The sequence below is a fragment of the Dermochelys coriacea genome, chromosome 1 (assembly GCF_009764565.3).
Source record: "Dermochelys coriacea isolate rDerCor1 chromosome 1, rDerCor1.pri.v4, whole genome shotgun sequence".
Classification (NCBI taxonomy): domain Eukaryota; kingdom Metazoa; phylum Chordata; order Testudines; family Dermochelyidae; genus Dermochelys; species Dermochelys coriacea.
The window spans coordinates 212432593-212557650 of record NC_050068.2 but is presented as its reverse complement, the minus strand read 5'-3'; the positions used below and the strand labels follow the sequence as shown (position 1 = coordinate 212557650).

At 46.1% G+C, this 125058-nt stretch overlaps 1 protein-coding gene and 1 long non-coding RNA gene across 3 annotated transcripts; one reads left to right on the top strand and one right to left on the bottom strand.

Moving 5' to 3' along the window:
* Positions 1 to 32219: 32219 nt before the first annotated feature.
* LOC119853746 (scavenger receptor cysteine-rich type 1 protein M130-like) lies at positions 32220 to 102151 on the bottom strand. 2 transcript variants are annotated; one of them, XM_043513399.1, is made up of 16 exons: positions 101989 to 102151; positions 99484 to 99594; positions 74332 to 74646; positions 72291 to 72605; positions 60310 to 60624; positions 59562 to 59873; positions 47925 to 48242; positions 46103 to 46417; positions 44328 to 44654; positions 43493 to 43528; positions 42972 to 43109; positions 41949 to 42041; positions 41185 to 41256; positions 40384 to 40473; positions 34293 to 34445; positions 32220 to 32788 (listed from the first exon to the last, which is right to left on the bottom strand). In XM_043513399.1, exons 2-13 carry the CDS (start codon positions 99551 to 99553, stop codon positions 41186 to 41188), a joined length of 2625 nt encoding a protein of 874 aa, XP_043369334.1. In that variant the 5' UTR covers positions 99554 to 99594; positions 101989 to 102151; the 3' UTR covers positions 32220 to 32788; positions 34293 to 34445; positions 40384 to 40473; position 41185. The 2 variants fall into 2 exon arrangements, with proteins under 2 accessions (XP_043369334.1, XP_043369332.1); XM_043513397.1 differs by having other exon boundaries at positions 41185 to 42041; positions 101989 to 102137.
* On the top strand, positions 73144 to 74692 carry LOC122459904. Its single transcript, XR_006280875.1, has 3 exons — positions 73144 to 73290; positions 73327 to 73328; positions 74682 to 74692. It is a non-coding gene; the product is annotated as an uncharacterized LOC122459904 (long non-coding RNA).
* Positions 102152 to 125058: the final 22907 nt, after the last annotated feature.

Genomic DNA, 125058 nt, shown 5'->3' with positions numbered 1-125058 from the left:
TCCCCCATCGTCTGGCCAGCTGTTCCCACATCGGAGTAACAAAGACTAGTCCAGCCTGTCTGGGGCCTTGCAGGGAGGTATAGACGGCCAGCAGCACCATCTTCAGGACAGATCTTCTCTATCCCTTGCAGAAGAAATGGCCAAAAACCTAAGCACAACAGGACAGGAGCATATGGCAGATTGCACAGAGACAGGCTGCACAGCCTGGGACTGGAACACTGTCACCCTTCTGTGGTCTGTGATTCCTTACACAGCTGTGGATTCATGCACAACCCCACTCCTGGAGGTGGTATTATGCACTGGCTGAAAGTCAGCACCTCCCCAGCTCTGGCTGTGTTCATGTAGCTGATGGCCCAGCTGTCCAGGGGCCAGTCCTGAGAGACAGAAACATCTATCAAGTTTATCATTCTGGTTTTGGTGCATGTTTCCTTCTGTTCCCATTGGTAGCACAATGAGCAGATCCCATGTTGAATCCAAGGCCCAAAGGAAGAGCAGAGCTCCCTCCAGTGGCTGGAGCACCCGGTAGAGGATCCATTCCATCGATCATGGAAATCATGTGACCCTTCTGGGCTCTGGGATTGGCTTCCTGTTAACTAAGGGGACTCATCCTGAGATCCTCCCACTCCCCCTGGGGCCGTGCAGTGGTCCTGGGAACCAAACTGGCAACACCCCAGCCTGCTACCCCTCCCATGTGGACCATGGCACTGCCACGCCCAACATTGTCAGCTCATTGTTTAGAAGTCCCATTGCCCAGCTGGGTCAGTCTCAGGAGAGCAGGTTCATTTCTGAGGGCATCCTATAACCTGGTTGGATTTCTTATTCCTCTGGTGCAGCAGCAGCTCGAACAGATGGTAGATCCTCTCCCAGGCCTGCTGCCTGGTGTCCTCTGCTGGGCCACTGATGTATGGACCCAGCTGCTCCATGAGGCACACCATTGTAGGGAACTCAGATAAGTTTTAATGAGAGGAGAGGATAGGGAAATCTGTCAGCATGTTGCTTTTTGCCCCAATATCTCTGGGCAGGGAGTCTCTCCCCTCCATCTCGGACACACCACATGATCCATTGTCTACAGCCAAGCGCTGAGGTACAACCACATTTGCTCCAACCCCTCAGACAGAGACCAACACCTACAAGATCTTCACCAAGCATTCTCAAAATTACGATATCCACACGAGGAAATAAGGAAACAGATCAACAGAGCCAGATGTGTACCCAGAAGTCTCCTGCTGCAAGACAAGCCCAAGAAAGAAACTAACAGAACTCCACTGGCCATCACATACAATTCTCAGCTATAACCTCTCCAATGCATCATCAGTGATCTACAACCCATCCTGGACAACAATCCCTCACTTTCACAGGCCTTGGGAGGCAGGCCAGTCCTCGTCCACAGACAACCCACCAACCTGAAGCATTTTCTCACCAGCAACTACACACCGCACCATAGTAACTCTAACTCAGGAACCAATCCATGCAACAAACCTCGATGCCAACTCTGCCCACATATCTACACCAGCAGTACTGGTGAATGGGGCAGCCTGGCAGTCTCTGGTGCCTGAATCCTCTGATCTTCCCCACAGGAGGTTCAGCCTGTGCAGCAACAGGGCAAGCTACCCCCTCCTGCACCACCACCCCATGCGCCAGCCCTGAACCCCCTCCCACACCCAAACTCTCTCCTGGAGGCTGCACCCCACACCCCTCCTACACCGCAATCCCCTGCCCCACCCCAGAGCCCACACCCCCAGCCAGAGCCCTCACCCCCTCCTTCACCCCAACCACATGCCCCACCCCGGTGAAAGTGAGTGAGGGTGGGGAAGAGTGAGCGAAGGAGGGAGGGGGGATGGACTGATGGGGGGGCTTGGAGAAGGGGTGGGGCAGGAGGTGGAGCAAGGGAGTCTGGCCCCAGCCCCACCCCCACCCCTTTCTCCTGAGGCCTCGCCCCTTCTGGTTGAGCCATGCCCCCACCTTGCTCAGGACCCCGGCCGCTCTGCTTACCGGTAAGTCCCTTAAGTTACTTTCACCCCTGCTTTTGGAACAATTAGTCTGGTGCCCTTGAATAGATTTCCATCTAGTAAAGAAAGTTCTCGTTCAAATGGATAGTATGGACTGGGTATATAGTGCCCAGGCCACCCTGTGCATATAGTGTGGATGACTCTTTGCAAAGTCTCATCCTCACCTGTGGCTTTGGCAATTTCAATCCACATTCTGTCTGTGACTGGGAATATTTTCTTATGAGGTTCACATGCACATCATGTCCAATTCCTCTTTAAATTCTTGCCTAAGGACTACATTCCTCGGAGTGTGTATAATGGGTCTATTGGGCACAGTCAAATATATCTTATATTCTGCTGACAACTTTTCAATCCCCTTAAAGACTTCTTAGAACTGGTCCTCAGTGTGTGTAATCCCCTGCCCCTCTAAAGAGTACACTGACTTTATAAGACCCAGGGTCTGACACATTTTCAACACCAGCATTGGCACCCTTTTCCCTTGCACAATTACAAACATTATTCTTTCTACATTGCCTTTTACCTTTACTTCAAGCTCGCATACACTGTAGTGGGGAGGCTGCCCCACTCCATAAGGAAAAGGGCTAGAACAGGCCAGAGAGGCTGTGTAGACCAGCAGCCAATCAGCAAAGGCCTGTGGAGAGCCAATCAGGGCAAAGGGAAAAGCAGCCAATCAGGGCCGGGCTGGGTCCTATATAAAGGCTGCCTAGCAGAGGAGAGGGGAGTCTCTACCTGGCTAGCAAGGGATGATGATGGATGATGGATGATGGATGATGGATGATGGATGATGGATGATGGATGATGGATGATGGATGATGGATGATGGATGATGGATGATGGATGATGGATGATGGATGATGGATGATTGATTGATTGATGACTGGCTCCTGAGGCAAGGAGGTAGCGCCTTGGACAGAGTAGTGCTGGGCAGGCTTGGGGGAGCAGAGGAGCGCTTTGGCCCAGTTACTTGCCAGGCTGTGGCCCCTGCTAAAAAGGGTTGAGAAGGTGCATGGGGTCAAAGGGGAAGTGGCCCAGGGAAGATAAGAGACAAGACAAGAGGGGAGAGAAGAAAGGCAGAGAGATACTGCTGCTAGAGGGTCCCTGGGTGGGAACTTAGAGTAATAGGTGGACCTGCGTCCCCCCCCCCTTGCACTGCATCTGGCCACAGCGGGGTGGCTCATTTGGAGGTATCCCTGGGACTGAGCACATCATGGGGGGATAGAAAATGTGATAGTCTCCATGGGATTGTCACATTCACCTAAATGCTCATTCAGAAATGGATTTTGTGTCCAGTGTCTCTGAGTCAGCAGCAGAGTTCCCTCTGTGCTGGGCATTGGGGGGATCAATGGCATATCGCAGATCCCCTCCCCTCCTCAGGGGCACAGGTGGAAGCTCGTCCATTGTACAGAGGTATAGAGGGGATTTCCCTTCTTGGGACTATCATCTGCTCGAGTCCCCATCAGCCCTGGCCTCCTGCCACCGCAGGGCCAGGGGTCTCCATGCTGGATCAGTGGCCTGTGTCACTCCAGCAGCTCTCCATTGTGAACTCGGCCACCCTCACAGTCACAGAAACTCAGCAGCCCAGCTTCATTCAGCAGCTCCGTGGTAGGGTCCAAAGTAGATGATCCTGCATATAATGCCTGCACCATGGAGCTGTCCAGCTAAGGGAGGAACTGGGGCTGCCAGGGTTCTGGAGGGGGTTTCCATGCAGTTCCCTGTGGGATGCTACTCTAGGGGGTTTGAGCCCTGGACAGGGCTAGGCAGACCTGTTCAGCCTCTGCCCTGAAACCTGATTGTATTGATGGGCAGCCCCAGCAAGGGGCCCTGAGTCCTATTAGCCTGAAACTGCCATTTTTTCCCCAGGAAGCAGGCAGCCTGGACCAGGTCAGTGTATTATTATTATTACAGCTCTGGACCTCTCCCCTGCCCCCACCAGAGGGATCAGGAGTGTAGGTTTATAGCAGCATCTATGGCAATGGTTCTCAAACTTTTGTATTGGTGATCCCTTTTACGCAGCAAACCTATGAGTGCAACCCCCCTTATAAATTAAAAACACTTTTTTCATATTTAACACTATTCTAAATGCTGGAGGCAAAGCAGGGTTTGGGGGTGGAGGCTGACAGTTCACAACCCCCCATGTAATATCCTTGCAGCCCCCTGAGGGGTCATGACCCCCAGTTTCAGAACCCCTGGTCTATGGGAAACAGGAGGCAGGGGTTAGCCCACAAGTCCCACATCACCTGCCTGTGGCCCAAAGAGAGGAAGCTGAATGAAAGATTTGAGCAATTAATGGAGCAGCCTTGGGGAATTTGTCATCTGCTGACCATCAAGTGTACTTGGACAACATCCTGGTCCGGGCAGGAACCATAGAGCTAGCTTAGGAAAGGCTGAAGAATGTGCGAGAGCAGCTCTGCTGAGCAAACCTACAGCTCCCCCTGCAAAGGACAAACTGTTCCAAAGGAAACCTGTCCCTGGGGCAAGTTGTTAGTTGCCATCTCATGGATCCAGGGAACATGGCTGCAGGGGCAGAGTGGCTGTACCCCCATGATGCCCACCAGCTCATTAAAAGAGAGTGATAGTGGTCCAAACCAAGCCTGAGGAGATGGGGTATTTGTCCCCTACTGACATGGCACTGCTCCCCATAGATTCAGCAAACTAGTCTGGAGCCCATCAACCATGTCTCTGAAGTTCTCATTATGAGAACCCTCCAAGTGTGTTTATGAAGGCAGCCAGCCTGGGTTCACCAGGATTCTTGCCAGCAAGTTAAAGTATGGATTGGATGAATGGACTGTAAATTGGATAGAAAGCTGGCTAGATCGTCGGGCTCAAGTGGTAGTGATCAACAGCTCGATGTCCAGTTGGCAGCCAGTATCAAGTGGAGTATCTCAGGTGTCTGTCCTGGGGCTGGTTTTGTTCAACATCTTCATTAATGATCTGGATGATGGGATGGATTGCACCCTCAGCAAGTTCACGGATGACGCTAAACTGAGGGTAGGGATAGGGTCCAGAGAGACCTAGACAAATTGGAGGATTGTGCCAAAAGAAATCTGATGAGGTTCAACAAGGACAAGTGCAGTGTCCTTAACTTAGGACAGAAGAATCCCATGTACTGCTACAGGCTGGGAACTAATTGGCTAAGTGGCAGTTCTGCAGAAAAGGACTTGGGGATTACAGTGCACAAGAAGCTGGATATGAGTCAACAGTGTGCTCTTGTTGCCAAGAAGGCTAACGGCATATTGGGCTGCATTATTAGGAGCATTGCCAGCAGATCGAGGGAAGTGATTATTCCCCTCTATTTGGCATTGGTGAGGCCTCATCTGTAGTACTGTGTCCATTTTTGGGCCCCACACTACAAGAGGATGTGGAAAAATTGGCAAGAGTCCAGCGGAGGGCAACAAAAATGATGAGGGGGCTGGAGCACATGATTTATGAGGAGAGGCTGAGGGAACTGGGATTATTTAGTCTGCAGAAGATAAGAATGAGGGGGGATTTGATAGCAGCTTTCAACTACCTGAAAGGGGATTCCAAAGAGGATGGAGCTCAGCTGTTCTCAGTAGTGGCAGATGACAGAACAAAGCAATGGTCTCAAGTTGCAGTGGGAGAGATCTAGGTTGGATATTAGGAAACACTATTTCACTAGGAGGATGACTTGTGGCACCTTAGAGACTAACAAATTTATTTGAGCATAAGCTTTTGTGAGCTACAGCTTACTTCATCTGGAACGCATCCAATGAAGTGAGCTGTAGCTCACGAAAGCTTATGCTCAAATAAATTTGTTAGTCTCTAAGGTGCCACAAGTACTCCTTTTCTTTTTGCGACTACAAACTAACACTGCTGCTACTCTGAAACTAGGAGGATGGTGAAGCATTGGAATGAGTTACCTAGGGCAGTGGTGGAATCTCCATCCGTAGAGGTTTTTAAGGTCAGGCTTGACAAAGTCCTGGCTGGGATGATTTAGTTGGGGATTGATCCTGCTTTGAGCAGGGGTTTGGACTAGATGACCTCCTGACCTTCCAACCCTAATCTTCTATGATCCATCACCTAGATCAGTTCCTCTGTCAAACTTCACAGAAACAATTGTGAAAAGATTTACTCCTTAAATTAAGATTAAATTCTCCTTAATCCCAGCATTGGCACGACAGGGTTTCAAATGCCCTGCATTTCCCTACACCCCAGAAATCTGCACAACTCATAGCTGGGAATGATCAGAGGTTTTGTACGCACTGCCTTTGGAAATGCAGATCAGTGCCTAACTTGTACAGCACAGTCTCTGATTAGGCTTGTGAGTGCCACACTTGGCTTTGTTTTGCTAGAGTCACCTCCAAGTTATCAGACACTCAGTGTTTCATCTCTTTCATCCAAGAGTGAAATCCATCCACCCTTGTAGTAAGCAGTTTAACAAAGATTTTAAAATCTTTTAAGGAATGATCCAGATAGCATTTATATTTTGAAAGGTTTTTTAAATTCTATGTCACTAGATCCTCTTCCATCCTGCTAAACAGCATGATTTTGCCATCCTGGGGCTCATCTGATACAGAGCAGCCTTCCTAGGACACAGAGTTTAATCTGAGGCTTTGCAACTGGGTTCCACCTAGCAGGAAAAAAAGTGCCAAGAAACATTGCAAAGACTTCTGCAAGTTTACAGTTATGTGGCTGGATTTCATCTGCAAAGCACAGGATAACAGTAAAAAATGGTGAGTAAAGAACTGCCTCAGCTGTTCTACTGGGGCACATGACCTCCATAGCTGCCTTTTTGAAATGCTCCAGCAATGATGTAGTCCTCAGTGGGATATGCTGCCTGGTAATAGCACCTGACCTGTCAGTGTTATCCCCTGCTCCCTCTGCACACTCAACCCTGTCAGAAATGGTCTAGGTTTACTTGATCTTGCCTCCAGCCTGGGGCTGGACTTGATGACTTCTCCATGTCCCTTCCAAACCTAGTTTTCTATAATTCTATGATTGTCTGCTAGGCTCCTGCAGACCAAACTCCAGTGTGGGTACAATTAATGTGTTATCAGTATTTCTCTGCTCTGTGGGGGAATCATGAGATCTCACAACCACTTCTCCTCACCTCCCCTTATTCAGTCCACCTATGGAAAGATTGGTGTTGTTTGTCCACAACAGAACCTTGGCCATGTTTTCTCTTTCTGCCCTCCTGATCAAGACCCCAGGAGCATTCCAAGTCAGGGAATCAGCAAGCCTGGCTGGGGTCAGGAGAGGATCCTGCCACACCTAGGGGTAAAGGAGTTTGCTTAAGCTAGCCAAAGTGCTGCAACACTGCATCTCATCACACTCAATCTGAGCTGTGCCATCTGCCTTAGGAAGTTGCCAGGCAGGAAGCTGGGATTTGGAGGAGCTACTGAGAGATAGGAGCTGGGGAATTTATAAATGTTAGTTAAGTATTAACCTTAATCTCTTCTTTCCCCAGATCCTGTTGTTTTTTGTTCCCAATAAAGTTCCCCTCTGTTATACTATTGTTTTTATAAAAAGAAAAGGAGTACTAGTGGCACCTTAGAGACTAACAAATTTAAATTTTGTGAGCATCTGATCAAGTGAGCTGTAGCTCACGAAAGCTTATGCTCAAATAAATTTGTTAGTCTCTAAGGTGCCACTAGTACTCCTTTTCTTTTTGTGAATATAGACTAACATGGCTTCTACTCTGAAACCTGTTATTTTTTTGTCATTCCTGTGCTCGTGTTTATCTTTGTCCCCTGTGTACTGAGCTTTACACACCTTGCCAGCTAGTAGTAGTATCACTGATTTCTCAGGGGATAGCAGCCCTGTGTATCAAGCACAGTGAGCAGTCACTTTGGGTGGAGGCATCAGATGCTAAGAAAGAGAACCCAGGACTCAACCCATGTGAGGAGAAGGGAGAAGCAAAGGTGACAGCAAGCACCAGGGATACAAGGGAGGAGCTTAAGCCACACATCAGGGGAGGGACTACATCTAAAAAGAACAGAAGGAGAGAGAGATCCTCTGTTTACAATGAGAAAAGTCTAGTACATTGTCCTGATCTGGTTGGTTTGTTTAGATTTTCTCACAAAGAAATGAACCAATAGATCAAAAGTACGGTGCAGTGGCAGCCATCACACAGTTATGGTTGGGACTGAGATTCTTGTATAGAACTGATTTTGGCCCCCTCCTAACATCTCCTGTTAAAGGAATGTAGGCCTCAGTATTGGCAGTTGAGATCTGTGGTCAAAGTCCATTTTCACTGTCTAATTTAAAGTAAATAAGTTGTGGGGGTGGGTGTCCCAATCTATAATGCCTTAAAGTACAGAGAGGTTCTCCAGAGTTTAAAAATCATTTAATATTTCATAGCTTTGTTTCACCATTTTGGATAAAATAATGACAAGGAGGAGGGTGACAAAACATCATTTCCTGGACTCACCAAGTTATGATGTAGTGCCCAGGGCTGAAGGTTAACTGACTAGTGACTGAGTGCAAAAATTACCAGTATTTTAAACAGGAGCTTCAGGATGGGAGATTGGCTCTAATGAGCTAATTTTCACTCACTGCCAGGGCTAGGAAGCAGGAGGAGGCATCCAGTGAGAGGGCTTGTTCCTTCCCCAGGTTTCTTACAGTAGATTCTGGGGTCGGGGAACATCCCCTGCTCTGCTGGCCTCTTCCATACACCATGCTCTCCCCAGCCCATCCCAACACACTCATCTCCTAACATCACAAGATGGCTCCTGCCTGGTGAAGATATTGGGGACCTGAATCACTATTGTTCTGCACTTGTGATTTGTTTGTTTTGGCTCAGCCACTTGGGACGAGGAAGTGGCGCTCAAAACATTTTCCACTAGGGTTGCCAGGTGTCTGGTTTTCAACTGGAACGCCCGCTCAAAAAGGGACCCTGGCAGCTCTGGTCAGCACCGCCAACCAGGCCATTAAAAGTCCAGTCAGCAGTGCTGCGGGGCTAAGGCAGGCTAGTCCCTACCTGTTGGCACTGTGCTGTGTCCTGGAAGCAGCCAGCAGGTCTGGCTCCCAGGTGGCGGGGGGACACAGGGCTCCATATGCTGCCCCGACCCTGAGCACTGGCTCTGCAGTCCCATTGGCCAGGAACCACAGCCAATGAGAGCTGGGGGGGTGGTGCCTATGAGCGACAGCAGCACACAGAGCCCCCGGTTCCCCTGCCTAGGAGCTGGACCTGCTGATAGCTTCTGGGGTGCAGCACGGAGCCAGGACAGGCAGGGAGCATGTCTTAGCTCTGCTGCACCACTGACTGGGAGCCACCCGAGGTAATCCCAGAGCTCCCTCCTGCACCCCAAATCCCTCATCCCTGGCCCCAACCCCAAGCCCACACCCCAACCCCTTGCCTCAACCTGCAACCCCCTCTCACATCTGAATCCATTTGCCCCACCCCCTCAGCCAGGAGCCCCACTCCAGACCCTGCACCTCCAGCCAGAGACCTCACCCCCTTCCTGCACCCCAACTCCCTGCCCTGAGCCCTCCCCCACACCCTGAACCCCTCATTTCTAGCCCCACCTCAGAGCCCTCACCCCCTCCCATACCTCCATCTCCAGCCCAGTGAATGTGAGTGAGGGTAGGGGAGAGTGAGCCACCAAGGGATGGGGAATTTGGGGGGGCAGGACCTTGGAGAAGGGACAGGGCTAGGGTGTTCAGTTTTGTGCAGTTAGAAAGTTGGCAACCCTATTTTCCACCCTGTCTGGAAAAATGGCCACTGCTGCGTGTGAGCATAGCTGCCCCTCTCCCCCCACAAGCACTATTAACCTTGTTAGACACATCTTACCTTCTGTGCTTCCCCCACACCAGGCCTATGCCCGTTTGCCTGCCCCCTGTGAACAGACTTAAGCTTATTGAGGACTGAGAAACATACTGAGGCTTGTTTGTAGCCAATGAGAACCCTACTGAAATGTGTATATTTTATTTTAAAATGCAGAGGGTTGGAGAATTGCCAAAGAATTTCTAAAGGCTTGTGGGAAGGGGGCCTCCCATCATGTAGCAACTATACATGGATGGGTGAGCCTTAGTAGAGTCCTCATCTACAGACACCCCTCAATAGATTTCTCAATCAGTTGCAGTTGGGAGCACTTGATATTTCTGAAAATCAGGCTGCAGGGATCTCAAGTTAGGCACCCAGAAATGAGGAACACACCATTAGCAGCCATCTCTGACCATGCTGGGTAAGTGACTTACCCAGAATAAGATAGGATGTTTGTGACAGAGGAAGCAATAGAACCCAGGTTCCAGAGTAATGCTGAAGCTGCCTTAACCATGAGACCATCCTTTCACTTCCTGCTTTCTCGTGCCTCATTCACAGCACACTTTGCATCTTCTGCAGGAAATAAGGCAGATGTTTTACAAGGGAGTGAAGTGGTGTGCCGGGGCTGAGCACAGGATTCCTGAGCATGACAGAGCTGTGAGGTGAGTCTCTGCTCCACTATGCCAGCGAAGCAGAGGGGAAGCATGAGAGCTGTTACCCAAGCTCTTTTTCCAGTGTGCTGTCAGGCAGAAAGTGGAGTGGAAGTGCTTGACTGGAAGTTTCCTGCACAAGAAATAGCTGAGATCTGGGCCATTGCATCATGGTGCTGTTCCAGGCAAGCAGAGTTACTGTGAAAACAGAATTCCTGTCCTATGGAAAATTCACATATTTCAACAAAGCAGGATGACAAGACAAAATGTTTAGATTTTTGTGGAACAAACATTCAGAAAAATTTCATTTTCAAATGTCAAAATGGAAAAAAAATCTCAATTTCAAATGAGATTAACTGTATTAATTTGTGAAAATGAACCAAAACAAATATGGTGTTTCCTTGCAACTTTTGGAAAGATAAAAATCTTGGTTTTCCAGTTTGATTTTTGAATGTTCAGGGCTTCCCCTTAACCCCTTTGCTTGTTTGTTTTTACTTTCCCCATTTTTTCCCCTGGAAAAAGGAGTGAAAGGAATGAAAAAAGGTAAAATTGGAAAAACTCACTCTTCACATTGCTTTACTGTTTTCCAACTGACAAACTGGAAAACAGTAACAAAGCAGTAGGTTTCCTCCCCCACTTACTCATACATTGCTGATGTTTTCCAAATTTGGCCAATTGGAATGCATCTGATGAAGTGAGCTGTAGCTCACGAAAGCTTATGCTCAAATAAATTTGTTAGTCTCTAAGGTGCCACAAGTACTCCTTTTCTTTTTGCGAATACAGATTAACACGGCTGCTACTCTGAAAAGTGTGGGAAATATATACACATTCACAAGTTTTCACTGTTTAATTTAACATTCTCCCCCCCACACACATTCTCACACTTTGACTGTTTTCCAGCATCTAGTACATCTGCCCTACAAAAGGAGAGGCAAATGCTCCTATTCTTCTTGGTAAATTTTAGCTTCTTCCCTGGTAAAATGGTCTCTGCAGAGCAGGCAAAGTTGCTGAAGTTACTACTGTGCACCTCTGGCTTCTGCCCCTTCTGCACCCACAAACCAGCCAGATACCTCTGCATTGGTGCAATCACCCATGCTCTTTATTTACAGTATGCTTTCCTACCACCTTCCCACCACAAACCATTTCTGCATGCAGATACTCTCATCCCTTTCCTTCTCCCCTTTGGCATCTTTCCTGCCAGCCTTTATGTATCCCTTGGCTAACGAGGCTGGCAGCTGTTCCCCATTTGCCAATCAGGCATATGCTTACTGAGCCAGCTCCAATCTCCCTTTCTTGATTGGAGCTGATGTGATAGAAGCCTGGCTCAGGGTTTCTTAGCCAGCAAACCTCCCCCCTTATGAACCGCCAGGTTCATCCTTCCTCATCCTCTATGTCCCCTGCCAGCGGGGTTCATCCGGGGGAGTCTCTCTCCTTCTTCTGGGTGATCCCTGGTGCCATTTCCAGGGGAGTTCTTTCATTCCCCACCTGCAGAAAATACACTGTGCAGGGGGTGGATGCCCCCCACAGCTCTGCCGCCACCCACAGGTCCTCACACCAGTCACACCCCTGTGGGCATCCCTTCTCCTTTGTCCCTTTTTCATCCAGTAAGGGGTCGAGGTCAATCCTGATCTTCTACAGGACATTCTGGGCCTCTGGTTCTCCCAGGCCACCATGCGGGGTCCACATCTCCTCTCCAGGGAGCTGTGTTGTGGGGAGCTCCAGTTGCCCCTTTTCTCCCACTAAGGGGCTTGGCTGGCGATCTCACCCGCACATCTCCCTCTCTTTCTATCCCGTCTGGGCTCTGTTGTCTGAGATTTCTGTATTTGCTTCCCCAACGACCCTGCTCCTCTTCTTCCCTTGGGCTTTTCAGTCTAGGTGTCCCCGTCCCCTTTTTTGGGGAACTTTTCCTTTTCCCTCTGGGGAGAGGACCCCAGTCTGTACCCAACACAATGGGGTATGGTAACCCCTCTATGACCACAACCCACTTCTATTTAAATTTGCCCCACCCTTCTAGGGGCACCTGGGCCACCCACACTGCCAGCAAATGATCACATCTGCTCTATTGGGAGCTCCTTGGGGTTCCTCCTTCTTCCTCTCTGGGCCTTTCCCAGGGAAGGGTTCCCTCGGCTTCTTCCCCAACTCTAGGTCTTTATAGGGTTGGCCCTTCATTCAGGGGAGGTCTGTCTTCGTGTATTCCTCAGTCAGCTTGACTGCTGCATTGACCGTACTTGGCTGATGTTGCCTGACCCTGGCTCAGATATTCTTGGGGAGGCCCTGTAGCAATTATTCTAGGACTAGGGCAACCATTTGCTGTGAGCCAGCAGCCTTATAGAAAAGCAGCCAGTTGCGAACCGAGTGAATGGCAAACGGAGGACAGGCAAGCAGACGGAGTTTGCCTGGCAGCTGTCCGACAAGAGCTAAAGTTAGTGCTGCATTAGGAGGTTTCAGAGTAGCAGCCGTGGGCTGTGTTGTGAGGTGGTGGGGTGAATATCTGAGTGTCTGTCTGCTGTGGTTTGACTGGAGCTTGACATCGGTTTGACTGGAGCTAGTTGCAGGGACTGTTTGACTGTGTGGTTGTTTGTTTGAAAAGTGTGAATTGGGAGTGCTTTGTTCCAGGTGGGCCTTGAGTGGTTGATTGGAGGGAAAACTTTGAGCTGAGCCAACTGCTTTGAGCCAGTAGCCTTATAAAAAAGCAGCCAGTTGTGAACAGAGGACAGGCAAACAGAGGGAGTTCCCACAGAGGGTTTTTTGCCTTTCAGGCTTCTGTGAGCAGTAAATAGAACATCTGAAGAGGCTCTTAGAAGGAAGACATTATGGATAGTGAGCGATCAGCTGTTGTGACCTGCACAGGATGTGCCATGTTTGTCTTTCTCCCAGAGGACGGAAGCAACTTTGTCTGTATGAAGTGCAAGCTGTAATCCATATTGGAAGAGAAAGTTAAAGGACTAGAGACCCAAGTATCAACTCTGCATTGCATCAGAGAAAATGAAGATTTCTGGATTGGTACTGCAGGCACAGCATGCTAAAGAATCAGAGGGCAGTGCAGAATGGGGAAGAAAATTGGTATCATGTGACATCCAGAAGAAGAAAGAGGAGAACCCGTGTATCCCCAATTCAGATAGAGGTAAGAAACTGTTTTCAGGCTCTCTGCACAGATACTACAGCCGAGATTGATTTGGAAGAGTTATCTGAGGAAAGGGATCAGAAGGAGACCCCATCGACTGGAAGGCATGAGATGCATTGTCCTGGGGATGGGGGTTCCATGACCACCACTCCCAAGAGGAGGAGATGGATGGTGGTGGTCGGGGACTCCCTCCTAAGGGGGACAGAGTCATTCATCCATCCATCCATCCAGAGTCTTGGGAGACTCAAGAACTGTGCTGCTTGCCTGGAACTAGAATTCAGGATATCACGGAGTGTCTGCTGGGACTGATCAAGCCCTCCGACTGCTGCCCCTTCCTACTTCTCCATGTGGGCACCAATGATACTGACAAGAATGACCTTGAGTGGGTCACTGCAGACTATGTGGCTCTGGGAAGAAGGATAAAGGAGTTTGAGGCACAAGTCATGTTCTTGCCCATCCTCCCTGATGAAGGAAAAGGTCCAGGCAGGGACATTGAATTATGGAGGTAAATGTGTGGTTATGCTGGTGATGTTTGAGAGAGGGCTTTGGGTTCTTCGATCATGGGATGTTGTTGCAGGAATAAGAATTGTTAGGAAGAGATGGGATCCACCTAATGAAGAGAGGGAAGAGCATCTTCGCAGGCAGGCTTGTTAACCTAGTGAGGAGGGCTTTAAACTAGGTTTGCCGGGGGATGGTGACCTAATCCCAGAGGTAAGTGGGGAAGTAGGATACCATGAGGAAACACAAGGAGGAGGGTGCAACAGGGGAGGCGTCCTGATTCATTCTGAGAAAGTAGGGCAATGGGTGCCTGTACACGAACACAAGAAGCTTGAGAAACAAACAGGAAGAATTGGAAGTCCTGGCATAATCAAGGAACTATGATGTGATTGGAATAACAGAAACTTGGTGGGGTAACTCACATGTCTGGAGCACTGTCATGGATGGGTATAAACTATTCAGAAAGGACAGGCGGGGGGAAAAATCTGGAGGAGTTACACTGTATGTAAGAGAGCCGTATGATTGCTCAGAGCTCCAGTATGAAACTGGAGAAAAGCCTGTTGAGAATCTTTGGGTTAAGTTTAGAGGCGAGAGCAACAAGGGTGATGTCATGGTGGGGTCAGATATAGACCACGAGATCAGGAGGAGGAGGTAGACAAGGCTTTCTTCAGACAACTAACTGAAGTTTCCAGATCACAGGCCTGGTTCTCATGGGGGACTTCAATCACCCTGACATCTGCTGGGAGAGCAATACAGCAGTACACAGACAATTCAGGAAGTTTTTGGAGAATGTTTGGGACAACTTCTGGGTGCAAGTGCAGGAGGAACCAACTAGAGGACATGATCCTCTTGACCTGCTGCTCACAAACAGGGAAGAATTGGTAGGGGAAGTAGAAGTGGGTGGGAACCTGGACAGCAGTGACCATGAGATGGTCAAGGTCAGGATCCTGACAAAAGGAAGAAAGGAGAGCAGCAGAATATGGACCCTGGACTTTGACTCCCTCAGGGAACTGATGGGCAGGATCCTCTGGGAGGCTAATATGAGGGGGAAAGGAGTCCAGGAGAGCTTGCTGAATTTTAAAGAAGCCTTATTGAGGGTGCAGGAAAAAATCATCCCAATGTGCAGAAAGAATAGCAATATGGCAGGTGACCAACTTGGCTTAACAGAGAAGTCTTCGGTGAGCTTAAAAACAAAAAGGAAGCTTACAAGAAGTGGAAATTTGGACAGATGACTAGGGAGGGGTATAAAAATATTGCTCAGACATGCAGGGGTGTAATCAGGAAGGCCAAAGCACAATTGTAGTTGCAGCTAGCAAGGGATGTGAAGGGTTTCTACAGGTATCTTAGCAACAAAAAGGTGGTCAGGGAAAGTGTGGGACCCTTACTGAATGGCAGAAGCAACCTAGTGACAGATGATGTGGAAAAAGCTGAAGTACTAAAAAAACCCACCTTTCTTTTTCTTTTTTTTTTTTTTGCCTCGGTCTTCACAGACAAGGTCTGCACCCAGACTGCTGCACTGGGCAGCACAATATGGGGAGGAGGTGAGCAGCCCTCAGTGGTGAAAGAACAGGTTAAGGGCTATTTAGAAAAGCTTGACATGCACAAGTCCATGGGGCTGGATCTAATGCATCCGAGGGTGCTGAGGTTGTTGGCTGATGTGATTGCAGACCCATTGGCCATTATCTTTGAAAACTCGTAGTGACTGGGGGAGGTCCTGGACAATTGGAAAAAGGCAAATATAGTGCCCATCTTGAAAAAAGGGAAGAAGGAGAAGCCAGGAAACTACAGACCAGTCAGCCTCACTTCAGTCCCTATAAAAATCATGGAGCAGGTCTTCAAGAAATCCATTTTGAAGCATTTGGAGGAGAGGAAGGTGATCAGGAACAGTCAACATGGATTCACCAAGGGCAAGTCATTCATGAGCAATCTGATTACCTTCTCTGATAAGATAACTGGCTCTTTGGAAATGGGGAAAGCAGTGGACGTGATATATCTTGACTTTAGCAAAGCTTTTGCTATAGTCTCCCACAGTATTCTTGCCAGCAAGTTAAGAAAGTATGAATTGGATGAATGGACTATAAGGTGGATAGAAAGCTGGCTGGATCGTCGGGTCAATGGGTAGTGCTCAACAGCTTGATGTCTAGTGGGCAGCCAGTATCAAGCTGAGTGCCCCGTGGTGGGGGGGTCCTAGGACCGGTTTTGTTCAACATCTTCATTAATGATCTGGATGATCGAATCAATTTAGTTCAGATGACAATAAACTGGGAGGAGTGGTAGATACACTGGAGGGTAAGGATAAGATACAGAGGGACCTAGATAAATTAGAGGATTGGGCCAAAAGAAATCTGAGGTTCAACAAGGACAAATGCAGTGTCCTTAACTTAGGACGGAAGAATCCCGTATACTGCTACAGGCTGGAGACTAACTGGCTAAGCAGCAGTTCTGCAGAAAAGGACCTGGGGATTACAGTGCACAAGAAGCTGGATATGAGTCAACAGTGTGCCCTTGTTGCCAAGAAGGCTAACGGCATATTGGGCAGCATTAGTAGGAACATTGCCAGCAGATTGAGGGAAGTGATTATTCCCCTCTATTCGGCATTGGTGAGGCCTCATCTGGAGTACTGTGTCCACTTTTGGGCCCCACACTACAAGAAGATGTGGAACAATTGGCAAGAGTCCAGCGGAGGGCAACAAAAATGATGAGGGGCTGGAGCACATGATTTATGAAGAGAGGCTGAGAGAACTGGGATTATTTAGTCTGCAGAAGAGAAGAATGAGGTGGGATTTGATAGCTGCTTTCAACTACCTGAAACTGGGTTCCAAAGAGGATGGATCTAGACTGTTCTCAGTGGTACCAGATGACAGAACAAGGAGTAATGGTCTCAAGTTGCAGTGGGGGAGGTTTAGGTTGGATATTAGGAAAAACTTTTTCAATAGGAAGGTGGTGAAGCACTGGAATGCGTTACCTAGGGAGGTGGTGGAATCTCCTTCCCTAGAGGTTTTTAAGGTCAGGCTTGACAAAGACCTGGCTGGGATGATTTGGTTGGAGATTGGCCCTGCTTTGAGCAGGGGGTTGGACTAGACGACCTCCTGAGATCTCTTCCAACCCTAATCTTCTATGAACTCTCTGACTCCTCCCTTTCCTTCTCCCCTTTGGCTTTTTTTTCCTGCCAGCCTTTATGTAGCCCTTGCTAATTAGGCCAGCAGCTGTTCCCCATTTACCAATCGGGCCTGGGCTTACTCAGCCAGCTCCAAACCCCCTTTCTTGACTGGAGCTGGCATGACAGAAGCCTGGCTTAGATTTCCTTAGCCAGCATCCTGTTTTTTCCAGGAACTAATAATTATCGTATTCTATAATCTTTGAACTAGGATTTAGCTTATGTTTCTGCCCTGAAGCTTCCCTGCTCTGGGGCCAGTGTCACACACTGAGGGGCAGCATTTCTGCTGCACTTACCTGAACAAATCACACTGGCATCATGGTCATGTGGGCACAGAGGCCCCCAGAGTGGTAACAGGGCAGTGCTCCAAATGGGGTTGAGTCTCTGTACAGTAAAATGTGTCTGTACAGACAGCCAGTTCCCTTCCCAAAATACCCTCCTCCATGAGCTGATACAGCGAACCCGCAGTGGAGCTGATGACAGAGAACGTTGGCAACTGATAGATCCCAGCGTGAGTCAGACAGTTCCCCAGGCACCAAGAACATGGATCTCCACCCTCTCTGAGCACACTGTGCTGCCATTCACCAGCTGGAACCCTGAGTGCCCTGGGGAGAAGGGATTTAGAGAGGGAGCCTTGGAGCAATTTTATACCAAATAGATAGGAACAAGAAGTCAGGGGTGATTGATCCCTTTCTTATTATCTTGGATTGTTTGGGTTTTACCAGAAGCTGATAGCACCCTATTATCCCAGCTCCCTATATAGTGAGATTGTCTTATTGCTGCACCTTAATCTAGAATACATTGTGACAGATGTGGTGATTTGAAAACATTGAATTATCAGAGACTATTGTATCAACTTTATCAATGTTATATGTATCTTTATGGGCTGGCTAGTGATTGTATTCCTGGCTCAATGGTTGAGTTAAAGGACTCTTCTGATAGAAACTAAAATCACTGGGGGTTATTTATGCAAATCTGTAATGCAGGAAACAGGGAAGTTTTACCCCTGGGCCAATCGCATATGCTGGTCTGACCTGGTTCAAGAGGCCTGGCAAATGAAGAACTGAAAACTGTGTAAAGAAACTGCCGTGATCTGGGAAAAGAGTCTCTCACAAACTCTTTCCAAGAATGGACAGACATGAACCAGTGACCACAGATAGGCTATGCAAGGAACTGAAGTTGCTTGAAACCTGCCAACGTCTCCATGGGGAGGATAGGCAACCCCTGGTAAGCCAGGTATGCATGAAGCTGTTTATTGTTTTCTTTAAGATATGTCTTCTCTGTAATGCTTTTGTGCTGAATAAATAATACTTTGCTTTAGGGAAGGTGGCTGGCTACTGGTTAACCCTGTTATTGCCCCTTAGAGAACAGAAGTGCAGGTGCTGAACTAAAGTTAGATCTGCTGAGGTAATCCCAGTGAATTGCAGGAATCCCTGATCTGAAAGGAGCAGATTGCAGGATCCTGCTATGAGAAAGATGATGGCTAGAGGCCAGAGAGCTAAGTGGGGTTCCTCAAGGAGGCCACAAAGGTGTTGGATGTCCAGTTATCTCTGGAACTGTGCCATACATCACTGGGATGCTGAATTCTTACATGAGCATATGGCGCCAGCATCATTTGCATGTGAGCACGTCTGATTCACATGTGATATCCTGGGACTGTACACAAGGTGTAACTCATTCCCCACACACTGGAACTCTTCAGTCCAGAGCAGCCCATGTCCTTCTCCAAAGAGCTGTTCCTGGGACAGATAAAGCTGTTCCACACTCTAATTCATTATAGATAACACTGGCAGCTTTGAGATCAAAGTGTGCATCACAGATGGTAGCTCACATTTCCATGTCTTATCTCCACACATCCTGAGCAGGCACTGCCCCCTCCAACAAGCCGGGGCTTAATGTGTCCTAGAAAGTCAACAAAGGCTGGAGTTTTCAAAGGGGCCTTAGGGAGCAAGTTACATGCCTAAGTCCCATGTAATTTCAATGGAAGTTGTACACACAGCTGCCTCAGGCCCTTTTGACATTCCCAGATCAACCCATCAGTGAGTGTTAGTTACTGTAACATTCCATAAACCTTCATGCACCTTCATGGGCATGAAATGAAAGTTGCTTTCTTCTTTCTTTTCCTCAATAACAAAGACATTTTTAAACAGGCAAGACAGAGCCATTTACCCACTATGGCAATTCCTGTGTTGCAGGACAGAGAAACTGAATAAGAGCACCTGGAACATGGGGAGGGGCAAGTCAGTGACATAATTCTTGGGAGTGAATAGGTAGATGCTAGATAGTGTGTTTGTGGGGTGGTGGTGGTAGGTGAGAGAATCAGGTGGGAATGAGGAGTGCTTACATGGACTTAGTCCATCCTCAGCTGCAATATTGTGAGCATCTGTCCTTTTATAGGAAAGATAATGATAAACCAACAGTTCTGAGAACTGGAGGTTGGGAAAAGTCTCCATCTGTGATGCTGGAGAATAAAGGAGAAGGAGAGGGAAGGGACAACAAATGTAAGTATCACACAGGAATAACAAGCCGTGGAAGTGCTTATTCATTTTATCTGACAATGCTAGAATAATAGCCAAGAGTTCAGAAAGGAAAAGCAAAGGATGGAGATGAGGAATAATTCCCCAGCAGTGGAAGGAGGAAGCAATGAGAGAGACATAAAGGGAAGTGACTGAGCCACCACGAGCGAAGATAGCCCAGAACAGGTTAGATAAGATGCCCATGGGGAATGAAGTAGAGAATGTTCTGTGCCACAGCTGCTCAGATTGCTTTGAATGAGTAAGACCCTAGCATGTTGACCTAATCCCAACACAGTGTGGTACATGGAACACAGGTTGCAGTGTGAAGCACTCCTCATTTACTCTCAGTGACCTATGTTGAGAGGGGAAATATTTATAGACCTTGGGGGAAATCACCCAAGGCACAATTGGCAGTTAGGTGCCAAGCTCATTGAAAGCCAATAGGTCCCTAACTACCATTTGTGCCTTTTGATTATCTCCCCTGAGTTCCCCGAGGTTTTGGAGTGAGGCTGGAGATCATCAGCACGCGACCTGCCTCATCCCCCATGTCAAACAGGAGGCAGCTAACATGCTATTCCTCACATGGCTGGATGCCTCTCAAAGCTGCTCAAAATGGTGCATCAATTTCTTTCACTCTCATTTATTAATAAGGTTAAAGCACCTGGGGAAGGGGGATTATAGGAACCATCAGCTCCATCACCCTTCTTCCTTTCCAAACTACAGTATTTACTTCTTTCTGATGCTTCTAGCCCTGTGAAGCAGCTCTCTCTCTTACTGCTCCTCTGGATCCCCTTTTCTCTGTCTATGGCTCCTTGCTGTCGATGTAAAGAGAGTTTAGTGTTCTGTGCTCTGCCTGTTTTGTTTCTTGTTTCCAATTCTCTGGGCTCGGGCTTTTCCTGACCCCTCAGCCCTTCCCAGAGCTTTTTCTGCTCTCCCCTTTCAGCCCCAGCCTACTCAGTGCTTGGGGTGAGGGACTGAAACTCTCCCTTCCCACAGCTGAAGTGTTTCATTTATTCCTTGCTTTTCTCCCCATCCCTTTGTTTTCTCCTCTCTGTGGAGGGGGGATTGTGTCACTTTTGACACAAGAGTTATGTAATTTTAATGTAACTCCACAGTGACTGACATGCAAAGTTGTCTCTTCTCAGGCAGTAAGGAGAGTCTGGCCTGGGTTACAATGAATGAAGAACTGCCTCCTGTCCTTGGAGGGACTCTTAGACATTAATGATAATAAACAGGTCACCTGTGTGGATTGAAGTTCAGCCCTAGCAGTGACTGCAGGACTATGTGCACAGATGGCTCATTTCACCACAGCATTATGTGTGGGCAGCTGACTGGTTGTAAGGAGAGTGTAAAGGAAAGGAAATTCTGAATAAAATTTGTTTCAGAAAAATCAAAATGTTTATTTAATTAATCCAAAATTAAGTGTAGCAGTTGGCTTCTCTGACTCCTTGGGACACCTTCCACTTTCCCAGACTGCTCCTAGGGCATCAGTTTCAAACTGATTTGAAGCAAAAATATTTCTTTCAAGTCAACATTTGAAACAAAATGAAAATTGCCATTTTGTTTTATTTTCTAAAGTCAAAATGATTAAATGAAACAACATTTTAAGTTGAAATGAAAATTGTCATTTTGATCTTTTCTGTGGGAAAAATGAATTTTTTCATCAGAATTGACATTTTATGATTAAAAAAAAGGTTGTTTGATAAAACCATACATTTTGGAGGGAAACCTTTCCCCACAGACAGTTTCAACCAGCTCTAATTAGGCACAGATGGAGAAAGGCGACATGCCTGGGCATAATTGCCATTGATGTTCTAGATTTACAGCACTACCATACACATGTTGAAAGGAATCTTCTGTCACTTCGGCATTCTGGAGGAAATAATCACTGACAATGAGCCACCGTTTGCCAGCTCTGAATAAAACTGTTTGGGGTACAGTGTGATTTCAATCATATTACTTCCAGCTCCCCACACCAACAAGGGAGTGGATTTTACAGAAAGAGCAATACACATTGCTAAGAGAACTCTGCAATAAAAGACCCCCACACAAGCTTATCTGGGCTGTAGGGCAGGTCCCAGGTTAACTGCTGGAGTAAACTCAGCGCAGATGCTTATGGGTCAACAAAGCAGAATGCTGCCATCTCAAATGTCCTGCTTAAAAGATGTAAGGCTGACAGACAAATCATTTTATCTACCCATTATGTTTCCACACAGCTCCAGAGTGCAGCACCGTCTCCCACACTGTACTGTCTGCTCATTTCTTAGAGGAAATCACCTGCATCCTAGCCTAGATGACTTCTTGGAGCACCAAGAACAACACAGTGGACACAGGTCCATGACACAACACCTTCCCTTTATAATTTCCCCCATTCACACAATAAGAAATCTAGAAGGATCCCAGAAATGTAAGCCACCCCATGTGATTTTGATATTTGCATTTTTTGGCTTGTGAAAGAGTCAAAAGCACCTGGGACCCCTACTACAGTAACAGAGATCATCCACACTTCCTTTGAGGAGGAAAACCACGTCCTGCCTTCCTCCCCGCTGCCAACTCCATGAGTCATTTTCAGCTCATATTTAATAGTGGCTCATACACATGCTCACGGTCTGTTTCCTTATGAATTTTTAACCAGATACAAGTGGGATGATGATATTCTGGTTCCAACAGAGTCAAATTAAAGGCAAGAAAAGCAATGTTGTAACCAGCTCCTATCAGTATTTCTGAGCAGATTATTCATCAGTATTGTCTGTCTCCACAGAGTTTGAGATCTGTCTTGAAGCTAACAGGAGTCATTCCAACCCTGCAGGGAGAATGGAGACCCTAAGGGACTGTGCCATCCCTGTGCACCCCCTTGTGGCCTAGGTTGACATTGCAGGAGAACCATGTTATATTACTGTAGATCTGTGCTTCTCAACCTATTTACCATTGTGAGCACATATGCAGCTCTCTATGGATTATGTGGGCCACATCCACACAACATATATACTACCTGTATGGACCTGAGGATGTCACAAGGGTGGTAGTTGTGCGCTGATTGGGCCACAAGCGGCCTGCATGTTGAGAACCACTGATTTAAATGGAATATGTGGACAAAAGGTATTAAAATAACCCTGTTACAGTACAACATTAAACAGTTTTAAACAAGATTCAGGTTGGGTATACAGAGACCTCAGCTTACTTAGCAGAATGGCAAACACACAATTAATATCCTTCTTAACCTTTTATTAAAGATACAGAAAAGAAGGAAAAATAGTTAAAGCATTTAAAGTGTAAAGTATTTGTGACATTGCACTCCATATGTTTTATGGAAATATACTTATGAATATGAATATGATATAACTGGAATATGCTTTAGGCAAAAGGTCTCTTGTAAGGTATAGCATATGCTCTACAAACAAAGCATATGCTCTACTGAGTGTGTTCATCCCATTTGTTTGCATGTATTGTTTCTATGTCTGGAGTTAGGAGAATTAGATATAAACTTGTATTACTGATGTAAACATGTTAAGTGGAATTTATTAAGGGTGCTTCAGAATCAATGACCTGTAAATGGCTCTGTTTACTTGCAAACCTTCCTGGGTCCATGCAGACCAGCCCTGGAAGAATGGAGGCTGTGGTCTCACAGGACATGTGAACATGTCATCTGATACTGGAATCCCTTTTAAACCTGGTGGTTTTCAATTTAGAAGGAGGGGTGGGGACCCAGAGATACAAAAGAATCCTGCCTTGTGCCAGAGCTATAAAAGGGGGTGGAACAGAATAAAGCAGGCTGCCAGTCGTGAGAAAACCCCTAATTTCTACCTAAGATGTCTACAGGAACTAACAAGGACTGTACCGGGGAAAGGATTGGGCCCAAACTAGGAAGGAGTCTAGTCTGTGAAAGAAGCTTATCTTGAGGGTGAGATTTTACCTGTAATCAATTTCTTAATGTATTAGGATTAGATTTGCGTGTTTTTGCTTTATTTTGCTTGGTGACTTAGTTTGTTCTGTCTGTTATTACTTGAAACCACTTAAATCCTACTTTTTATACTTAATAAAATCACTTTTGTTTATTAGTAAACCCAGAGTAAGTGATTAATACCTGGGGGGGAGGGGGGGCAAACAGCTGTGCATATATCTCTATCAGTATTATAGAGGGTGGACAATTTATGAATTAACCCTGTATAAGCTTTATACAGAGTAAAACAGATTTATTTTGGGTTTGGAACCCATTGGGAACTGAGTGACTGGGTGCTAGAGATAGGAGACGGGCTGAGCAGTTTTTGGTTAAAGTCTGCAGATTTGGTGGCGTGGACCAGACCTGGTTGTGTAGTGCAGCAGGCTAGCATGTCTGGCTCAATAAGGCAGGGTTCTGGAGTCCCAGGCTGGCAGGGAAAATGGGCTCAGAGGTAATTCCAACACATCAGGTGACAGTCTCAAGAGGGTCTCTGTGACCAAACCCGTCACAGTATTAAATAAGGGGCTTTTATTTTAACAACATCCCTTGTTCACTCTCCCTTTAGCTGGAGAGAGTTTGTAGAAGGAAAAACCCTCTTGTCTAATAGGCTTTTAGATCATATCAAAGATGACAATAACTGTCTTTTTTGGAGAAAAGAGAAGATGTCAATTAAGGTAGTTTGGAGCTATTGTTGTTGTTGTTAAAGTCCAAACCCGTTTCCTAGAAGACAGAACAATACAAAAACACACAAAAGGGAAGAAAAAAGAACAGCAAAGATAGAAGGATAGAACCATGGATTAGTCAGCCTGACTTCAGTGTGCAGCTATCAGAACAATGTATAAAACATTCCATTTGCAAATACCTGGAGGATGAAGGGGTAATCACTAGCAGCCAGGATGTATTTATCAAGAACAAATCATGCCAAACCAGCTTGATTTCCTTCTTTGACAAGGTAACTGGTTTGGTGGATAGGGGGAATGAGGTGAACATAATATACCTGAATTTTAGCAAGGCTTTTGACACAGTCCCACATGACAGTCTCATAAGTTAACTAGTTTTCTTCCAGATAACATGGAAAAAGCAGCAAGCAAGAGTTCTTACTTGTAGCCCCTGACAATGTTAGATTTATTTGATTTTCTGTTTGTAGATCCCAGCCACAGAACAACTATTGCTGCTGTGCTAAGTTGATGTTGGTGGGGGGAACTGTAAGGAGTTGCATGAAGAAACCTTTTCCTCCATCCCCCACTTCTTGCCTTTAACTTTGTTCAGTTCCAAATTCTGTGGAACAGCGAATGGTTTTGCACCACATTTGGTTTATTCAATGTGTTCATGTCTACAGAACTAATATTGCCCCTGTCTTTGCTGTGTTTAATTTGTTGGGCGTGGGGAAGGGGCAACTTTAGTTGAGAGAAATTGTGTGAGGAAGAGACACTCACACTTTTATTTCCTGTTGAACTTCCCCTCTTTCCCCCGAGACAACACTGGACAACTGACTTGGCACCACGTATGCTTTATTTACTGTTATGTGTGTTTCATGTTTGCAGAACAATTCCACACAGATTTTCAGAATTTCTCTCACCTCTGGTCTGCTTCTGGTTTCAGTGTAGAAGCCACAGAATAGGTGGGTGAAGTGTATGCATGGGGCATTTTGGGGGAGTACACTGTGAGGATTTTGGATCACTAGTGCTAATACTATAGCCTAGCCCAAAAATAGGTAGTAGAAGTGATGACTAATGTTTCCCATGTGTTGTTTTGGACAACAGTTACCTAAATAAAACAAATGTTTGTTGATAATGAGTAATTATGGACTCCAGAATGGTTTCTTTAGAAAGTCTTTAGGAGCATAACAAAGGAGTGATGATCAGGGACACACCCAAACCCCTCAAAGCAGGAGATGGAGGAAGAGATGCTAAGCAAAGCACAGCTGTTCAGATGTTGCTTAGGACATGAACAAGGCTTCACCTTCCCTGTCTGTCATGCTGTAGGCAGGAATGGCTGCCCTGATTGCTTCTATAATTTAACATTTTTTAGAAGGATGGGTTGCTGGCCTACCACTCCACCCTCAACCTGGGTGACGAGTCTATTGCTTTTCATCTGGTCGCTAACCTTTGGCCTGTCCAGCTTGGGTGGCCCTATCAGGATTTACACTCCTGCCAGCATAGCTTTCCAGTCACTGGAACACACAAGCTCCCCAGCCACATCAAGGTGCAGTCCCCAGGAAAAGATCAGAGAAACAGAACTAACTTAATTAACCACAGGAACATGAGGAACAAACAAATATCTGGGAACAAATCCATTCAAACAATCTAGCTGGGTGTGGGGCTCCACATGCAGTTGTGCTGAGTGATAACAGTGCCTGGAGGGGCTTGCTGCTTGCGCCTGGAGGTGCTTGCTGCTTGTCACTAGCAAGGCATTGTGTGAGAGACAGCCCAGGCTGGAGAGTTTAGGGGGCACTGCAACAGACAATATTGATAACATTTCACTATGCCTGCATTCAGTACTAAAGTGATTAGAGGAGAGGAAAGTGATCAGGAACAGTCAGCATGGATTCACCAAGGGAAGGTCATGCCTGACTAATCTAATCGCCTTTTATGATGAGATTACTGGTTCTGTGGATGAAGGGAAAGCAGTGGATGTATTGTTTCTTGACTTTAGCAAAGCTTTTGACACGGTCTCCCACAGCATTCTTGTCAGCAAGTTAAGGAAGTATGGGCTGGATGAATGCACTATAAGGTGGGTAGAAAGCTGGCTAGATTGTCGGGCTCAACGGGTAGTGATCAATGGCTCCATGTCTAGTTGGCAGCCGGTGTCAAGTGGAGTGCCCCAGGGGTCGGTCCTGGGGCCCGTTTTGTTCAATATCTTCATAAATGATCTGGAGGATGGTGTGGATTGCACTCTCAGCAAATTTGCGGATGATACTAAACTGGGAGGAGTGGTAGATACGCTGGAGGGGAGGGATAGGATACAGAAGGACCTAGACAAATTGGAGGATTGGGCCAAAAGAAATCTAATGAGGTTCAATAAGGATAAATGCAGGGTCCTGCACTTAGGATGGAAGAATCCAATGCACCGCTACAGACTAGGGACCGAATGGCTCAGCAGCAGTTCTGCGGAAAAGGACCTAGGGGTGACAGTGGACGAGAAGCTGGATATGAGTCAGCAGTGTGCCCTTGTTGCCAAGAAGGCCAATGGCATTTTGGGTTGTATAAGTAGGGGCATAGCGAGCAGATCGAGGGACGTGATCGTTCCCCTCTATTCGACACTGGTGAGGCCTCATCTGGAGTACTGTGTCCAGTTTTGGGCCCCACACTACAGGAAGGATGTGGATAAATTGGAAAGAGTACAACGAAGGGCAACAAAAATGATTAGGGGTCTAGAGCACATGACTTATGAGGAGAGGCTGAGGGAGCTGGGATTGTTTAGTCTGCAGAAGAGAAGAATGAGGGGGGATTTGATAGCTGCTTTCAACTACCTGAAAGGGGGTTTCAAAGAGGATGGCTCTAGACTGTTCTCAATGGTAGCAGATGACAGAACGAGGAGTAATGGTCTCAAGTTGCAATGGGGGAGGTTTAGATTGGATATTAGGAAAAACTTTTTCACTAAGAGGGTGGTGAAACACTGGAATGCGTTACCTAGGGAGGTGGTAGAATCTCCTTCCTTAGAGGTTTTTAAGGTCAGGCTTGACAAAGCCCTGGCTGGGATGATTTAACTGGGACTTGGTCCTGCTTTGAGCAGGGGGTTGGACTAGATGACCTTCTGGGGTCCCTTCCAACCCTGATATTCTATGATTCTATGATTTGTCACCCATCACCAGCCAGATTTGATCACTTTGAGCAACACCGCTCTATCTACTGAATATCTTGGCAGAGTACGTGTGTTCATGTAAATACAATTTGTTCCTGAAGTCTCTCCCCATCCCAGCTATCTGTCAGGAGAGAACTCATTCAGACCCTGCTTTCACAATTATGGCCATGCCACTAAAACCACAGATCTGGGACAGTACCCCTGGGATCAGCTGTATCAGAAACACAAGGAACAACCCCTGCTCCTTCTATGGAACCCAGACTTCTCAGGGCTTCCTGAATGGAACAGGAATGTCAGTGGTACATTGGCATTAGGAGTGTTTTCTTCTTCAGATGTGACTGTTGAGATATTTCAGGGTTAAGTATAACAATAAGCTATTAATGTGCTGACATGGTATTAGTGGACAAAGGCATATGCAGGCAATATTTTTGTGTCTAATACAAAAGTTGCAAATTTTTCAGTATTTGTCTAAAATATAAGTTGCCAGATTCTTCCCTTCTCTGTTGCTCATAAAGATTAATAACATACAGCTGTAGAAGCTGCAGGAGAAATGCCCTTTGTGTAAAAGAAGGTAAAAGGAATGTTTTACTTCCCTTTCTCAGGTACATAAACCAGCCCTGGCTTAGGGCCCCTTCCTTCCCCTTCCCTGAGAACTGTTCACAGCCCCTTCCTTCCTCCTCTGAGAACTGCTGAAGAGGAAAATTTATGGCAACAAATTGTTGCAAAGAAATGTATCTTCAAGGTGAAAGTATGTGTAATGCTATGAGTAATAGATAGAGGTGGGTTTACTAACAGTAGGTGTTTCTATTACTTAATAAGGGTTTTTGGGGCGTTGTACCGGATATAGACATGTACATACTAACCGAAACAAAAAGACTGTGCTGTAACTAATTCAATGCTTACTAAACAATGGGGTCCAAAAAAACAAGTATCGCAATAAAGAAGCCAGTACTCATATCCACCTCTGGGTCAACCTGCTTTTTTTTCTTCTAACAGTGACCGTCAGTGGCAGCAGAGTCTTGTAGGGCTTCCTGTTCACCCTCTTAGAACTTGTTCTTAATGCTTACTGATTAGGTTATGAGTGACCATTGCTCATACAGTAGTGTAGGTAGCGATCCAATCGAGGACTCTCAGTCCAGGCCAGTACCTAGGGCTACCCTGTGTGGTAACTCTAGGCAGAACAGGCAGCAGGAGAGAATCCCTGGGTCCTGTACATTCCCATCAGTTTGAATAGAGGATCTCGGGTATAGTCAGTGCTATTGATTCCCATCTCTCCTGTACCATGAAGAGCATTACATGGCTAATGAGGACATGAGTTAATTTTGATCAAATCTTGGAAAACTGGGGAAATTCTAAATGAATGGAGAACTGCCAATGTAGTTCCAATATTTATAAAAGGTAAAAGGGATGACCCAGGGAACTATAGACCAGTTAGCCTGACAAGAATCCTGGGTAAAATAATGATACAATTAATTCATGACTCTACCAACAAAGAGTTAGAGACTAAAAATATAATTAATTAAATGGCAAAAAAAATTGTTAATGCAGAGTTAAGGTTGGCCGGCGACTGCTCACACCCTGCCAGAACATCAAGTTCAGCAAAACTCATACTTGTGAAAACCAGGAAATACAGAGCTACGGTACATGCCCATGCAACCTCGTGGTCCATTCATCTCAATGAGATGTTCTCAACTGAGTAGGAACTCCTCATAGAGGTAAATACAGCCTAAAACAATAGTACACTGCTGAGACATGTGAACTGCTCCATTCATGTCAGGAAGTGTTCCCACAGTCCACATCTCCACTGCTACCATGATCAAGCATGTCCTTTCTCAGCACCTCACTCCAATATCAGCAGTGTGTTCCTGGTGCATGAGTCTACTATGCTTGTTCTCAGCTTCACACCCAGAGAGGCAGGGCTTCCCCAGATGCTGGCACGGAGAGGAGCTCTGACAAGCTCCCCCCCGATCCCAGCTCACATGGTGGGTCAGGGAGAGAGGCTCAGATACCAAAAGGGGCAAGGGCCCCCAGATCCTGGGGAGTGGGGTAGGTTGAGAGGCTCAGAAGGAGAAACCCCCCCCCACAGAACCTGGGTCACAAGAGAGGCAACACCCTGCTGATCATGGCACACACATGGGAGGGGAGAATGTGGGGCTGACAGCCCCCCCCCACCCCTGTTCTCTCCCAGTCCCCTTGCCACTCACACACATGATCCTTTCCTGGTGTCCCCCTTCCCTTCTCTCAATATGTAGTCCTTCCCTATCACTTCACCAAAACTCCTTTCCTACCCACCCACTCCCATTTATCCCCTACCCTCATTTCAGTCCAAACACCTCTCTGCCTTTTTCCATCTACTCTTCCAACCCTAATCATCCTTCCCACCCAGTGAGTATTTGCATATGTAATTTATTTTCTTTTTTAAAAAATGGTTTCAGTGCCTGCTGAATATTCTGCTGTGCTCAGGTGACATCTCCCCAATATAGTAAATAAATATATTTTGACAGATGCAGATTGTAGTAAGACACCTCCTTTCTTTATTTCAGATGCCTGCCTGGAGCTGAATTTGACTTTACAGCAGCTGTGTGCTGCTTAGTTTCAATGACTATAACAGCCCCCTTGAGCTATTCAGTATCTGTAAGCATAACTAGCTTTCAATCCCCTTAGCCTCTGTCTCTGCACATGTACAGTGTAATCCATTTGGCACATGAGCCTTAGAAATGCTTGCAGCACACCTAACTGGAGAACCAAAATATTTGGCTAATAATTTTATATTAGCTAATAACTCAGAACAGGTGCAAATGGGCATTGTCCTGCCCATGTGACTCAGCCTAGAGGTGGGGAGTCCAGTTCTCAGATTAGAGTATAAAGCCTTCCCAAATTGCAGTCATTCTACTGAAACAGCCACCAAAAGAGCTAATTATACAGTTTATGTACTCGTGCTCCTTATAGGCACCTGAGTTTCATCAATAGCACACTCACAGTTAGGAAACAGGGTGGGCAGTGGAATTTTCCCACAGTGCACCCCATTCACAGGGCTAGAGTGTTGACACCTATGGGTAGTGGGGAGCTAGGCACTTTGTGATATGTTTACTTTGACTTGGTAACTGTGTTGATATAGTCAACTTTCATTTCTCCAAGGCATTTGCCTTAGTACCACATACATTTTTATTTTAAAAGTTGCATTATATGGAATGAACAGGGCATGCATTAGATAGATTAAAAACTGGCTCATTGACAGATCACAAAGTCTAGTTGTTAATGGGAAAGATATAAGTGAGTGAGGCTGTTTTTAGTGGGGGGTCCCCTAGAGATCAATTGTTGATCCAATGCTATTCAATAGTATCATCAATAATCATATGAAATCTTTTGTGGCAAAGTTTGAAGATGACACAGAGATCGGTGGGGTAATAAACAATGAGGAGGACTCGTCACTGTTACAGAGGCCCTCCTGGTAAAATAGTCACAAGCCAACAACAACCATTTTAATATAGCCAAATTCAAAGTAGTACACCTGGAAACAAATAATGCAGGTGGAAGACTCTGTCTTGGAAAGCAATGACTCAGAGAAAGTCATCATAGATATGCACCTCAACATGAGCTCTCAGCGCTGTGACAGAAAGGGCTAATGTGATTCTTTGATGCATAAAAAGGGAAATATCAAGTAGAAGTAGGGAGAAGTTTTGCCTGTGTACACAGCACGGTAACACTGCACTAGAATGCTGTGTCCTGTCCAGTTCTGCTTAGGTTCATTCATCCTAACTCAAAATTTTTTGTTTCAATTTAGGGTATTTTCACAAAAGCAATAGATGAGTAGATTCACAAAAGAGCTGTGGGACATAAGCACCAACCCAGTGGTTAAAGCCCTCATCTGGCTTTTGTGAGACTCAGGTTCAAATCTGCAAACTGCCTGATGTGGAGAGGACATTTGAACTTGGGTATCTCACATTGCAGACAAGTGCTCTGGCAACTGGGATATTCTGATGTGAAACTTTCACTTGCCAAAGCTGTTCTATTTATAAATAGCTATTGCAGTAGGGACTTGATGTTGGGTCTCCCACATCTTAAGTGAGTATCCTAGCAACCAAGCTATAGAGTCATCTGCTATTGTCCTTGGCCCAATGACTATCCAGTCTTATTATGAATGACTACGAATTCCACTATGAATGATTTGAGATTAAACAAAATTTTGAAATGTTGGTGTTTCCGGTAGGATGGGAATTCTGTTTTTTGAACAGCTCTAATATCCAGCCATGATCTGAATACTGCAAGTGATGGAGAATCCACCATTTTCTTAGGTGAGTTGTTCCAATGGTTAACTGGACTCTACCTGGGCATGTAGTGCCCAGTCCTGAGGAAACAACCACCGCTATAGAAAGCAACAGAGCATCTCCTGGCAACCTCATCACCAGGGCAAACCAAGCCTGTCCTGGGCTCACTACACTGGCCTCCCACAGAACACTATGTCTAGTTTAATGTCTCAGTCATTCAAGGAACTTCATGATTTGGGCCTGGGACACTTAAGAGATTCCCACTCATTCCAGGACTGTGCCCATCAGCTTTATCCCTTAGACCAGTGGTTCCCAAACTTGTTCCGCCACTTGAGCAGGGAAAGCCCCTGCTGGGCTGGGCTGGTTTGTTTACCTGCCGCGTCCGCAGGTTTGGCCGATCGCGGCTCGCACTGGCCGCGGTTCACTGCTCCAGGCCAATGGGGGCTGCTGGAAGCGGCGGCCAGTATGTCCCTCGGCCCGCACTGCTTCCCACCTGGCAGAATATTCATTCTCAATGTAACACCCTGTCAAACAGCCTGAGATACCCGAGGGGTGACATTTTACCATTATAATTTTTTGGTGGTTCAATCTCAATCTTTCCCCCAACGGTCTCCAGGGAGCTGCCCAACACACCTCGTCAGAGAAGCATCAGCCCTGGAACAATCTTTCAAAAACAGTTTACTAAGAAAGTAGAAATTCACAAGGAAGAAATAATATTTCATGTTAGAAATAAAACAGCAGGAATAAAAAAGCAGGACAGTTCCAGTCTGATCAACTGGGAACTACAGGGGAAACCACAAACCTGTCTCAGTCACACATTTCTTGCAAGCAGACAAAACTGCAATATAAAAGCTGTATGAACTAGTTCCCAGGTAGGGATTGTTTCTGATGGCCCAGAGAGTATTTGAGAGAAGAATAGCCCAATCATATAACATTTATGTCCTCACAGGATATTTGATCTGAACTCAGCATTCTTATAGTGATGTCCCAGAGACCCCATCTTCAACGTCATCATAACCTGGGTCTCCAGGAAATAGAGATAGGGCATCTCTCTCAGCCTCAGAGACCTCTTCACTTCTTAGCAAGTGCAGACTCCAATCTGAAAATGAACAAAGGGGCACATTACAGTCAAAGTAACCATTCTACACCCATGTGTACTCACATCACATGGGTGAGCTGCCTACAGTATAGGTTGTGACTTATCCCCTCTGTTCCTGTGATTGGAGCCCTGACAAGTTTAATCCATTATCTCTCTATAGCCTACAAAGAAAACATCTGGGAGTGCATTCACTCTGTGCTGAGACCTACCTGTTGCAGGAGTAGTGTGGAGATGTCAGTGAGCTGGTGATGCCTCCCTGATGCTCAAGCAGGGGCTGCTCTAACTCCTGATGGCTGGTATAGTCCCTAAGGGTACCTATACCAGCTGAAACCAGATAGGGTGGAGCAGGCTGAGGCTTCTATCCCACAGGACAAGAAGCCAAAAAGCAGGGGACATCATAGATCTCAACTGCCCACACAAAATGAGTTTGAATGTTTCTCTCAACAAGACAAAGAAATGCACATTTCATCCTAACCCACTTTCCTCTGAGGTTGAAAGTGGGAGCTCAGCCCTCAGCTCCAGACTGTGAGTTGCTCTCATACAAGGCTAATGGAGCCATTTACATACTGAAGAGAGTGATTTCAAACCTCTATGCCAGACCTCTAACTAACCCCACTGCAGGGCCCTGCTCTTCCCATTACCATACTAGGCACTGACCCCTTGTTTGAGGGAAGACACACAGGCTGTGATCCTGCAAACGCACCAGTGTAACTTTCTCCTCACAACAAGTACTTTGGCCAGGGTCACTTTCTTGCTGCATAATCCATATTCCCACCCAGACATTGGTCCCGTGGATCACTGGGAAACACAGACATTTCCAGCTTTGCCAACCCCAAGCGTTCAAAAATTAGGAGTTGACAGGATGCGGTGCCTGCAGCACAGCCAATCTCCAGAGAACCTAATAATCTGCCTGTTTGGCTGGAAGAGTCCTCAGAGTGGCTCATTAGTCCAGCAGAGCTGCAGTTCAGCAGCTACTTGTAGCATTCAACCATGGCTGCCATAGCTCCTGCCTTGTTCCCACTGCTGTTCCTGCTTTACCTCAGCCTTACCCCTGCCTTGCTTCACTCCAGGTTACCTGGTCCTGACCCTCAGCTCCAATTCCTGACTCCAGTTCTGCCCCTCGGCTCCAATTTCTGACTTTAGCTCTGACTCCAGCTCTAACCACTGAGCATGATTCTGGGTCTAACTATTGGACATGACTACCTATGTCTCAGTTACTGACAGAAGTTAGGCCTCAACGTATCATGAGATTGGCTTAAAAATCACTAGATTAAAAAGACTTTTTTTGGTCTTTTTTTTGTCCTCTGGTTTCTGAGCCTTTAGGTGAAACTCGGTTCATGTTCTGAAGATTCTTTCTGCAACCATCAGGGCTAGAGAACTTGCTTTTTAAAAAATTAAAGCAGAGACTCTCATGTCTCCTGGAGTTTGAACTTTTAAAAATACTAGATATCATGAGACTAGCAATAAACTGCAAGAATTGGCAAAAGTGCATTTCCCCACTCACCTGTCTGTGAATCCCTGTTCCTGTCACTCTCTCCTGGGGATCCAGTGTCTTCCCAGGCACACTGCCTGGGGCCGTGGTTATCACTGGGTTCAGAAACTTCTTTGACATCATCATAACCGTCCTCTGTGACATCTCCAGGCAGTGCAGGAGCCTCTGAAAAAGAGGCAAGAATTAATGGTAATGAAGAGAGAACTTCCACTGAATAGAGAAATAAATTATACACCAGGTACAAACAGCCTGAGGTACTGACACCCCAAGGGGGATGAGAAACCAAAAGTCCCTCCCCCCCAACCTTAGTGTCAGAGGAACTTCATTCATGTAACATTTGTCTGACACATTTCAAGGACCTGATATAACTGTAAATTGCTCAAAGAAGCCTCAAACAGAAACTGAAATGAAGGTTGTGGGAGATTTGGGAAGAGATGGCTAGGAGTGGGGTTTATGTCAGAGGAAGATTTGCCCTTGGTACTTTGTTGTTATACTAATTACACATATAAATGATGCTTTAATTTGTTCTATCACTCACTTTCTAAACTTTCCATTATTGTGAAAAAGCTCATTTTGTTCCATTTCTCTAAACTAGTCTGGCCCATAACCCACCCCTGATCTGCAGAGTCTGGAAAACGCACCACCAAGTCAGGCCAAACATAGGAAAAACTTTTTCACAAGGAGGGTGGTGAAGCACTGGAATGGGTTACCTAGGGAGGTGGTGGAATCTCCTTCCTTAGAGGTTTTTAAGGTCAGGCTTGACAAAGCTCTGTCTGGGATGATTTAGTTGGGGATTGGTCCTGCTTTGAGCAGGGGGTTGGACTAGATGACCTCCTGAGGTCCCTTCTAACCCTGATATTCTATGATTCTATGGGTCTGGGGGTGTGAAATCTGTACATCCCTTTCATGTGTGAAACTCAAGTGTAGATCAGTGGACTTAGCACAGGCAGGGATGGCTGAGGGAGACCATTACCACAGAGCAGAGGGCTGTGCTCAGAGAGCTTGTCCCCTAACTTTGTGAGTAATGTCAGTGCACATTAAAGTGAAGGTCAGGGAGCAATGACTAGAGTCAGGGGCACCATGGCCAGGCACTGAATAAACTTCTTCTACAGTCACACTGGTTGGCCTGTGTGGTACCACATACTTTACTATTTCCCCTCCATACAGCTCTGACCTAAACCAACACCCACAGCCATGCTCTGTTGGAGAAGAGTTAGAAGATCCTATGACATGCTGAGCACCCTGAGTGTCACAGATTTGTGGAGTTCAAGACCAAAAGGGACCATTAGCTCATCTTGGCTGACAGCCTGTATATATATATAACAGGCCACTGAATCTTACCTAGTTGCCCCTCTATTAAGGAGAATAACCCGTATTTGGCTAAGGTATGTCTGTCACAGTTCAGGACAACTGCACCTGTATTCCCCCTCTGTGGGCCACCAAGGGCACCCACTCTAGGCTCCCGGCTCCTCAGCTGTCACCTCTCTTGGGCAGATACCTCCATCCCTTCTGACCGGGATTTTTCCAGCCTTCACAGTTCTCTGCCTACATGGTGATATTCCCAGCAAGTCAGACTGCCTAAGGGCCAGTGTGTATGCTTTGCTTTCTCTCCAGAAGTTATTCCCAGTATACTGCCTGCAGTTGTAAGTTGCCATGCACCTCCTTCCAAACAAGCACATTTATTCTTAAGATAAAAACATTACAAGAAAACACAGAGCAATAAAAGAACCTACACACAAGCTAAAAAGCTTACTAGAGAGCACCCCATCTCAAACCTCAGGCTCTGGCAGGTGCCAGTCCTTCACAACCCACAAATGGATTTTCTCCAGAGTTACAAGTTCACAACTGTCTCAGATTCAGAACCCAAACCCAGGTTGGGTGGTACAGCTGTTTCTTTACACAGCTCTGGCTTTTTAACTCATCTCTGGGAACAGGTAATCTGCACACAATGACCTACTCCTTGGGGTGTAGCTTCAAAAGACTGGATTGTTACATAACCGGCAGTGATGCAATTTCCATTAACCGCTCCCTAGGGATTCTCCAGGAAATCCACTTCACACTTATTTTCCCAAAAGTCCATTCTTGTCTGGCACATTTTCAATATAGTCCTTTGAACTCCCAGAACTCATATCACACTTCCCTTCAAATAGTTTATATGTAATCCTGGCCCACGGTAATACATAACCTTTGCATTTAATACAGTGGACCCCAGACATATTTAAACTTAATTCAATACGGCCTCCCAATGATATGCAGGAAATTGCCATATCTGCCATAGCATTCATTCTTGATTTGAAGACATCAAGAGATGGGGAACTTATCATTTCCCTTGGTAGTTTGTTCCAGTGATTAATCACCCATACTGTTAAAAATTTGCAGCTAATTTCTAATTTTAATTTGTTTTGCTTCAGCTTCCAGCCAGTGGTTCTTGTTATGCCATTTTATACTCAGTTAAAGAGCTCTTTCATATCCGTATTTTCTCCCTCTGAAGATAGCTTATTAAGTCACCTCTCAATCTTCTTTTTGTCAAGCTAAACAGATTGAGCACTTTAAGTTTCCCCATGTAAGGTGTTTTCTCCATTGATCAGCTCCCACTGATTGCATCAGTACTGTTAGAAAATAGGCCTGTTTGTTAGCCTGAGATAGAATTTTGAGTGTGATTTTTGATACTTTCATTGGAGAGAATCATAGAATATTAGGGCTGGAAGGGACCTCAGGAGATCATCTAGTCCAACCCCCGGCACAAAGCAGGACCAATCCCCAATTTTTGCCCCAGATCCCTAAATGGCCCCCTCAAGGATTGAACTCACAACCCTAGGTTAAGCAGGCCAATGCTCAAACCACTGAACTATCCCCCCCTACACTCTTATATCCTTACTAATATGTGTGGACAAGAAACAAAGAGACTGTGTGGTGCATTTCCCACAACCAGATGGGGCTTTTAGCACAATGTGAAAAGATAAGAGATAGACCTAAAGTGTTGCTGGGTAGGGTGGGAGTGTAATATATGAGCGTACACTTGAAGACTGCCTCAACTCCTATCTCAAGGCAAGGTCAAGCAACCAGTTGGGAGGAGTGAGGTGGATGGCGGGGAAGGTATAAGAAACACTAAAAGCCAAAGAAAATCCTGACCCTGGCTGATACATAATCTCACTCCCTACCCCTCCCATAGGATACAAAAGAGGTGGCACCAAAGCCCCCAGTGTGACACTACACCCCCATATTCTTCATAGAAATATTATTATGATATGAGTATGACATAATTATGGTGTATTTGATGCAAGATAAGGTATGTGAAATATCACTGATTTACTGAATATGATTATCCTACTTGAATGCATGTATCATTTCTGTATCTGAAGTTAGGAATATTGACTATGTATCTGTACTACAAATTGTGTTTACACATAAGGAATGTCCACTAGACAGAATGCAATCAGTCTAGATGGCTAGCTAGAAACAAGTCAATGGATCATTAGAGAGAACAATAGGTCTTTGAAGATGCTAATCTCCCACCTTCCTGGGAAGTCTTCATGGGGATGCTGCAAACAGCCTCTGAGTTATGACTGCAGGGACATGTGACCAAGTCACCTGGTACTGGACACCATGATAATACTAGTATTTTCCCACTGGCCGGGGGTGGAAATCAAACTGGGAGACAAAGGATTCCCACCATGTGCAAAAACTAGTTAAGGCAGGTGTTAGGATATAGATATTCAGGCCTGTCTGTAAAGGCCTATACTCTAAGAATTTAGGTGTATTCTTATCACTTGGCTAGTTATAGAGGTATAAAAGAAACAATCAAAATCACTGTCTGCCAGTGTAAGGGTCTTCTCTCACTGTGACCGTCTGAGGCCCTGTTCTTAGGCTAAGGCCTTTGGCTAAGCAGCAGAGGCAGCCATAAGCTGGGAAGCGAATGGTCACATCCTCACAGTCCAACCTAGTCACATTGAAATAAGGTGCTATTGGGCTGTTAGGAATACAATCCTGTCCTGATAATGCCTATCGCCTTCAGAGAAAGGGAAGTGCCTGGAAGATGTAAAAGGAAACTTAGTTTGATAGCATCCTGTCTGGCAAGAACTCACTTATCAATAGCTGGGATGTGAAATGCTCATTTCTGTGTTTGTTCTATCACTGTAGTCCCCATTTCCCTATTGTTTGTCTGCATAATCTCTGTCTGGTTCTGTGATTGTTTCTGTCGGCTGTATAATTAATTTTGCTGGGTGTAAACTAATTAAGGTGGTGGGATATAATTGGTTACATAATCATGTTACAATATGTTAGGATTGGTTCGTTAAATTTCAGGAAAATGATTGGTTAAGGTATAGCTAAGCAGAACTCAAGTTTTACTATATAGTCTGCAATCAATCAGGAAGTAGGTGGGTGTGTAGGTGGGGGAAACGGGAATAGGGGTGGGGAAATTGAAATCATGTTTTGCTAAAGGGGGAAATGGGAACAGGGACTGGGGGTGGGGAAATTGGAATCATGTTTAGCTAAGGGCAGGAATGGGAACAGGGATACAGGTAAGGCTTTGTGGTGTCAGAGATGGAAAGAGGGACACTAAGGAAAGAAACTGGAATCATGCTTGCTGGAAGTTCATGCCCATAAACATTGAATTGTTTGCACCTTTGGACTTCGGGTATTGTTGCTCTCTGTTCATGCGAGAAAGACCAGGGAAGTAAGTGGGTGAAGGAATAAGCCCCCTAACAGCAGGGGAGTGACATCATCGTGGTTGGTTCTTCATTGTCTCCTCAACTATGATGACTGCTGTAAACCCCTAAGATTGAACTGGGGAAGAAAGGACTGAACGCAGGCTAGAGGGAGTTCCAGCCTGTGAAAGAAATACCTGGACATTTAAGCTGCAAGCAAGTGCAGCTTGCCTTCAAGAACCTCTGCAATCTACCTAAAACAACATTCAGGGTGAGAATTTGTTACACATATCCAGTTTCTTTAGTATATTAAGCTTAGCTTGCGTGGTTTTTTTTTGTTTTTGTTTTTGGCTAGGTAATCTGCTTTGATCTGTTTGTTAACCCTTATAATCATGTAAAATCTATCTTTTGTAGTTAATAAACTTGTTTTTGTTTTGTCTAAAACCAGTGTGTGTGGAAATTATAATTGGGGGGCAAAAAGCTGTTGCACATCTCTCTCCACATTGAGGGAGGGGGCGAATTTCATGAACTTATGCTGTACAGTTCTCAGTGAACTGCAAGACAGTATAATTTTGGGTTTACACCCCAGAGGGGGGTGTACACTTGAGTGCTGGGCAGTTACTTAGCTGAGCCTTCCCATGCAGAGCTGATCTCAGCTTGTGTGTGTAAAGCTGCAGCTTGGTTTGTCCCTACCTTTATGTGTGCTGGTAAGGTGCAGTCTGAAACCTGGGGATAGGCTTGGCAGCCTTGCCTTAGCAGTACACTGAGAAGGGAATACAGGCTAGTAGGTCAGGTGGGCTCAGTTGTACCCCAGTTCCAAGCGGAACCCCAAATGGGATGCGGGGAACATGTCACAACAAGACCCTCCAAAATGGAACATGACCATAAACTGTAAGGGGTGGGACCAAGGGCATGCATTACAGGTATAATTATGCCTGCTAAGGAAGGGGAACAGTGACACTAAAAGGCTCTGCGACCTCAGAGCTATGGATATGCTTGCTTGAATTAATCCCAATAAACATTGCATTGCCTGTACTTCGGAGTTCCAGTCTTCTGCTTTCTGTCTGCATGACAAGAACTAGGGGAGGGGTGAAGGGAAAGCCCCTTACAAGTACTAAAGATGCTCAGCACCTCACAAGATCAAGCCATAAATGACAATTTTTGTCTGTATAGACAGACACTGTGATTTATGGGGCAGAGTTCTAGACAGGGATGCAGAAACCTGGGTTCTTTTCTCAGTTCTGCCACTGGCCTGCTAAATGATGTTGGGCAAATCACTTCACTACTCTGTGCCTCAGTTTTCCCATCTGTAAAATGGAGATAATAGTACCAACCTCCTTTTTAAAGTGCTTTGAGATCTATGGATGAAAAGCCCTACATAGGAGCTAGGTGTTATTAATTACTAATTCTTACACAGGGTATCATTGCTTCAAGGCTATAGATTTACTCCTCACCTTGGCTGTCTGAAGTCAGGAGCACATCACTCAACACAGGGTCCTCCACATTATCGAAATCCAACTGAGACCCCCAGGGGGAAGCTCCCTCTGTAACAGCAAAGAGCACACTCAGCTTCCCCTGAACACACCCAGTTCCTGAGCAGGTTTCTAGTTCCCCATTAAGTGCCTGTTGCCTTGGAGCATGGGCTGTTTACCATGGAGTTTGTAGGAGAAAGTCACAGGGTGATCCAGGGGAAAAGCATGATGGACATTCTGTGAAATTTTCTCATGCATTTCAGTGGGATAGGATCTGTGTTGGTGCTGAGCTAACACGGGACACACTGGAAGATGGTAGCTGCTGCACCAGAGCTGACCTTTGTGACTCCAACCAAACTCTATAATGATGGTTTATAGTCTCTTAGTTTATATGGACTAGATTGTGACTTGGGCTACTTGCTTATGCCAGCTGATAAGACCACAGGTACAGATCAAGGTTTGTTTACTGATAGGTTCCAGCTGTGATTTTCAAATATTTTCATGCCAAGCGAATAGTTCTAGACCGCATTCCCTGAAGCTCCTCCCCTAGTGGAGGGCACCACAAACCACATACAGGAAAGGTGATGATTTTATCATACATTTCTATCACAAAGGTTGACAGAAATTGTTGAAAGTCTGGTTAAATCTAATCCCATCAGAACGTATAAAATCTGTTCTGGGCCATGAAACTGATTGAGGGGAAATGACAGCCTTTACAGAAAATGCTGTGGAGATTAAATTCTCCACCCAGATATGGTCTCTGTATATCTCCTTCCCCAGAACCTTATTCTGATGCAGGATCATTTCCCACCTCTCTGTCCCTGGTGTAATACCGAAGTTTCATCAGTGAATCATCTGAATAGCAGATTGTAGGGACAACAAATGAGATGTTATCAAAGTGAGAGCAGCTAAGTTGACAAATGGTTGGTGCATCTGGGGGCTGAGAGAAAGATTTCCGGTCTCCTCCTTTTAGGGAAGATGCTGAATGCACAGTGACACTGAGAAATATCCATTTTATTGTGGTAAACGTGGGTTTGGGGAGGATAAAATCAGACTGGGAAGATGCTGGGAATATCCATGTTGAACCTAGGAGGTGAGGGGGGGACTGAGTGTGATCTTTAACAAGGAATTTAAAAATCTCCAACTCCACCTGCTAACTCATGTGAAAGCTACAAACTGCCTTGTCTACACTGAGGTGTTACCTTGTGTTAGTTATCCCAAGTTAAGAACACACCTTTTCTTCTCAGTGAAGACAAGGCCCAAGGCTGCAGGATGTCTGTTCCAAGAATGGGAACAAGCAGAGAAGAGTGGGGAGGAAGCTCATCTTCATGAGTTCATCACACAATAAACCTGGAGATTGATGCCTTATAGTGTCATTTACACCAATGGAGAGTGAGTGCTATGTGGGAGTAAATCACTAACAAATCTGTATCCACAGTGTGCCAGGGATCCCAGGGATGAGGGCTGAGATTTTAGCTCTGGGTCAGGGCCTCGGGATGAAAAGTGCAATAGATATTTGCTCCCTGTTAGGAATGAGACACACAAACCTGAGCGACCCAACATCTGCTTCTCTCCATTCAGGTTATAATCAATCTCCTCATATATGGCTTCAGTGAAAGGGTCCGAGGATCTTCTGAAGTCTGGAAACAAAGGTCAGGATTTGCCCAGGGTCATAGAAAGTAGAGCTGGGAAAACCTATTAGATCATCCAGCTCCTCCCACTGGGGCCAGTGCAGGATTGAGCCTTACAGCACATTCCCACTGCTCTGTCCAAGCTATATTTAAGTGAGCGTCCCAGCTGATGGGAGCCACATCTCATTCCACAACGTCCCTTTGGAGACGATTCCATGGGCAGGTTTACAGTCATAATGTCTTTCCTCGTGTTCATCCTAAATGTTCCCTCATGCACTCATCCCATTGCTCCTGGTTAGTCCTCCTCGTATCACCTTAAATAATTCTTCCATCAATTTGATGTTTACACCAATTGCAAAGTGGAAATAATAGTATTTACTTATCTACTGGCCAGCGACCCTGTGGGGAGGAATTAACTAATGGTTGTGCAGTGATTTATCAATGGATAAGTGCCATGGATTAATATCAGTGTTTTGATCTTTTAGACATTATCGCCAAGCTCTTTTCCAGCATTTCTCCTTCTTCATACCCTCCCTCCCACTCAATCTCTTTGTTCAGAAACTTTGCCCCACATGGATTTTCTTGCATGTTTCCAAATGGGATCTCTACATGTTATTTTCTGCCACTATTGCAATCTCTTTAATCCTCTTTGAATTATTTCTCTGTCCTCATCACTGCTCTCAACTCCTCCCAATTCAGTGTCATGTGCAAGTGTCTCTGCTGTGCTGTTCATTTCCACAGCCAGATCATCAAGGAAAATATTAAATAAAACAAGATTTCACGGGACCCTCACAGCTTTACCAAGGATCATCCCTCTCCTCAGATACATCCTCCCCTCACCCAGCTCTAGGTCCTCTCACAGCCTTGGCCCTCTCCGCACCTGCAGCTCCCCCTGCTATTGCAGAGGCATTTCAGACAGTGACACTAATCAGCACCCACCTTTGCGCTGTGCCTTGGCACTTTGCACCTGTGCACCCAGAATGATTAAGACCAGGCAGAGTAAGGCCCCCAGGATAATGCAGATGACCATGGGCACTGTGACTCTCCCACTGTCGGTCGGAGGGCGGCGCGGGGGAGCTGCGTGGAAATGAATATGCAACAGGGAGAGATTATCCTGTGAGAGTCAGGGGGGCCCCAGGGAGCTCCCCAATCATTCATTGCATGGCCCAGGACAGCAGGGTAATGGGCTGGGACATAGTCTGTGCGCCATGGGGGCAGCTCATAGGCTGCTGTTTAAATCATGGGCCCTGCTCTGGTGGCTAGAGCCAATAGACAGGAATCATCCTGCTCAGCACAGCCTGCAGCTCCCACCCGGGTGTCATTCACACATGTGTCATTCACTGCTTAGATTTCACACTCAGTATAAAAGGAGCTTATTCACTCAGGCTGGAGGTTCCAGCTCATCCCTCTGAGCCTGGCACCAGGTAAATTTAATCCTTGATGGGAGGGGGATATTTTACCTCTTCTAAACAGTGAAGCTGTTGTCTTTATCACACCTGCAAAGGGAAAGGAAAAGAAAGTTAGAGTCTGAAGTAAGGGGCAGGTGATGTGTTTGTTACATGGGAGAACATCCACTCTCAAAGTCTCTGTGCGTGGACATTTGTCAAACAGTGTCTGAGATGGTTTCCCTTTTCTTCTTATGGAAATAAAATTCGGAGAGAACAAATTGAGTAGTGTGCATGACACAGATGATAATAGGGTTTATCTGCATATTAAACCATTAATTTCAGCACTTTATAATGGAAAAATCTAAAAATGGTATATTTTATCATTTATGGATTTGCTATTCAGTTTTTACTATGGATGCTGAAATCTTTAGGCATAACTTCTGCTGCTGTGTTTGTTTTTGTATATCCGAGTCTGTTCAAAGAAAAGGAGTACTTGTGGCACCTTAGAGACTAACAGATTTATTTGAGCATAAGCTTTCATGAGCTACAGCTCACTTCATACAAGGGGTTCAAAAGTGCACAGATTAATCAGCTGAAAATCACCCAAGTTAGTATAGAAATCCATAGAAGAGAAATATTGTTATTACAGTTGGGCTCAAAATGGAACTGAAACTCATCCACAACACCCCTCTCTCACACACACATCCTCACACACACACTTGTGGGGAATTCTGATCCTGACCCGAACTGCACATCCTAGACCCATCTCTGATTGTTCATCCCAAAAGGCTCAATAGTCAAAGAGCTGCACAAATTATGCTTTCTATTGAGAGGCTTTTCTAGGGTCTTGCTAGTGGATTGCACCGTGTGGTCCCCGCTTCTTTTATACATTTTTTTTTATAATTACCATTTGAAGAACCATTGCAAATAATATGGGTCTCTTCGGCTTGGTGATCACATGACTGCCATTTCCATGGGCCTGAGGGACACTGCCAAAGGGAGCTGTGCTGCTCAGTGCACTTAACATGGTCCAGCCACGCGAGACCAGAACCTTCCCCATGTTGAAATTCTCCTTCAGTTAGCACTCCATCTCCACAGTTCAGCTGTTTGCATACAATTGTCGGGCTGATGCGAGTCATCTGATTTGAGCAAACACTGCCCCATGTCCCATTGTAGAAAATCTCCAGGCGCCCAGCACAGTCACTGCTGCTCACCAGCCTCAGATCTGTGAACTCTTGAAGGAAATGCACAAAAAGGGAATTTAAATTGCTGATCCTGAAAGTTTTTGGTCTACACTACAGCATAAGATTGACTGATTATGACAGTGTACCCACTATAGCCTTGCTCCCACCAGTGTAAGTGCCCTGCTACACCAACATAATAACTCCACCTCCACGAGAGGTGTAGGGTTTATGTCAATGGAGTTAGGGCGATGCAGTGTCCATGTGGACACTGAGGGTTACTTACGTCGGCTGTTGGCTGTCACTCATGTCAATTTCACAGCTCCATGCTAGAACCATGAAATTGACAAGAAAGTTGTGGGGGGGCTTCAGCTAGAGCCCAGGTGCCCCCTGGGTCCCTGCCAGATTGCTGCCCAGACTACCTCCTCCCCGCTCTGAGCTGGTTACCCTTTAGGATCCTGGCTCCCTGCTTCCAGCCGTGTTGCTGCTCGAGCTCCCCGCTCCATGTGGGGAGCTTGGCTGCACCAAGGCGCCTGGCTCCCCTCTGGGAGCCCAGGTGCTTCCCTGAAACTCCCAGTTCCCAGCTCCCTTTTTGGAGCTGGGCTGCATCCACACAGCTCTCTGCTCTCAGCCGGGCTGTTGCCTGAGCTCCCAGCTCTCTGCTCCCAGCCAGGAGCCTGGGTGCTGCCCAGAGGCTCCCAGCTTCCCACTCCCTGCTGCCCCAAGGTTCCCAGCTCCCTGCCAGGAGCACAGCTCCCTCGCGCCGGTTCCCAGCTCCCCACTGGGTGGCTGCTGTGGTCCTAGTAGACAGCAGGAAGCTGAGAACCTGGGGATGGGAGTGCAGCTGTGCTACTGGCAGGGAGCCGAGAGCCTTGGCACAGCAGCCGGGCTCCTGACAGGGAGCTGTGCATGGAGCTGAGAGCCCAGGTTCTCAGCCCCGCCTCCTCCACTACCCCTCTTAAGTCAGTGGAAGTGCTCCTGGTGAAGATGCACACCACTGGCAGAAGGAGGGCAGTATGGACATGATCCACCTGAGTAATTACTGCAGTGGCTGTAAGTCAACCGAACATAAGTCAACTATCTGGCTGTGAAGAATGAAATCCCAGTGACCGCTAATGATCCTGTGCATTATTCTGCAGGTACAAATGCCAGAGAGAATCACTCCAAGAATCAGAGACTCTTCTGGACACTACAGGCCCATTAGAAATACAGCAAACCCTTTGGAAAGTCACCATTTCCCAACAGTTACACACACAGATAGCCAAGATACAGCAGTGACCAACCCTCCTAGCACTATGGAAATGCTGTGATATCTCCAACACCCCTGGGTGGGAATTGATAGTAACTGGTGACTTTCAATTGGGTCTGCGTTTTGTAGGGAGGTAGGAGCGAGACAAGAGACAACGACAGCAAGGGAGAGGCTCTATCATTCTCACTCTCTTCAAACATCAGCCCCTGCATTAAATTCCTTGGCAACCATCAAAGCATTCACAGAACAGACCTGAGCAGAGAACTCCTGCGTCCTGTTTGTGTCTGCAGTTGTGCTGGCCCCAGCCCCCGGAAGGACACTTCCAGAGATCAGATTCCTTCCCAGAGCAGTTCACATCATCCAACCAGATCTGCCCGGATCCTTGTCCATAATGAGCAGAGACAGTTGCATTGATGGCATGGCCACATCCCAGTTGTTTGCAAACGACATTGGAGTCCGGTAGGTCCCAGGAATCATCACAGACTGTCCCCCAGGTGCCATTGTAATAAATCTCCACTCTCCCAGCACAGCGACCTGCCCCATTCACCAGCCTGATCCGCCTGCTTCCTGCAGCAATAAATCCTAACTGTTAATGTGCAATAAAATAATAAGTGAACAGCTTCCATGCCAATCAGTGAGGCTGCTACAATGGCTAAGACATAAATGCTTTTAAACATCTATCTTTAACCAGAAACTTAGAAAAGAAAAAATCCGTAGAGTAAGGAAATTATGAAGACTTTTTAGAGAAAGCTATTGTGAAAAAGTATGTAAAGGTAAGGGCCTAATTGTGAATTCTTTCCTCATCTGAGTAATCCGTATGGAATTCCCCACATGAGTAAGAACTACAGTAATTGTGAGAGAGTAAGGGTTTGCAGGATCAGCCCTTACTGGAAAAACTAAATTTTTTCAAACAGCTCTAAGATGATAAGCATCAAGGGTGTTTGAGGAACTTATTTTTAGCTAATACATTTATCAAAAACTCTAATTTTCTTTTAAATTCTCACAGAACTGAGAGGTATCTGGGATTTGAGAAAAGCAAACATGGTACCAATTTATTTTGCAAATAAAATAAGAAAGGCAATTTGATGCATGTCTCTACAATAAAGTCCCAAATAGATAGGGCTCAATTCTGCTCCTGGTGAAGTCAACAGCAACACCTCCACTAACACAATGGGTGGAGGAATGGGCCCTTAATACACTGTAATTACCCTGCAACCGGAATATGCATGAATAAAAGTTTTGGTGCAGTAACATTACAATGCACAGTACATACAAATCTGTTGCTTGACAGTTACCGGTGTGAAGGGCCTATGTTTACGTTTACTGTGGAGTCTTAAAGTAAATAAATATATCAGCAAAAAGAACAATAGAATTATCTTTTACAATGGTAATATGCACAATCAACAACAGTCTTCATTTTTCCCTTTAAATGAAGCAAAATTACATAGTTATAAGATTTGTACATAACTATATCACACGATAACAACAATTTTTATTTAACTTCTGAGTCACAGAACCACTATGTGGCCCTCTTGATCAAATTGGCTTACATATGACTTTCTTTTCCTATTATTCCTTTCTGAGTAGGACAGCACATGATTTAAGTTTAAGAAGTCACTAAATATTAGAACTGCTCAGAATTTTTATTTTCCTGGAAAAAAAATTAGACAAAAATGATTATTATTTATTTTCAGCACAAAAAAAAAAGTTTTTCCACAAAAACCTGAACATTGTCAATAAAAACAGCCTTTTGTGAAAATTTATGTTCTGTTGCAAATATTTTTCGGCAGAAAAAAGTTTGATAAAAAACGGTTCTTGACCAGCTCTAATAAATACAAGACAAAGAGAGAGAGAGAGGTTGCTGCAGTGTGTTACCCCTATAATGGGGCTATGTTTTTTTCTGTTTCTAAAACTATATGTTTACTATAAAAGTGTCAGTGTTTGAACCTCAGATCCATATTTTTTGGAGCTCTGATGAGATCACAGCACAAGATGAGCTGAAGGCAGGCCCTGGGGAGGGTTATTTTCCTATTGAACAAGGAGAGGATATTTTTAAGATTTCACGGTAAGTCACCTGAGCAAACAACACCGACATCCTCAGCAATTCGTGCCTGAGCGGTCTCAGATGTGGAGACGTTGCAGAGAGTCAGACGAGTCTCATTTCCTGCACACTGGACACTTCTCAGCCCCACAGGGCCTATTCCTCGCTCAGACTTAGGGAAGTTAAAAGCTTTCTCAGAGACTCCGCACTGGAGCTGCCTGCACACCACGCTGGCATCGTTCTTGTCCCACTGGTCATCCAGCACTCTGCCCCAGGCACCACGGAGGGAAATCTCAACTCTCCCATCGCATCGGCTCTCTCCATTCAACAGTCGGAGTGATGTTGAATGACCTGGGCTCAGGAGAGATGGGAAACACACTGAATATCACTCCCCGCTGGTACTGCATTAGAAATAATGCACAGGTGTAAAGGGAAACACATATTTCTGGGCTAAGTGGCTAAGTGGAAGATAACTCTCAATATTGTTCAGTGATACTGGGAGCAGCCTCTAGCAAGGGCTTCATTTGTCTCTGTACTCAGAAATGCAGGGGGTGATGGTGGGAAAGGTTTCCCCAGCTCTGAGGCCAGATCCTATGAGGAGCTGAGCACCTCCTATTCAGTGTGAAGTGTTCTCACCTCCCTTTGAAGTCAATGTGAGCAGGGGGTGCTCAGGAGCACTGGGCAGATCAGGCCCTTTGTTACGAAAGTGCCCAGTGCAACATTGCTCAGCGCTCACCCAACTTACTGATAGCGGCAGTGCTGTAAGATAGCTGTGATTAACAGGCATCTGAGTGTTGGACTGCAACGAGCACACCAAGCTCCTCACTTCCCTGCTACAATTCCCAAAGCCAGCACTGCCAGGACACATGGTTCCTTTAAACAGTCCTCATCCTCTTTGTCCCTGTTCAATGCACATTGGTGACCCACAATCACCGAGTCAGCTCCAAACTCATAAGAAGCCAACAAAATAATATTTTTTCAGGGTTTTTCCAGGCCAGGTCAGCAACTCTGGATGCCTGAATTACCTTTCTCATGAACTCTACCTATTGTCCTGGTTGGAGATGATGCATGGAAGGATGAATGACCTCCCAGGAAATGGGGAAGACCATCCTAATTTTTAAAAGTTTTTTTTTATTTTAAAATTGTGACCACAGAGCATATAAATGTGTTAAAGTTCTTAGTGGGAGAAGTCCATACTCTTTCAGGTAATTACTGTTACTGCAGATTTATAGAGTGCATAAAGTACCTTGCATTCCAAAGAATCCATGTTGTTTAAAAACATTATGATTTATAAACCTGTTAAAATTTCCTAAATAAATAGTTGTAAGAAAAAAAACTATATATATGTCACAGAGGACAGCAATGACTAGAGCTGGTTGGAAATTTTACAATGAAATTAAAAATGCCGGTTCACCAAACCCAAAATTTCTCACAAAAGCCAATTGTGTTAATTAACTTTCACTGAATCAAAGGAAGTACTCCCATGAAACCTTTTTTCCAGGTAGGTTTACTTGCCTGGAGGGCTTCTGGGGAGCCTTGCCATGCAGGCTGCCCAGGACTGGGTACCACAGGCTTCTATATTCTTGGCTCTGGGGCAGTCCCATTGTGCTTACTGCCCCAGGCCTGGGGACCCCAGACTTCTAGTCTTGGAAGCTCTGGGGCAGCCCCACTATGCTGACTGTCCTGGGACTGGGGACCCACATTTCTATGGCCCATGGCTCTGGGGCAGCTCTGCCTTGCCAGACTTCCAGAGTCCCCACCGTGGAACTGGGATCCTGACAGCCCTGGAAAGACTCAGTTTAAGCCAGGAATCTTAGGAATTCTGGGCTTGCAGCTCTGCAGCAGAAAGCCTGGAAACCCTAATTCTAACTAGAGCTGGGCTCTACAGCAGAGAACCTGGAAGCCCTGAGAAGCCCAATTTGAGCTGGGGCTTTCAGGGATTCCTGGCTCACTGCCATGGAGCTGGTAGCCTGCAGGTCCTGGGACAGACTGCCAGGTTCTGCAGCTCGGGGAAAGCCTGACCATGCAAACTGCTCCAGGCTGGAATCACCACTTGTCCCGCCCACCTCCACTCTGTGCTTCATACTACATGTGAGCAGCTTGTGCTCTAGGCCTAGCGATCCACTCCACTCCCTAATCTACCTTGTCCAAACCCAGGGACCCACCTATCCAACTGCAGCTTTGCTCTGACCTCATCTGCTGCCACCCACATCACTGCTGTTTGGCCCCAGTGCTCAGGGATGAAAGATGTGATTGGCAAAGATGGACAGAAGAATCATTTGCTAGGGAGTGATGAAGCAGGAGATTTGACATGGCTCTTCCATCTCATGTGCAAGGAGTGGAAGGTGTACAATTTAATGGATATAGGCAAGACTTCGCTGTGTGGACATGGAAAGAGGGCTGGCATGGGGCGCAGTGGCCAACAGGGCCCAATCTCCTCCATAAACAAAGCAAACATTCCCTCTCCCTGAATTATAGAGTATGAATGGTCCCAGCTCCCTATGTGCTGAATTACAGTGCCCCTGCTCCTAGCCCAGGGGTGCATTGCGGGCTGCCTTCTTCTGCTTCAGAGTCTCCGCTTTTCCTGAAAAAGGACAATGAGATGTCTCCCTTGGCAGCTGTGAAGGGGACTAGCTGATTATGGATTTTTACATTTTATCCTTAAAATAATCCAACAGTTTCCAGAGACCAATATACAGAACCTGGCTTAGAGAGGGAGTGAAAGTAGCTATAAAAATTCAATATAGAACAAAAAGAAGAAAGGGGAAGTAGAAAATTGATAAGGAAAGCAAAGGGACTCAAAGAGAAATCTATGGCCAGCAGACTTAAGGAAAATAAGGTATATTAGGAATAAAAGGTTTCTCCACAGCCTCAGAAACAACTCTGACATCATAATCAAACAGGCTGACAAAGGAGGTGCTGTCGTCATCATGAATAGGTCGGAGTATGAACAAGAGGCTACTAGGCAGCTCTCCAACACCACTTTCTACAAGCCATTACCCTCTGATCCCACTGAGAGTTACCAAAAGAAACTACAGCCTTTGCTCAAGAAACTCCCTGAAAAAGCACAAGAACAAATCCGCACAGACACACCCCTAGAACCCCGACCTGGGGTATTCTATCTGCTACCCAAGATCCATAAACCTGGAAATCCTGGACGCCCCATCATCTCAGGCATTGGCACCCTGACAGCAGGATTGTCTGGCTATGTAGACTCCCTCCTCAGGCCCTATGTTACCAGCAGTCCCAGCTATCTTCGAGACACCACTGACTTCCTGAGGAAACTACAGTCCATTGGTGATCTTCCTAAAAACACCATCCTAGCCACTATGGATGTAGAAGCCCTCTACACCAACATTCCACACAAAGATGGACTACAAGCCGTCAGGAACAGTATCCCCGATAATGTCACGGCTAACCTGGTGGCTGAACTTTGTGACTTTGTCCTCACCCATAACTATTTCACATTTGGGGACAATGTATACCTTCAAATCAGCGGCACTGCGATGGGTACCCGCATGGCCCCACAGTATGCCAACATTTTTATGGCTGACTTAGAACAACGCTTCCTCAGCTCTCGTCCCCTAATGCCCCTACTCTACTTGCGCTACATTGATGACATCTTCATTATCTGGACCCATGGAAAAGAAGCCCTTGAGGAATTCCACCATGATTTCAACAATTTCCATCCCACCATCAACCTCAGCCTGGAACAGTCCACACAAGAGATCCACTTCCTGGACACTAGGGTGCTAATAAACGATGGTCACATAAACACCACCCTATATTGGAAACCTACTGACCGCTATTCCTACCTACATGCCTCTAGCTTTCATCCAGATCATACCACACGATCCATTGTCTACAGCCAAGCGCTACGATATAACCGCATTTGCTCCAACCCCTCAGACAGAGACAAACACCTACAAGATCTCTATCATGCATTCCTACAATTACAATACCCACCTGCTGAAGTGAAGAAACAGATTGACAGAGCCAGAAGAGTACCCAGAAGTTACCTACTACAGGACAGGCCCAACAAAGAAAATAACAGAACGCCACTAGCCATCACCTTCAGCCCCCAACTAAAACCTCTCCAACGCATCATCAAGGATCTACAACCTATCCTGAAGGACGAGCCATCACTCTCACAGATCTTGGGAGACAGGCCAGTCCTTGCTTACAGACAGCCTCCCAATCTGAAGCAAATACTCACCAGCAACCACACACCACACAACAGAACCACTAACCCAGGAACCTATCCTTGCAACAAAGCCCGTTGCCAACTCTGTCCACATATCTATTCAGGGAACACCATCATAGGGCCTAATCACATCAGCCACACTATCAGAGGCTCGTTCACCTGCGCATCTACCAATGTGATATATGCCATCATGTGCCAGCAATGCCCCTCTGCCATGTACATTGGCCAAACTGGACAGTCTCTACGTAAAAGAATGAATGGACACAAATCAGACGTCAAGAATTATAACATTCAAAAATCAGTTGGAGAACACTTCAATCTCTCTGGTCACTCTATTACAGACCTAAGAGTGGCTATCCTTCAACAAAAAAGCTTCAAAAACAGACTCCAACGAGAGACTGCTGAATTGGAATTAATTTGCAAACTGGATACAATTAACTTAGGCTTGAATAGAGACTGGGAATGGATGAGTCATTACACAAAGTAAAACTATTTCCCCATGTTATTTCTCCTCCCCACCTCACCCCCCCACTGTTCCTCAGCTATTCTTAAAAAGAAAAGGAGTACTTGTGGCACCTTAGAGACTAACAAATTTATTAGAGCATAAGCTTTTGTGAGCTACAGCTCACTTCATCGGATGCATTGGGTTCAGATATTCTTGTTAACTGCTGGAAATAGCCTACCTTGCTTGTCACCATGAAAGGTTTTCCTCCTTCCCCCCCCCCCCCCGTGCTGCTGGTGATGGCTTATCTTAAGTGATCACTCTCCTTACAGTGTGTATGATAAACCCATTGTTTCATGTTCTCTGTGTGTGTATATCAATCTCCCCTCTGTTTTTTCCACCAAATGCATCCGATGAAGTGAGCTGTAGCTCACGAAAGCTTATGCTCTAACAAATGTGTTAGTCTCTAAGGTGCCACAAGTACTCCTTTTCTTTTTAGGAATAAAAAGGAATCTTAACAATGGTATTGGTCCATTACTAGATGGAAATGGTAAAATTGTCAATAATGCAGGAAAGACAGAAGTGTTCAATAAATATTTTTATTCTGTATCTGGAAAAAAGACAGATGATGTAATCATAACATGATTGATGCTGCACATTTCAATAGTAACTCAGGAGGATAAACAGCAGCTACTAAGTTAATTTGCATCTAAGAGTTTAAAGAGATTGAGGAGCTCAGTGTACCATTAATGTTGATTTTCAATAAGTCTTAAAATACTGAGGAAGTTCCAGAAGGCAGGAAGAAAGTTAATGTTGTACCAATATTTAAAAAGGGTAAACAGAATGACCTAAGTAATTATAAGCCTGTCAATCTGAGATCAAGCCTGTGCAGAATAATTGAGCGGTAGCATGGTAGCATGGGCAGCAGTGAGCAGAGATACAGGGTATCTGCCCTGAGCACAATGTTGCCTGGACCTCCTGGGTACATATTTGGGGCAGCTAAGCTACGTTGCCACTCACTGCTGCCTGTGCTACATGGCTTTGCTACTATTTTTAGTATGATAGCTCAATGAAAGCTAGCATAAGTATGTCTTCATGAGGTGGGAATCACACCCCTAACTCCAAAGTTACACATAGCCTTAGACTTATGTAAAAAAAATTGATTTGGTATAGCACCATGTTTTGATTAAGAAAGTAGAACAATACATAAGGAACATGGCACATATTACAAGGATTAAAAACTGGCTAACTGATAGATCTCACAGTATAACTGTAAATGCAAAATCCTCATGGAGTGGATGTGCTTCTAGTGGGGTCCCAGATGGATTGGTTCTAGGCCCTACACTATTTAACATTTTTACCAGTGACCTGGAAGAGAACATAAAATCATCACTGATAAAGTATGCAGATGACACAAAAATTGGGAAGTGGTAAATAATGAAAAGGGCAAGTCACTAATACAGAGCAATCTGGATCACTTAGTCTTGGTCTACACTAGGAGTTGAGGTCAAATTTAGCAGCGTTATCTTGATTTAACCCTGCACCCGTCCACACGACGAAGCCCTTTTTTTCGACTTAAAGGGCTCTTGAAATCGATTTCCTTACTCCACCCCCGACAAGGGGATTAGCGCTGAAATAGGCCTTGCCGGGTCAAATTTGGGGTACTGTGGACACAATTAGATGGTATTGGCCTCCGGGAGCTATCCCAGATTGCTGTCCAGAGCAGTCACAATGGAGCACTCTCAACTCAGATGCACTGGCCAGGTAGACAGAAAAAGGCCCGCGAACTTTTGAATTTCAATTTCCTGTTTGGCCAGCATGGCAAGATGCAGAGCTCATCAGCAGAGGTGACCATGATGGAGTCCCAGAATCGCAAAAGAGCTCCAGCATGGACCGAACGGGAGGTACGGGACCTGATCACTGTATGGGAAGAGGAATCCGTGCTATCAGAACTACGTTCCAGTTTTTGAAATGCCAAAACATTTGTCAAAATCTCCCAGGGCATGAAGGACAGAGGCCATAACAGGGACTCGATGCAGTGCCGAGTGAAACTTAAAGAGCTGAGGCAAGCCTACCAGAAAACCAGAGAGGCGAACGGCCACGCCAGGTCAGAGCCCAAAACATGCCGCTTCTATGATGAGCTGCATGCCATTTTAGGGGGTTCAGCCACCACTACCCCAGCTGTGTTGTTTGACTCCTTTAATGGAAATGGAGGCAACATGGAAGCAGGTTTTGGGGACGAGGAAGATTATGATGATGAGGTTATAGATAGCTCACAGCAAGCAAGTGGAGAAACCGGTTTTCCCAACAGCCAGGAACTGTTTCTCACCCTGGACCTGGAGCCAGTACACCCCAAACCTACCCAAGGCTGCTTCCTGGACCTGCCAGGTGGAGAAGGGACCTCTGGTGAGTGTACCTTTTAAAATACTATATATGGTTTAAAAGCAAGCATATTTAATGATTAATTTGCCCTGGCATTCGCAGCTGTCCTGGATGTACTCCCAAAGCATTTGCAAAAGGTTTCTGAGGAGGGCAGTCTTATTCCGTCCAACATGGTAGGACACTTTACCACTCCAGGCCAGTAGCATGTACTCGGGAATCATTGTAGAACAAAGCATTGCAGCGTATGTTTGCTGGCATTCAAACAACATCCGTTCTTTATCTCTCTGTGTTATCCTCAGGATATCATTCATGGTCACCTGGTTGAAATAGGGTGCTTTTCTTAAGGGGACATTCACAGGTGCCTGTTCCTGCTGGGTTGTTTGCCTGCAGCTGAACAGAAATGTTCCCCGCTGTTAGCTATGGGGAGGGATGAGGGGCTAGCCATGTGGTGGGGGGAGGCAAAATGCGACCTTGAAATGAAAGCACATGTGTTATGTATGTAATGTTAACAGCAAGGTTTACCATGAAAGAGTGTACCCATTGCTCTACAGTGGGAATATTGATTTTGCTGAGGACTAACCGAGTCAGTAAACTGCACCAGTGTGCTTTTAAACACCCAAATGCACATTCTACCACCATTCTGCACTTGTTCAGCCTATAGTTGAACAGCTCCTGACTACTGTCCAGGCTGCTTGTGTATGGCTTCATGAGCCATGGCATTAAGGGGTAGGCTGGGTCCCCAAGGATAACTATAAGCATTTCAACATCCCCAACACTTATTTTCTGGTCTGGGAATAAAGCCCCTTCCTGCAGCTTTTGAAACAGACTGGAGTTCCTGAAGATGCGAGCATCATGAACCTTTCCCAGCCATCCCACGTTGATGTTGGTGAAATGTCCCTTGAGATCCACCAGTGCTTGCAGTACTGTTGAAAAAAGTACCCCTTGTGGTTTATGTACTCGCCAGCTTGGTGCTCCAGTGCCAAGATAGGGATATGGGTTCCGTCTCAGGCCCCACCACAGTTAGGGAATCCCATTGCAACAAAGCCATCCACTATGACCTGCACATTTCCCAGGGTCACTACCCTTGATATCAGCAGATCTTTGATTGTGTTGGCTACTTGCATCACAGCAGCCCCCACAGTAGATTTGCCCACTCCAAATTGATTCCCAACTGACTGGTAGCTGTCTGGCGTTGCAAGCTTCCACAGGCTATTGCCACTCGCTTCTCAACTGTGAGGGCTGCTCTCATCTTGGTATTCTTGCATCTCAGGGCGGGGAAAGCAAGTCACAAAGTTCCATGAAAGTGCCCTTACGCATGCGAAAGTTTCACCTCCACTGTGAATCATCCCAGACCTGCAACACTATGCGGTCCCAGCAGTCCATGCTTGTTTCCCGAGCCCAGAATCAGTGTTCCACCACATGAACCTGCCCCATTAGCACCATGATGCCCACATTGCCAGGGCCTGTGCTTTGAGAGAAGTCTGTGTCCATGTCCTCATCACTCTTGTCACCACGCTGATGTTGCCTACTTGTCCAGTTTCGCTTTGCCAGGTTCTGGTGCTGCATATACTGCTGGATAATGCATGTGGTGTTTAATGTGCTCCTAATTTCCAAAGTGATATGAGCAGGCTCCCTGCTTGCTGTGGTATGGACTCTGCACAGAAAAAAGGCACGGAACGATTGTCTGCTGTTGCCCTCATGGAAGGAGGGGCGACTGATGACATGGCTTACAGGGTTGGCTTACAGGAAATTAAAATCAACAAAGGGGGTGGCTTTGCGAGAAATTGAATGGCCCTCTCAAGGATAGAACTCAAAACCTCAAGGATAGAACTCAAAACTGGGTTTAGCAGGCCATTGATTTCATGGAGGGAGGGAGGGAGGGAGGGGAAAATGAATACAAAACAAATTTGGTTTATTTCTTGTTTTGAGCCACTTCATCTATCTTTATACATCTTGCTGGCAGCAGACTGTGCAATATGACTGCTAGCCATCGTCATCTCCTGGGTGCTTGGCAGAAGACAGTGCAGTATGACTGCTGGCCATCATCTTCTGCTGGCTGCTTATTAAAAAACAGTGCACTGCCGGTAGGACTGAATCGCCATGAGACTAAACTTAAAAGGGAAATGACCTGGCTAAGTCACTCCCATGTTTGCCCAGGCGCCCCTGACCCCATCGAGGTTGGTTAAAAGAGCACCCAGGACTACGTCGACAACGGCTACCAGTCATACTGCACTGTCTGCTGCCAAAAGGCAATAAACTGCTGCTGTGTAGCAATACAGTACCGCGTCTGCCAGCACCCAGGAGACATACGGTGATGGTTAGCTGAGTGGGCTCCATGCTTGCCGTGGTATGGCGTCTACACAGGTAAGTCAAGTAAAAAGGCGCAAAACCATTGTCTGCCCTTGCTTTCACAGAAGGAGGGAGGGAAGGGGGGCCTGACGATATGTACCCAGAACCACCCGTGACAATGTTTTAGCCACATCCGGCACTTGGATTTCTACCCAGAATTCAAATGGGCGGTGGAGACTGCGGGAACTGTGGGATAGCTACCCACAGTGCAACCCTCCGGAAGTGGACGGTTGCCTTGGTACTGTGGACACACTCCGCCGACTACATGCACTTAGAGCATTTGTGTGGGGACACACACAATCGACTGTATAAAAACACTTTCTACAAAACCGACTTCTATAAATTCAACCTAATTTCGTAGTGTAGACATACCCTTAGTAAGATAGACAGAAGCAAATAATATATGTTTTAATATGGTTAAATGTATCTAGGAGCAAAGAATGTAGGCCATACTTACATGATGGGGGATTCTATCCTGGGAAGCACTGACTCTGGAAAAGATTTAGGGGTCATGGTGGATAATCTCCTAAACATAAGTTATCAGAGCAACACTGTGGTCAAAAGGGCTGATGCGATCCTTGGATGCATAAACAGGGGAATCTCGAGTAGGAGTAGAGAAATTATTTTACCCCTGTATTTGGCACTGGTGCAACCCCTGTTGTAATACTGCATCTTGTTCTGGTATCCACAATACAAGAAGGATGTTACCAACTGGAGAGAGTTCAGAAAAGAACCAGAATAATAACTGAAGGATTGGAAGCATGCTTTAGAGTGCTAGACTCAAGGAGCTCAATCTATTTAACTTAACAAAGATAAGGTTAAGGGGCGACTTGATCACTCTGTATATCTACATGGGGAACAAATATTTGATAATAGGCTCTTCAGATTAAAAGATGAAGGTATAATAAGATTCAGTGGCTGGAAGTTGAAGCTAGACAGATTCAGAACAGTGAGAGTAATTAACCATTGGAACAAGTTACTAAGAGTCATGTTGGATTCTCCATCACTGTCAAATTTTAAATCAAGACTGGGTGTTTTTTTAAAACCATATGGTCTAGTTGAAAAGAAATTATTTTGAGGAAGTTCTATGGCTTCTGTTATACAAGAGATCAGACTAGATCACAATGGTACTTTCTGGCCTTGGAATCTATAAATCTATGAAACATACTCAGTCAGCTACTTCTGTTCTCTAGTGTGGCATGAGAAAGCCTTTGAAGTTGATTGGGAGAAAGCTTCAGAGAAACCTTGAGGAAAAAAAGACCCCTGCAGTATGTGTGTTGCTTTGTAGAGGAGGATCTTCAGCAAAGCACCAGCTGCTGTCACTAAGTGCTAGTCTACACTAGAAGTGCTAAATCAGCACAACTCTACTGATGCAATCTGCACAGCTGTAGATCATCTGGTGAAGATGGTCTATGCTAATGGGAGAGAGCTCTGCCTTCAGCATAATTACTCCACCTCCATGAGAGGTGGAAGCTATGTCAGTGGGAAAACGTCTCCTGCCGACATAACATCATAAGTGGACAGAAGTTAGGTCGCTATAACCTGCATTGCTCAGGGGAGTAGCTTTTTCACACCCCATGAGCAATGGAAGTTATATCAACATATGTAGTAGTGTAGACCTACCCTGAGAACAAGATCTGAGTCAGGTGCTAAATTTCACAAAGACCTTGCTCTTAGGGACATCTAAGCCTGCTCAAGAGTCATCTGAACACTTTCCTGAAAACCAGGATATTTGGTAAAGAAATTACTATTATATGAAGTGTTTGGGGGTATTTGTTATCTATAAACATATACACACACACTGTGCAAAATCTGTAGATTAGGGCTGCAGACTAAAAGCATGTGACACAGTTTGAATAAGTGGGGGAGGGAGAAGAGGAAGCATTTTGTCCAGAACACCTTGGCAAACACCTACTTTTCTAGAGAGTAAAATTGGATTGTAATGGCACCACATCTCTGCATATAGCTCACTTCTGAAATGCCAGTCACAACCTGATGAATGGCTGGATCAGTCCTGCTGGGATCTGAAGGAATCTGTGAACTGCAAAACTCAAGTTTACCGTGCATAGCCATTTTCTCCAGTTCACTCTACTGTAGTACTAGGATCAACCTCACCACCCCACTCACTGCATCCAGATGGATCTCTGTTTTGGGGAACATGAAATGAAGAAAGCAAGGTTCTGGTACCCTTATCTATATTGAATACTGTAGTCAATGGGACTACTCGTGAATGTCCTAATCTGGGCAGTACATTGCACTGTAACTAACATATACATGTCTATATTAAACTTACCTGAGCAAATAACCCCGGCTGTGTCTCTGGGGGAGCAGGCTGGGTTGCCCAGGGCTGTGCGAGAACAATCCCACAGACAGGATTCAGTCCCTTCACAATGAAAAGCGTCGCTCCATACAGTTCCTCTCCCTTCCCCAAAATGGGTTCCTCCCCAGGTTGACTCGGCGTATCCACAGTTCAGCTGATGGCAGAGGACATTGGCATCTTGCAAATCCCAGTGGGAGTCACAGAGGCTTCCCCATGTGTCTCCATATCGGATCTCCACTCTCCCGGAGCACTCGGTACCATTCACTAACCTGCCGCCTGAGCACTCTGAGTACAAGGGAAAGTAAGTGTTGAGATGGCGCAGTGATCAGTGTCAATGGCAACAACAGGGAGGGGAGTGGGGAACAGGAAGGGACTGTTGCTCGTGTTCAATGCTAGCAGTTACTCTGTGGGGGCTGTGTGGCTTTTCTCCATCAGCATATGCACAAACTGATACTTGATCCATCTCACTTAGTGCAAAGGGAGGACAAGGGTCTTTCATATATGCATCTTCATACCACCCCTGTGAGATAGGGAAGTACAGTTATCCCCATTTTACGGGAGGGGAATTGAGGCCAAGAGAGACTAAGGAACTTCCCCTGGGTCATACAGGATTTTGTAGTGGAGCAGGAACTGAACACGGCTCTCCCACAGCCCAGGCTAGTGCTCTAACCACTGGACATTCCTTCCTCTGCTTTCAGCTCCTCTTCCCACTGCAGCTCACCTGAACACACCACGCTGGCTTTGCTCCCAGGGGGACACTCTGTTGTACCCAGCGCAGTAACAGGACAGTCCCTCAGATGGGATTCGTTCCTCTCACAGCCAAATGTGCCGTTCCAGACAGGCCCATCTCCTGTCCCAAAGAGCTGCCCTGCTGGCATTGACAGGGCGAATCCACAGTCAAGCTGCTGGCAGAGGGTGTGGGCAGCCTGTAAATCCCACTGGGAGTCACAGAGGGTTCCCCAGGCACCTCCATGGTGAAGCTCCACTCTCCCTGAACACCCTGTGCTGCCGTTTGCCAGCCTGTACCCAGCATACCCTGAGAACAAGGAAAAGGGAGATCAGAGGGACATTTCTCTTACACAATTGTGTATTATCTACAGAGATGAGATAAAGGAGCCTCAGTTACCTGGGATCAGTAATAATTAATTCACAGCTTAATGGGGACTTTTTTAACTCAGGACACACAGACTTTATAATCAGGCTCTTACATTAAGAACATAAGAATTGCCATACTGGGTCAAACCAAAAGTCCATCTAGCCCAGTATCCTGTCTTTCAACAGTGGCCAATGCTAGGTGCTTCAGAGGGAATGAACAGAACATGTAACCATCAAGTGATCCATCCCCTGTTCCCCATTCTCAGTTTCTGGCAAAACTAAGGCTAGGGACACCATTCCTGCCCATCCTGGCTAATAGCCATTGATGGACCTATTCTCCATGAATGTATCTAGTTTTTTTTGGAACCCTGTTTAGAGTTTTGGCATTCACAATATCCTCTGGCAAGGAGCTCCACAGGTTGACTGTGCGTTGTGTGAACAAATACTTCCTTTTGCTTGTTTTAAGCCTGCTGCATAAGAATTTCATTTGGTGACCCTTAGTTTTTATGTTATAAGTAAGGGTATGACTTAGTCATAGGTATTTGTAGTAAAAGTCATGGACAGGTCATGGGCAATAAACAAAAATTCACGGCCCATGACCTGTTCATGACTTATACTATAAATACCCCTGACTAAATCTTGGGGTGGCTGCTGCAGGGGCACACCCCAGGGGGCTGCTGCTGAAGGAGGGGGCTGGGGCCAGCAGCACCTACAGCCAGAAATCCACTGGAGCAGCAGCTGCTCTGGCTGCCCTGGGGACAACTGCCAGGAGCCATCAGAACAGCGGCTTCTTCAGCCGCCCAGGAACCACTGCTGGGAGTCACCAGAGCAGCGGTTGCTCTGGCTACCCCGGGAACTGCTGCTCGGGCAGTCCCCAGGGCCAGCTACCTGGGGTTGCCAAAGCAGCAGCTGGTGCGACTAGTCCCAGGGCCACCCACACTGGCCGCTGCAGAAGTTACAGAATCTGTGACTTCTGCGACCTCTGTGACAGAACGGAGCCCTAATTATGAGGGGTAAATAACACTTCCTTATTTACTTCCTCCACACCAGTCATGATTTTATAGACCTCCATCATATCCCCCCTTAGTCATCTCTTTTGAAAGCTGAAAAATTCCAGTCTTTTCAATCTTTCCTCATATGGAAGCTGTTCCATACCTCTATCATTTTTGTTGCCCTTTTCTGAATCTTTTCCAATTCCAAAATATATATATATTTTTTGAGATGGGACAACCAGATCTGCACACAGTATTCAAAATGTGGACATACCATGGATTTATATAGAAGCAATTCAATATTCTCTGTCTTATTATCTGTCCCTTTCTGGATGATTCCCAACATTTTGTAAGCTTGTTTGACTACTGCTGCACATTGGGTGGATGTTTTCAAAGAACTATCCACAAAGACTCCAAGATCTCTTTCTTGAGTGGTAACAGCTAATTTAGACTCCATCATTTTATATTGTGGCAAGGTGGCTGATGTTTATATGGTGGGTCCTGTGCTTTTCTTGGGGAGGAGCTAAGATGCCACCTCTTGCCCCTGCTCTTGGGTGCCGAGGGCCCCACTACTAGCCCGAGAAGGTGGTAGAGGAGGGAAGCAGGGGAGGGGTTTGGGTTTGCTCCTCACTCTAACTCCCAGCCCCTCTCAACCCCTGCGGGTTTCTTACTCTTGTCCCTCTTAGGTGGGGTTACCCTCAGTCCTTAGGTGTTGGGGGGAAGGGAGTCCCCCTGTCGCGCTGGGGCAGGGTCTCCCTTACTTCAGTTCTCAGGTATTCCAAATCTCTCAACAAACCTCCAAGCTCCAGTCCTCTCTCCTTCCTCCTCCAACTGCCTGAAGCAGGGGGTTTTATTAGGTTCCTGACAGGGTTTAATTGACCATAGGTGCTCCAATTAACCTGTAGCAACCCTCCCTAGTCTACAGGGAACCATGACTTAATTAGCCTAGGGTTTATATATTTCTTCTTGACCACTCTACCACTGCTCCCTGGCCCTCCTGTATCACATACCCACCCCCACTCAACACCACTGGGTTGGGCTACTTGGGACAAGAGAGTGTTGTCATGACAGGCTATCCACTTTGCTGTGTTGGCTTCCAGCTCTATGCTTTATCCAGAAGTGGAAAGGTTGTAGGGATAGAAACCATCTAGTCACTCGTGCATTCCTCTCCTTGTTTGTGTGCATCCATTGGAGCAGGGCATGGTCTATCACAAGAGTGAACCGCCACCCAAGCAGGTAATACGGTAGAATTTCCATGGCCCATTTAACCGCTAGGCATTCTTTTTCTACTACAGCATATCATTGCTTCCTGGGCAGGAGCTTTTGGCTAAGGTAAAGGATTGGGTGCTCCTCATCCCCCACCATCTGTGAAAGGACAACCCCAAGTCCTACCTCCAAGGCATCTGAAGGATGAATTAGTTTTTAAAATCTGAGGCTATGAGCACTGGATGACTGCAAAGGGCCATCCTTAGATCTGTGAAAGCTTCTTCTGCCGCTTCGGTCCACTTAACTATTTCCAGGCCCCGAGCTCTTGTGAGGGATGAACAGGCAATAGTACCCCACTATCCCTAAGAATGCTCTGACTTGCTTCTTCCGGATTGGGCGGGGCCATTCCTGTATTGCCTTCACTTTGTTCCATTGGGGCTTCAACAGGCCCCTTTCAACTACATACCCGAGGTATCTGGCCTCGGCTAACCCTATTGCACATTTGGACAGGTTAGCGGTGAGTCCAGCCTGTCTAAGAGTATCTAGTACCACTTCCACTTTCCCCAGGTGCATCTCCCAGTCAGGGCTATGGATTACCACATCATCTAAATAGGTGGCAGCATACTTGGCATGGGGTCGAAGCAATCTGTCCATCAATTGTTGGAAAGTCGCGGAGGCCCCATGGAGCCCAAAAAGGAGGACAGTATATTGGAAAAGGCCATCGGGCGTAGACAAAGCGTTTTTTTCCTTGGCGTCCTCAGCCAGGGGGATCTGACAGTAGCCTTTTGTCAAGTCCAAGGTGGTTAAGTATCGGGCCTTGCCTAACTGATCCATCAGCTCATCAATACGTGATATTGGTTAGGCATCGAATTGGGATACCTCATTTAACTTCTGGAAGTCATTACAAAACCTCAGGCTGCCATCAGACTTGGGGACCAAGACAATAGGGCTGGACCACTGGCTGTGTGATTCCTCAATCACCCCAAATTCCAGCATCTTCTTTACTTCTGCCCTAATTTCTTCTTTTTGCCTCTGGTACGCAATATGGCTTTATTGTCACCCTTGCTCCAGGAGAGATGACAATGTGGTGCTGGATCAGCGTCGTACGGCCTGGTTGTGTGAAGAACACATCTTGGTTCCTCTGGATCATTTCGACAACTTCTATTCATTGTTCTGGGGCTAATTCGGGGGATATCTTTACCTGCCCTTGTGGGCCATCTGCCTGGGATGGAACTGGCAGGACTGCCAGGCATGTTTCCCGATCATGCTAGGGTTTCAGTAAGTTGACGTGGTATATCTGCTCTGGCCTTCGGCGGTCTGGCTGCTTCACCTTATAATTCACCTCCCCAACGGCTTCCACGATCTCATAGGGTCCATGCCAACTGGCCAGGAGCTAACTTTCTGTTGTTGGTACCAGCACCAATTACCGTGTTTTTGCCCGATGATTGTAGTAGGTTCGTTGGGACTCTTGTGCTTTTTCCAAATGTTCTCGTACTATGGGGGTCACTTGGGCTATTCATTCTCTCATCTGGGCTACATGTGTAATGATGTTCTTCCCTGGGTTGGGTTGTTCCTCCCATTCCTCCTTTGCAATGTCTAATATGCCATGTGGGTGACATCCATACAGTAACTCGAAGCGGGAGAATCCAGTAGATGCTTGGGGGACTTCTTGTATTGCACACATCAGGTATGGGAGGAGGGAATCCCAGTCTTTTCTGTCTTGGGCCACCACCTTTTGTATCATATTCTTGAGAGTTTGGTTAAATCACTCAACCAGAACATCTGTTTGGGGATGGTAGACCAAGGTTTGCAAGGCTTGGATGTGAAGCAGGGTACACAAGTCTTTCATTACTCTCAACATGAAGGGAGTCCCTTGGTCTGTCAGGATCTCCTTAGGGATGCCTACCGTAGCAAAAACCTGCACCAGTTCTTTTGCAATCACCTTGGACGTGGGGTTTCTTAAAGGAATGGCTTTGGGGTACTGTGTAGCATAGTCCAGAATGATGAGTATGCTTTGGTGGCCCCGGGCTGTTCTTTCTAGTGGTACCAACAAGGCCCTCAACTGAGGTCGGGGACTATGCAGCTGGCACTCTGGGCAGGAGCTACAATAGCGCCAGACTTCTGCCCATAACCCCAGCCAGTAAAACCTCCTTAGGACTCTATCCAGGGTCTTGTCTACTCCTAAATGTCCCCCAAACAGATGACTGCAAGCTAACTCTAATACGGCCCTTGTGTGCTTCCGTGGCACCAAGAGCTATTCTACTACTTCCCCCCCCCCCCCATATTAGCACTACCTGGTACAACAGATCCTGCTTGATAATAATAGTAGGGCCCTGGGGCTTTGGTTTTCCCTTCTACTTGCATGCCATTTACCACTACTACATCCTCCCTCACGTACACATACAGTGGGTCATCGGCTTGGTCCTGCCCAAAACATTCACGTGTGGGACCGATCTGGCCTGATTCTATTAGAATGAGCTCCCGTCCTTCTCTTGGGGTGTTTCCGCTTGTTCTGGGGGCCATTTCTGGGTCTCCACGGGACCTCCTCCCAACCAGGGCAGCTCTTTTGTTTGCTGTCAAAATCCTGATTCCTAGTCTTTTGTCTGCCCTCCTTTCCCATCTGGATTTCCAAGACTTCCTGGGAGGTGAAAATAACTCTGGGGAAAACCCAGCAAAAAAATGTGGTAGGGCCATCCACAGACGCCTTGAACTCTGGTTGGGGTTTACTTCCCTCCCCTAACTCGATGCGGGGGGGAGTAAGCTCTCAAACCCAGAAAAGTCTCTGCCAATGAAGACGGGTAGGGGAGCTTGGAGACCACCCCTGCAGTCATCCTGGTAGTGTTTCCCTGGATCTCAATCCGTATTGGAATTGTGGGGTACAAATGTACTGTGCCATGGACACATCACTCTGGTGCTCTTGGCCCGGCTCAGCTGGTCTTGCCCCACTAACTTTCCTGAGACCAATGTGACAGCACTTCCAGAGTCCACCAAAGCTGTGGTCTGGATGCCATTTATCTTTACTGGCCTGGTGTACTCATGTGAGGCCATCACGACCTCCACTAGCCTGATTAGGCCACATTGGTCTCTGGCATCCCCCAAGTTGCATTGCATGGGCTCCTCCCTGTTGGGGCACTGGGCTGCTATATGCCCCAGCTCCCCACACTCATAACAGCGATATCTCATCCCAGAGGTTGCCCTCTGTCTTGGGCCCACTGACATGCTCCCCCAGCCCTCTCCCCCAAGATCCACAGGTCCCTTTGGGGCCTCAGGCCACTCCTTGGTGCCTGTTCTTCCCGCTATGGCTTTCCTGGAGTTCTCAATGATCCGGGGTCTGGGGGTCAGGACTGGTTTCCTGGAACGCCGTGTTTCACCTCCCGGGGTTTTGACCAGTTCACAAGTTTCCCATTGTCTCCCTACAATGGTGACCAGTTCACCATAGGTGGAGGGGTCATTCTGGCCTACCCCAGCTCAGAGGCCCGAGGGTAGTCCCCTCATATAGTGGTCCAGCACCAGGAGCTCCATCATTTTCTCCGAGCTCAGAGCCTCTGGGCGTAACCACTTCTGGGCTAGGTGGATTAGGTCAAACAGTTGTGACCGTGGTGTCTTGTCCTTGCAGTAATACCATTCATGGAACCTCTGGGCTCGCAAGGCCGTCGTTACCACTGCCCTGGCCAGAATCTCCCCCTTCAGTCAGGTGTAATCTGCTGCCTTCTCTGAAGTCATATCATAGTAGGCCTTCTGGCCTCCCCGCACAAAAATGGGGTGAATATGCCTGACCACTGGTCTCAGGGCCAGGCCTCCCACAGGGCTGTCCTCTCAAAGCCCAGGAGGTATGCCTCCATATCATCCTCTCAGGTCATTTTCTGCAGACAGTAGGTGGCCCATATGGTCCGTGTTCCATCATACCCGTGGCTCAGCTCCGTAAGGGCCTTCACTTGGTTCACTAGTTCCTGCAGCATGGCCCGATCTTGGGTGGCTTGGGTCATCAGCAGGTGATTGGCCTCTTGCTGCAGCCTCATGGCCTCCTGTTGGGCAGCTGCCTGGACCCGGGTAGCCTTCTGCTGGGCAGCAGTGGCTTGCATCAGTGTTTTGACCACGTCCTCCACCTTGGGGCAAGGTGGTCATGACCCACCCCGGATTATGTTCACGGAACAGAAATCCCACCCCTGACACCACATGGGGCAAGATGGCCGATGTTTATATGGTGGGTCCTGTGCTTTTCTTGGGGAGGGGCTAAGATGCCACCCCTTGCCCCTGCTCTTGGGTGCCGAGGGCCCTGCTACTAGCCCGAGAAGGTGGTAGAAGAGGGAAGCAGGGGAGGGGTCTGGGTTTGAGTCCCACTCTGAGTCCCAGCCCCTCTCAACCCCTGCGGGTTTTTACTCTCATCCCTCTTAGGTGGGGTTACCCTCAGTTTTTAGGTGTTGGGGGGAAGGGAGTCCCCCTGTCCCACTGGGGCAGGGTCTCCTTACTTCAATTCTCAGGTATTCCAAATTTCTCAACACACCTCAAAGTTCCAGTCCTCTCTTCTTCCTCCTCCGACTGCCTGAAGCAGCGGGTTTTATTAGGTTCCTGACAGGGTTTAATTGACCACAGGTGTGCCAATTAACCCGTAGCAACCCTCCCTAGTCTACAGGGAGCAATGCCTTAATTAGGCTAGGGTTTATATATTTCCCCTCGACCACTCTACCACTGCTCCCTGGCCCCCCTGTATCACAATATGTATAGTTGGGATTATGTTTTCCAAGGTACATTACTTTGCCCTCATCAACACTGGTTTTCATCTGCCATTTTCATAGCCCAGTCATCCAGTTTTGTGAGTTCCCTTTGTGTCTCTTCTCAGTCCACTTTGGAATTAACTATCTTGAGTAGTTTTGCATCATCTGCAAATTTTGCCAGCTCGCTATTTACCCTTTTTTCCAGATCATTTATGAATGTGTTGCATAGTACTGATCCCAGTACAGACCTCTGGGGGACACCACTATTAACCTCTCTCCATTCTGAGAACTGACCATTTATTCCTACTCTTTGTTTCCTATCTTTTAATCAGTTACTGATCCTGGTGGCTTATTACTGTTTAGTTTATTAATTTGTTCCAAAACCTCCTCTAATGACACCTCAATCTGGGACAGTTCCTCACATTTGTCGCCTAATAAGAATGGCTCAAGTTTGGGAATCTCCCTCACATCCGCAACCATGAAGACCGATGCAAAGAATTCATTTAGTTTCTCTGGAAAGGCCTTATCGTCTTTGAGTGCTCCTTTAACAACTCAATCATCTAGTGGCCCCACTGATTGTTTAGCAGGCTTCCTGCTTCTTATATACTTAAAAAAATGTTGCTATTATTTTTTGAGTCTTTGGCCAGCTGTTCTTCAAAAAAAAAAATTGGCCTTCCCAATTATATTTTTACACTTCATTTGTCAGAGGTTATGCTCCTTTCTATTTTCCTCAATAGAATTTAATTTCTGGTTTTTAAAGGATGCCTTTTTGCCTCTTACTGCTTCTTTTACTTTGTTATTTAGCCACCGTTGCACTTTTTTGGTTCTCTTACTATGTTTTTTAATTTGTAGTGTACATTTAAGTTGAGCCTCTATCACGGTGTCTTTAAAAAGTTTCCATGGAGCTTGCACTTTTGGCATTGTACCTTTTAATTTCTGTTTAACTAATTTCCTCATTTTTGTGTAGTTCCCCTTTCTGAAATTAAATGCTATCATGATGGGCTGCTGTGGTGTTTTCCCTGCCATAGGGATGTTAAATGTAATTATTTTATGGTCACTATTACCAAGCGTTCCAGCTATATTTATTTCTTGGACCAGATCCTGTGCTCCACTTAGGACTAAATCAAGGATTGCCTCTCCTCTTGTGGGTTCCAGTACTAGCTGCTTGGTGTTATTGCCATATCTGATGTCTGCCCTGCCTGAGGGGTCCTGCAGCACTCACCAAACTCTGCCCCAGCATATACTGCTCTGGGTTCAGTGTCACACCTCGGATGGAATGCATCCGATGAAGTGAGCTGTAGCTCACAAAAGCTTATGCTCAAATAAATTTGTTGATCTCTAAGATGCCACAATTACACCTCAGATGGATTCTCTGAGGGCTGGGCCAGTCTCTCTTTGATTGTTCCAAAATCTTAGACAGGATTCTGCAGGGACTGTTCCCAAGACTTCATATAAATGTCATGTGAAGGAAATGGGGTTCTTACATGTCACTGCTACTGTGTTCTAAATTACTGGAAGTTCATTTAATCAAAGCACTAGGACTCAGGGGTCTGACTAGAGAAAAATAAGGAATGGAGATATTCTACTCAAACTCTGGCTTCAGTCTCCAGTTCTACCCCAGTCCCAGATCAGCTCTAAAATGATGGGCGTGAGATAGTCACTGGTGCTTGCTTAGTCATAAAGTCTCAAATTAAACACTGTTCACTGAGGCAATTTACACCTCTTGGAGCTCTTGTTTCACTGATGTTAATGGAAGCACCAAGCAGCTCTTCACCAAGGAAGATATGACCATTTATTTAGCTAATTAAGTATGGATTTAGGTGCCTAACTTGAGGTACCCAAATATGAAAATTTGTCCTTTTATCTTATTGGGTCTTTTTTTTTAAACAAAAGCTTAAGTTATGGAGCATTTGATGCTGCCCAATAAAAGCATTAGCACATTGTACCCCTGAATCCTCGATCAACCCATTCCCTGCTGATAGCATTAATAAATGTAAACAGCTTTATTGTGCATGTTCACACTGCAGGACACAGCACATCCCCTTTTACCCTGTGGCTCTTTACTTTGGATAACACTGTGATGTCCCAAGGGAGGGTCCCTGGGATGGAATACACCCCAGTATTCACACTGTACATACTACTTAACCTTTGTACAAAGTATGCCTTGTAAGGTATCATTTGAAAACTCATAATTTGCTCTTCAGTATTGTCTTGGTAAAATATGTGGGGCAACAGTGTATGTGAAGTTATAAGATTTACCTGTATAATGTGACTGACACATGTTCCAAACCCCACTTCCGTGCCCTGGCAGAAGTCATGTCTGCCCTAAACAAAGGAAGGATTGTGTGCTTGCCTTAATTTTCAGTTATGCATTAAACAGAGGCTTCAAGCAGGAAGGGAAGACAAAAGAGTTTAAACAGGTTTAAAAACCAACAGGGAATAACCTTCCACAAAGACACTTTTGCTCCTGGGTCTCAGCTGGAAATGTTTTTCAAGAGGGGGACTGAAACTATAAAAAGGAGGGACAAACACCCCAAGGGACTGCTCTCTCTCTCCCCCGACCATTGAATTCTCTGCACCTGAGAAGACAAAAGAAAACTGTCCCTGGAATTTGGAAGAAGGGCCCTGACCTGAAGAGTTTGGTCAGTAACCTGGCTGGAAACATGTGATGAGAATTTTTGCTTGAATCTAGCATAGTTTGTGGAGTTAGGCACTATTAAACATTTTTCTTGTAACCATTTCTGACTTTTATGCCTCATTACTTATACACACTTAAAATCGGTTTGTAGTCAAACTTGTTTTACTGTTTTATCTAATCCAGGGTGTTTAAATTGAAGTGTCTGGGTACTTGATTTAAAGTAATAAACTGGCATATTATTCCCTTAAAGAAATAATGAACTTAATATATTTGTACTGCCCAGGAGAGGACTGGGCAATACAGGACATACTTTTCTAGGGGAAGATCTGGCAATGGAGGTGTCCTGTGGTCACCCTGCAGTATAACCAAGGCTGGTAAGAACCCAGGTGTGGCTGACCGGCAGCAGCACAAACATAACTGGAAGTGACTTACATGCTGGAGGCTGTTTGTGAGAAGTCCAGGTTGGAGGCTACAGCCTCAAGGTATTATAAAGGGCACCCTAGGTTAGAGGTCAGGGGTGACACAACTGTTCGTTAGTCTGGACTGTGCCCTGGTATGTCACAGTCCCCCAAATACAGAGCTCAATCCCACAAGATATGGAGCAGATCCCTCAACTGCCACTGCCAGATCAGACAGGGAGTGAAACACACCACTGAAGGGAAAATTGGGGAAGGGGCAGGGAGAAGAGAAAGCTTTATCATCTCTAGGAGCTCTGAGAGAGACATTTGCAGTAATGAGCACCAGAGGGCTAGGATCTCCCTCTCTCTCTGCCCCTCTTTATGAAGAAATGTGTTCCCTCTCAGATCCTGGCCTCCTCTCTCCAGGACTTTACCTTTTAGGAAAAAGGACCATTCTGTTTTCCATTTCCCCGACCCATCCCAATACCCAACCTAGCAGCATGACCATGGGCTCTTTATTCACACAGAGACAGGCTAACTGGCTGGCTGCAATGGATGGCTCTTTCAGCCAATGGTGTGTTCCACAGGCAGGCTGGTGGCAGTACAGATCCTTTCCAGGCTGTGCTACTAGCGGTGAGGGGAAAGGCTACGCAGTAGATGGTCCAGCCCTTATTTTAACTCACCCATTTAGATTTGTGTCCTGACAAGATCTTAGCCCTAACAAGAAGACAGTGTTTGTTATATCTGAAAACCAGATCCGTATTAATGGGGGGCACAAAGCCAACCCCTGTTACAGGGCAATAACATACATAAGTGGCGACAACTGCACAAATTCTGTCAGTAAAGATCTGAAACAAACACGTGGCCCGTATGTAGCATGATGTATCCAAGTGCCTGAAAGCACTTTGCAAGCATTAATGAATTAAGCTTCATAACAATTTGCTGAGGTAGGTTATTATTACAGATGGGGAAACTGAGGCAGGGGGATTAATGAACAAAATGGCGTACTGGAACCATGTCTTCCAGTTGCTGGTTCTGTTCTCAGGCCGCTAGACCATGCCCTATCCCTTTACAAATGTTGGGAGTGTAGGAAACAGTTCTCAGCACTGGAAGCACATTGGAGAATATGTACCCCTAATGAAGGATAAAAGGAGAATCAGAGCATTGCTGGGACTGATGTAATAGAGGAAGAAAAGTAAATAGAAGTGTCTCCATTTATTGGATGCAGTCTTGTTGTAGTCTTATTGGTCCCAGCTATTAGAGAGACAAAGTGGTTGAGGTAATATTTTTTATTGGACCAACTGCAGTTGGCATAGCTTGAAAGCTTGTCTCTCTCATCAACAAAAGTTGGTCCAATAAAATATATTACCTCACCCACCTTGTCCGCCCATTTATTGAGGACACATGAAATAGAGTGAGGAATGTGAGAGAGATAATGTAGTTTCCTGCCATTCCTTCTGGCTCCCATTGAGGGGAAAGAGAGTGAAGCCACCCTTGCTAGCAAATTGGAATCCTCTGAAGCATCATGGAAACATGCAAAGGATTCTGAGATGTGCGTTCACAGGAGAAATAGGTGGATGTGGGAGAAAAGAGACCAAGTATCTCAGCTGCCGGACCCATGTTTACGGTATGTTAAAGTCATCAGTCTGAATTCTTACCTGAGCACAATAGGCCGACATCATTAGCGTGGGAGCATGTCTCATTAGAATGGGACATCCTGGGACAGTTTGAAAGGACAGTCTCATTCCCTACACACTGGAATGCTTCCTTCCAGATCAGATCATGTCCTTCTCCAAAGTGAGCTGCTCCCAAGGTGGCTACAGCCTGTCCACACTCTAATTCATTACAGATAATTGTAGCGGCTTTGAAATCTAAGTGTGAATCACAGACTGTCTCCCATGTTTCTCCATGTTTTACTTCAACACGTCCTGAGCAGGCAGTGTCCCCTCCAACCAGCCGGAGCTCAATGTGACCTAGAAAGTCAATAAATCCATGAGTAAGCAGGGGCTGCACTGACATCCCATAGCCCTCCACACACTTTCATAAAGACAAAACGAAGGGCACCTTCTTCTCCCAGTGACAGATATTTTTAAATAGGCAGGAATCCTTTACCCACTCTGACAATTTCTGTGCTCCAGTGATGAGAGTTTGAACCATAGAATCATAGGGTTAGAAGGGACTTCCAGGGTCATCTAGTCTAACCCCCTGCCAAGGAGCAGGAATTGTTGTGTCTAAACCATCCAAGACAGATGATTATCCATCCTCCTTTTGAAAACCTCCAGTGAAGGAGCTTTCACAGCCTCCCTAGACAGTCTGTTCCATTGTCCTATTGTACTTACAGTTAGGAAATTTTTCCTGAGATTTAATCTCAATCTGCTATGCTGTAGTTTGAATCCATTACCTCTTGTCCTGTCCTCCGTAGCAAAAGAAAGCAACTTTTCTCAATTTTTTAATGGAACTGTTTCAAGTATTTGTAGACCACTATCATGTTGTCGCCCCCCCATATCGCCTCTTTTCCAAACTAAACATACCCAGTTCCTTCAGCCTTTGCTCATATGGCTTGTATTCCATCCCTTTGATCCTCTTTGTTGCTCACCTCTGGATCCTTTCCAGTTTCTCCACATCCTTTCTGTACATCGGTGACCAAAATTGGTCACAGTACTTCAGGTAAGGCCTAACCAGTGCTAAGTAGAGCAGTACTATCACCTCCCATGACTTGCATGTTATGCCTCTGTTAATGGAACCTAAAATTGCATTTTCTTCTTTCCAACAGCATTGCATTGCTGACTAATGTTGAGGTTGTGATTCACCACAACTCCCAGATTCTTCTTAGCAGTGCTGCTGCCAAGCCAGTTATCCCCCATTCTGTATTTGTTTTTTCTTCAATAAGTGTAACACCTTACATTTGTCTTTGTTGAGTTTCATTTTGTTGTATATAGGCCAGTTCTCCAATTTATCAATATCCCACTGAATTTTAGCTCCGTCCTCCAAAGTGTTGGCAACCCCCAGCCCTAGCTTTGAGTCATCTGTAAGCTTGATCAGTGTGCTCTCTATTCCTACATCCAGGTTATTAATAAAGATCAGCTGCACACATACAAAATGGGAAATTACTACCTAGGAAGGAGTACTGTGGAAAGGGATTGGGGGGGGGTCATAGTGGACTATAAGCTAAATGAGTCAGTGTAACACCATTGCAAAAACAAAACAAACAAAAAAAACCACGAACATCATTCTGGGATGTATTAACAGTTGGTGCAGTTGTTTTGATTGCCTCCCCCTTGCCAAGTTCAGGTTCATGGCTCCTCTCCTGCTGCCTCAGTGAACTCTGGGGAAAGCTCCACAGCACTCAACTCCCATTGGCTCCTGTTCCAGATCCAGCAGCCACTGTCATGACCTGCTGCTGCAACCCTGGTGAGATACTGGGCTTCTTTACACAGGCACCTACCAGCACAGACCTTCTAATGGGACCATCTGACCTCCATCTGCCCCAGCTGCCCCATATTGGCAGCCTAGAGGATGTTGCAGCCAGCTCACTCCCAGTTTGCCCAGAGGAGCTCAGGGAGAGACTGGTCAGCTCCACATGGACCCCAGTGCAGGGCATGGTCCAGTTCTGACTCATCAAGAGTGTCACACACATGGGTTCAGTCCCTTCTCTTTCATGGTGAGTTTCCTATGGGGGCAGATTTGCCGAGTTCTTACCTGAGCAGATCACTCCGGCATCAGCAGAATGAGAGCAGGTGATTATACCCCATCCTGGATGTTTGCAGTCCCAGAGAGCAGACTCGTCACCATCACAATCAACTACAATCAGCCAAGTTGGTCCAGATCCTTGTCCAAAATGAGCCCAAACATGGGCGCTGACAGCAGATCCACATCCCATCTGCTTACAAACCACCTCAGCATCTTCCATGTCCCAGCGATCATCACACACCGTCCCCCACTGATTGTTGTGTTTAACCTCCACTCTCCCAGCACAGGGGCTGCTTCCATCCACCAGCCTCAGTTCATCAGCACCTTCAAAGAGAGACAAAGAGCAGGGTTACAGACAGCACAGAGCCCCCTTGTTGTTGGTAATAATCCCTCTGGCCTGGACAGTATCAAACATGGAGTTTACCCCCTGCTGCCCGAGTCAGACCTCATCCCTTTCTGCCTGCTGCCCCTGAAATCATCCCTGGCCCACCCCAGAGCCTGCACCCCCAGCCCAGATTCCATACCCCCTCCCACATCCCAACCCCCTGCCTCAACCTGCAGCCCCCTCCCATACTTTGAATTCCTTGACCCCCCCACCTAGCCCCCTCTTGCACCCCAAATCTCTCATCCCTGATCCCACCGGAGAACCTGCACCCCCAGCCCAGTGAAAGTGAGTGAGGATAATGTAGTGAGCAGGGGGCAGGTGTGAAGTTTCTCTGGTGTTACTTGGACTGGTGATCTGTTAGGTCACTCCAATCCTCGACTCTGGGAGCCAGCCTTACTCTGCACCGTTGTGAGAACCTCTGCTTCTGGGCTGTTCAGGCACAGCCTCTGGCATGTAAACTGTTCCCAGCTATGTGAGTGAGCACTTTTGGCCAGTCATTGTTTGGATTCTGCAACCGAATGACTCTAGCCAATATCTCCGGTCCCAGACACAACCCTACGAACCTCTGTCTTGCAGTGTCCAGTTGTGCCTGCTAGACACTGCAAGCTTATATGAGTTTGTCAATTTAACAAAGAAATTGATATGTACCAGGCTTGTTATCCCAAGGGGAGCCTCTGACACACTTCAAACCAGACACATTGCTTCAGGTAGAACAAACAAAAAAAAATTAACCACAAAAGATAGATTTTAAGTGATTATAAGTCAAAGTACAACAAGTAGGATTTGATCAAATGAAATAAAAGCAAAAACACATTCTAAGATGATCTCAACACGTTCAGAGCCCTTACAAACTTAGATGTTTCTCATCACAGGCTGCTGGTTGGCCTTCAGCCAGGCTCTCCCCTTTGATCAGCACTTCAGGTGGTTGGTGGTGATGTCTGTAGATGGAGGTGGAAGAGAGAGGAAGAGTATGGCAAATGTCTCTCCCTTTTATCATGTTCTTTCTTCCCTCTTGGCGTTGTCCCCCTCCCCCCACCTTCAGGTTCAAGTGAGCATTACCTCATCATAGCTCCAAACTGACCAAGGGAAGGGGGCTAACTCACTTGGGAATCCAACATATCCTTTCTTGCTGCCTAGATCAATGTCCTTTGTTCCTCACTGAATTTGTCCCATACTTGCCCTGATGAGGTGTGAACTGCCCCTCTGTTCCTGGAGAGTTTTGCCTGGGATTGTTTTAAGCCATGAGGACACATTTTCAGCCTTGTAACTTTATACATAAAACTACAAGCTATAACATTACTATTATAACAATGCTCAGTGCATCATGAGCCTTCTGAAGACACCTGACATGACAAACTTTGCATTGGATACCACACAATCATACTATAAGGATGAACAAAGGGATGCAGGGTGTTCCCCTGAGATACAGAGGGTCACTGTGGGGCCTTGGGGAAGGGCAGGGCTAAGACGTTCGGTTTTGTGTGATTAGAAAGTTGGCAACCCTAGCCGCATTGCGACCTTCCCTCCTCTTCCTTCCCCTCCCCAGACCCCAAGCCACCTGGGAAAATCCTCAAAACATGACAGCATCTCCCCCCAAAGAAGAGCCTGAGGTTTTGATATGCCCCATGCAGGTACCAGCAAGGCTGAGGAGGCAGTATCTGCTACTCAGCTTCTTGGGTTCATCAGTAATCTCTCTGGAGTCCAGAGAGATTACTGATGTACCCAGGAAGCAGAATAGCACATACCGCCTCCTCAGATGCCCTGGAATCTCCGCATGGGCCACAACAAAAAAAAAAAAAAAAAAAAAAAAACTTCTCCCAAAACCCACACCCAGGTGTCCAGCACCAGCAGCAAGCCTCCCCTGGCCTATTATATCTGCCGCCCATGCAGTCAGCTCAATTTGCATGTCCTCCCCTCTTGACTACATGTGTTAGATACTATCCTCACTGTGCTTGAGGCCTAAAAAAAAAAAAAAAAAAAAAAAAGTGCCAGAATGCTAGAACTAACAGGGGGTTGATGTAGGATTTTTGGAAAAGGTCTCTTCTAAAAAATTCAAATATTTTTAGCTTTACAGTTATGACAAGTACTAGGACATTGATCTAGCTCCTAAACTAAATGCCAGAAAGTCATTCTGGAGCATTCCAGCACTATTCAAGAGCTGCACCCTCATGCTGGATGTATCCAGTTTCTGTATTAGCTAAATCACAGAAATAGCATGGATTTACCTCATGTTAAATCCTTCTGATCAATTTTACCTTATCTTAACATATAAATTACTGACAGACCCCAGGTCCTCAGTCACAGGGGCTCTTCCACCATCTGCATTTCATCTGCTTGTTATAAAGTGTAAATGCAGATTCTTCTTCCAGTAGAGGCAGCTGTGCATGCCACTCAGGTGCATGTGTGCATGTGTGTGCGCACGCACGCGCGCCCAGCACTCCAGAGCAAGAAAAATTTGTTTAGCAATACCTGTCAAGGGGCAGCACTTGCATCTTGTGCCCATTGCCCCTCCCCTGACTACATGAGGTGATGGACAGATTTCCAATTAGTCACAGTAGGCTTGTGCCTAGGAGGACCAGCATTCTAGGGGCACTTAAAACTTAAAAGTGGGTTAAAAGTTTCATTTTTTTACAGAAAACATGGAGGTCAGCTGTAGGCGGAGGATGGGGCTGCTGAAGATGCTGTGCCTAGGGGTGCATAAGGTGTAAATCAGGCCCTGGAGGTGACACTGCCACCTCAACCAACCCTCAGTTCCTCTTTACAGCCGAGGCTGGAGTTGGAGCTGTGTGTGATCTTAACCTCACAACCTCTCAGCCAGTTTAGTTTTCTTTTGTTGCATATAGTTATTAGTATCCTTACTGTTAGATTAGCATTAGTTGTATTTGTTTAGTTTTCCTCAGTGATGCCTTCAATGGGGTTTAAACACAGTCCTTCATGTGGGGTAGTGATACCAGTAGTAATCCCCACTGTGATGGGGTATACCAGACCCTCTGAGGCCCCCTGGAGGCCTCCTGGCCCTGCCACACCCCACCCCAAAAAAGGAAAGTGACGAGGGTCCTCCAAGCTGCCTAGAATAGCTGCTTCCCACACAGCCAATCAGGGCCAGCAGCCTAGTATAAGAGCTACAGGGCCAGAAAGAGTTCAGTTCCTTGCAGGTGCTGCAGAAATGTGGATGGTATGTGGCTGGCTGACGAAGCTGGAGAACCTCAGACAGGGCAGGGCTTCCAGAAACTGGGGAGAGCAAGAAGGAGCCCTGAGCCAGTTGATGAGACTCCATTAGGACAAGAACCGGAGGTAAGAGTGAAGACGGCGCATAGTTGTGGGGAAGTGGCCCAGGGAATTAGAGAAGCTGTTTGGCACAGTTAAAGGGACACAGCAAATGGCTGCTATCAGCAGGGTCCCTGGGCTGGGACCCAGAGTAGGGAGTGAGACTGGGTTCTGAACCCATCCTCCATTAGCCACAGGGAGGAAGTGGCCTGGACACTGAGGCACCCCAGAGCTGGAACTGAACTATAGTGGCACAGCTGGAGAGCTGTAGCCAGAAAGCCCAAGTGGACAAAGACATTGTCATGAGGGTGGTAGCCTTGGGGCCACTGCTCTATCCCAGAGCAGAGACAAACTCAAAGAGAGTGCAGGCACACGCACTCAGCCAAGGGGGCACTCATGAGAAGTGAGTGTGCCCCATTACACACTGGTACCAGAAGTGGGGATTTATGACCGACCCCTGAAACAAGGGGCGAATGGAAAAGTTGGTAAGGCTGCTGGCCCAGCAGCAGCACAGCTCTACTGAAACCAAGAGGGTGCTAGCTGAAGCATAACATGAGGTGCAGCGGGCGGCTCAATAAAAGCAGGCTGTATTACTGGAGATGCTTCAGCTCCAGCAGCACTGGCAGCAGCAGGAGCAGCAATTCCCAGAGGCATTGTTGCAGCGACTAACTAGCTCAGCCTCCTCAAAATCAGTTGACCTGTGGGCCGGGTATACCACTGGCCAAGCTGAGGCCACATGTTGATCTGGAGGCCTATTTAGTCACCTTTGAGAGGGTAGCCACAACCACAGCTTGGGATAAAGAGACCTAGGCCACTTACCTGGCTCTGTTCCTGTCTGGGGAAGCTCAGGTGGCTTACCAGGCCCTGGATGATCATAGAATCATAGAAGTTCAGGGTTGGAAGAGACCTCAGGAGGTCATCTAGTCCAACCCCCTGCTCAAAGCAGGACCAACACCAACTAAATCATTCCAGCCAGGGCTTTGTCAAGCTGGGCCTTAAAAACCTCTAAAGAAGGAGATTCCACCACCTCCGTAAGTAACCCATTCCAGTGCTTCATCACCCTCGTAGTGACATAGTTTTTCCTAATATCCAACCTAGACCTCCCCAACTGCAACTTGAGACCATTGCTTCTTGTTCTGTCATTTGCCACCACTGAGAACAGCCGAGCTCCATCCTCTTTGGAACCCCCCTTCAGGTAGTTGAAGGCTGCTATCAAATCCCCCCCTTACTCCTCTCTCCTGTAGACTAAATAAGCCCAGTTCTCTCAGCCTCTCTTCATAAATCATGTGTCTCAGCCCCCTAATCATTTTCATTGCCCTCCGCTGGACACTCTCCAATTTTTCCACATCCTTTCTGTAGTGGGGGGCCCAAAACTAGATGCCATACTCCAGATGTGGTCTCACCAGTGCCTAATAGAGGGGAATAATCATGTCCCTTGATCTCCTGACAATGCTCCTATTAATGCAGCCCAATATGCTGTTAGCCCTCTTGGCAACAAGGGCACACTGCTGACTCATATCCAGCATCTTGTCCACTGTAATCCCCAGGTCCTTTTCTGCAGAACTGCCGCTTTGCCAGTCGGTCCCCAGCCTGTAGCAGTGCAGGGATTCTTCCTTCCTAAGTGCAGGACTCTACATTTGTCCTCACTGAACCTCAGACTTCTTTTGGCCCAATCCTCCAATTTGTCTAGTCACCACTGGCATAAGGCCTATGTGGGCCAAGTTAACATGGGGGGATGCACTATGCTCTGGATGGTGGACTCAGGGTGCTCCCAAACCCTGGTTCAAAAGTCCCTGCTTGACTTTAGCACCATCTAATATGACTGACCCCTGAAGGTGACATGTCATGACATGGGGATGTCCACTCCTATCCCATGGTTTGGATACAGTTGAATTTGGGCAATCATGAAGCAAAAAATTAGGTTGGCATAACAAAATGCCTTCCTTGGAAGGCTACAATTCTGAAAGACTGACAACATTTCCCCCCTTTGCTCCGATCTGGACTTCCTGCTCCATGTGAACCAATACCCTAAAAACTGGATGAGATATTTCCAATACTGAAATCTGACCTTTTGGAGAGGTCTACACAAACCCAGAGGATTAGGAAATCCTGAAGAAGGGAGTGCCTAGTTACAGGCTTATCTGGCTGGGGAAGATAGAACCAGGGGAACTGTCTCACCAGATGGATGGCACCCAGCGTGAAGGGAGAGAAGCGCCTTTTGATCAGGAGATCCTCTCCCAACATAGGCTAAGTCTATTTAACCCAGACCTATGACTTTATACATGGGCAAAAGGAAGATGACACTTTAAGAGAATCATACACCTGGTTAGTGGTGGCTGACAGGACAGTTATCCAGGAGGCCCAAGCTGCCCAATTTCCCCATTTTGAACTAAAGAATGATATGCTCTATCAAGTTGACCTTGACTTGAAAACAAGGGAGGCCTACTACCAACTCCTAGTGACCTCAGGAGGGAGGTCTTGTGGCTGGCTCATTCAATACCGTCAGTTGGCCATCTTGGTTGGGGAAAACACATTAGCCCACTTATTGGCTCAGTTCTTCTGGCCAGAGATCTATAAGGATGCCACTAATCTCTGTGTGTCCTGTTGAGACTGTCAGCAGGTTCCACCAAAGGGTTCAAGGCAGGTGTGATGGGTTCAGTCACATAAACCCCCTTGGGACTGTCACCTGATGTGCTGAGACTACCTCTGAGCCTGTTTTCTCTGCCAATTTGGGCTCCAGAACCCTGACTTGTCAAGCCAGACACGCCAGTCTGCTCCAACACAGAATCAGCGTCTGAACCACATGCCCCAAAGCTGCAGACTTAACTGAAAACAGCTTAAGTGGTGCTCCTGTCTCCAGCACCCAGCTCCCAATGGGATCGAAACCCCATTGAATCTGTATAAGGCTTATACAGGGTAAACTCATATATTGTCTGCCCTCTACAACACAGAGAGAGAGATGCACAGCTGTTTGCTCCCCCAGGTATTACTTACTCTGAGTTAATTAATAAACAAAAGTGATTTTATTAAATATAAAAAGTAGGATTTAAGTGGTTCCAAGTAACAATGGACAGAACAAAGTAAGTTACTGTCAGGCAAGAGTTAAAATTTAGCTAACAGCTAAAACAGAAACCACAGATTAACCAGGAATGCTTTAGTAGCCCAAAGACACTGACAACTGTAAACAATTTATAAACCTATATGGTTATTGCCCACCCAGTAACTCAGCTCTTAGAACAGAACAAACCCTCCCTTCACAGCCCACTGGATATCTGTAAGCACTCATCCCTACCCCCTAACCCCACCTCTTTCCTCTGCAAAGTAGCCACAGATACTTAATGTAATCAAAGTGACCTCTATACATATGTACTGTTCCTATTTTATCTTTGTTCAGAGTTTTTTCCTGACTTGTAGCAATGTCTCTGTATGCACAAATAAATGCAAATAAATTAATAAAAGAATGAATATAACTGGCCACAGTGGCACCATATTTTTGAAGCTGTTTATCAGTACCGTGAATAACCCCCTTCAGTATTGTTTGTGCCTGCCTAATTCTTGAGGGGATAAAAACTTTTTTGCCTAACAATTTTGGTGCAGCAAGCAGGTTGTGATCGGGACTCCTCAGAGCGTTTCTCACAACCAGGGATAGAGGCGAGTACCCTTTTACTTACCTTCTCTAGTGCACACCTAGGTTTGGGACTCCGAGACACCATTTTACACACTTTTTTTTTTTTAAAATACGAACCACATATAGGGTGCACAGAAAAGAGGACTGAACGGGGCTCTGTTTGTGGCCAAGTTTTTGGGGTGCAGGGATTTCTGGAGGTGAAGGCTGCATCGCCAGGTACTGAGCACCAGAATCTGTGGGGCAGTAGACTGAGTACAAGGGTGTGCTCAGACAGTCTCCCCTGAAGCACTTCTTAAGTGGGTTTCAGGAAGCTGGGATACAATGTCATATGACAGGTTTCAGAGTAGCAGCGTGTTAGTCTGTATCCGTAAAAAGAAAAGGAGTACTTGTGGCACCTTAGAGACTAACAAATTTATTAGAGCATAAGCTTTCGTGAGCTACAGCTCACTTCATCGGATGCATACAGTGGAAAATATAGTGGGGAGATTTTACAGACACAGAGAACATGAAACAATGGGTGTTACCATACAGACTGTAACAAGAGTGACCAGGAAAGGGGAGCTATTACCAGCAGGAGAGGGGGGAGCGCAGGTGGAACCTTTTGTAGTGATAATCAAGATGGGCCATTTCCAGCACTTTACAAGAACAGCAGGAGGGGAAACAAACAAGGGGAAATAGTTTTACTTTGTGTAATGACACATCCACTCCCAGTCTTTATTCAAGGCTAGGTTAATTGTATCCAGTTTGCAAATTAATTCCAATTCAGCAATCTCTCTTGTTGGAGTCTGTTTTTGAAGTTTTTTTGTTGAAGAATTGCCATTTTTAGGTCTGTAATCGAATGACCAAACAGATTGAAGTGTTCTCCGACTGGTTTTTGAATGTTATAATTCTTGACGTCTGATTTGTGTCCATTTATTCTTTTACGTAGAGACTGTCCAGTTTGGCCAATGTACATGGCAGAGGGGCATTGCTGGCACATGATGGCATATATCACATTGGTAGATTTGCAGGTGAACGAGCCTCTGATAGTGTGGCTGATGTGATTAGGCCCTATGATGTCCCCTGAATAGATATGTGGACACAGCTGGCAACGGGCTTTGTTGCAAGGATAGGTTCCTGGGTTAGCGTTTTTGTTATGTGGTGTGTGGTTGCTGGTGAATATTTGCTTCAGGTTGGGGGGCTGTCTGTAAGCCAGGACTGGCCTGTCTCCTAAGATCTGTGAGAGTGATAGGTCATCCTTCAGGATAGGTTGTAGATCCCTGATGATGCATTGGAGAGGTTTTAGTTGGGGGCTGAAGGTGATGGCTAGTGGCGTTCTGGTACTTTCTTTGTTGGGCCTGTCCTGTAGAAGGTAACTTCTGGGTACTCTTCTGGCTCTGTCAATCTGTTTCTTCACTTCAGCAGGTGGGTATTGTAGTTTTAAGAACGACAGATCTTGTAAGTGTTTGTCTCTGTCTGAGGGGTTGGAGGAAATACGGTTGTATCGTAGAGCTTGGTTGTAGACAATGGATCACATGGTGTGGTCTGGATGAAAGCTGGAGGCATATAGGTAAGTATAGTGGTCAGTAGGTTTCTGGTATAGGATGGTGTCAACAATTCCCTCTCAGGCAGGAGGACTCGTTGGCATGCCCCAGGGTGCACCAATGATACCCTCTACAGGAAGGAGACTCATTGACTGGCCCCGGGAAACATCAATGATGCCCTCTACGGGAGGGATACTCATTGATTTTATAAAAGGGGAAACATGAGATGGTTCAAAAGACAATGGCAAAAAATGGATGGAATGAGTGTATGAGTACGATAGATAGCATGTCATAATCGTCTGGTCAGAGAAAAAAAATTAAAGAAGAGGACTGTAATAATGTATTGCAAATATAAAAGGAAATTACAAAAGTTAGAAATACTCCAAAAGGCTCTTACCATCAGAGCTAAATCAAAAGGCAAATTGCAACTGCAAGATGAGTGAGCTTGAAGCAGAAAACAAAGCTCTAAAAGCAAAACTAAAAGAAAACAACTCCTCTGCATGGCATATTGTTGCTAGCAAACAACAAAAGGGTAATTTCACCGACTTTGGTTTAGGCAGCAATATTAATAAAAAACAAAATGAAATTAATTGCAAAAACCTAAAATAAGTTCAAAGTTGGAACCTGGCACACACAGGGGAAGATTGAGATAATTGGCCCCCCTCTTCTTCCTCCTCCCGTCCTTTAACCCAGAAGTAAGTGCCAGTGCTCACTTGGCCCCTCTCCAAGTGACCACTCGGTGATCAGGGACAGGAGAAAACAGTGGCCCATAATACTCACAAGTACACTCCTCTCAGCACAAAGGAAATAAGGGCTTACTGAAAGATCTCCCTGATATAAAGCCTGAAGACCGAAATTTGATATTCTGAAAAGAATAAGCCAAATGGTTATCACCTATACGTTATATCCCAGGGATCTTTATATTGTAGCAAAAGCTAAATGCCCCAAACTATCATGGGCCAAGATCCCTACAGAAGGGCACCGAAACGGCATTTGGGCCTCTGTAAAATTTGAATCTGAAAATGATATGACCCGTCCCTCCACTGAGTTTAAGGAAGCCATCCAAGAAGCCTTGGGGAATGGAGCCAGTAACTGGGGATAAGGCAAGGGCCTGCCTGCTTCTCAGTATTGTGAGAGAAAATGGGAGATGTATTCCAGCAATGCAGGTATTGTGGACTCAAAGAAAACTGATCAGGAGTTTCTAAAAATGATAAAGGAAGGTTTTAACTCCCACCTGTAAACAGCCCTTAATTTGGGAGTGAACCCAGGCTCTAATCCATCTATATGTGGGCCTCCAAATGCAAAGCCAAACAAGCTAAAAAAAAAATAAAATAAAAAGCAAGACTACTCGTGTTTCTGTGGTAACAGCAAACAGTAATGTAGCCTGCTATAATTGTGGGTGTCTCAGGCATACCCAAAAAAACTGCAGGCGCAAGGCCCAAAAGCCTAGTCAGGGACAGAATCATGGCCAGTTGAATCCCCCTGCAGCACCTTACTGCCCTTTCAATCTGCTCCTGGTCCCATCCCCACTCCCTCACACACTTCAGTGTTTTGTATGTGGGGAAATCATGCCCAAGCTAGATGCCCAAGCCGAGTAGCCCTGGGCAACTGGCCCCAACCGGTATCTCAACTGGCTGCCAACCCTTACTCACACCTAAGCAAAAAGGAAATGGCCAGGCTTTTACATGCCATGACCTGCTAAAATCCAGCGCACCCCCTGCACCCTTGCTCGTCTGTATTGCTAATGCAGATATAGATCCCTTTAGGCCAAACTTACAAGCATGAATAAGGGGCTGGCCATGCACAATCCTCGTGTACACAAAAGCATCTGCTTCCATTACTGACCCCGCTCTCCCAACTACTAACAGTATACGGGGCCAGCTCTAGGCACAGCAAAACAAGCAGGTGCTTGGGGTGGCACATTTCTAGGTCCTGGCCATGCCACACCTAGAAATGTGCCCCCACTGCCCCAGCTCGCCTCCTCCTGCTCCCCTGAGTGCGCCGCCTCCGCTCCATTTCTCCCCCCTCTCTCCATCCCAGGCTTGCCGCGTGCGAAACAGCCTTTGGTACATGTTACACAAGATACCTGTTTCAAAGCTGGCCAGTATGTGCAACTCCCTACAAGAGGCAGCAGTGAATGGGTTAAACAAAACAAAACAAAAAAAACCCAAACAAACAGACACTTAGCTTACCCCCAGACCGAACCACCTAGAACCTATTGTAATTGCTGCTCGCCTCCAAAAACATCCAGGCTCCAAGGTCTCAGTCCGACTACCACAGCCCAGGAGCAGTCTTCGGCTCCCTCCCTGCATCTCACCGGATCTGGACTATAACTGGGTATTTAGCTTCAGGGGATGTGGGCATTATATGTGTGTGTATGTATATATCACACATACATACACACACACAGGACCCCCAATTTCAGGATGCAAAAATCACAAGATGTTGGGAAAAAGCCAAAAAAAAAAAGAGCATGTTAGATGACAGGATTTTTTTTTGGAAGATCCAATTCCATACTAAATACGCTTAATTTAAAATTCTAAAAAGTCATACAATTCTTGGATCAAAGGCCAAGCCACCCATGCCCTTAAGCATACTAACACCAGGTTATCTTATGCTCTAACTGCAATTAACGTAGCCTGAAAGGATTTTTACAAAATCATTAAAAAACCTCAGATGCTATAGTCAACCTGGCCAAGTCACAAGCTAAAGGTTGTGCTTTTATATGCTGGCTCATAATCTGTTTAACATTTCAAAATAACCCCATGTTAAATGTATGCCCGGGTTTTCCCCCCCGTCTCATACTCTCTTTCCTCTCCCACTCTCGCCCACATTGCAGGCATTTCTATGCATGTAATAGTAGCCTCTTTACTTCCTCCAGACTCACCCTTCTCCTTTAATTTCCTTGTTGTGTACCCTTCTGTTAACCCTACCCATGTGTTTCCTCCTTCTTTCCTTTTTAAAGTCTATTAAATATATAACTAACAATATGGTGTACGAAGTAAGGCTGTCCGGATACCTGGCACCATTCCCTGGTAGCTACACTAATGACAACCTCAAACTGTTGTACAAAAATGGACTGTTACATCATGTGTTCCTGTTCTACCCTTCATCCTTAAAACTCATCCTCTTCTGTTGTTGTAGATGTCCTTTCTCTTGCAAATGGTAACGTTGCTGTACAAGTATCCGCTACACAGTGGTATTTCATCACCTTCATGCATCTTATTTCATGTACAGACCATTACACTGCCAAGCAAACCTTCAATGTGCCTGCAAATTACTAACTCATTTACCCCAGGTGATGTGCACCTCCCTGGCCATATGTTCACTGAAATAACAATGACTCCCCAGTAATATAACAATCTATACCTGGACAACACACTGGTTCAACTAGCCAAAAAGGTATTACTCAAAATAGTCCTGGCTGCTGCTTCTGCGACTACCAACATTCATGACAGCACCACTAAAGGTCACATCCAAGTTCAAACTATCACCTGACTGAAAAATCCTGTTCATAATGAATCCTACAGCCCCATCTCCTAGTAAACCATTGTCCAAACAGCTGCTACTGCTTCTATATTTATATTACTAACCTCTCATGTTACGTGTGAGTACTTTAAACACATGCTTAAAATTCTTACTATGTTTCCTATCTTTACCCCCTTCCTCCAATTCCCCTCCCTTGGGCAACCCTAAAACAAATCATGTATATCAAAGCATTTAAAGTATTGACTTTATCTCACCTAAAAATTCAATATGTCAACAGGAGGGCATTGTCAGGCAAGAGTTAAAATTTAGCTAACACCTAAGACAGAAACCTCAGATCAAGCAGGAATGCTTCAGTAGCACAAAGACACTGACAATTGTAAACAATTGATAAACCTATATGGTTATTGCCCACCCAGTAACTCAGCTCTTAGAACAGAACAAACCCTCCCTTCACAGCCCACCGGATATCTGTAAGCACTCTTCCCTCCCCATCCCCCCCGCCACCTTTCCCTCACAAAGTAGCCACAGATACTTTACGTATGTATAGAGTTCATTTTGATTACGTTCTGTTCCTATTTTATCTTTGTTCAGAGTTTTTTCTTGACTTGTAGCAATGTCTGTTTCTGTATGCACAAATAAATGCAAATAAATAAATAAAATAATGTATATAACTGGCCACGGTGGCAGCATTTTTTTGAAGCTGTTTATCAGTCTTCGCGTTACCGTGAATAAACGCTCTTCGGTATTGTCTGTGCCTGCCTAATCCTTGAGAGGAAAATTTTCTTTTGCCTAACATTACCAGGCAAAATAAAACAAAGCACACAAGTCTAAGCCTAATACACTAAGAAATTGATTTCAAAAAAATCTCACCCTCAGAGATGTTCCAATAAGCTTCTTTCATAGACTGGACTCCTTCCTAGTCTTGGCCCTATCCTTTCCCCCGGTACACTTCTTGTTAGCTCTAGCTCAGGTGGTAACTAGGGGATTTCTCATGACTGGAACCTCCTTTGTTCTGTTCCACCCTGCTATAGCTTTGGCACAAGGCGGGAATCTTTTGTCTCTCTGGATCCCCACCCCTCCTTCTAAATGGAAAAGCCCCAGATTTAAGATGGATTCCAGTACCAGATGACATGGTCACATGTCCTGTGAGACCCCAAGCCTTCCTTCTTCCTGGCCTGACTCACAGGAAGGCTTGCAAGTAAACAGAGCCATTTACAACCAATGGTCTTAGTTGATGGGAGCCATCAAGATTCCAAACCACCATTAATGGCCCACACTTTGCAAAATTACAATAGGACCTCAGAGTTATATCTCATATTTCTAGTTTCAGATACAAGAAAGATACATTTATACAAATAGGATGACCACACTCAGTAGATTATAAGCTTTGTAACGATACCTTAAAGAGACCTTTTGCATGAAGCATATTCCATTTAAATTATTTTCACACTCTAGCATACTTTCATAAAATCATATGGAGTGCAATGTCACAGCGGGCTCCTCTAATACTCCTACCTCTAGTATCCTTTGAGATGATAGGGATCAATATTGTGGGTTCCCTAGGAAAAAAAAAAGTGTTCAGGACCAACAACACATACTGGTTGTGGTGGACTATGCCACATGATATCCAGAAGTGGTCCCCATGCACTCAACAACAGCATGAACTGTAGCAATAGAGCTAGTTCAATTTTTTTCTTGAGTGGGCTTGCTTACCGAAATTCTGACCACCCAAGGGACAAATTTCATGTTCCGGTTGTTCAAGAAGGATAGGACACTTCTCAAGGTTAAGCCTCTCAGGACCTCTGTGTACCATCCCCAAATAGATGGCCTAGTGGAGAGGTTCAATCAAACCTTGAAAAACATGTTAAATAAATTTGTACACACTGATCCTCACAATTGGGACCAACTCACACCCTATCTTATGTTTGCAGTTTGAGAGGTGCCGCAGGCATCAGTGGGATTTTGCCCATTTGAGCTGCTTTATGGCCAGTGATCCTGGGGGATACTGGACCTTCTTAAGGACACATGGGAAGCAGGGCTGACTCCAGCATGTTTGCCGCCCCAAGTGGAGGAAAAAAAAAAAAAAAAAGCCTTGCCGCCGAACATGGAGGCAGAATGATAGTGCGGCCACCGAATTGCTGCCATTGACCGAAGGAGAGTCGCGTCCCATTAGGATAAGGCACGGGGGTGTGGGAAATGGACAAGGGAATTAGAGAAGCTAATTAAAGGGACACAGCAGATGGAGTAGTGGCGAGCTCAGGTTCTGCCCCCATGCCCCATTGGCTACTGGGGGGGAAGTGGTCTGGACACTGATGCACCCCAGAGTGGGAACTGAACTATAGTGGCCCCGCTGGAGAGCTGCAGCCAGAAAGCCCAAGAGGATGAAGATATTGTCACCAGAGTGGATGCCCTGGGGCACTGCTCTATCCCAGAGCAGGGACAAACTCAGAAAGAGTGTGCAGGTACATGCACTTGGCCAAGGGGGTGCTCACGAGAGGCAAGTGTGCCCCGTTAAACTCACACATTGTGCTTGCTCTGTCTCAGTGAGGCCCACATTAAAGAGTGTTGTGTGATCTGCATATTGTTCAAGAAACAGATTCAAGAGGCTTGTCCTGAAACAGCACCTGCTCAAACAGGCCATGAGGTTGTTTTGGCACCAAGGCCCTTGTTGAGTTGGAGGTCACCCTCGGGCTCCAAGAGTACTGTTGCTTCACGTTCAGAGTAGCACCTCTCTGAAGAAACAGAGGGGCTGCTTCCTGTCACCTGCGTCAAGGACAAGGTCACATAAGACTAGTCAAGACAGCTCATCTTCTCAGGGGAACACTTCTGCCTCCACTAGGAAAAGCATGGACTGGCACGCAGTTGGTGCTAGTGTGTGGGATGGCATGGGTACCTCTAGACCTTCCCCGGTACCAAGTAGGGAGGTTAGAAACCCCATACTGTTGACTCCAGTTCTGGCCCCTAGGCATCCATTGAATCCGTACCAACAAGGGAGATACAGGCACTGACTGTTTCCACCTTGGCAGCATACAAGGCGGCTACAGGCCTATTCTACCTTTTGGCCCTGATCTCTCCTTTGGTCCAATACTTCTATAGCCCCATCAACTGCTTGCCACTGAGCCCCCAGGTCTGGCGGCACTACACCCCAATGTTCCCCTTCCACATGTTGGGATTGGTACAGGGAACCTCAGTACTGGGAATCTCCTCAGCACTGCTGCAGGTGGCACCACAAATGTTACCTTGGCAGCTTTTACCACCCTCGACGTCAGTACCGTCAGACACGCTGGTACTGCTGTTGACTTTGGGATTGACACTGCTTCCAGCACCTGCATACTTGGTACCAATGGTACTGCTTACATGCCCATGCCTTTTCCTGCCTCGTTCTGGGCAACAGATGTCAGAATGCTTACTCACTCCCTCTGGTTTTGCTCCTCCCAGATCTCTAGGATCCTGAGGCTCCTTGGTGTCTGGGTCAGGATCATCCTCCTGCTCTCTGTAAGCTGAGATCATGGAGCTCCCACTCTTTGTCTCACTTGAAGACAAGATTGCTGGTGAGGTCTGCGTTGGTGACCATCAATCTGCTACAGGGCCAGGCACCAGAGGTCCTTCTCCCTGCAGAGCCTCCAGAGCCACTGCCCAGGTCTGTCAGCTCTGTAACAGAATCCAGCTTTGAGCCAGTTAAGGACCTTGTCTTGTTCTCTGGACGATTCTGTGCTGCCTGACTCATGCTTCCTTTCACTACCAGAGGATTAAGGCGTAACAAGACCTTTTGCAACATGTAACTGCTTCCCTCAGTATCCAAGTGAACTTATTGCAAGAGAACACCCACAAATTAGTGGATATGCTGCAGCCATCTGCTCCTGGGAGAGTTGCCCTCCCTATCAATGAGGCGGTCCTTGAACTGGCTAAGGCCCTCTGGAGCATTCTGGTTTGGGTACCGCTTGCAGCTAAATGCATGAAAAAGCACATATTCATTCCCCATGTAGGGGTTTGAAGGGTTTCACTCCCATCTGGCCCCAAATTCCCTAGCTGTAACTGCAGTGAATGACAGAACCCAGCAGGGTAGTTTTAAGTCCACCCCCAAGGAACGGGACTAAACGAATGGCCCTTATGGGCAGGAAGATTTACACCTCGTCTTCCTTACAGATGCAAATTGCTAACCAGAAAGCCTTGCTGTCCAAATACAATTTTGTTAACTGGGCAGCTATGTCAAGCAGCTGCCCCGAGGCCTCGCAAGAGGAATTTGGGGCATTTGTCACTGAAGGCTGCTTGGTGGTTAAGATGTCCTTGCAGTCCACGCTAGATGTTGGATACCTCGGCCCTGGTGATGGCCTGAGATCACCATGAGGAGGGCTTCCTGACTGCAGAATTCAGGCATTGGCCCAGCTGTCCAGCAAACTATTGAGGATTTGCCCTTTGATAGCCAAATGCTGTTCTCCAACAAAACTGATAAGATGCTGCACTCCCTCAAAGATTCCAGGGCTACCCTGTGATTCTTGGGGGTGTACATACCTGCAGTGCAGACATACCACTATGGCGTTCGGCAGCAGCAATATCATCCACAGTGCCCTTTTGGCCAACTTTTGCCTCCTCAGATGCAATGGGACTACTTCAGAAATGGACAGATCCCACAGAAGGAAGCAGTTGGACTCAGGGTTGGCCAGTCCACATGACCTACCCTGGCACCCCCCCCTAGTGTCCATTTTGACTCCTTGGTCCAGAGCACTGTTCCTGTCATTGCTCCTCCCTCCCCTTTTAGGACAGGCTAGCCCACTTTTACAATGCTTGGGGCTCAATCACTACCGACAGCTGGGTCGTAAGTATCTTCAGATCGGGTTATGCCATCCAATTCCTCTCCACATCTCCTCTTCACCGTCTCTTCATATCCCTCTTCAGGGACCCGTCTCATGAGATACTGCTCCTTGATCAGGACCACTCACTGCTGCCAGTACTTTCTGGTACCCACACACAAAGAATGGGGAAGACCCATCCTTGACCTTCTTGGCCTCAAATATATCTGGTACATGAGGTTCCGAATGGTCACTTTATCAGCTATGCCACTGTAGAAATTCTAGTGTAAACTAACTCCTAGAGAGGATCGATGAAGGAATAAGGAGAAGAAAAAAAAACACCTGTTTTCTTCACAGCGCAGAAGATACAGGACCAGAGTCACATCTGAATGGAGCTTTGTGTAAACTGACTTCTCAGAGTAGGGTTATTTGTGTTATAATTTGAAATACACCTGAGGGTCACCCTGTCCCAAAACCACCGACCAAGATTTATTAAGGGTCCATCACTGTGGTGGCATAATTTACTCAGCAGGTGAGAGCTAGGGGCAGGGTAGTGTTACAGCATGATAAAAGGTTATTTAATGGTAGACAAGATACTACAACTGGTTGTCAAAAAAAATTACATAACATATTTAAACCTGGAACAAACAGAACTGGATTCCACCTAACTACAATAACACTTTATAGATGAAGAATATAGATAATATAAAAAGTGTGTGTTCATTCAAATCATTCTATCATTTACTACTAAGTGTACTTAACTAAATATAACACACTTAAATAAAAGCTATATCTACATCTCTGTATGCACAAGCTATTATTTTCTAGGTTATTATTATTTTCTTCAAGGTTCCCCTTTGCCCAAATACCTCATTTGGTGCTGGATAATGACCAAGTCAGATTTTGAGCATTAGGTGCCTTTTGTGAGTTCCTGATGGGATGAACTTGACTCATGATATTCACTGGTCATTAGACCAGACTCACTGGAACCAATGCTCAGGAACAAACAGGTATGGATGCTCAGGAACACATAGTCAAACATGAACTGACTTGACCAGCCAGCTTTAAACTGACAGGGACCCTCTCCTGCCTGCCTGTCCTGCCCAGCCTCTGCCTCTCCACTCACTCTGGGTTGCTCTCAGTCCCAGTTTTCCTCTATCCCTCTGGCTGCCCTGTCCTCTCATCCTGTTTCTCTCCATTTACTCCCAGACTCTTTCTCTCGGTCTCTCTCAGGCTTCCCCCGCTCCTGTTCCTCAACTGTCCTCCTCCAATTGCCACTCTCCCTGCCAACCCCACAAGGGGAGAGGCCACCTACTCCCACTTTCTCAGAGGGAGGGGCTATCGCCTTTCCATGAAACAAAGACAGAGCATTCACCCTGAGCACACCCTAAATGATATATCCCAAAAGGTCAAACCCCTTTACCTTGTTTACATTTGCATTGTACAGGTGAGTCAGCCAGGGCATGTTGGACAACATTATAACTTATAGCAGGCTATGAAATACTCTTGAGTTCTACCAACTGGAATTATTTATGAACTGTTTAAAACAATCTTGTGTCTGGTTCTCCTTTGGTTTGCACTTTGGGTAGTTATTTCTGCCTGTGCAATCTGTATGTACAGTGGGTTTCAAACATGACATATTCAGAATGGCAATCCTTCATATGCACTTTGCCTAGTAAAAGGTTCAAGAAGTGGACAGCCAGGCCTTTGTGTGATTCTGGGACAAAGCAGAATATGTTTTTGATCATTAACAATCTGTTGACCACATCCCCAGTACTAGCATCTTATGACAGTTCCAGTCATCTCCGCAAACTAAACAGCTGTGGTTGCATTGAGGTGCTACTCCAGAATGATTGGCTGCCTGTAGCTTATTGTTATGGGCTGGGTTAAACCCCACTGAAACTGGTGGATGTAACTGCTGCCCTTCCATTCTGGCTAAATGACCGAGAATTTAAATGCCCCTTTGTTCATCAATAGCTGAAATAATAGAGGCCACTGCCCCAAACACAGGTCCATATGGCAAGGCTGAGCAGAAGCTGTATGATATGGCCCAAAGGATTTCCCAGGGGCTGACACAGCAAATGCAGGGTTGGGGCATTGACTGGTGGCACTATGTGTATTACTGTGTTTTTGAGATAAGCAGAACTGCAGGAGAAAACACCAGAGTGTAGAAGCAGCAGCAAAGCCAAGGACACAGCCATAATAAGCACTGGGAACATGGCCCTGAGAAAAGCCTAGAGAGAGCTTTTGGGCTAAGTGCTGACTGGAAAGGGGCTTGGAGCTGTGAGCAAAGAAATTGTCTCTTGTTTTATTCCCGTCATGTTCTGGGGGAAAGCACTTTGTACATTTCTTGGAAATAAACAGAAATGCATCAAAGAATATTGGACTCTACCAATAATTTCTCCTAACTGGGACAACCTGCAAAACCTCAAAATTCTGCCCCAAGCCTCAACATTCATGGAGGATAGTTCTACAAATAGTTATTAGCCAGGATGGGCAGGGAATGAGCAACAGGGAATGGATCACCGTTGTGTTCATTCCCTCTGGGGAACGGATTACCTGTTCTGGCCACTGTCAGAAGACAGGATACTGGGCTAGATGGACCTTTGTCTGACCCAGTATGGCTGTTCTTATGCTCTTAACTGCTCAGGTCAAAAGAGGTAACAATATTATTCTGTGAGGGTTTCAGATTCCAAGAGCAGTTACACCCAACTAGGGAGAGATAGTCTGGCAAATGTATGGGTGTGAATGTGGTATACAAGATAGTTGCAAGGTTTGATAATTTCAAGCTTATGAGAGACCAACAGCCACTAGTGACACAAACAGTAAAAAGCTAGCCCCTTATTACAAAGGCAAGTGGTGAGATTTAAACCATTAGGAGAATATGAACCATGGAAGTCCCTAGTGAGTGTTTTTTTTTTTTTGTTTTTACACACACACACCCGTACACCCAGAGAAGTAGAAGAAAATATAAATACTCTTTCTGGAAGATTGCAATGGAACATGACTTTATTTCTTAGACTGCAGAACCCCAACACACAAGAACCACTCTGCCCCCCCAAAAGGAGGATGGTCCCTAAAGCAGAGATGACCAGGAAGATACAACTCAAAGATCCTTCCCTACTTATTGTGTCACTTGATAGGCTGTGGAAAGGAACAACTTTAGAACAAAAGCTGGTTGGAAAAATCAAAAAGTATTTCTGGCAAAAAAATTGAGCGAAAAATCTTTGTGCTAAACTTTTCTGTAAAAAAAAATATTTGTTTTCTGAGGGAAATTTTGAACAGATTTGAAGAAAAAAATTTCCAGTCAACATTTTGAAACCAGATGAAAATTTGTCCCTGTGTTTTGATTCTTTAAACTAAAATGCTGAAATAGAACATTACGTCAAGATAAAATGAAAATCATTTTAATATTTATGTGAAATTGAAATTTATCAGAATAGATATTTTCCTGTAAAAAAATTGTTTAACAAAGCCATCTTTTTGGAGGGCCATCTATAATTAGATCTGTGTGAGAAAAAGGGACACACCTGGGTCCAATAGCCATGGATGTTCTTCTAGATTTGCAGCACCATTGTCAACATTAAAAGGCATCTCCTCTCATTTTGGTATTATGGACCACAGTTTGCCATCTCTGAATTAGAACCTTTTGGGGGTATAGGATGATTTCAAGTATATTATCTCCACCTCCCCCGCCCATGAGGGAATAAAATGCTGGAAATAGCAGCTCAAGTTGCTAAGAAAATTCTGTAGCAAAAAGACCCATATTAGCTCATTTGTAGCGCAGGCCCCATGTCAGTTATCAGAATAACCTTGAGCAGCTGCTCATGGGTCAACAGATAAGAATGTTGCCAGCCTTAGAGATAGAACTTCATCTTAAGTGCTCCATGCTTAAAGGATGCACACAGACACAATAAATAATTTTATCCGCCCACTAAGAATCTACACAGCTCCAGAACTCAGCACCTTCTGCTGCACTGAACTATCAGCTCACTTCTTAGAAAAAAAAATCACCTGCATCACAGAGGGCTTCTCAGGACACTAATAACTACACGTCAGACAAAAGACAGAGAATGCAACCTTCCTTTAAATTTAACCCATTCACCCAACTGGAAATCTAAGAGGATCCCAGATCCTCCATTACATTGCGACTTTGACCCTAATCTTTCTTGCCCAGTGAAAGCTGTGCGCGCCTCAGACCCCTTCTAATAGAAATCATCCTCACTTCCTTTGAGGAGAGAATCATAGAAAGAAGGGATGAAGAGACTTGTTTAGTTCATCCCCCTGCATTGAGGCAAGGCCAAGTAAACTTAGAATATTCCTGACAAGCATTTGACTAACCTTCTCTTAAAAACCTCCAATTTTATCTGTAAAAAGAAAAGGAGTACTTGTGGCACCTTAGAGACTAACAAATTTATTAGAGCATAAGCTTTCGTGAGCTACAGCTCACTTCATCGGATGCTGGACCACATTTCCCTATTCCGCTTCTGAGAATGTCACATGGGACTGTATCAGAAACATTACTAAAGTCAAAATATAGCATGTCTATTGCTTCCCTCATCCATTAGCCAATAACTCTGTCAAAGAAGATATTAGGTTGCTTTGGTGTAATTTATTCTTGACAAATCCATGTTGGCCATTCCTTATAGACCTATTACCCTACAGCTGTTTACAAACTGATTGTCCACTACTGCTCCCTCACCGTCATCCCCCCACATTGCTGGCTTCCTCCAGGCCTTGGGGGTGCTCAACTTCCTGCTCCATCCCATGCCCCACCTCCACCCACCCCCTTTCCCCAAGCCTCCACACCATCTCTTCCCATTTCTGCTCCACCCCAGACCTCACCTCCACCTGTGCCCTTCCTCCAAGCCCCAACCCCTGCCTCTTCCCACCCAGATCCACCCCCTCCTCCAAGCATGCCTTGTCCCTGCTCCTCCAACACCTCCTGCATGCTGTGAAACAGCTGATTGCGACAGGTGGGAGGTGCCGGGGGGGGAAGGGGGAGCTTGGTTGCTGGTGGGTGCTCAGCACCCACTAAATTTTCCATGGGTGATCCAGCCTTGGAGCATCCATGGAATCAGTGCTGAAACATCCCCCTAAATTTAACATAATCCAGCCATTACTTAATAAACCATTGCTTGATTCAGCCAATCTCTGCAGCTACTAACTGGTATCTAACCTCCCATTCCTGTGCAGGCTAATGGTGAGGTTCACCAAGGGTACACTGTGTTTTACAACCCACTGCTATAAGTCTGAGAGCACAGGTCTACAGACACAGGCTCACTCCCCTGCACTAAAAACAGTAGTGCAGAAGCTGCCACTCGTGCGGATGTTTGGGCTCTGAAACCTAATCCCTTCCCTGGGTTTCATAGGTTAAGCATCTACATAATGCTGTAACGCGAGCCCCACAAACCCAAGTCTGTAGACCTGGACTCCGAGACTGGTTGCTGCAGGTTTTAAAACACAATGTAGATGTACCCAAAGGTCCCTCCAACTCTACCTGTAAGGCCAACAGTCTGGTCCCCTCCCTATCAGGCTTCACATGAGGACATGCAGCAGAGCTGGCACTAGTGGCCCTGATGGATGATTTACTCCTGGCCATGGGCAAGAGCTATACATGGGCAAGGGTCATACATCCACGACGCTACTGCTGGAACTCCACATAGCATTGTTGGTAACTCTGACTCAAAGCCACTGGAAGTCAAGAGTGGATTATTCAAGTGAATGCTCCTCCAATAACTTCTTAGAGTAAGTGAATTAAAGTGCTCTTCCAGTTAGGAATTTTAGCAAAAAAAGTCAGTAATGCAGTAAATACAGTACTACTGCTTTAACAACAAAATTCCCTTTAGCCCATTGTAAATTATTATCCCAAGGCAAAAACCAAAAGCCCTTGTTAAATTGGAATACAGATTGGAAAAGTATGGGTAATTTAAAGAACGTAAATCGTTGAGAATATTTTAGATTTTGGAAAAAGAACCCCACAAATATAAGAAAAACATGGAACCTCTAAATTAAGGTTTAACTTTAAAATTCAGTTAAGTTAACCAAACAATATTTACTCTCCTTCTCTTGACCATTTTGGGGATTAAAGGAAATTGGCTTATAGCTGAATGATTTCAGCTCTTCCGTGCTTGAATTTTAAGTCCTTTAGCACATGTTCTTTTCAGCATACTAAATTGCATGGGATTCTTTAATCAGAGCCTTTGTTGGGGATACTCCATGCACTAAGGGGGAAACATTCCCCATATCATTAATCTATATTTCCTCTAGTATATCCTATGAGGGATTGTGTTGAGAGATATAGCCAGATTCTGACACTCTTCCTCATGCTGAGCAGCACCTAACTCTACAAGTGGTCCCACTGGACTCAGCAGGACTATTCATGCAGCAAGGACCTACACAGCACGAGAAGTTTCTCAAGAATGAGAATCTGGCCCATATATAAATGCCCATTTGTAGATATGGAAAGCACCCCATTACTGAGGGAGGGTGGCAGAGAACTCCTGTGCCATTTTAAACGGTTATTTAATTCAAGCTCATACAACATGCTCATGGTCTGTTGGATTATGAACTTTTAACTAGACACAAGTGTGATGATATTCCTGTTCCACAGAGCCACATTAAAGGCAAGAAAAGCAATACTTTAACCAGCTCCTATTAATACTCTCACCAGACTGTTCATAAATGGAATCCACGGACACCCTCTCTCTCTCTCCCTCTCTCTGAAAGGTACAAGTTACGCCCATTGTAGCTAATGGAAACCATTCTGACTCTGTGGAGAGAATAGGGCCCCATATTTTCACATTAAGCCTGTCAGTGTGGTTACCCAGGAATCCCAGTGGAATTCTCTGCTGCTTCTCTCTAGTGAAGTTCAGTTTTATTGTGAGATCAAACTCCAGCTAATTCTATTTGAATTTCTTGGGAAGTTCAGATACAAACTCCAGACAGAGAGAACGATGGTGGGCAACTGCCCAGGGCACTGTGGTCAGGGGGACACCATGGCCAAGAGGCAAGGAGCAGGGAAGGCCTAGTGTGTGAGGTCGTGGAAGGGAGCTCGGGGCAATGAGCGGGGGAGGCAGTGGGCCCCCAGGGTGATGGGGGAGCCCAGGGAGGCAATGGGGGCCGGAGGAGAGTCCCGAGCGGGGGTCAGGGGCAAAGGGGGGGAGCCCAGGGAGGCAGCAGGGCCCATGGGGGTGAGGGGGAGTTCAGGGAGGCATGGGGGTGTGTGGGTGGGAAGCCCGGGGAGGCAGTGGGGGACAAAGAGGCCAAAATATAAGTTCGCCCAGGGCACTAATTTCCCTAACCCCAGCCCTGACCTCACATTAGCTGCTCCTGAAAATGTCTTGCTCTGCAGTCCCCAGCTTCTACCCTCCCAGACACAGAGATGTTGCAGAGCTATCTGTGATCTGCACATACCAGGTGTGATACCATGGTTTGTCTCTAGCAAAATATCTGAGGTTTTAAAATCTGATTCCCATCTTCAACTTCACCGATTTATACTTCAATGTCTCACACTGCACCAACTCAAAGAAACAGGCTGTTACTGGACAGTTCAATATCTTGACATGTGGATCGCTCAAACCCTGCTGAAGTTGGCCCAGCACATTTGACACACACAGCATAGCAGTGTTATTTAAATTCTATGGGCTGTATGTCTGGAATTATTTACAGGTCCCATACTCAGGCACAGAGTTGGACAGGGGGATGAGACTGGATTTCACAATATAGAAGCCCACTTTGCTTGTCTTGTAGTAAGTTTCTTTATCAGGAATTTCTAAGCATTGAAGTCAGTCTTTCCTTGAAACCAAATCTGGGCTCACAGTGCTACAAGAGTGGGACAATTCATAAATACGCACAGTCTGTAACTGGGTAAAATCTATGATTACTGTAAATATATAAACCTCTTCTCTCAAAATCACCTTTGGGAGCTAATCCGAGACACAAATTTACTTGAATTCAATTGCCTGCTTGCCCTTTGTCCACTGACTTCTGGAATAAAACACATTTCTAGTGGATTCAAAATTACATTCCCAGTTCCAGTCTGCCCAGCTCAATAAGTGAAATAAAGCAGGCACTTACCCATGGCAACCTGAAGAGAGAGGAGAAACAGCCAAAGCAGCTGAGCAGAGATATGCCTCTTCATTGCCATCCTGACCCCGTGCCCTCCTGACACTGTACTGGCTTCTGTGTCTGACAAGTGACAACAAAGCACTTGCAGGGAAATATATAGATTCAGAGGCTGGCATCAGCTGCCAGAAGGAACCAATAGAAACAACATTCACCTTTTTAGACATTATCAGAGAGTTTATCTAAAACTTTATGCAGCCAAAACATCCAATACAATTCTAAAACTCCAGCTGTGACCATATATGAGTGACGAGTCCGCTTCTGATGTCATGTTCGCTTCAGTCTCGGATCATCATGTAACCACCCTCCTTGGCATAGGGCAGAACAGCGTGAAAAATGATTCTGCCTTATTAGGCAAATAAATGTGGAGCCTTGAATGCTGATCATTGTATAATTTGAGAAAAATAAACCTCCAAAATCCAACCCCTCAGAGATGTTGGGGTCCAGTTTTAGCTTCACCACTAAAACCACACAGCTGAGACAGTACCCCTGGGATCAGCTGCATCAGAAACACAGGGAACCACCCCTGCTCCTCCTGTGGAACTTAGACTGCTCAGGGCCTCCTGAATGGAGCATGAATGGCAGTGGTAAATTGGAGGGAGGAGTGTGTCATAGAGCTTCCTTCTTAACATGTGACTATCACTTGCAACAGAGGCTTGTAGGGCTTTCTGTTCAGGCTGTTAGACCTTGTTCTTAATGCTTATTGATTTGATTACGAATAGAGCCCATTGGGAATTTTCCAATGGACATCCAGACTCTGTGGCTCCAGACCAGACCCTGTACACAGACTGCCTCAGAGTTGGGGATGTCCGGGCTTCCAGGGTCCCCTGAACCTTAGCTGAACTGTAACCTTTGGAGCTTGGATTCTTAGGCTCAGATTTCACTTCCGCTTGAGCCAGGGCTCTAAGGACTTCCTGGCAGCCAGTGGAGAGTCAGGAGTTTAGAAATCCTAGGAGACACAACTGAGTTCTCAGGCTCAATTTCCATTAGACATTTTCAAATGAATTTCTTTTTTCAGATTTTTTGCTTTCATGGGAAATTTCAACTTTTTGTTCAGAAATAGAACAATTTTTTTTCAGGAATGGAAATTCCGACTTTTGACCAGGTCTGGTTATCAGTGACTATCCCTGGTGCTGCAGTGTAGTTAGCAACCCTTTCCAGGACTCTCAGTGCAGGCCAGTGTTTAGGGCTGCCCTGTGTGGTAACTCTAGGATACACAATCTGCATTAGTCCGCCTGGCAGCTAGAGAGAACACCAGGGTCCTGCTTGATTGCATCAGTCTGGATAGAGCTTCTGTTGTGTAGTCAGTGCAGCTGAATCCCACCTCTCCTGTACCAAGGAGAGCACTACATTGGCCATAAGGACATGAGGCCCCCTCGGTGGAGACATCAGCAAGGAAAAACAATGGAGCACATTATGTAACACATTCAGGCAGTGGTTTTCAAACTGGGGCGTGCCCTCCTAGGGGGAAGAGAGGACCGTTCAGGGGGGTTGAGTGGTGATGTTCAGGCTTCAGCTCAGCACCGCAGGGCTAGGGGAGGTAGTTCCACCTGCACCCCCAACTCACCTCTTTTTGTCTAGGTTGGGGAGGCGCAACCAAAACTTAACTCAAAGTTTGAAAACCACTGCATTAGGGGGCTGGTGGGTCCTTAATTTTGCATGGCAGATTGTGTGCATCAGTGTTACAAAGTGTAACAAGGGGGTAGGTGGGTCCTGAATATCACCAAAAAATGGGATGAGTAATTAATGGACAGCCCCCACCACCTCCACCCAGTGGAAAGGTGGCCCGGGGAGGGGCAATCAAAGATTAAATTCAGCCTGAAGAAGCCATGTGTCAGTGTTGAAGAATGGCTCACTGGCTGGCCTGCCCCCAGTGGCTGGGCATGGCATAGCAGGTTCCCCCTGACAACAGACACTCCAGCCCAGCTGCAGCCTGCTTCTTCTCAGGACTTGGCCCTCTGGCTAGCTCACTTATAGTCCTTCCTTTCCAGGATAGCAGAGAGCCCCACAGATAGAAGTCCAGCAGCCTCACACTGAGTTTTTGATCCAAGTCCAAACTCACTAGTCCTTCCACCCTTGTTCTCCAGGGACCTTGCACCACCCTTCTCAGTGGGCTATCAGAGTTCTCAGACCCTCCCTCTCCTCTGGATTGCAGCCCAAGGACCCTGTAGTGAGCAGGCAAAATCTGTGTGTTCAGATCCCACACACACTGCCGCCCTGGGCTTCTTCCTACCTCAGTCTGTCAGCAGACCTTTTCCAGAGCCTCTTCTAGGCCCGGTATGAAACTGTATTTTTCTCAGCCTCCGTGACCACTCCATGTTCCCAGGCACCACAGCTTCTCCAGGTTCACCCTTCTTTCTGGGCCAGAACTCACAGGGCTCCTGCATGGAGCTCCCCAAGCCCTTTTGGGCTGGAACATTCCTCCATCTTAAGTTCCCCCTGTGCTCCATTCCTCACCTGAGCACCTGCCAGTGCTTTCTCCTTGGAAATCCAGATCCTCTCTTTTATCAAGGCTCACTGCCAGAGCTTGCTCCACACTTGTGTTTTCTCCCTTTCTCCTCCTGCACTTTTGCCAGAGTATTCAAGGGAGGATCTCAAGACCAACTCTTCCCCTGAGCTTCCCTCTCTCCTTCTGCCATTCCTTTTTATTAGTCACCCAGCTCCTCCCCAGCTGGGTCTCATCCTTCACTGGGCCAACCATGCCCAGTCATTTCCACCAGGTGCCTTATTTGAGCTCTCCAGCTCCCTCTAACTCTGTCAGTTCCAGATTGGATATATACCCCATCACTGTAGGTATGTGTTAGAGCAGGCTTACCTGAGGAGAGTTTAGCATGAAATTTTAAATCTGCCCCTCACAGCAGGTGTGGTGCAAAGCAGAAGGCATGGATGACTGGCACCTCCCCATACTGAAGGGGGTACAATCTAAAGGAGAGGATATGTGATTGCCCCACATGTCCTCTGTCTAGTGACTCCCCTGCCTTGCGCCCCAGAGGGCTGCTGCACTCTCCCCACCCCACATTACCTGCTGGGGGGGGAGGCCTCTGTCCTTCTCTTCCTGTGCCTCCCTCCCTGGGGCCAAGCATGGAGGGAGGGGCTCTGGCTCACTAGGCCCCTGTCCCAGGCAGCAGAGAGGTGGATTTTAGAGGACATAGTCTCTCCTTGTCCCTTTGGATTCCCCAGATGTCCCTCTGGGGCCAGAATTGCAGGATGGTGATGAAGGGAGCCCATGCCAGTGAACAGAAGCAAGGTCCACTAAGCAGCTTTCACAACTACGTTCAGGGAGGGCCAAGATGGAGCAGGCAGTCCTAGTCAGGTTGTGTGTTGAATCAGAGCAGGCGGGGACAGATAGAGGCTCCATTGTGAGAAGCAAGCAATGAAATTGCAGGATCTCCCACCAACTGAGGGGTCAGGGAATACCTGGGACAGCAATGCAGTGAGGGAAAGCTCAGTGGTTTGAGGATTGGCCTGCTAAACCCAGGGTTGTGAGTTCAATCCTTGAGAGGGCCATTTAGGGATCTGGGGCAAAAATTAGGGATTGGTCCTGCTTTGAGCAGGGGGTTGGACTAGATGACCTCCTGAGGTCCCTTCCAACCCTGATATTCTAGGATTCTATGAATGCACCCTGCTTCAGCACCAAATGAGATGATGGGTATGGCAGAGGCCCCTGGTGAATCAGAAAGCCCTCAAGTCTGATGGCCAGGAAGCTGGAAACTGCACCCAACACCATTAGTAATGACAAATGAGCTGAACTGCTGATCTCAGAAAGAGAAGGGGGCATATTTGGCCACCAGCCTGTCTGGGGTAGCCCTACCAGTTCTGGCCTCTGTTAGCATGGAGGAGCCTGACAATTACCAAGCTCTGTGCCCAGATGGGAAGCAGGCAAAGGGGGCCACATCTAATTCCAGGCACACAGGACACAAATGGCTGAGATGCTCCTAAGTCTCCCTAAGGATCTGCAGGGGCTGGTGCAGATGGCTTCTCTAATGGTACCTGTGGCAACACTGGTGGACTAATGCAGATTGTGTATCCTAGAGTTACCACACAGAGCAGCCCTAAATACTGGCCTGCACTGAGAGTCCTGGAAAGAGTTGCTTACTACACTGCAGCACCAGGGATGGTCACTGATATGGGAGTGCCAGGGTGCTACTCTAAAGTACAGAGTGTCACAGTAGGCCTTTTTGTTTAGACTAATTCAGTCTGTCTGTTTCTTTTTTTGCCACCTTTTACCAAAAAACCATGTTGTTCATAGAATCATAGAAATGTAGGGCTGTAAGGGACCTTGAGAAATCATCAAATCCAACCTGCTGTGCTGAGGCAGGACTGAGTAAATCTAGACCATCACTGGCAGGTGTTTATCCAACCTGATCTTAAAAACCTCCAGTGCTGAGGATCCCACACATCCCTTGGAAACCTGTTCCAGAGCTTAGTTACCCTCATAGTTAAAAAGTTTTGCCTAATATCTAACCTAAATCTCCCTTGCTGTAGATTAAGTCCATTACTTCTTGTCCTAGCTTCAGTGGACCTGGAGAACAATTTATCACCTTCCTCTTTATAACAACCCTTAACATATTTAAAGACTGTTATCCGGTCTTCTCTCAGTCTGTGTTTTTCAACCTTTCCTCATAGGTCAGTTTTCTAAACACTTTATCATTTTTGTTGCTCTTCTCTGAACTCTCGCCAGTTTGTCTACATCATTTCTAAAGTGTGGCATCCAGAACTGCATGCAGTATTCCAGCTGAGGCCTCACCAGTGCCAAGTAGAGGGACAATGACACTCCTGTTAATACACCAGAGAATAATATTATCCCTTTTTGCAACTGCATCACATTGTTGGCTCAACTTCAAATTTTGTGATCCGCTGTATCCCCCATATCCTGTTCAGGAGTACTATCACCTAACCAATTATTCCCCATTTTGTAGTTGTGAATTTGATTTTTCTTTCTTAAGTGAAGTACTTTGCATTTGTCTTTATTGAATTTCATCTTGTTGATTTCAGACCAATACTCTAATTTGTCAAGATCATTTTAAATTCTAATCCTGTCCTCTAAGTGCTTGCAACCCCCTCAGCTTGCTGTCATCTACTTTTTTATAAACATACTGTTTACTCCATTATCCAGGTCATTAATGAAAATATTGAATAGTGCCAATCTCAGGACAGATCCTCTGGGACCACACCAGATACGCCCTCCCAGTTTGAAAACAAACCATTGAGTACTCTTTGAGTATGGTCTTTCAACCAGTTTATAGTAATTTCATCTTTTACTTCATAGTAATTTAATCTCAACCACATTTCCCTTGTTTGTTTATGAGAATGTAATGTGGGACAATATCAAAAAGCTTTACTAAAATCAAAATACATCATGTCTATTGCTTCCCCCTTATCCATTAGGCCAGCAACACTGTCAAAGAAGGGACTTAGGTTGGTTTGGCATTATTTGTTTTTGACAAAATCTATGCTGGCTATTCCTTATAACCTTATTATCCTCTAGGGGTTTATAAATTGATTGCTTAATAATTGGTTCCAGTATCTTTCCAGGTATCAAAGTTAGGCTGACTGGGCTATAATTCCCCAGTTTCTCTTTGCTCCTTTTTAAAAATATAGGTACTATATTTGCCCTTCTCCAGTCCTCTGGTACTTCACCAATTCTCCAAGAGTTTTCAAAGATAATTGCTAACAGTTCCGAGCTTGTTTCACCTAGTGCATTAAGTGCCCTGGATGAATTTTATCAGGCCCTACAGACTTGAATACATCCAATTTATCTATATATTATTTCATACAATCATAGAATCATAGGACTGGAAAGAATCTCAAGAAGTCATCTAGTCCAATCCCCTGCACTCCTGGCAGGACTAAGTATTATCTAGACCATCCCTGACGTATTTGTCTAACTTGCTCTTAAAAATCTCTAGTGATGGAGATTCCGCAACCTCCCTAAGCAATTTATTCCAGAGCTTAACCATCCTGACAGTTAGGAAGTTTTTCTTAATGTCCAACCTAAACCTCCCTTGCTGCAATTTAAGCCCATTGCTTCTTGTCCTATCCTCAGAGGTTAAGAAGAAAAAATTTTCTCCCTCCTCCTTGTAACAACCTTTTATGTACTTGAAAACTATTATCATGTCCCCTCTCAGTCTTCTCTTTTCCAGACTAAACAAATCCAATTTTTTTCAGTCTTCCTGGTCATGTTTTCTAGATCTTTAATAATTTTTGGTGCTCTTCTCTGGACTTTCTCCAATTTGTCCATATCTTTCCTGAAATGTGGCACCCAGAACTGCACACAATACTCCACCTGAAGCCTAATCAGCGTGGAGTAAAGTGGAAGAATTATTTCTCATCTCTTGCTTACAACACTCCTGCTAATACATCCCAGAATGATGTTCACTGTTGTTACACTGTTGACCCATATTTAGTTTGTGGTCCACTATGACCATTCCTCAGTACTCCTTCCTAGGCAGTTATTTCCCATTTTGTATGTGTGCAGCTGATTGTTCCTTCCGTAGTGGAGTACTTTGCATTTGTCCTTATCATCCTATTTACTTCAGACCATTTCCCCAGTTTGTCCAGATCATTTTGAATTATAATCCTATCCTCCAAAGCACTTGCAACCCCTCCCATCTTGGTATCATCTACAAACTTTATAAGTGTAGTTCCTATGCCATTATCTAAATCATTGTGGATATTGAACAGAACTGGACCCAGAACTGATACCTGCGGGACCCCACTCATCATGCCCTTCCACCATGACTGTGAACCGCTGATAACTACTCTCTGGGAATGGTTTCCAACCAGTTATGTACCTTCCTTATAGTAGCTCCATCTAGGTTGCATTTCCCTAGTTTGTTTATGAGCAGGTCATGCCAGACAGTATCAAAGCTTTACTAAAGTCAAGATATAGCACATCTACCGCTTCCCCACTATCCACAAGGCTTGTTATTCTGTCAAAGAAAGCTATCTGGTTGGTTTGACATGATTTGTTCTTGACAAATCCGTGCTGACTGTTACTTATCACCTTATTATCTTCTAGATGTTTGCAAACTGATTGCTTTATTATTTGTTCCATTATCTTTCCAGGTACAGAAGTTAAGCTGACTGTTCTGTAATTCCCCAGGTTGTCCTTATTTACCTTTTTATAGATTGGCACTATATTTGCCCTTTTCCAGTCTTTTGGAATCTCTCCCGTCTTCCATGACTTTTCAAAGATAAGTGCTAATGGCTCAGATATCTCCTCAGTCAGCTCCTTGAGTATTCTAGGATGCATTTCATCAAGCCCTGGTGACTTGAAGACATCTAACTTGTCTAAGTAACCTGTTCTTTCCCTATTTTGGTTTGCATTCCTTATCCCTTGTTAATATTCATTGTGTTGAGTATCTGATCACCATTCAGCTTTTTAGTGAAGTTATTAGCTCTCCTTCCCAAATAAGTAGAAGACCTACACTTTCCTTTGTCTTTCTCTTACTCCTAATGTATTTAAAGGATCTCTTTATATTGATCTTTATGATTCTTTATGGGTTTGACTGATTTTGTGCTTTGTATTATAGGTTGTATGGCATATTACAAACTTTTATTCATTTTCTCACAGTTAGGCTTACAGTTACGGTAAGCCTAGTAGGCCCCAATTATCACTACAGGTCCCCTGGAGAAGACAACATGGAGGCAGAGGGGACTGATGCCAGCCTAAGCCATCAAGTCTCTGAGAAGTCCATTATTATTCCTGATGTCAGGCTGCCAGTTCCCTCAGCTGCTGGACACCCAGTGAGCAGTTCCCAGCCCGCAGGACAACCTCAGAGGATTCACAAGCCACCAAGATTGGCTGGACCCTATCACAGGTCAGAGCAACTGCACCTGTATTTCCCCCTAGTGGTCGAGCAATGGCACCCACTCTTAGGCTTCTGGCTCTTCAGCCATTACCTCTCTTGAGGCTGATACATGTGTCTCTTTCTTTCTCTCCTGACCTGGGTATTTCCAGGCTGCATGGTTCCTTGCCTACACTGTGAATTCCCCAGCAAGGCAGACTGCCTCAGTGGCCTTGCTTTGCCCTCTCCTCACAGGCTATAAACAGAGTAATTGCTCACCATTAACTTACTGCACAGCTCTTTCTAAGCAAGCAGGTTTATTCTTAAAGTGAAATTATTATGGAGAAAACATATCATCTATCTATCTACATATATAAAAGAACCTACACATGTGCTAATACATGTGTGATTTGTGTGTGTGTGTGTGGTTACAAGTTCATAACAGCCTTGTCTCAGAACAAGCACACTGATGAATAATTTAGCCTCATCCTTTATATAGCCTGGTTCTTTGATCTGGGAACAGGTAATTTGTAAGCAATAGATCTCTCTTCAGAGCATAGCTTCAAAAGGTTGGGTCCAGAGATGTAAATTATCCCAAATATGTCCTAAGAAACACACTCAACTTTAAAAGTTTGCATTGTTTCAAATAGTCCTTTGAAGCTCATAAAATTTCAGAGGGTTTAGTCAGGCCTTCTATCTAGGGGAGTTACATACAATCTGACAATATGACACACACATTTTCATTTTTAATACAATGAACTACTAAGATATTTAAATGTAATTCAATAAGGTTTGTCCTGGAAATTGTCTGTCACAGGCCTTTTCTGTCCTGGGAAGGATGAGGGGAAATAAGGCATGAGGATATGCAAGGCTCAGCATATGGACTCTGCTTTCTAGAAAGTTCTGAAGTCACCCACATAGGGCTTTGGCGCCAACAGTGGGATCCACCTGGACATAGGTGGATCCCCATTAACACTTTTGTTGTCCCCTCACCTCCTATTGCTGTTCTCAAGGTGATTCAAGATAGCTGTTTTTGACCTACTGTGCCACACCCCCACACCAAATACAGCCGCACCATCTACATCCTGTCATACTTCTCAGATGCTGGTCCACATACACCAACTAGTGTCTGTGATGTGATTCAGGTGGGAGGTTTCCAGATCACAAATGTTTATAAGCCACCAAATGTTAACCGGACCAGCAAGTTTTGCCGAGACTAGCTCACCCAGCTGTCTACATAGGTGGTTTCAACAGCCACAATCCTGAGTGGAGATACTCAGCATCAAACTCTAATGGAGACAAACTGGTGGAGTGGTCATCTAACATCAATCGTGCCCTTACCCATGATGCAAAGCAGAGAGGCATATTCTGCTCAGCCAGATGCTCTCAGGAATACCTCATGATTTGTGCTGGGTGTCAAATATGATCATTCCAAACCTGCATCATATCTGGTCTTAGAAGATTTCCCACACAGCCAACACAAACCTTCTGTTATCCACATCATCCTAAAACTCCCAATCATTAGAACTTTTAACAAGCCAAGATGGAACGTCAAGAAGGCAGAGTGGTAGAAGTACTCAGATGCTCTAGAAAAAAGTGTTATCTCCATACCATCATGCATAACCCCAATCAATGAAGCTTATAGTCTATTCCAATGAGCCATTTTTAGTGCTGCCAGTACATTTGTACCATGCAGCCACCATCCAGCCTATACACCAGGCCTTGAGGCTGAATGTGCTAAACTCCTCAGTCAGAACGAATCCTTTGGTGATCCAGATATTTCTGATAATCTAATCAGGTCACTGGATGCTGCCAGATGGGCACAATGGGAAGACACAACTTGGAATCAAGACATCACCCACTCAAGCCAGAAAGGCTTGAATTTGATTTGTCATCTCGGTGCAGCTCAGCAACCAACAACCTTAAGCCAACCACCTGTCAAACCAAACCATGCTGCCAGCCATCTGCTGAATTGTCAAAGTCCCTAAATGAGAAGCATGTGAGATGACAAGTTTGTGATGAATGGTGTCAGTGGCATCAGAGAAATACCTCTCAGCAACTCAGAGAGCCATTCACAGCCTCAGATTTAGACAAAATTCTGAGTGGCACTGCTGCTGGCTATGACAACATATTGCCAGAGTTTTTGAACTACCTTGAGAGTTGTTTTCATCAGTGGCTGGAGCACTTCTTCATGCAAATGGTCAACAAAAAGTGACTTTTGAAGACACGGTGAATATCAAAAGTCATTGCTCTCCTGAAGCTGGAGAAAGACCCACATAATGTTGCAAGCTATCAACTGATATCTCTGTTGTCTGTTCCATTCAAGGTGCTTTCCCAACATTAATTGAAAATGGTTTTCAAAAAAACCTGGAGACAGGTGTCATATTTCTGGACCTGACAGCAACATATGACAGTCTGGCAGATGGGGGTTTTTAGTCAAGTGCACCCCCAGCATGGATAGCCAGTGTTGTTGACATTCTCATCCGCAACAAACATTTCTGAGTGCACATGGGAAACAGTGCTTGGAGAAAACAAGCAAACTGTCTACCCCAAGACTTTGTGCTGACACCTATGCTTTTCAACCTGTACAGAAACAACCTTCCATGTACCCAGTCCCACAAGGTCACATATGCAGATGACATTTGTCATCTGTTGAGAGTCTTTGGGTTAAGTTTAGAAGCAAGAGCAACAAGGGTGATGTCGGGGTGTGTGTGTGCTATAGACCACCAGACCAGGAGGATGAGGTAGATGAGCCTTTCTTCAGACAATTAATTGAAGTTTCCAGAGCACAGGCCCTGGTTCCAATGGGGGACTTCAATCACCCTGACATCTGCTGGGAGAGCAATACAGCAGTGCACAGACAATCCAGGAAGTTTTTAGAGAGTGGTGGGGACGACTTCTTGGTGCAACCACTGGAGGAACCAACCAAGGGCCGTTCTTCTCTTGACCTGCTGCTTACAAACAGGGAAGAATTGGTAGGGGAAGTAGAAGTGGGTGGCAACCTGGCAGCAGTGACCATGAGATAGTTGAGTCCAGGATCCTCACAAAAGGAAGAAAGGAGAGTAGTAAAATACGGACCCTGGACTTCACAAAAGCAAACTATGACTCCCTTATGGAAATGATGGGCAAGATCCCCTGGGAGGCTCATATGAGGGGGAAAGGAGTCCAGGAGAGCTGGCTGTATTTTAAAGAAACCTTATTGAGGGCACAGGAACAAACCATCCCAATGTGCAAAAAGAATAGCAAATATGGCAGGTGATCAGTTTGGCTTACAAGTGAAATCTTTGGTGAGCTTAAACACAAAAAGGAAGCTCACAAGAAGAGGAAACTTGGTCAGATGACTAGGGAGAAGTATAAAAATATTGCTCAAGCATGCAGGGGTGTAACCAGGAAGGCCAAAACACAACTGAGGTTGCAGCTAGCAAGGGATGTGAAGGGTAACAAGAAGGGTCTCTACAGGTTTGTTAACAACAAGAAAAAGGTCAGGGAAAGTGTGGGACCCCTACTGAATGGGGGAGGCAACCTCGCGACAGATGATGTGGAAAAAGCTGAAATACTCAATGCTTTTTTTGCCTCGGTCTTCACAGACAAGGTCAGCTTCCACACTGCTGTCCTGGGCAACACTGTATGGGGAGGAGGTGAGCAGCCCTCAGTGGTGAAATAACAGGTTAAGGACTATTTAAAAAAGCTGGACATGCACAAGTCCATGGGTCCAGATCTAATGCATCAGAGGGTGCTGAAAGAATTGGCTGATGTGATTGCAGAGTCATTGGCCATTATCTTTAAAAACTTGTAGTGATCGGGGGAGGTCCCAGACAATTGGAAACAGCAAATATAGTGCCAATCTTTAAAAAAGGGAAGAAAGAGAACCTGGGGAACTACAGATCTCATCTCAGTCCCTGGAAAAATCATGGAACAGGTCTTCAAGGAAACCATTTTGAAGCACTTAGAGGAGAGGAAGGTGATCAGGAACAGTCAACATGGATTCACCAAGGGCAAGTCATGCCTGACCAACCTGATTGCCTTCTATGATGAAATAACTGGCTCTACAGTCATGGGGAAAGCAGTGAACATGGTATATCTTTACTTTAGCAAAGCTTTTGACACAATCTCCCACAGTATTCTTGCTAACAAGTTAAAAAAGTATGGATTGGATGAATGGACTATAAGGTGGATAGAAAGCTGGCTAGATTGTCGGGCTCAATGGGTAGTGATCAATGGCTCAATGTCTCATTGGCATCCTGTATCAAATGGAGTGCCCCAGAGGTCGGTCTTGGGGCCAGTTTTGTTCAACATCTTTATTAATGATCTGGATGATGGGATAGATTGCACCCTCAGCAAGTTCACGGATGACACTAAGCTGGGGGGAGTGGTAGATACACTGGAGGGTAGGGATAGGGTCCAGAGTGACCCGGACAAATTGGAGGATTGGGCCAAAAGAAATCTGATGAGGTTCAACAAGGATAAGTGCAAAGTTCTGCACTTAAGATGGAAGATTCCCATGCGCAGCTACAGGCTGGGGACCAACTGGCTAAGCAGAAGTTCTGCAGAAAAGGACTTGGGGATTACAGTGGATGAGAAGCTGGATATGAGTCAGCAGTGTGCCCTTGTTGCCAAGGAGGCTAATGACATATTGGGCTGCATTAGTAGGAGCATTGCCAGCAGATTGAGGGAAGTCATTATTCCCCTCTATTCAGCATTGGTGAGGCCACACCTGGAGTATTGAGTCCTGTTTTGGAACCCCCGCTACAGAAAGGATGTGGACAAATTGGAGAGAGTCCAGAAGAGGTCAACAAAAATTATTAGAGGGCTAGAGCACATGACTTATGAGGAGAGGCTGAGGGAACTGAGCTTATTTAGTCTGCAGAAGAGAAGAGTGAGGGGGGATTTGATAGCAGCCTTCAACTACCTGAAAGCGGGGGGGAGGGGTTCCAAAGAGGATGGAGCTAGGCTGTTCTCAGTGATGGCAGATGACGGAACAAGGAGCAATGGTCTCAAGTTACAGTGTGGGAGATCTAGTTGGATATTAGGAAACAACACATAGGAAGCTCCGGGCTGTGGGCTGCCAGCTACCGCCCAGCCCCACATGGTGGGCTGCAGGCTCCTGGCTGCCGCCCACTGCCCAGCCCCACACAGAGGGCTCGGGGTCCAGGGTCCCAGCTGCGGCCCGGAGTTGCAGCAGAGTCTGAGGTCAGAGTCCTGGCTGCCTCCCGGCCCCACACAGCGGGATCCAGGGTCGGGGGTCCCCACGCAGCAGGGTCTGGGTCCCTGCCGCCCACCCCATGCCCAGCGCTCTGCTCCTGGCCCCACCCATTGGAGGGGGTCTCTGGGTGGCAGGTGCTGGGCATAGAGGTTTGTGGGGGGGATTAGGTGGGGAGCATTGTAACCCAGGTAACACTTTGAGGGCCGCATATGCAACCCACAATTATAAATAGGTTGAGAACCACTGCTTTAGATGATGGTCCTTGTTGGTGGATGTTTAGAGTCGCTGATTCTCACTCTCCTCCTCACACTCTGGGACCAACAAGAGCTGCAGAGGATGCTGCACAGGCACATTACACTGCCCAGGCAGCAGGTTGGGTTGCAGACAGGGAAAGCGACAGACTGGCAAGAGGAAGTCCAGAACAGTGATCTAGTGTGTGGGAGTGCAATCCAGACCAGTGATGGATTGTGTCACTGGCTGTCCTGCAACCTTGGGGTCAGCTTTGCTGTTGTACCTCCCAACCTGGGCTGTGACCCTGAAACCTCTGTATGTTGCCCCAGAAAAGGGACAGGGATTTCAGAGGTCATACCCCCTCCCCAATCATGCATGTCTGATGTCAGGGACTCTGTGATGTCACTGCCACTCCATCACCTATGCAAAATGAAGTCACTTCCACACCCATCCCGCAGCCCCTGGCCAGCCCTTCTTGATGTTTGAGCTGCTCCTTTGAATCTCCTGGAAGACCCCACTTGCTCACTGTGATTCTGGGGATCATCAAGCTACCCAGTATAATAGCAGAGGCTGCTCCCCATGCTATACTGAGTTAGCTTTTCAGCCCTCAGGCACTACATATCCTCTTGTTCCCTGCAGAGCAGGGAAAGGGCTCCTGGCCCACGTCTCACATGGGGTCAAACACAGGATATGCACATGCTTAGGAGCCATGTCAGCCATGGGACTCTGAACCTTTCAGGCAGTCACTAGCTTAAAAACTCACTAAAAATCTGAAACATAAACAGGGTCCAAATCTCTGCATTTCTCACCCTGTTAAATGAGATACTAAACACAACCCTGAGTACCTCCATTTTATAGTTGTGGAAACCAAGTCACAGCGAGGACAAGTGACTTGCTCATGGCCATTCAGTGACTCAGTGGCAAAGCCAGGAATAGAAAGCGACAGGTCTTCTGATTGCCAGGCCTGTGCAATCTCCTGTTCTCCTTGTCTCTCTGTTCTAACTTCAGATACAGCCCAACTAGAAATTTTTCCTTTTTCCCATTTCCTTTAACTTCACATTATCAAAGAGGAAGGGTTCCTGTTATCAAGTAGGAGAGAGCCAGGATAAAGGGGTGATACCTGGCTTGTGGAACTGACACCAGAGCCCCAGCCAGGAGACCTGGATTAGGAGACCGAACAAGGGACCCTAGGAGATTGTGTCCATGGATGGGGAACAGCCTCAGCAGAAGGACAGTGAGTCCCCTGGATTGCAGTGATACTTGTGTGTGGGATGTTGCACTGAGAACATGTACGATAAGAGCTGATTGACACAAGGTCAGCTGTGATTATTTTGTGACCCCAAGTCCTGCACAAAATGGGTGCTTCCTGCAGAAGAAACAGGGTCCAGCCAGTGGGCAACTGAAGACTGCATCAGGGAGTTAGCCAGGATAGTTGGGCAGGGCTTGCTGAAGGTTAGACTTGGGGAGATGGAGGTCCACAGGAGATGTGGGTAGTGTAGTCCAGTGGTTCTCAAAGCCGGTCTGCCGCTCCCACTGGCCTCAGTTTGCCGCTGCAGGCCAATGGGGGCTGCGGGAAGGGCGGCCAGCACATCCCTTGGCCCGCGCCGCTTCCTGCAGCCCCCAATGGCCTGGAGCGGCAAACCGCGGTCAGTGGGAGCTGCAATCGGCCGAACCTGCAGACGCGGCAGGTAAACATACTGGTCTGGCGTGCCAGGGGCTTTCCCTGAACAAGCGGCAGACCAACTTTGAGAACCACTGGTGTAGCCCATAGGATTATTTTGCTAGCTACTCTATTATAACCTACCAGCCAGCCAGCCAGCCAGCCAGCAGTATCAATTAATATGTTTCTTTTTCTGAAATTAATCCATTTTATTCTTATATTTTATCAGTATTAATTTCTTGGAATTTAGGATGTGTTGAAGCATGTGTTTCCTAATAATAAGTTTTGCTGAAATGCTGAAATGCAAGAAGCCTACCAGCCTGTAAGATCCGGTAAGATCTACTATATAGCAAAAAGAATAATCAGTTATAAATACGTCACCATAAAAGCTGGCAACCTTTGGCACAGATAAGAATGGCCCCTGAACTTTGGGGAATCAAAGGGAGGAACGATCCACATCACATCACAGATTTATCTGGCTTCTACAACCGGTTGGTAACCGCAGGGCACACCACAACTTGTAGGTCATCAAGAGAGCCTAGGTTTGCAGTTTTGGAATAAGATCATCCTTATTAATATATTTAGAAAGTAAGTGTCATAATCGACTAACCTATAGGAGAAGGGTACACATAAATTTCTTAGGGTATGGAAATAAGATTTGATTATAGTAGGTTGGGCCTGAATTACATAGGTCAGGAGCCATTAAAATACCTTGTAAGAGAGTTCAGTTAGTGCAGTTGGGTTCTGCTAAGTTTAGCTCTTCTAAATTCTAAGCTCTATCTATCTATTCTATCTTCTATCTATTATCATGCTGTCAGCTCAGCTTGTGCAGTATTGTATAACTAGTCAACATTCCTAACCATTGGGAAAGCCAGCACAATTGCGTAATCCGGCTTGCCAGGAGTGAGGCTGGTCCTTCACCTCTATTACCTGGTCCTCAAGGAAGAGTGTGAGTATGTTAGGTTAAGGTATTTATAATAGAAAGAAAAAACTGAATGCAAGATTCATCATATGGCACCTGCTACATTTAAGCAGTTAATGAAGCAACCTTAAGGAATCCGCCGCCTGCTGGCTATCAAGTGCACTCAGATGACATCCTGGGCCAGGCAGGAGCCATTGAGCTAGCTCTGGAAAGGCTGAGGAATGTGCTAGAGCAGCTTTGGTGAACAAACTTACAGCTCCCCCTGCAAAGTGAAAATTATTCCAAAGTGAACCTCTTCCTGGAGTACGTTGTTAGTGGGGAAGGGATCTCCATGGACCCAAGGAACATGGCTGCAGGGGCATAGTGGCCATATCCCCAGCATGCCCACCAGCTCATTAAAACAGTGTATTGAGGATTAGTAGCTCACACAGTGTTTTACTACAAGTGACACTGAATGGGGGAAATAAGGGGAGAGACAGAAACCACTTTCTTCCTGGTTTGGGCCTTGTTGAAGGGAGTTCATGTCTCATGCTGATGGGTTGCCATGTGCTGTGGTTTCTGCACCTGCAATCTGCATGTTCAGGAGCTTAATCTCCAGATCACAATGTGAAGGGGAATATCTGGGACTTTATTTTTAAATACCTAAAGCAATATCTCTGGATCTGTGTGTTTGATTTCACCTGTGTCATTTCATAGCTGTGTGTGTGTGTGTGTGTGTACATCAAGGTCACTGAACAAATATCCCTCTGTGTGTGTGCGTGTGTCTGTCTGTCAACACCCAGGTCGCTGAAAAAATGTCCCCATTAATAGCCAAGGGCAGGGACTAACCTTTGCATTTATTGACTTAGTTTTGGGGGCAGACACAGGGATTAGGAAAATGGAAATTATTTATTAACAAATAATAATTCACTAAGACTCAAACTGCAGCAGACAGCCTTTCACAGGCCCCAGTAGCAGCACCTCAGGAAAACATGTGAGTAAACAGCTGGCCTGACACAGTCCTGCAGGTTAGCAAAACAGGATTTAATCCACCAATGTATGGCATGAGCATCAGCGCTTTGGGCTGCCCACTTCCCCTAGATAGTCAAATCTCAGGAAAGGAAGTAGGAACATCTAAGATGTTGGGAAGGGAGAGAGGAGGGTACTTTGTTTATCTAGGACCTATACTACAGAGGGGATTATAGATCCATATCTTGAATTGAACCATGTTCTGACTAAGAAGCAAATGCACACAACCCTTAGCTACCCCCTCCCTTCACCCTGAGCTACACGGTGACTGCATACAGCCCCTAGCTACCCCATCCCTGCACCCTGAGCTACCTACTGTCCATACACAGCTACCCCTCTCAAAGTACCTTGAGTGATACTCCTGTCTGCACCTTGAGCTACTCCTGTCCATAAACAACTACCCCTCTCCTAGTATCCTGAATGATACCCCTGTCTGCACACAGCCCCTAGCTACCCTCATCCTGTACCCTGAGTGACACCCCTCAGTGCACACAGCCTCTAGCTATCCCGTCTCTGGACCCTGAGCTATGCCCCTGCCTCCACACACAGACACTAGCTAGCCCCTCTCTGCACCCTAAGCTTCACCGCTACCCCCACAGAGCCCCTAGTTACCCAATCCCTACAACCTGAGATACAACCCTGCCTGCACTCAGCGCCTAGTTACTCCTCTCAATGCACCCTGAGCTACATCCGGCCCTCACAAATCCCCACCTACTGCCTCCCTACACCCTAAGCTACCCCTTGCCTGCACGCAGCCTTTAGCTATTCCCTGCCTGCACTCTGAGCTGCCCCCATGCCTGCACACAGCTCTTAGCTACCCCCCTCCCTGCACAATGTGCTATCCCCCTGCCTGCACACAGCCCCTAGCTACCCCCTGCCTGCACTCTGAACTACCCCTCTGCCTGCACACAACACCTTGTTGCCCCTCTCACTGCAACCTGAGCTATCCCCGCTCACATACAGCCTCTAGACACCCCCTTCCTGCACCCTGAGTTACCCCCCTGCCTGGACACAGCCCCTAGATACCCCCCACCTGCATCCTGAGCTACATTCCTGCCTGCATCCTGAGGTATACCCCTCCTAGCACGCAGCTGTCATCAGTCGTTGGCTGCATGTGTATATTCTCTGTGCGCTGCACTGGCTCTGGCCAACTAACCTGTACAGCAGGCTCTGATCAAACTGCCCATGAAGACCACAGACTCCATTCAGTGACGAAGGTGCTAGGCCAGTTTATTGTCAACAAAGCACAATATTAGTGCCCTATATATACTACAAATTCATTTAATACATGTAGGCCCATGACAACAGAACAGATGAGTGAAATCCGTGCCCCCCTTGGCCAGATAATGACACCCTTTCAGTAATTCCTCTTTTATACGCTGATACAAATGCATTGCCCCTCTGATGGGGTTAGTTACCACCCTTTATCTTGATCCTGTTGGTTCAATCAAAACATCTCTTCCCATCACGTCATCCTGACCTTATCTTTAAGAGGGGTCAGTGTGTCCATGCATCATCTCTGGGGAGTGTGTTTACACCATAACTGTGTATCTGGGTGTTCTGGTACTACTTTTCTGGAACATGTTTTCATGAATACTTAGTGCAAGAAGTGCTTGTGTTTTTGCAATGCCAGCCCTGTTCTTGCCAAGTTCACATATCGGGTAGTGAACCTGCAAGCAGGTACCTGCTTTGTAACAGGGCTGGACATTTGCTCATAGCCTGATTCTTGCTAACTTTGCTTTATCCCAGCAGAGCCTGACTTTAGTTCATGCCTTAGGCTTTACATCAGGCCCCATTTAACAGTCCACCTGTCTCAGGATCTCTCTTTCTACTACAGCAGCCCCTAGCTACCCCCTGCCTGCACCCTGAGCGGTTTTCAAACTTTTTGAGCTGAGTCCCCCACTTTGAGTTATAATTTTTGATTATGTCCCCCAACAACCTGGACAAGGTGGGTGACCTGCTGAGGTGAGTCGGGGTAAAGGTGGTGCTCGCTCTCTGGGCCCTGCTGTGCGGAGCTGGCCTGAGTCCCGCCATGTCCTGCCCTCCCAATATAGAAGTCAAACTATGCCTGCGCACTGCCACTTCCAGCCTTTGAGCTCTGCTGCTGAGTACTCTGTGCTCAGAGTGAGCCCGCTGCCACTCAGCACAGCGCTAGCACACATGAAGTGCCAACCCTTTCCACACGATCCACCCAGGATGCCATAAGCTTGGGATGTGCCATCCTCTATCCCTGTGAGGAAAAGGGGGCGTATTAGTTCGTTATTCCCCCTTCCACATGCTGTACTTTAAATTGGTCACTGTTATCTCTGGCTGTGTGATGCCCTGTGTGGAGATGCTAAGTAGGTGATGTAAACTGCCCCCGCTCCCACAAAAACCAATCAGGATAGTAGTATCATTGGGATTTTCCAATGGCAATGCAGGACCATGGGACAACTTTCAAACTCTGGGCCAGATTCATGCTGTTCCACACAATGCGGGACACTTGAGAGGTACACAGTGAGGAGATCACATAGCCAGAGACAACTGCGAGGAGTCCAGTTCACAGACAAATCATTGCACTGATGTAGCTAAACACAAATGGATGCTACCTGGGGATTTACAAGTAGTTGGGGACTGTAGAAGAATGAGTCCTGGTCATAGATTCATACATATTAAGGTCAGAAGGGACTGTCATGATCATCTAGTCTGACCTCCTGCACAACGCAGGCCTCAGAATGTCACCCACCCACTTCTGCAATAAACCTCTCACCTATGTCTGAGCTATTGAAGTCCTCAAATCATGGTTTAAAAACTTCAAGGTGCAGAGAATCCTCCAGCAAGTGACCCGTGCCCCATGCTACAAAGGAAGGCGAAAAACCCCCAGGCCTCTTCCAATCTGCCCTGGAGGAAAAATTCCTTCCCGACCCCAAATATGGCGATCAGCTGAACCCTGAGCATATAGGCAAGACTCACCAGCCAGATACCCAGGAAAGAATTCTCTGTAGTTACTCAGATCCCACCCCATCTAACATCCCATCACAGGCCATTGGGCCTATTTACCATGAATATTTAAAGATCAATTAATTGCCAAAATCATCTTTTCCCGTCATACCATCTCCTCCATAAACTTATTGAGTTTAATCTTGAAGCCAGATAGGTCTTTTGCCCCCACTACTTCCCTTGGAAGGCTATTCCAGAACTTCACTCCTCTGATGGTTAGAAACCTTCATCTAATTTCAAGTCTAAACTTCCCGATGGCCAGTTTATATGCATTTGTTCTTGTGTCCACATTGATACTGAGCTTAAGTAATTCCTCTCCCTCTCCAGTATTTATCCCTCTGATATATTTATAGAGAGCAATCATATCTCCCCTCAACCTTCTTTTGGTTAGGCTAAACAAGCCAAGCTCCTTGAGTCTCCTTTCATAAGACAAATTTTCCATTCCTCAGATCATCCTAGTAGCCCTTCTCTGTACCTGTTCCAGTTTGAATTCATCCTTCTTAAACATGAGAAACACAGTATTCCAGGTGAGATCCCACCAGTGCCTTCTATAGTGTTACTAACACCTCCTTATCTCTACTGGAAATACCTTGCCTGATGCATCCCAAGACTGCATTAGCTTTTTTCACGGCCATATCACATTGGCGGCTCATAGTCATCCTGTGATCAACCAATACTCCAAGGTCCCTCTCCTCCTCCGTTACTTCTAATTGATGTGTCCCCATCTTATAACTAAAATTCTTGTTATTAATCCCTAAATGCATGACCTTACACTTCTCACTATTAAATTCCATCCTATTACTATTATTCCAATTTACAAGGTCATCCAGATCCTCCTGTATGATATCCCGGTCGTTCTCTAAATTGACAATACCTTCCAGCTTTGTAGCATCCATTAGCACACTCACACTTTTTGTGCCAAGGTCAGTAATAAAAAGATTAAATAAGATTGGTCCCAAAACTGATCCCTGAGGAACTCCACTGGTAACCTCCCTCCAGCCTGACAGTTCACCTTTCAGTATGACCCGCTGTAGTCTCCCTTTTAACCAATTCCTTATCCACCTTTCAATGTTCATATTGATCCCCGTCTTTTCCAATTTAACTAATAATTCCCCATGTGACACCATATCAAACGCCTTACTGAAATCGAGGGTAAATTAGATCAACTGCATTTCCTTTGTCTAAAAAATCTGTTACTTTCTCAAAGAAGATCAGGTTGGTTTGGCACGATCTACCTTTTGTAAAACCATGTTGTATTTTGTCCCATTTACCATTGACCTCAATGTCCTTACCAACTTTCTCCTTCAGATTTTTTTCCAAGACCTTGCATACTACAGATGTCAAACTAACAGGCCTGTAGTTACCCAGCTCACTTTTTTTCCCCTTTCTTAAAAATAGGAACTATATTAGCAATTCTCCAATCATTCGGTATAACTCCTGAGTTTATAGATTCATTAAAAATTCTTGATAATTGGCTTGCAATTTCAGGTGCCAATTCCTTTAATATTCTTGGATGTAGATTATCTGGGCCACCCGATTTAGTCCCATTAAACTGTTCGATTTTCGCTTCTACCTCAGATATGGTAATATCTACCTCCATATCCTCATTCCCATTTGTCATGCTACCATTATCCCTAAGATACTCATTAGCCTTATTAAAGACTGAGGCAAAGTATTTGTTTAGTTATTGAGCCATGCCTAGATTATCCTTAACCTCCACTCCATCCTCAGTGTTTAGCGGTCCCACTTCTTTCTTTGTTTTCTTCTTATTTATATGGCTATAGAACTTTTTACTATTGGTTTTAATTCCCTTTGCAAGGTCCAACTGTACTTGACTTTTAGCCTTTCTCACTTTATCCCTACATGTTCTGACCTCAATAGGGTAGCTTTCCTTGCTGATCCCTCCCATCTTCCACTCCCTGTAGGCTTTCTGCTTTTTCTTAATCACCTCTCTGAGATACTTGCTCATCCAGCTTGCTCTACAACTCCTGCTATGAATTCTTTCCCCTTTCTTGGGATGCAGGCTTCCGATAGCTTCTGCAGCTTTGACTTAAAGTAATCCCAGGCCTCCTCTGCCTTTAGATCCATAAGTTCTTCAGTCCAATCCACTTCCCTAACTAATTTCCTTAATTTTTGAAAGTCAGCCCTTTTGAAATCAAAAACCCTAGTGGCAGATTTATTTTTGTTTATCTTTCCATTCAGTTTGAACTGAATTAGCTCATGATCACTTGAACCAAGGTTGTCCCCTATAACCATTTCTTCTATGAGGTCCTCACTACTCACCAAAACCAAATCTAAAATGGCATCCCCTCTAGTCGGTTCAGCAATTACTTGATGAAGGAATCCATCAGCTATCGCATCTCGGAAAATCTGAGCCCTAGTATTATTACTAGCACTTGTCCTCCAGTCTATATCTGGGAAGTTAAAGTCTCCCATGATCATGCAGTTTCCATTAGTATTTACTTCATTAAAAACATTAAAGAGGTCTATATTCAAATTAGATCCCAACGGTCTATAGCACACCCCAAGCACTATCACAGGGGGGGCTCTAGTAGTTTTCTTCCCCAGTGTGATTTTTGCCCAGATGGACTCTGTCTTATCCATTGCATCGCTTCTTATTTCTTTACATTCTACCTCATCATTGATATACAATGCTACGCCACCACCTTTACCTTTATTTCTGTCTTTCCTAAACAGCACATACCCTTCAATACCTGTAGTCCAGTCATGACTACTATGTTTTTGTTATCCCTACAATATCTGGTTTCACTTCTTGCACCAGTAGCTCTAGTTCCTCCATTTTGTTACCTAGGCTCCTCGCATTGGTGTACAAACATCTTAATTTTTGCTGTTTGGCCTCGCTCACATTCTTTACCCGATTAGGCACAGTCATTCTACAGCCAGTATGACCTATTAGATACTGCCTTTCCTCCTTATGTCCATTCTCCTACCCACAGCTGTACCCTTTCTTACTTTGTTTTCTTCCCTCTCAATGCTAAAATCCGGTGTGGAGATTACCTGGACATCTCCCAACCATCTCCCCCAAATTCCTAGTTTAAAGCTCTCCTAATCAGCTGTGCCAGCCTCCATTCTAGAAGTCTATTTCCTTCCCTACTCAGATGAAGTCCATCCCAAGAGAACTGTCCTCTGTCCATGAATGCCTTCCAATGGCCATACATCCCAAAGCCCTCCTTATAGCACCACTGCCTGAGCCATCTGTTGATAGTCATAATTTTGTCACACCTTTGTTGCCCTTCTCTAGGAACAGGCAGAATCCCACTAAAGATCACCTGAGCCTCTATTTCCTTAAGCGTCTTCCCCAGCCTGGCATAGTATCCCTTGATACATTCCAACGAGAATCTAGCCATATCATTTGTTCCCACATGAAGGATAATTAGTGGATTCTTTCCCGCTCCCTTAAGGATCCTTTTCAACCTCAGGTCTACATCCCGTATCTTAGTACCTGGAAGACAGCACACCCTTCTATTCTCTGGATCAGCTCTGGTTACAGGCCCATCTATTCTTCTCAGTAAGGAGTCCCCGATCACGTAGACCTGCCTTTTCCTGGTGACGGTGCTATTCTCCAGTCTATCTGTGGCTGGGCATGGCATAGCAAGGTCTCCTCCTTGGAACCCCCTGCCGAGAGTCACTCCAGGCCTTTGGTGGTCTGCTTCTTCTCATGACTTGGCCCTCTGGATAAGTCATGTTCAGTCCCACCCCCTTCTAGGGTAGCAGAGAGTCCCACAATGGTCCAGTGACCTCATGCCTCACGTTTCCGGCCCTCTGACTGTGAGCCCAGTGTTCCTTATACTCCTTGTCTCCAGGCTTTCACTAGTCCTTACCCCTTGTAAGGGGTTTCATGCCACCTTCCTCGGTGGCCAGCAGGGAACCCCAGCCCCCCCTTTACTATGGATTCCAGTCCAGGGACCCTGCTGCAAGCAGCTAATGTCTGTTCCCTCAGACTCCTTGCTGCCTCCCTGGACTGCTTCCGACCTTGACCTGTCTCTAGGCCCATTTCCAAAGCCCATGTCTGGGCTCTGCAGAGTTCTGCTTTCTAGCTCTTGTAGCAGCAATGCCTCCCAGGAGATCCACTCCTGCCCCTTTATCACAATTCACTGCAGAAGCTCTTTCCATCCTTGTTGCTCCCCAGTGTCTTTTGTGGCCTTTTATAAGCGTTCCCTTTTCAGGAAAGGATCTAAGGCCTGCTCTGCCCTGTCTCCCTATTGTCCTGAAGCCCTTTCTTTATATTAATCACCCAGTTCCTCCCCAGCTGGGACTCATCCTTAATTGGGCCTTGCTCACCACACAGGTGCAATCGGGTGCACTAGTTTCTCTTTGGCTCCAGTGAGCTTTTTCATTACCAGTGCGGGGTACACACCCCATCACAGAGACGTATTAGTCACACACCTTGCAAACCTCAGTGACAGATTGGAAGAACACCTTCACTAATGGGAGATAACAGCACCACCCCTCTTCCTTCAGATACTTCCCTGACCTATCAGTATCATCAGCCATCTTGTTCTCACTACAGCCATGCAACGGCTAACACAAGGTGACTGCACCATTCATGTGAGATGGAAAAAAAACATCCTGATAGTTTTTTCCACAGCCCAAAACATCTCACCATCACTCTCTCACCCACCAGCCTAACATAGATTCTGAATACAACGGGTTACACAACAGAGTCTTGCAGAACGGCACACAAAGAGCTCCTGCAGAGCAGGTGAGCAGTTACCCAAAACCAGGGTGGGTGAAAAATGGGTGAGAGGGGGATTTGGTGACAATGTGTTGGAAAAAATTCTTTTTGTTTTGTTGAAATTATAAATTATGACCAAAAATTCAATGAAATTGCAAAGTTTTAAACATTTCCCCTCACCCTGTCTACCACAACGCTCTGGGATCTGTATGGAAGGAAAGAATTGAGCCATTTCAGGGCAGTACCTTTCACTCCAGCCATGGCATGCAGCTAAGGCCACCACCACACCTCAGAGTCAAGAGTTTCAAAGGCTGATAGCAGATCTAAGAGAGCCAGCATAGCTAGAAGGAGATAATCAACCAATGAAATCAGAGCATTTTCCATTTCATGTCCAGGATGTATCCTGACTGAGACAACTCAAGTACATCAGATGATACCAGAACAGCTTCCCCACAGCTTGCCCAAAGAAATAACCCTGAATATGAAAAATAAAGGCAGAGCAAGAGTTTCTGAGAACAGCTTGTAGACATGGATTCTTTGGGCAGGCCCACATTAACCAGTGTCCACACAGTGCAGTCACACAGGATCCCCATCTAGGGGGGCCCCGACCACCAGGGAAAAAACCTAAGTGGCTCTGCAAACCCATGTGCTAGATCACAATGACACTCATTCAAATTTGGCCTGGCTGACTCCCTCCTTTTGTAACGGAAGGGCAGCCAGGCCAAACCTGAGTGGCACTGGGACATGCGAGTGTGGGATGGATGGTGGGAGAGAGCAGAGCTGTGTGACTGGTATAGGGAAGTGTCACCCTAGCCTGGGATGAGAGGAGAGTGCTGAGTTGGGAGGTGCTGGTGAGTGGCCAAGAAAGTTCTAGGGGCAGTGGGTGAGGAGTGGGGGGTGAGTTGTTGGTGGGATGAGTGGGGTGTGTTGGAGGCTGCGGGATTAGAGGTTGGGAATGAGTGAGAGATGCTGGGGTGAGTTGTGATGGTTGTGGAGGGAATGTGGGATGCTGGAGTGAGTTGTGATGGTTGTGGAGGG

Bases quoted from the DNA above. Each gene is read 5' to 3' on its own strand.
- LOC119853746 (XM_043513397.1), bottom strand. From the start codon at position 99,553: ATGGCAATGAAGAGGCATATCTCTGCTCAGCTGCTTTGGCTGTTTCTC. The intron at 60,625-72,290 runs GTAAGAATTCAG...CCTTGTTCTCAG, and splicing joins TGTCGGCCTATTGTGCTCAG to GGTATGCTGGGTACAGGCTG. The intron at 43,110-43,492 runs GTAAAATATCCC...ATTTCCACGCAG, and splicing joins AGCTTCACTGTTTAGAAGAG to CTCCCCCGCGCCGCCCTCCG.